Here is a 144,179-nt window from a genome sequence, read left to right as displayed (position 1 = left end):
CATTTTGAAAATTTTTGGCCATTACCTCCCTCGAGACATTTTGAGGGCAGTTTTCATTTACAGCCCTGCATTACTTGTTCATATGAAGTGACCATTAGCACAGGCTTTAAAGCTGCTTTTGAAAGTAACGGCCAGAGGGCGGCAGCCTTTCTACGTTCCCCAATCTGGTAACTAGGGAAACAGACCTTCCGGCCTGTGGTGTTCCTCGGTTATAAATTAGAGTGCAATGTGCCCGGATAAACCCACAAATGCTGATGTCTCCTTACTTTTGTTTGTTTTTTTTAAATTTAATTTATATTTAGTATTGGAGTAATATTCCATTGTGTACATGGACCACTTCTTCTTGGTGCATTCCTCGGTTGATGGACATTTTCATTGCTTCCAAGTGTTGGCTATGGTAAATATTGCTGGAGTGAAGGATTGCCAGCCTGTGACTTTTTGATTCTCATTTTCTCAGGTGATAGGTTCAGCAGTGGTTTTGATTGATTGACTGGTAGCTCAATGTTTCCCTTTTCAAAGCACCTACACTGTGTTTTCATTAGTGACTCTTAACATGCCCCCCCCTTACAACCGAGGGTACGCATTTCTCCACAATCCCTTCAGCATTTATTTTTTGCAGCATTTTTGCTAATGGCCATTCTGACTGCTGTGAGCTGATAGGTATTTGTAATATGGGTATGCATGTCGTTAAATATTCTAAAATTCATCATTTTTCCACGCCTTTTTCTTTTCTGTTAAAAGAAAAAAAAAGTGTGAGTACAATATCCGTCTTGAAAGTGTCTTCCTGGAACGTTGCCCTCTTTTGAATTTTTTGGTCAATTTTCAACCCCAGGATTGTTTTGAAATGTAGGTGTCATTTACAGGCCTGCAATGAGTGTGAATATTTAGGGACCATTAGCACTAGGTTTAAGCTGCTGTTGTTCGAAATGGCCACAAGGCAGCAGCATTTCTCCATTACCAAATCTGGTTACTAGGGCAGCAGAGCCGTTCTGGAAGTCGTTTTCCTAGGTTGTAAATTTGAATGGAATGGGCTGGAAAACGCCCCATAAGTTTATGTCTGATTAATTCTTTTTCGTTGTTTTAATTTTTTAAATCAGGGTAATGGTTAGAATGTTGTTTGTCCACGGTGTACACACTCTGGTTCATTTACACATTATTTATATCTATTTATGTAGAGATCCTCTTCCCATGTAAATTATTACAGAGTGTTCTGTAGACCTCCCTTGTTATATGGTCGGTCTTTTTGTAATATGTATATAATATGTATTTGGATCATATCCATATCATATAGTAACACTAATCTTCATTTATCCATTCCCCCCACCTTTCCCTTTAGATGAGCAAAGTTGGTTTTCTAAGTTTGTGAGTGTATTTCTCTGTGAATTGTGTTCATTTGTGTCAGTTATTAGATAACGCCTATAAGTGATATCATAGGATATAAGTCTTTTGCTTTCCGACTTACCTCATGATTTGTGATTATCTCCAGGCTCATTTGTGGTGCCTCAAAGAGCAGGGTTTCATTGTCTTCCATGGCTAATATTCCATTGTGTACCTGGGCCACTTATTCTATATCCATTCACTTGTTGATGGACATTTTTATCGCTTCACTGCCTTGGCTATTGTGAATAATGCTGCACTGCAGCTTTTGCAACTTGTGTCTTCTCGATACTTGTCTTCTCAGGTGAAAGGTCCAATGGTGCACCTGCTGGATTGAATGGTACCTAAATTTTTACTTTTAAACGCAGCTCTTTTCTGTTCTCATTACTGGCTGTTAACCACTTTGCATCTCACCAGCAGCTAGAGGATACACAATTCTCTACAACCGCATCAGCATTTATGGTTTGTAGACTTTTTGCTGATGGTCAGTCGACTGGTGTGATTGGAAACCTTTTTGTTGATTAGATTGCATGAGTCTAATAATTCCTGAGGTTGAACCTTAATCCATTCTCCTTTTTTTTAAAGACAGTGAGTAATATTTACCTCTTCATAGTATTTTATTGAAAAATTTGCCTGTATTAAATTTTTCTGTCCGTTCCCTACCTCAGCACAATTTTTGATGGCAGGTGTCCTTTACAGCCCTGAGTCCTTGTGAATTTTAAGTGACCATTAGCTGTGGGTTTAAAGCCGCTCTTGTGGGAAACGGCCACAAGGCGGCAGCATTTCTCCTTTACCAAATCTGGTTACTATGGCAACAGAGCCTTACCGGAAGTGGTGGTCTAGGTTGCAAATTAGAATGGAATGTGTGAGGAAAAAGCCCTTTAAGTTTATGTCTCATTACCACTTGTTCGTATTTTTAAGTTAATTTTTATTTTTTCTCACAGCAAACTTGATTACAATGTTTTTTTTGTTCTAGGTGTGCAAGATGTGGTTCTTTCACACATATGCATATATCTATTCTTCTTCGGATCCTTTTCCCATGTAGGTTATGACACAATGTAGAGTAGTCTTCTCTTGGTATTCTGTAGGTCTTTAGTGATTATACATTTCACATGTGTTTGTATGTCTCTGTTAACCTCAATATGGTAATGTATCCAATCCTCACACCTTTCCATCTGGTGAACCATAAGTTTCTTTAATGAATCTGTGATTGCCTTTCTCTGTGGAAATATCTTCGTTTGTATCAATTTTTAGGTAACACCTATATCTGATATGATAGGATATGTGTCTTTCACTTTCTCACTTACTACAAGTTGTGTGATTACCTCTAGACTCATCTATGGTGCTGCAAATGGCATTGTTTCATTTTTTTCACTAGCTCATATTCCATCTGTACATGTAGCCGCTCTTCTTTGTCCACCCATTTGTCAGTGGACTTTTTGGTTACTTCCATATATTGGCTATTGTAATAGTATGCATTGCAGATTTGCCTGCCTGTGTTCTTCCAATTCTGTCTTCGTCGGTTATAGGTCCAGGAATAGGTCTGCTAGGTCATATGGTAGCTCAGTGTTTACCTTTTAAAGGTACCTCCATTCTGTTTTCATTAGTGTCTCTTTCCAGGTTACATCCCACTTAAAGTTTAGGGTATGCATTTCTCCACAGCACCTTCAGCATTTATTCTTTGTAGTTTTTGCTGATGGTTATTCTGACGGGTGTGAGCTGACACCTCTTTACGGTTGAATTTGCATGTGTCTCATATTCCGTTGCAATTGAGCTTTAAGGCAAGTCATTTTTATTTTTCAAGCTGTAATTACAGCTTAGTTCTTCAAAGTGGTTTCTTAAAGTATGTGTCAAATTTTGAAATGTTTTGGCCATTACCTCCCTCAAGACATTTTGAGGGCAGGTTTCATTTTCAGCCCTACAGTACTTGTTCATATGAAGTGACCATTAGCACAGGCTTTAAACTGCTTTTGCAGGTAACGGCCATAGGGCTGCTACCTTTCTACATTCCCCACGCTGATACTAGGGAAACAGACTTTACGGCCAGTGGTGTTCCTCGGTTGTAAATTAGAGTAGAATGTGCCCAGATAAACCCACACAAGCTGATGTCTCCTTACTTTTGTTGGATTTTTAAATTTAATTTATATTTATTATTGGAGTTAATATTCTATTTTGTACATAGACCACTTCTTGGTGCATTCCTCTGTTGATGGACATTTTCGTTGCTTCCAAGTGTTGCCTATGGTAAATATTGCTGGAGTGCAGGATTGCCAGCCTGTGACTTTTTGATTCTCATTTTCTCTGGTGATAGGACCAGCAGTGGGTGTGATTGATGGACTGGTCACTCAGTGTTTACTTTTTCAAAGCACCTCCAATGTGTTTTTATTAGTGGCTTTTACAACGTCCCCCTTAGAACCGAGGGTACGCATTTCTCCACAATCGCTTCAGCATTTATTGTTTGCACCATTTTTACTGATGGCCATTCTGACTGCTGTGATCTGATCGGTATTTGTAATTTGGGTTTGCATATCTTTCAAAATTCCTAAAATTCATCATTTTTCCACATCTTTTTCTTTTATCAAAAGAAAAATCTGTGAGCACATTATACCTCTTGAAATTATCTTCTTCGAAGGTTGCCCTCTTTTGAATTTTTTCTTCGATTTTTGAACCCAGAATTTTTTTGGAGGGCAGGTGTCATTTACAGAACTGCAAGTTTGGTGAATATTTAGTGACCGTTTGCAGTGGGTTTAAAGCTGCTGTTGTGGGCAACGGCCAAAAGGAGGCAGCATTTCGCCATTCCCCAATCTAGGTACTAGAGCAGCAGAGCCTTTCTGGAAGACATTGTCTTAGGTTGTAAATTAGAATGGAGTTTGCCAGGAGAAATCCCCATAAGTTTATGTCTCATTAGTTCTTATTCGTTTTTTTTTCCAAACACACACACTGTATTTTATTTTTATAAGAGATAAACAGACTGACATCAAGCATTGTACATGGATGATCACAACAAAAGCAACAATGATTGCAATTACCAAACATGAAACACACTCATACTATGTCATAATATTGACATTCAGTCCAGTAATCCTTCACTGTAGCAGCTGCTTTACTTTGCAGTGAAAATTGATTTGTATATTCTTTGCCTCTGAGTCCTTGTGGGATTTTTTTTAATTCAAACAGAAAGTAACAAAAATTATACTTATCGTCATCAGTTCACTCAGTCCCATGTAATTAATTTTTTTTTCATCTTCATCTTTTGTTAGCACTTTTATGAGTTCATTAGTTTTATCATTAGAGTTCTGAAAATGCTTATTCATTCAGTTCAGCAGTACAGTAGAGTTACCAGAAACCTGTACTTGTCAGAGTCTTTTCCATGAATTTCATGAAGATGAAACCCTTTTATAGGAACATATTTGCAAAAGCATCAGAGTACACCCAGAACTGTCTGTAAATGACAAAAGGCTTAAAAATGACCACGGTTAAAGATTTTATGAAAGTTTATAATAATGCAGTTGACAAGAAAATTAGTTATTTCTTAGATATACATTTTAAAGTAATAACTAGGATTATGAATTATAACATTATACCAGAACATATAAGATTTTTAGAAATTTCATGTAATGTCTGAAACATTTATATTAACATATTTCCATACAAATAACCGAATGAAAGTTTAGTATTAGTTGTTTTGTTTGTTTTTTTTTACTGCAGGTTCTTATCAGTCATCAATTTTATACACATCAGTGTATACATGTCAATCCAAATCTCCCAATTCAGCACAACACCATCCCCACCCCACCGCATTTTCCCCCCCTTGGTGTCCAAATGTCTGCACTCTACATCTGTGTCTCAACTTCTGCCCTGCAAACTGGCTCATCTGTACCAATTTTCTAGGTTCCACATACCTGCGTTAATATACGATATTTGTTTTTCTCTTTCTGACTTACTTCACTCTGTATGACAGTCTCTAGATCCATCCACGTCTCAACAAATGACTCAATTTGGCTCCTTTTTGTGGCTGAGTAATATTCCATTCTATATATGTACCACAACTTCTTTATCCATTCGTCTGTTGATGGGCATTTAGGTTGATTCCATGACCTGGCTATTGTAAATAGTGCTGTAATAAACATTCGGGTGCATGTGTATTTTTGAATTATGGTTTTCTTTGGGTGTATACCCAGTAGTGGGATTGCTGGGTCATATGGTAGCTCAATGTTTACATTTTTGGGGCACCTCCATTCTGTTCTCTTTAGTGGCTCTTTCCAAGTTACATCCCACTTAAAGTTGAGGGTACGCATTCCTCCACAACACCTTCAGCATTTATTGTTTGTAGATTTCTTGCTGATGGTTATTTTGACAAGTGTGAGCTGATACCTCTTTGTGGTTGAATTCGCATGTGCCACATAATCCGTTGAAATTGAGCTTTAGGGCATGTCCTTTTTACTTTTCAAGCTGTGATTACCCCTTAGTTCTTCAAAGTGTTCTCTTACAGTATGTGTCACATTTTGAAATGTTTTGGCCATTACCTCCCTCAAGACATTTTGAGGGCAGGTTTCATTTACAGTTCTGCAGTACTTGTTCCTATGAAAAGACCATTAGCACAGCCTTTAAAGCTGCTTTTGCAGGTAACTGCCAGAGGGTGGCAGCCTTTCTATGTTCCCAACCCTGGTACCTAGGGAAAAGCCCTTGCAGCCTGTGGTGTTTCTCGATTTTAAATTAGAGTGGAGTGTGCCCGGAGAAACCCACAGAAGCTGATGTCTCCTTACTTTTGTTGGATTTTTAAATTTACTTTTTATTTTTTATTGGAGTAATTTTCCACTGTGTACGTGGACCACTTCTACTTTGTGCATTCCTCGGTTGATGGACATTTTCATTGCTTCCAAGTGTTGGCTATGGTACATATTGTTGGAGTGCAGGATTGCCAGCCTGTGACTTTTTAATTCTCATTTTCTCACGTGATAGGCCCAGCAGTGGGTGTGATTGATTGACTGGTAGCACCGTGTTACCCTTTTCAAAGCACCTTCTTTGTGTTTTCATTAGTGGCTCTTACCACGTCCCCCTTAGAATCGAGGGTACGCATTTCTCCACAATCGCTTCAGCATTTATTGTTTGCAGCATTTATGCTAATGGCCCTTCTGGCTGCTGTGAGCTGATAGGTTTTTGTAATTTGGGTTTCCATGTCTCTGAAAATTCGTAAAACTCATCATTTTTCTCTGCCGTTTTCTTTTCTGTTAAAAAAGGAAACAATTGGGAGTACAATATAACTCTTGCAATTGTCCTCTTGGAAGGTTGCCCTCTTTTGAATTTTTTGGTCGATTTTCCACCCCAGAATTTTTTTAGAGAGCAGGTGTCATTTACTGAACTGCAAGTTTGGTGACTATTTAGTGACCTTTGGCAATGGATTTAAAGCTGCTGTTGTGGGAAGTGGCCTCAAGGAGGCAGCATTTCTCCATTCCCAAATCTGGGTACTAGGGCAGCAGAGTCTTTCTGGAAGTCGTCTTCCTAGGTTGTAAATTACATTGGAATGTGCATGGAGAAACCCCCATAAGATTATGTCTCATTATTTCTTCTTGGTTTAAAAAATTTTTTAATTGGGGTAAAGCTTAGAATATTGTTTGTCCTAGGTGTACACGATCTGGTTCATTTGTACATTATATATGTCTATTCAAGTACAGATCCTCTTCCCATGTAAAATGTTACTGAGGGTTCCGCAGACCTCCCTTGCTATATGGTCGGTCTTTTTGAGATATGTATATAATATATGTTTGTATTCATATAGTAACACTAATCTTAATTTACCCATTCCCCCAACCTTTCCTTTTAGATGAGCATAGTTTGTTTTCTAAGTCTGTGAGTGTCTTTCTCTTTGGAAATATGTTCATTTGTGTCAGTTATTAGATAACGCCTATAAGTGATATCATAGAATATAGGTCTTTTGCTTTCCGACTTACCTCATGTTTCGTGATTATCTCCAGACTCATTTGTGGTGCCTCAGAGAGCAATGCTTCATTGTCTTCCATGGCTAATATTCCATTGTGTACATGGATCACTTCTTCTTTATCCATTCACCTGTTGTTGGACATTTTGATTGCTTCACTGTCTTGGCTATTGTGAATAAGGCTGCACTGCAGCTTTTGCGACCTGTGTCTTCTCGATTCTTGTCTTCTCAGGTGAGACGTCCAATGATGCGCCTGCTGGATTGAATGGTGCCTCCATTTTTACTTTTAAACACAGCTCCTTTCTTTTCTCATTATTGGCTGTTACCCCTTTACGTCTCACCAGCAGGTAGAGGGTACACAGTTCTCTGACACCCCTTCAGCATTTATTGTTTGTAGACTTTTTGCTGATGGTCAGTCGACTGGTGTCAGTTGAAACTTTTTCTGGATTAGATTGCATGCGTCTAACACTCCCTGAGGTTGAGCTTTTATCCATTTTCCTTTTTTTTTAAAAGAGTGTGAGTAAAACTTAACTCTTCATAATCTCTTCTTGAAACATTTGCCTGTTTTGAATTGTTTTGTCCATTCCCTACTTCAGCACCAATTTTTAGGGCAAGTGTCCTTTACAGCCCTGAGTCCTTGTGAATGTTAAGTGACCATTAGCTGTGAGTTTAAAGCTGCTCTTGCAGGAAACGGCCACAAGTTGGCAGCCTTTCTCCTTTACCAAATTTCTTTACTAGGGAAACAGAGCCTTAATGGAAGTGGTGTTCTAGGTTGTATATTAGAATGGAATATGCCAGGAAAAAGCCCTTTAGTTTATGTCTCATTACTTCTTGTTCATATTTGTAATTTACTTTTTATTTTTTATCCCAGCAAATTTGATTACAATGGTTTGTTTGTTCTAGGTGTGCAAGATGTGGTTCTTTCACACATATACGTGTATCTATTCTTCCTCGCATCCTTTTCCCATGTAGGTTATAGCACAATGTTGAGTAGTCTCTCTCCTGGTCTTCCGTACGTCTTTGGTGGTTATATATTTCACATGGTTTGTATATCTTTGTTAACCCCAATATGGTAATGTAACCAATCCTCATCCCTTTCTATTTGGTGAACCATAAGTTTTTTTAATGAATCTGTGATTGCCTTTCTCTGTGGAAATATCTTCATTGGTATCAATTTTTAAGTAACTCCTAAAAGTGATATGATAGGATATGTGTCTTTTGCTTTCTCAATGACTACAGGTGGCGTGATTACGTCTAGACTCATCTATGGTGCTGCAAATGGCATTGTTTCATTTTTTTCACTAGCGAATATTCCATCTGTACATGGAGGAGTTCTTCTGTGTCCACCCATCTGTTGGTGGACTTTTTGGTTCCTTCCATATCTTGGCTATTGTAATACTGTGCCATGCAGATTTGCCTGCCTGTGTCTTTCCAATTCTCTCTTCTTAGATTATAGGTCGAGGAGTGGGCCTGCTGGATCATATGGTAGCTCAATGTTGACCTTTTTAATGCACCTCCATTCTGTTCTATTTCGTGGCCCTTTCCAAGTTACGTCCCCCTTGAAGTTGAGGGTATGCATTTCTCTACAACACCTTCAGCATTTATTGTTTGTAGTTTTCTTGCTGATGGTTATTCTGACAATTGTGATCTGATACCTCTTTGTGGTTGAATTCGCATGTGCCTCATAATCCTTTGAAATTGAGCTTGAAGGCAAGTCCTATTTATTTTTCAAGCTGTGATTAACGCTTAGTTCTTCAAAGTGCTCTCTTAAAGTATGTGTCACATTTTGAAATGTTTTGGCCATTACCTCCCTCAAGACATTTTGGGGGCAGGTTTCATTTATAGTCCTGCATTATTTCTTCCTATGAAATGACCATTAGCACAGGCTTTAAAGCTGGTTTTGCAGGTAACTGCCATAGGGTGGCAACCTTTCTATGTTCCCCACCCTTGTAACTAGGGGAAAGCCCTTGCGGACTGTGGTGTTTCTCGGTTTTAAATTAGAGTGGAGTGTGCCTGGACAAACCCACACAAGCTGATGTCTCTTTACTTTTGTTGGATTTTTAAATGTAATTTTTATTTTTTATTGGAGTAATTTTCCCCTTTGTACGTGGACCACTTCTACTTTGTGCATTCCTCGGTTATTGGACATTTTCATTGCTTCCAATTGTTCGGTATGATAAATATTGTTAGAGTGCATGATTGCCAGCCTGTGACTTTTTGATTCTCATTTTTCAACGTGATAGGCCCAGCAGTGGGTGTGATTGATTGACTGGTAACACCGTGTTACCCTTTTCAAAGCACCTTCTTTGTGTTTTCATTAGTGGCTCTTACCACGTCCCCCTTAGAATTGAGGGTACGCATTTCTCCACAATCGCTTCAGCATTTATTGTTTGCAGCATTTATGCTAATGGCCCTTCTGGCTGCTGTGAGCTGATAGGTTTTTGTTATTTGGGTTTGCATGTCTCTGAAAATTCGTAAAACTCATCATTTTTCTCTGCCGTTTTCTTTTCTGTTAAAAAAGGAAACAATTGGGAGTACAGTATAACTCTTGCTATTGTCTTCTTGGAAGGTTGCCCTCTTTTGAATTTTTTGATCGATTTTACACCCCAGAATTTTTTTAGAGAGCAGGTGTCATTTACCGAACTGCAAGTTTGGTTACTATTTAGTGACCTTTGGCAATGGATTTAAAGCTGCTGTTGTGGGAAGTGGCCTCAAGGAGGCAGCATTTCTCCATTCCCAAATCTGGGTACTAGGGCAGCAGAGTCTTTCTGGAAGTCGTCTTCCTAGGTTGTAAATTACATTGGAATGTGCATGGAGAAACCCCCATAAGATTATGTCTCATTATTTCTTCTTGGTTTTAAAATTTTTTTAATTGGGGTAAAGCTTAGAATATTGTTTCTCCTAGGTGTACACGATCTGGTTCATTTGTAAATTATATATGTCTATTCAAGTACAGATCCTCTTCCCATGTAAAATGTTACTGAGGGTTCCACACACCTCCCTTGCTATATGGTCGGTCTTTTTGAGATATGTATATAATATGTGTTTCTATACATATACTAACACTAATCTTAATTTATCCATTCCCCCCACCTTTCCTTTTAGATGAGCATAGTTTGTTTTCTAAGTCTGTGAGTGTCTTTCTCTGAGGAAATATGTTCATTTGTGTCAGTTATTAGATAACGCCTATAAGTGATATCATAGGATATAGGTCTTTTGCTTTCCGACTTACCTCATGTTTCGTGATTATCTCCAGACTCATTTGTGGTGCCTCAAAGAGCAATGGTTGATTGTCTTCCATGGCTAATATTCCATTGTGTACATGGATCACTTCTTCTTTATCCATTCACCTGTTGTTGGACATTTTGATTGCTTCACTTTCTTGGCTATTGTGAATAAGGCTGCAATGCAGCTTTTGCGGCCTGTGTCTTCTCGATTCTTGTCTTCTCAGGTGAGAGGTCCAATGGTGTGCCTGCTGGATTGAATGGTACCTCCATTTGTACTTTTAAACACAGCTCCTTTCTGTTCTCATTATTGGCTGTTACCCCTTTACCTCTCACCAGCAGGCAGAGGGTACACAGTTCTCTAAAACCCCTTCAGCCTTTATTGTTTGTAGACTTTTTGCTGATGGTCAGTAGACTGGTGTAAGTTGAAACTTTTTGTAGATTAGATTGCATGGGTCTAACACTCCCTGAGGTTGAGCTTTTATCCATTTTCCTTTTTTTTTTAAAAGAGCGTGAGTAAAACTTAACTCTTCATACTCTCTTCTTGAAACATTTGCCTGTTTTGAATTTTTTTGTCCATTCCCTACTTCAGCACAACTTTTTAGGGCAGGTGTCCTTTACAGCCCTGAGTCCTTGTGAATGTTAAGTGACCATTAGATGTGAGTTTAAAGCTGCTCCTGCAGGGAAAGGTCAGAAGGTGGCAGCATTTCTCCTTTACCAAATTTAGTTACTGGGGAAACAGAGCCTTAATGGAAGTGGTGTTCTACGTTGTAAATTAGAATGGAATGTGGCAGGAAAAAGCCCTTTAAGTTTATGTCTCATTACTTCTTGTTCATATTTGTAATTTACTTTTTATTTTTTATCCCAGCAAATTCGATTACAATGGTTTGTTTGTTCTACGTGTGCAAGATGTGGTTCTTTCACACATATACGTGTATCTATTCTTCCTCGCATCCTTTTTCCATGTAGGTTATGACACAATGTTGAGTAGTCTTCTCCTGGTCTTCCGTACGTCTTTGGTGATTATATATTTCACATGGTTTGTATATCTCTGTTGACCCCAATATGGTAATGTATCCAATCCTCATTCCTTTCTATTTGGTGAACCATAAGTGTTTTAATGAATCTGTGGTTGCCTTTCTCTGTGGAAATATCTTCATTGGTATCAATTTTTAAGTAACTCCTAAAAGTGATATGATAGGATATGTGTCTTTTGCTTTCTCACTTACTACACGTGGCGTGATTATGTCTAGACTCATCTATGGTGCTGCAAATGGCATTGTTTCACTTTTTTCACTAGCGAATATTCCATCTGTACATGGAGGAGTTCTTCTGTGTCCACCCATCTGTTGGTGGACTTTTTGGTTACTTCCATATCTTGGCTATTGTAATACTGTGCAATGCAGATCTGCCTGCCTGTGTCTTTGCAATTCTCTCTTCTTAGATTTTAGGTCGAGGAGTGGGCCTGCTGGATCATATGGTAGCTCAATGTTGAGCTTTTTAAGGCACATCCATTCTGTTCTCATTCGTGGCCCTTTCCAAGTTCCGTCCCACTTGAAGTTGAGGGTATGCATTTCTCCACAACACCTTCAGCATTTATTGTTTGTAGTTTTCTTGCTGATGGTTATTCTGACAAGTGTGATCTGAAACCTCTTTGTGGTTGAATTAGCACGTGCCTCATAATCCGTTGAAATTGAGCTTGAAGGCATGTCCTTTTTATTTTTCAAGCTGTGATTACCCCTTAGTTCTTCAAAGTGTTCTCTTAAAGTATGTGTCACATTTTGAAATGTTTTGGCCATGACCTCCCTCAAGACATTTCGAAGGCAGGTTTCATTTACAGTTCTGCAGTACTTGTTCCTATGAAATGACCATTAGCACAGGCTTTAAAGCTGCTTTTGCAGGTAACTGCCAGAGGGCGGCAGCCTTTCTATGTTCCCCACCCTGGTAACTAGGGAAAAGCCCTTGCGGTCTGTGGTGTTTCTCGGTTTTAAATTAGAGTGGAGTGTGCCTGGACAAACCCACACAAGCTGATGTCTCCTTACTTTTTTTGGATTTTTAAATGTAATTTTTATTTTTTATTGGAGTAATTTTCCACTGTGTACGTGGACCACTTCTACTTTGTGCATTCCTCAGTTGATGGACATTTTCATTGCTTCCAAGTGTTGGCTATGGTAAATATTGTTGGAGTGCAGGATTGCCAGCCTGTGACTTTTTGATTCTCATTTTCTCAGGTGATAGGCCCAGCACTGGGTGTGACTGACTGACTGGTAGCACCGTTTTTCCCTTTTCAAAGCACCTTCTGTTTGTTTTCATTAGTGGCACTTACCACGTCCCCTTTAGAATCGAGGGTACACATTTCTCCACAATCGCTTCAGCATTTATTGTTTGCAGCATTTATGCTAATGGCCCTTCTGGCTGCTGTGAGCTGATAGGTTTTTATAATTTGGGTTTGCATGTCTCTGAAAATTCGTAAAACTCATCATATTTCTCCGCCGTTTTCTTTTCTGTTAAAAAAAGGAAACAATTGGGAATACAATATATCTCTTGAAATTGTCTTCTTGGAAGGTTGCCCTCTGTTTAATTTTTTGGTCAATTTTCCACCCCAGAATTTTTTTAGAGAGCAGGTGTCATTTCCCGAACTGCAAGTTTGGTGAATATTTAGTGACCTTTAGCAATGGGTTTAAAGGTGATGTTGTGGGAAGTGGCCTCAAGCAGGCAGCATTTCTCCATTCCCAAATCTGGGTATTAGGGCAGCAGAGCCTTTCTGGAAGTCGTGTTCCTAGGTTGTAAATTACATTGGAATGTGCATGGAGAAACCCCCATTAGTTTATATCTCATTATTTCTTCTTGGTTTTAAATTTTTTTTTTAATTGGGGTAAAGCTTAGAATATTGTTTGTCCTAGGTTTACACAATCTGGTTCATTTGTACATTATATATGTCTATTCAAGTACAGATCCTCTTCCCATGTAAAATGTTACAGAGGGTTCCGCACACCTCCCTTGCTATATGGTCGGTCTTTTTGAGATATGTATAAATTATGTGTTTGTATACATATAGTACACTAATCTTAATTTTTCCATTCCCCCCACCTTTCCTTTTACATGAGCATAGTTTGTATTCTAAGTCTGTGAGTGTCTTTCTCTGTGGAAATATGTTCATTTGTGTCAGTTATTAGATAACGCCTATAAGTGATATCATAGAATATAGGTCTTTTGCTTTCCGACTTACCTCATGTTTCGTGATTATTTCCAGACTCATTTGTGGTGCCTCAGAGAGCAATGCTTCATTGTCTTCCATGGCTAATATTCCATTGTGTACATGGACCCCTTCTTTATCCATTCACCTGTTGTTGGACATTTTGATTGCTTCACTGTCTTGGCTATTGTGAATAAGGCTGCACTGCAGCTTTTGCGGCCTGTGTCTTCTCGATTCTTGTCTTCTCAGGTGAGACGTCCAATGTTGCGCCTGCTGGATTGAATGGTGCCTCCATTTTTACTTTTAAACACAGCTCCTTTCTTTTCTCATTATTGGCTGTTACCCCTTTACGTCTCACCAGCAGGTAGAGGGTACACAGTTCTCTGAAACCCCTTCAGCCTTTATTGTTTGTAGACTTTTTGCTGATGGTCAGTCGACTGGTGTAAGTGGAAACTTTTTGTAGATTAGATTGCATGCGTCTAACACTCCCTGAGGTTGAGCTTTTATCCATTTTCCTTTTTTTGAAAAAGAGCGTGAGTAACACGTAACTCTTCATACGCTCTTCTTGAAACATTTGCCTGTTTTGAATTTTTTTGTCCATTCCCTTCTTCAGCATAATTTTTTAGGGCAGGTGTCCTTTACAGCCCTGAGTCCTTGTGAATGTTAAGTGACCATTAGCTGTGATTGTAAAGCTGCTCTTGCAGGAAACGGCCACAAGGTGGCATCATTTCCCCTTTACCAAATTTGGTAACTGGGGAAACAGAGTCTTAATGGAGGTGGTGTTCTAGGTTGTAAATTAGAATGGCATGTGCCAGCAAAAAGCCCTTTATGTTTATGTCTCATTACTTCTTGTTCATATTTGTAATTTACTTTTTATTTTTTATCCCAGCAAATTCGATTACAATGGTTTGTTTGTTCTAGGTGTGCAAGATGTGGTTCTTTCGCACATATACGTGTATCTATTCTTCCTCGCATCCTTTTTCCATGTAGGTTATGACATAATGTTGAGTAGTTTTCTCCTGGTCTTCCGTACGTCTTTCGTGATTATATATTTCACATGGTTTGTATATCTCTGTTGACCCCAATATGGTAATGTATCCAATCCTCATCCCTTTCTATTTGGTGAACCATAAATGTTTTCATGAATCTGTGGTTGCCTTTCTCTGTGGAAATATCTTCATTGGTATCAATTTTTAAGTAACTCCCAAAAGTGATATGATAGGATATGTGTCTTTTGCTTTCTCACTTACTACACGTGGCGTGATTATGTCTAGACTCATCTATGGTGCTGCAAATGGCATTGTTTCACTTTTTTGACTAGCGAATATTCCATCTGTACATGGAGGAGTTCTTCTGTGTCCACCCATCAGTTGGTGAACTTTTTGGTTACTTCCATATCTTGGCTATTGTAATACTGTGCAATATAGATCTGCCTGCCTGTGTCTTTGCAATTCTCTCTTCTTAGATTATAGGTCGAGGAGTGGGCCTGCTGGATCATATGGTAGCTCAATGTTGAGCTTTTTAAGGCACATCCATTCTGTTCTATTTCGTGGCCCTTTCCAAGTTACGTCCCCCTTGAAGTTGAGGGTATGCATTTCTCCACAACACCTTCAGCATTTATTGTTTGTAGTTTTCTTGCTGATGGTTATTCTGACAAGTGTGGTCTGAAACCTCTTTGTGGTTGAATTAGCACGTGCCTCATAATCTGTTGAAATTGAGCTTGAAGGCATGTCCTTTTTATTTTTCAAGCTGTGATTACCCCTTAGTTCTTCAAAGTGTTCTCTTAAAGTATGTGTTACATTTTGAAATGTTTTGGCCATGACCTCCCTCAAGACATTTCGAAGGCAGGTTTCATTTACAGTTCTGCAGTACTTGTTCCTATGAAATGACCATTAGCACAGGCTTTAAAGCTGCTTTTGCAGGTAACTGCCAGAGGGCGGCAGCCTTTCTATGTTCCCCACCCTGGTAACTAGGGAAAAGCCCTTGCGGTCTGTGGTGTTTCTCGGTTTTAAATTAGAGTGGAGTGTGCCTGGACAAACCCACACAAGCTGATGTCTCCTTACTTTTTTTGGATTTTTAAATGTAATTTTTATTTTTTATTGGAGTAATTTTCCACTGTGTACGTGGACCACTTCTACTTTGTGCATTCCTCAGTTGATGGACATTTTCATTGCTTCCAAGTGTTGGCTATGGTAAATATTGTTGGAGTGCAGGATTGCCAGCCTGTGACTTTTTGATTCTCATTTTCTCAGGTGATAGGCCCAGCACTGGGTGTGACTGACTGACTGGTAGCACCGTTTTTCCCTTTTCAAAGCACCTTCTGTTTGTTTTCATTAGTGGCACTTACCACGTCCCCTTTAGAATCGAGGGTACACATTTCTCCACAATCGCTTCAGCATTTATTGTTTGCAGCATTTATGCTAATGGCCCTTCTGCCTGCTGTGAGCTGATAGGTTTTTATAATTTGGGTTTGCATGTCTCTGAAAATTCGAAAAACTCATCATATTTCTCCGCCGTTTTCTTTTCTGTTAAAAAAAGGAAACAATTGGGAATACAATATAACTCTTGAAATTGTCTTCTTGGAAGGTTGCCCTCTGTTTAATTTTTTGGTCAATTTTCCACCCCAGAATTTTTTTAGAGAGCAGGTGTCATTTCCCGAACTGCAAGTTTGGTGAATATTTAGTGACCTTTAGCAATGGGTTTAAAGGTGATGTTGTGGGAAGTGGCCTCAAGCAGGCAGCATTTCTCCATTCCCAAATCTGGGTACTAGGGCAGCAGAGCCTTTCTGGAAGTCGTGTTCCTAGGTTGTAAATTACATTGGAATGTGCATGGAGAAACCCCCATAAGTTTATGTCTCATTATTTCTTCTTGGTTTTAAAAATTTTTTTAATTGGGGTAAAGCTTAGAATATTGTTTCTGCTAGGTGTACACAATCTGGTTCATTTGTACATTATATATGTCTATTCAAGTACAGATCCTCTTCCCATGTAAAATGTTACAGAGGGTTCCGCAGACCTCCCTTGCTATATGGTCGGTCTTTTTGTGATATATATATAATATGTGTTTGTATACATATAGTACACTAATCTTAATTTTACCATTCCCCCCACCTTTCCTTTTAGATGAGCATAGTTTGTTTTCTAAATCTGTGAGTGTCTTTCTCTGTGGAAATATGTTCATTTGTGTCAGTTATTAGATAACGCCTATAAGTGATATCATAGAATATAGGTCTTTTGCTTTCGGACTTACCTCATGTTTCGTGATTATCTCCAGACTCATTTGTGGTGCCTTAAAGAGCAATGGTTCATTGTTTTCCATGGCTAATATTCCATTGTGTACATGGACCACTTCTTTTTTATCCATTCACCTGTTGTTGGACATTTTGATTGCTTCACTGTCTTGGCTATTGTGAATAAGGCTGCACTGCAGGTTTTGCGGCCTGTGTCTTCTCGATTCTTGTCTTCTCAGGTGAGACGTCCAATGACGTGCCTGGTGGATTGAATGGTGCCTCCATTTTTACTTTTAAACACAGCTCCTTTCTTTTCTCATTATTGGCTCTTACCCCTTTACGTCTCACCAGCAGGTAGAGGGTACACAGTTCTCTAAAACCCCTTCAGCATTTATTGTTTGTAGACTTTTTGCTGATGGTCAGTCGACTGGTGTAAGTTGAAACTTTTTGTAGATTAGATTGCATGGGTCTAACACTCCCTGAGGTTGAGCTTTTATCCATTTTCCTTTTATTTTTAAAAGAGCGTGAGTAAAACTTAACTCTTCATACTCTCTTCTTGAAACATTTGCCTGTTTTGAATTTTTTTGTCCATTCCCTACTTCAGCACAACTTTTTAGGGCAGGTGTCCTTTACAGCCCTGAGTCCTTGTGAATGTTAAGTGACCATTAGCTGTGAGTTTAAAGCTGCTCCTGCAGGGAAAGGTCAGAAGGTGGCAGCATTTCTCCTTTACCAAATTTAGTTACTGGGGAAACAGAACCTTAATGGAAGTGGTGTTCTACGTTCTAAATTAGAATGGAATGTGCCAGGAAAAAGCCCTTTAAGTTTATGTCTCATTACTTCTTGTTCATATTTGTAATTTACTTTTTATTTTTTATCCCAGCAAATTCGATTACAATGGTTTGTTTGTTCTAGGTGTGCAAGACGTGGTTCTTTCACACATATACGTGTATCTATTCTTCCTCGCATCCTTTTTCCATGTAGGTTATGACACAATGTTGAGTAGTCTTCTCCTGGTCTTCCGTACGTCTTTGGTGATTATATATTTCACATGGTTTGTATATCTCTGTTGACCCCAATATGGTCATGTATCCAATCCTCATCCCTTTCTATTTGGTGAACCATAAGTTTTTTAATGAATCTGTGGTTGCCTTTCTCTGTGGAAATATCTTCATTGGTATCAATTTTTAAGTAACTCCTAAAAGTGATGTGATAGGATATGTGTCTTTTGCTTTCTCACTTAATACACGTGGCGTGATTATGTCTAGACTCATCTATGGTGCTGCAAATGGCATTGTTTCACTTTTTTCACTAGCGAATATTCCATCTGTACATGGAGGAGTTCTTCTGTGTCCACCCATCTGTTGGTGGACTTTTTGGTTACTTCCATATCTTCGCTATTGTAATACTGTGCAATGCAGATCTGCCTGCCTGTGTCTTTGCAATTCTCTCTTCTTAGATTTTAGGTCGAGGAGTGGGCCTGCTGGATCATATGGTAGCTCAATGTTGAGCTTTTTAAGGCACATCCATTCTGTTCTCATTCGTGGCCCTTTCCAAGTTCCGTCCCACTTGAAGTTGAGGGTATGCATTTCTCCACAACACCTTCAGCATTTATTGTTTGTAGTTTTCTTAAAGATGGTTATTCTGACAAGTGTGAGCTGATACCTTTTGTGGTTGAATTCGCACGTGCCTCATAATCCGTTGAAATTGAGCTTTAAGGCATGTCCTTTTTATTTTTCAAGCTGTGATTACCCCTTAGTTCTTCAAAGTGTTCTCTTAAAGTATGTGTCACATTTTGAAATGTTTTGGCCATTACCTCCCTCAAGACATTTTGAGGGCAGGTTTCATTTACTGTTCTGCAGTACTTGTTCCTATGAAATGACCATTAGCACAGCCTTTAAAGCTGCTTTTGCAGGTAACTGCCAGAGGGTGGCAGCCTTTCTGTGTTCCCCACCCTTGTAACTAGGGGAAAGCCCTTGCGGACTGTGGTGTTTCTCGGTTTTAAATTAGAGTGGAGTGTGCCTGGACAAACCCACACAAGCTGATGTCTCCTTACTTTTTTTGGATTTTTAAATGTAATTTTTATTTTTTATTGGAGTAATTTTCCACTGTGTACGTGGACCACTTCTACTTTGTGCATTCCTCAGTTGATGGACATTTTCATTGCTTCCAAGTGTTGGCTATGGTAAATATTGTTGGAGTGCAGGATTGCCAGCCTGTGACTTTTTGATTCTCATTTTCTCAGGTGATAGGCCCAGCACTGGGTGTGACTGACTGACTGGTAGCACCGTTTTTCCCTTTTCAAAGCACCTTCTGTTTGTTTTCATTAGTTGCACTTACCACGTCCCCTTTAGAATCGAGGGTACACATTTCTCCACAATCGCTTCATCATTTATTGTTTGCAGCATTTATGCTAATGGCCCTTCTGGCTGCTGTGAGCTGATAGGTTTTTATAATGTGGGTTTGCATGTCTCTGAAAATTCGTAAAACTCATCATATTTCTCCGCCGTTTTCTTTTCTGTTAAAAAAAGGAAACAATTGGGAATACAATACATATCTTGAAATTGTCTTCTTGGAAGGTTGCCCTCTGTTTAATTTTTTGGTCAATTTTCCACCCCAGAATTTTTTTAGAGAGCAGGTGTCATTTCCCGAACTGCAAGTTTGTTGAATATTTAGTGACCTTTAGCAATGGATTTAAAGGTGATGTTGTGGGAAGTGGCCTCAAGCAGGCAGCATTTCTCCATTCCCAAATCTGGGTATTAGGGCAGCAGAGCCTTTCTGGAAGTCGTGTTCCTAGGTTGTAAATTACATTGGAATGTGCATGGAGAAACCCCCATTAGTTTATATCTCATTATTTCTTCTTGGTTTTAAATTTTTTTTTTAATTGTGGTAAAGCTTAGAATATTGTTTGTCCTAGGTTTACACAATCTGGTTCATTTGTACATTATATATGTCTATTCAAGTACAGATCCTCTTCCCATGTAAAATGTTACAGAGGGTTCCACACACCTCCCTTGCTATATAGTCGGTCTTTTTGAGATATGTATATAATATTTGTTTGTATACATATAGTAACACTAATCTTAATTTATCCATTCCCCCCACCTTTCCTTTTAGATGAGCATAGTTTGTTTTCTAAGTCTGTGAGTGTCTTTCTCTGTGGAAATATGTTCATTTGTGTCAGTTATTAGATAACGCCTATAAGTGATATCATAGAATATAGGTCTTTTGCTTTCCGACTTACCTTATGTTTCGTGATTATCTCCAGACTCATTTGTGGTGCCTCAAAGAGCAATGGTTCATTGTTTTCCATGGCTAATATTCCATTGTGTACATGGACCACTTCTTTTTTATCCATTCACCTCTTGTTGGACATTTTGATTGCTTCACTGTCTTGGCTGTTGTGAATAAGGCTGCACTGCAGCTTTTGCGGCCTGTGTCTTCTCGATTCTTGTCTTCTCAGGTGAGACGTCCAATGACGCGCCTGCTGGATTGAATGGTGCCTCCATTTTTACTTTTAAACACAGCTCCTTTCTTTTCTCATTATTGGCTGTTACCCCTTTACGTCTCACCAGCAGGTAGAGGGTACACAGTTCTCTGAAACCCCTTCAGCATTTATTGTTTGTAGACTTTTTGCTGATGGTCAGTCGACTGGTGTAAGTTGAAACTTTTTGTAGATTAGATTGCATGGGTCTAACACTCCCTGAGGTTGAGCTTTTATCCATTTTCCTTTTTTTTTCAAAAGAGCGTGAGTAAAACGTAACTCTTCATACGCTCTTCTTGAAACATTTGCCTGTTTTGAATTGTTTTGTCGATTCCCTACTTCAGCACCAATTTTTAGGGCAAGTGTCCTTTACAGCCCTGAGTCCTTGTGAATGTTAAGTGCCCATTAGCTGTGATTTTAAAGCTGCTCTTGCAGGAAACGGCCACAAGGTGGCATGATTTCCCCTTTACCAAATTTGGTAACTGGGGAAACAGAGTCTTAATGGAGGTGGTGTTCTAGGTTGTAAATTAGAATGCAATGTGGCAGGAAAAAGCCCTTTATGTTTATGTCTCATTACTTCTTGTTCATATTTATAATTTACTTTTTATTTTTTATCCAAGCCAATTTGATTAAAATGGTTTGTTTGTTCGGTGTGCAAATGTGGTTCTTTCACACATATACGTGTACCTATTCTTCCTCGCATTCTTTTCCCATGTGGGTTATGGCACAATATTGAGTAGTCTTCTCCTGGTCTTCCTTATGTCTTTGGTGATTATATATTTCACATGGTTTGTATATCTCTGTTAACCTTAATATGGTAATGTATCCAATCCTCATCCCTTTCTATTTGGTGAACCATAAGTTTTTTAATGAATCTGTGATTGCCTTTCCCTGTGGAAATATCTTCATTGGTATCAATTTTTAAGTAACTCCAAAAAGTGATATGATAGGATATATGTCTTTTGCTTTCTCACTTACTACAGGTGGTGTGATTACGTCTAGACTCATCTATGGTGCTGCAAATGGCATTGTTTCATTTTTTTCACTAGCGAATATTCCATCTGTACATGGAGGAGTTCTTCTGTGTCCACCCATCTGTTGGTGGACTTTTTGGTTCCTTCCATATCTTGGCTATTGTAATACTGTGCCATGCAGATTTGCCTGCCTGTGTCTTTCCAATTCTCTCTTCTTAGATTATAGGTCGAGGAGTGGGCCTGCTGGATCATATGGTAGCTCAATGTTGACCTTTTTAAGGCACCTCCATTCTGCTCTAGTTCGTGGCCCATTCCAACTTACGTCCCCCTTGAAGTTGAGGGTATGCATTTCTCTACAACACCTTCAGCATTTATTGTTTGTAGTTTTCTTGCTGATGGTTATTCTGACAAGTGTGATCTGAAACCTCTTTGTGGTTGAATTAGCACGTGCCTCATAATCCGTTGAAATTGAGCTTGAAGGCATGTCCTTTTTATTTTTCAAGCTATGATTACCCCTTAGTTCTTCAAAGTGTTCTCTTAAAGTATGTGTCACATTTTGAAATGTTTTGGCCATGACATCCCTCAAGACATTTCGAAGGCAGGTTTCATTTACAGTTCTGCAGTACTTCTTCCTATGAAATGACCATTAGCACAGGCTTTAAAGCTGCTTTTGCAGGTAACTGCCAGAGGGCGGCAGCCTTTCTATGTTCCCCACCCTTGTAACTAGGGGAAAGCCCTTGCGGCCTGTGGTGTTTCTCGGTTATAAATTAGAGTGGAGCGTGCCTGGACAAACCCACACAAGCTGATGTCTCTTTACTTTTGTTGGATTTTTAAATTTAATTTTTATTTTTTATTGGAGTAATTTTCCACTGTGTACGTGGACCACTTCGACTTTGTGCATTCCTCGGTTGATGGACATTTTCATTGCTTCCAATTGTTGGCTATGGTAAATAATGTTGGAGTGGATGATTGCCAGCCTGTGACTTTTTGATTCTCATTTTCTCAGGTGATAGGCCCAGCAGTGGGTGTGATTCATTGACTGGTAGCACCGTGTTTCCCTTTTCAAACCACCTACTTTGTGTTTTCATTAGTGGCTCTTACCACGTCCCCCTTAGAATCGAGGGTACGCATTTCTCCACAATCGCTTCAGCATTTATTGTTTGCAGCATTTATGCTAATGGCCCTTCTGGCTGCTGTGAGCTGATAGGTTTTTGTAATTTGGGTTTGCATGTGTCTGAAAATTCGTAAAACTCATCATTTTTCTCCGCCGTTTTCTTTTCTGTTCAAAAAAGGAAACAATTGGGAATACAATATATCTCTTGAAATTGTCTTCTTGGAAGGTTGCCCTCTGTTTAATTTTTTGGTCAATTTTCCACCCCAGAATTTTTTTAGAGAGCAGGTGTCATTTCCCGAACTGCAAGTTTGGTGAATATTCAGTGACCTTTAGCAATGGGTTTAAAGGTGATGTTGTGGGAGGTGGCCTCAAGCAGGCAGCATTTGTCCATTCCCAAATCTGGGTATTAGGGCAGCAGAGCCTTTCTGGAAGTCGTGTTCCTAGGTTGTAAATTACATTGGAATATGCATGGAGAAACCCCCATTAGTTTATGTCTCATTATTACTTCTTGGTTTTAAATTTTTTTTTTAATTGGGGTAAAGCTTAGAATATTGTTTGTCCTAGATGTACACAATCTGGTTCATTTGTACATTATATATGTGTATTCAAGTACAGATCCTCTTCCCATGTAAAATGTTACAGAGGGTTCCACACACCTCCCTTGCTATATAGTCGGTCTTTTTGAGATATGTATAAAATATGTGTTTGTATACATATAGTAACACTAATCTTAATTTATCCATTCCCCCCACCTTTCCTTTTAGATGAGCATAGTTTGTATTCTAAGTCTGTGAGTGTCTTTCTCTGTGGAAATATGTTCATTTGTGTCAGTTATTAGATAACGCCTATAAGTGATATCATAGAATATAGGTCTTTTGCTTTCCGACTTACCTCATGTTTCGTGATTATTTCCAGACTCATTTGTGGTGCCTCAGAGAGCAATGCTTCATTGTCTTCCATGGCTAATATTCCATTGTGTACATGGACCACTTCTTTATCCATTCACCTGTTGTTGGACATTTTGATTGCTTCACTGTCTTGGCTATTGTGAATAAGGCTGCACTGCAGCTTTTGCGGCCTGTGTCTTCTCGATTCTTGTCTTCTCAGGTGAGACGTCCAATGTTGCGCCTGCTGGATTGAATGGTGCCTCCATTTTTACTTTTAAACACAGCTCCTTTCTTTTCTCATTATTGGCTGTTACCCCTTTATGTCTCACCAGCAGGTAGAGGGTACACAGTTCTCTGAAACCCCTTCAGCCTTTATTGTTTGTAGACTTTTTGCTGATGGTCAGTCGACTGGTGTAAGTGGAAACTTTTTGTAGATTAGATTGCATGCGTCTAACACTCCCTGAGGTTGAGCTTTTATCCATTTTCCTTTTTTTGAAAAAGAGCGTGAGTAACACGTAACTCTTCATACGCTCTTCTTGAAACATTTGCCTGTTTTGAATTTTTTTGTCCATTCCCTTCTTCAGCACAATTTTTTAGGGCAGGTGTCCTTTACAGCCCTGAGTCCTTGTGAATGTTAAGTGACCATTAGCTGTGATTGTAAAGCTGCTCTTGCAGGAAACGGCCACAAGGTGGCATCATTTCCCCTTTACCAAATTTGGTAACTGGGGAAACAGAGTCTTAATGGAGGTGGTGTTCTAGGTTGTAAATTAGAATGGAATGTGCCAGGAAAAAGCCCTTTATGTTTATGTCTCATTACTTCTTGTTCATATTTGTAATTTACTTTTTATTTTTTATCCCAGCAAATTCGAGTACAATGGTTTGTTTGTTCTAGGTGTGCAAGATGTGGTTCTTTCGCACATATACGTGTATCTATTCTTCCTCGCATCCTTTTTCCATGTAGGTTATGACATAATGTTGAGTAGTTTTCTCCTGGTCTTCCGTACGTCTTTCGTGATTATATATTTCACATGGTTTGTATATCTCTGTTGACCCCAATATGGTAATGTATCCAATCCTCATCCCTTTCTATTTGGTGAACCATAAGTGCTTTAATGAATCTGTGGTTGCCTTTCTCTGTGGAAATATCTTCATTGGTATCAATTTTTAAGTAACTCCCAAAAGTGATATGATAGGATATGTGTCTTTTGCTTTCTCACTTACTACACGTGGCGTGATTATGTCTAGACTCATCTATGGTGCTGCAAATGGCATTGTTTCACTTTTTTCACTAGCGAATATTCCATCTGTACATGGAGGAGTTCTTCTGTGTCCACCCATCTGTTGGTGAACTTTTTGGTTACTTCCATATCTTGGCTATTGTAATACTGTGCAATGCAGATCTGCCTGCCTGTGTCTTTGCAATTCTCTCTTCTTAGATTATATGTCGAGGAGTGGGCCTGCTGGATCATATGGTAGCTCAATGTTGAGCTTTTTAAGGCACATCCATTCTGTTCTATTTCGTGGCCCTTTCCAAGTTACGTCCCACTTGAAGTTGAGGGTATGCATTTCTCCACAACACCTTCAGCATTTATTGTTTGTAGTTTTCTTGCTGATGGTTATTCTGACAAGTGTGGTCTGAAACCTCTTTGTGGTTGAATTAGCACGTGCCTCATAATCTGTTGAAATTGAGCTTGAAGGCATGTCCTTTTTATTTTTCAAGCTGTGATTACCCCTTAGTTCTTCAAAGTGTTCTCTTAAAGTATGTGTCACATTTTGAAATGTTTTGGCCATGACCTCCCTCAAGACATTTCGAAGGCAGGTTTCATTTACAGTTCTGCAGTACTTGTTCCTATGAAATGACCATTAGCACAGGCTTTAAAGCTGCTTTTGCAGGTAACTGCCAGAGGGCGGCAGCCTTTCTATGTTCCCCACCCTGGTAACTAGGGAAAAGCCCTTGCGGTCTGTGGTGTTTCTCGGTTTTAAATTAGAGTGGAGTGTGCCTGGACAAACCCACACAAGCTGATGTCTCCTTACTTTTTTTGGATTTTTAAATGTAATTTTTATTTTTTATTGGAGTAATTTTCCACTGTGTACGTGGACCACTTCTACTTTGTGCATTCCTCAGTTGATGGACATTTTCATTGCTTCCAAGTGTTGGCTATGGTAAATATTGTTGGAGTGCAGGATTGCCAGCCTGTGACTTTTTGATTCTCATTTTCTCAGGTGATAGGCCCAGCACTGGGTGTGACTGACTGACTGGTAGCACCGTTTTTCCCTTTTCAAAGCACCTTCTGTTTGTTTTCATTAGTGGCACTTACCACGTCCCCTTTAGAATCGAGGGTACACATTTCTCCACAATCGCTTCAGCATTTATTGTTTGCAGCATTTATGCTAATGGCCCTTCTGGCTGCTGTGAGCTGATAGGTTTTTATAATTTGGGTTTGCATGTCTCTGAAAATTCGTAAAACTCATCATATTTCTCCGCCGTTTTCTTTTCTGTTAAAAAAAGGAAACAATTGGGAATACAATACATCTCTTGAAATTGTCTTCTTGGAAGGTTGCCCTCTGTTTAATTTTTTGGTCAATTTTCCACCCCAGAATTTTTTTAGAGAGCAGGTGTCATTTCCCGAACTGCAAGTTTGGTGAATATTTAGTGACCTTTAGCAATGGGTTTAAAGGTGATGTTGTGGGAAGTGGCCTCAAGCAGGCAGCATTTCTCCATTCCCAAATCTGGGTACTAGGGCAGCAGAGCCTTTCTGGAAGTCGTGTTCCTAGGTTGTAAATTACATTGGAATGTGCATGGAGAAACCCCCATAAGTTTATGTCTCATTATTTCTTCTTGGTTTTAAAAATTTTTTTAATTGGGGTAAAGCTTAGAATATTGTTTCTGCTAGGTGTACACAATCTGGTTCATTTGTACATTATATATGTCTATTCAAGTACAGATCCTCTTCCCATGTAAAATGTTACAGAGGGTTCCGCAGACCTCCCTTGCTATATGGTCGGTCTTTTTGTGATATATATATAATATGTGTTTGTATACATATAGTACACTAATCTTAATTTTACCATTCCCCCCACCTTTCCTTTTAGATGAGCATAGTTTGTTTTCTAAATCTGTGAGTGTCTTTCTCTGTGGAAATATGTTCATTTGTGTCAGTTATTAGATAACGCCTATAAGTGATATCATAGAATATAGGTCTTTTGCTTTCGGACTTACCTCATGTTTCGTGATTATCTCCAGACTCATTTGTGGTGCCTTAAAGAGCAATGGTTCATTGTTTTCCATGGCTAATATTCCATTGTGTACATGGACCACTTCTTTTTTATCCATTCACCTGTTGTTGGACATTTTGATTGCTTCACTGTCTTGGCTATTGTGAATAAGGCTGCACTGCAGGTTTTGCGGCCTGTGTCTTCTCGATTCTTGTCTTCTCAGGTGAGACGTCCAATGACGTGCCTGGTGGATTGAATGGTGCCTCCATTTTTACTTTTAAACACAGCTCCTTTCTTTTCTCATTATTGGCTCTTACCCCTTTACGTCTCACCAGCAGGTAGAGGGTACACAGTTCTCTAAAACCCCTTCAGCATTTATTGTTTGTAGACTTTTTGCTGATGGTCAGTCGACTGGTGTAAGTTGAAACTTTTTGTAGATTAGATTGCATGGGTCTAACACTCCCTGAGGTTGAGCTTTTATCCATTTTCCTTTTATTTTTAAAAGAGCGTGAGTAAAACTTAACTCTTCATACTCTCTTCTTGAAACATTTGCCTGTTTTGAATTTTTTTGTCCATTCCCTACTTCAGCACAACTTTTTAGGGCAGGTGTCCTTTACAGCCCTGAGTCCTTGTGAATGTTAAGTGACCATTAGCTGTGAGTTTAAAGCTGCTCCTGCAGGGAAAGGTCAGAAGGTGGCAGCATTTCTCCTTTACCAAATTTAGTTACTGGGGAAACAGAGCCTTAATGGAAGTGGTGTTCTACGTTCTAAATTAGAATGGAATGTGCCAGGAAAAAGCCCTTTAAGTTTATGTCTCATTACTTCTTGTTCATATTTGTAATTTACTTTTTATTTTTTATCCCAGCAAATTCGATTACAATGGTTTGTTTGTTCTAGGTGTGCAAGACGTGGTTCTTTCACACATATACGTGTATCTATTCTTCCTCGCATCCTTTTTCCATGTAGGTTATGACACAATGTTGAGTAGTCTTCTCCTGGTCTTCCGTACGTCTTTGGTGATTATATATTTCACATGGTTTGTATATCTCTGTTGACCCCAATATGGTCATGTATCCAATCCTCATCCCTTTCTATTTGGTGAACCATAAGTTTTTTAATGAATCTGTGGTTGCCTTTCTCTGTGGAAATATCTTCATTGGTATCAATTTTTAAGTAACTCCTAAAAGTGATGTGATAGGATATGTGTCTTTTGCTTTCTCACTTAATACACGTGGCGTGATTATGTCTAGACTCATCTATGGTGCTGCAAATGGCATTGTTTCACTTTTTTCACTAGCGAATATTCCATCTGTACATGGAGGAGTTCTTCTGTGTCCACCCATCTGTTGGTGGACTTTTTGGTTACTTCCATATCTTCGCTATTGTAATACTGTGCAATGCAGATCTGCCTGCCTGTGTCTTTGCAATTCTCTCTTCTTAGATTTTAGGTCGAGGAGTGGGCCTGCTGGATCATATGGTAGCTCAATGTTGAGCTTTTTAAGGCACATCCATTCTGTTCTCATTCGTGGCCCTTTCCAAGTTCCGTCCCACTTGAAGTTGAGGGTATGCATTTCTCCACAACACCTTCAGCATTTATTGTTTGTAGTTTTCTTAAAGATGGTTATTCTGACAAGTGTGAGCTGATACCTTTTGTGGTTGAATTCGCACGTGCCTCATAATCCGTTGAAATTGAGCTTTAAGGCATGTCCTTTTTATTTTTCAAGCTGTGATTACCCCTTAGTTCTTCAAAGTGTTCTCTTAAAGTATGTGTCACATTTTGAAATGTTTTGGCCATTACCTCCCTCAAGACATTTTGAGGGCAGGTTTCATTTACTGTTCTGCAGTACTTGTTCCTATGAAATGACCATTAGCACAGCCTTTAAAGCTGCTTTTGCAGGTAACTGCCAGAGGGTGGCAGCCTTTCTGTGTTCCCCACCCTTGTAACTAGGGGAAAGCCCTTGCGGACTGTGGTGTTTCTCGGTTTTAAATTAGAGTGGAGTGTGCCTGGACAAACCCACACAAGCTGATGTCTCCTTACTTTTTTTGGATTTTTAAATGTAATTTTTATTTTTTATTGGAGTAATTTTCCACTGTGTACGTGGACCACTTCTACTTTGTGCATTCCTCAGTTGATGGACATTTTCATTGCTTCCAAGTGTTGGCTATGGTAAATATTGTTGGAGTGCAGGATTGCCAGCCTGTGACTTTTTGATTCTCATTTTCTCAGGTGATAGGCCCAGCACTGGGTGTGACTGACTGACTGGTAGCACCGTTTTTCCCTTTTCAAAGCACCTTCTGTTTGTTTTCATTAGTTGCACTTACCACGTCCCCTTTAGAATCGAGGGTACACATTTCTCCACAATCGCTTCATCATTTATTGTTTGCAGCATTTATGCTAATGGCCCTTCTGGCTGCTGTGAGCTGATAGGTTTTTATAATGTGGGTTTGCATGTCTCTGAAAATTCGTAAAACTCATCATATTTCTCCGCCGTTTTCTTTTCTGTTAAAAAAAGGAAACAATTGGGAATACAATACATCTCTTGAAATTGTCTTCTTGGAAGGTTGCCCTCTGTTTAATTTTTTGGTCAATTTTCCACCCCAGAATTTTTTTAGAGAGCAGGTGTCATTTCCCGAACTGCAAGTTTGTTGAATATTTAGTGACCTTTAGCAATGGATTTAAAGGTGATGTTGTGGGAAGTGGCCTCAAGCAGGCAGCATTTCTCCATTCCCAAATCTGGGTATTAGGGCAGCAGAGCCTTTCTGGAAGTCGTGTTCCTAGGTTGTAAATTACATTGGAATGTGCATGGAGAAACCCCCATTAGTTTATATCTCATTATTTCTTCTTGGTTTTAAATTTTTTTTTTAATTGTGGTAAAGCTTAGAATATTGTTTGTCCTAGGTTTACACAATCTGGTTCATTTGTACATTATATATGTCTATTCAAGTACAGATCCTCTTCCCATGTAAAATGTTACAGAGGGTTCCACACACCTCCCTTGCTATATAGTCGGTCTTTTTGAGATATGTATATAATATTTGTTTGTATACATATAGTAACACTAATCTTAATTTATCCATTCCCCCCACCTTTCCTTTTAGATGAGCATAGTTTGTTTTCTAAATCTGTGAGTGTCTTTCTCTGTGGAAATATGTTCATTTGTGTCAGTTATTAGATAACGCCTATAAGTGATATCATAGAATATAGGTCTTTTGCTTTCCGACTTACCTTATGTTTCGTGATTATCTCCAGACTCATTTGTGGTGCCTCAAAGAGCAATGGTTCATTGTTTTCCATGGCTAATATTCCATTGTGTACATGGACCACTTCTTTTTTATCCATTCACCTCTTGTTGGACATTTTGATTGCTTCACTGTCTTGGCTGTTGTGAATAAGGCTGCACTGCAGCTTTTGCGGCCTGTGTCTTCTCGATTCTTGTCTTCTCAGGTGAGACGTCCAATGACGCGCCTGCTGGATTGAATGGTGCCTCCATTTTTACTTTTAAACACAGCTCCTTTCTTTTCTCATTATTGGCTGTTACCCCTTTACGTCTCACCAGCAGGTAGAGGGTACACAGTTCTCTGAAACCCCTTCAGCATTTATTGTTTGTAGACTTTTTGCTGATGGTCAGTCGACTGGTGTAAGTTGAAACTTTTTGTAGATTAGATTGCATGGGTCTAACACTCCCTGAGGTTGAGCTTTTATCCATTTTCCTTTTTTTTTCAAAAGAGCGTGAGTAAAACGTAACTCTTCATACGCTCTTCTTGAAACATTTGCCTGTTTTGAATTGTTTTGTCGATTCCCTACTTCAGCACCAATTTTTAGGGCAAGTGTCCTTTACAGCCCTGAGTCCTTGTGAATGTTAAGTGCCCATTAGCTGTGATTTTAAAGCTGCTCTTGCAGGAAACGGCCACAAGGTGGCATCATTTCCCCTTTACCAAATTTGGTAACTGGGGAAACAGAGTCTTAATGGAGGTGGTGTTCTAGGTTGTAAATTAGAATGCAATGTGGCAGGAAAAAGCCCTTTATGTTTATGTCTCATTACTTCTTGTTCATATTTATAATTTACTTTTTATTTTTTATCCAAGCCAATTTGATTAAAATGGTTTGTTTGTTCGGTGTGCAAATGTGGTTCTTTCACACATATACGTGTACCTATTCTTCCTCGCATTCTTTTCCCATGTGGGTTATGGCACAATATTGAGTAGTCTTCTCCTGGTCTTCCTTATGTCTTTGGTGATTATATATTTCACATGGTTTGTATATCTCTGTTAACCTTAATATGGTAATGTATCCAATCCTCATCCCTTTCTATTTGGTGAACCATAAGTTTTTTAATGAATCTGTGATTGCCTTTCCCTGTGGAAATATCTTCATTGGTATCAATTTTTAAGTAACTCCAAAAAGTGATATGATAGGATATATGTCTTTTGCTTTCTCACTTACTACAGGTGGTGTGATTACGTCTAGACTCATCTATGGTGCTGCAAATGGCATTGTTTCATTTTTTTCACTAGCGAATATTCCATCTGTACATGGAGGAGTTCTTCTGTGTCCACCCATCTGTTGGTGGACTTTTTGGTTCCTTCCATATCTTGGCTATTGTAATACTGTGCCATGCAGATTTGCCTGCCTGTGTCTTTCCAATTCTCTCTTCTTAGATTATAGGTCGAGGAGTGGGCCTGCTGGATCATATGGTAGCTCAATGTTGACCTTTTTAAGGCACCTCCATTCTGCTCTAGTTCGTGGCCCATTCCAACTTACGTCCCCCTTGAAGTTGAGGGTATGCATTTCTCTACAACACCTTCAGCATTTATTGTTTGTAGTTTTCTTGCTGATGGTTATTCTGACAAGTGTGATCTGAAACCTCTTTGTGGTTGAATTAGCACGTGCCTCATAATCCGTTGAAATTGAGCTTGAAGGCATGTCCTTTTTATTTTTCAAGCTATGATTACCCCTTAGTTCTTCAAAGTGTTCTCTTAAAGTATGTGTCACATTTTGAAATGTTTTGGCCATGACATCCCTCAAGACATTTCGAAGGCAGGTTTCATTTACAGTTCTGCAGTACTTCTTCCTATGAAATGACCATTAGCACAGGCTTTAAAGCTGCTTTTGCAGGTAACTGCCAGAGGGCGGCAGCCTTTCTATGTTCCCCACCCTTGTAACTAGGGGAAAGCCCTTGCGGCCTGTGGTGTTTCTCGGTTATAAATTAGAGTGGAGCGTGCCTGGACAAACCCACACAAGCTGATGTCTCTTTACTTTTGTTGGATTTTTAAATTTAATTTTTATTTTTTATTGGAGTAATTTTCCACTGTGTACGTGGACCACTTCGACTTTGTGCATTCCTCGGTTGATGGACATTTTCATTGCTTCCAATTGTTGGCTATGGTAAATAATGTTGGAGTGGATGATTGCCAGCCTGTGACTTTTTGATTCTCATTTTCTCAGGTGATAGGCCCAGCAGTGGGTGTGATTCATTGACTGGTAGCACCGTGTTTCCCTTTTCCAAGCACCTACTTTGTGTTTTCATTAGTGGCTCTTACCACGTCCCCCTTAGAATCGAGGGTACGCATTTCTCCACAATCGCTTCAGCATTTATTGTTTGCAGCATTTATGCTAATGGCCCTTCTGGCTGCTGTGAGCTGATAGGTTTTTGTAATTTGGGTTTGCATGTGTCTGAAAATTCGTAAAACTCATCATTTTTCTCCGCCGTTTTCTTTTCTGTTCAAAAAAGGAAACAATTGGGAATACAATATATCTCTTGAAATTGTCTTCTTGGAAGGTTGCCCTCTGTTTAATTTTTTGGTCAATTTTCCACCCCAGAATTTTTTTAGAGAGCAGGTGTCATTTCCCGAACTGCAAGTTTGGTGAATATTCAGTGACCTTTAGCAATGGGTTTAAAGGTGATGTTGTGGGAGGTGGCCTCAAGCAGGCAGCATTTGTCCATTCCCAAATCTGGGTATTAGGGCAGCAGAGCCTTTCTGGAAGTCGTGTTCCTAGGTTGTAAATTACATTGGAATATGCATGGAGAAACCCCCATTAGTTTATGTCTCATTATTACTTCTTGGTTTTAAATTTTTTTTTTAATTGGGGTAAAGCTTAGAATATTGTTTGTCCTAGATGTACACAATCTGGTTCATTTGTACATTATATATGTGTATTCAAGTACAGATCCTCTTCCCATGTAAAATGTTACAGAGGGTTCCACACACCTCCCTTGCTATATAGTCGGTCTTTTTGAGATATGTATAAAATATGTGTTTGTATACATATAGTAACACTAATCTTAATTTATCCATTCCCCCCACCTTTCCTTTTAGATGAGCATAGTTTGTATTCTAAGTCTGTGAGTGTCTTTCTCTGTGGAAATATGTTCATTTGTGTCAGTTATTAGATAACGCCTATAAATGATATCATAGAATATAGGTCTTTTGCTTTCCGACTTACCTCATGTTTCGTGATTATTTCCAGACTCATTTGTGGTGCCTCAGAGAGCAATGCTTCATTGTCTTCCATGGCTAATATTCCATTGTGTACATGGACCACTTCTTTATCCATTCACCTGTTGTTGGACATTTTGATTGCTTCACTGTCTTGGCTATTGTGAATAAGGCTGCACTGCAGCTTTTGCGGCCTGTGTCTTCTCGATTCTTGTCTTCTCAGGTGAGACGTCCAATGTTGCGCCTGCTGGATTGAATGGTGCCTCCATTTTTACTTTTAAACACAGCTCCTTTCTTTTCTCATTATTGGCTGTTACCCCTTTATGTCTCACCAGCAGGTAGAGGGTACACAGTTCTCTGAAACCCCTTCAGCCTTTATTGTTTGTAGACTTTTTGCTGATGGTCAGTCGACTGGTGTAAGTGGAAACTTTTTGTAGATTAGATTGCATGCGTCTAACACTCCCTGAGGTTGAGCTTTTATCCATTTTCCTTTTTTTGAAAAAGAGCGTGAGTAACACGTAACTCTTCATACGCTCTTCTTGAAACATTTGCCTGTTTTGAATTTTTTTGTCCATTCCCTTCTTCAGCACAATTTTTTAGGGCAGGTGTCCTTTACAGCCCTGAGTCCTTGTGAATGTTAAGTGACCATTAGCTGTGATTGTAAAGCTGCTCTTGCAGGAAACGGCCACAAGGTGGCATCATTTCCCCTTTACCAAATTTGGTAACTGGGGAAACAGAGTCTTAATGGAGGTGGTGTTCTAGGTTGTAAATTAGAATGGAATGTGCCAGGAAAAAGCCCTTTATGTTTATGTCTCATTACTTCTTGTTCATATTTGTAATTTACTTTTTATTTTTTATCCCAGCAAATTCGAGTACAATGGTTTGTTTGTTCTAGGTGTGCAAGATGTGGTTCTTTCGCACATATACGTGTATCTATTCTTCCTCGCATCCTTTTTCCATGTAGGTTATGACATAATGTTGAGTAGTTTTCTCCTGGTCTTCCGTACGTCTTTCGTGATTATATATTTCACATGGTTTGTATATCTCTGTTGACCCCAATATGGTAATGTATCCAATCCTCATCCCTTTCTATTTGGTGAACCATAAGTGCTTTAATGAATCTGTGGTTGCCTTTCTCTGTGGAAATATCTTCATTGGTATCAATTTTTAAGTAACTCCCAAAAGTGATATGATAGGATATGTGTCTTTTGCTTTCTCACTTACTACACGTGGCGTGATTATGTCTAGACTCATCTATGGTGCTGCAAATGGCATTGTTTCACTTTTTTCACTAGCGAATATTCCATCTGTACATGGAGGAGTTCTTCTGTGTCCACCCATCTGTTGGTGAACTTTTTGGTTACTTCCATATCTTGGCTATTGTAATACTGTGCAATGCAGATCTGCCTGCCTGTGTCTTTGCAATTCTCTCTTCTTAGATTATATGTCGAGGAGTGGGCCTGCTGGATCATATGGTAGCTCAATGTTGAGCTTTTTAAGGCACATCCATTCTGTTCTATTTCGTGGCCCTTTCCAAGTTACGTCCCACTTGAAGTTGAGGGTATGCATTTCTCCACAACACCTTCAGCATTTATTGTTTGTAGTTTTCTTGCTGATGGTTATTCTGACAAGTGTGGTCTGAAACCTCTTTGTGGTTGAATTAGCACGTGCCTCATAATCTGTTGAAATTGAGCTTGAAGGCATGTCCTTTTTATTTTTCAAGCTGTGATTACCCCTTAGTTCTTCAAAGTGTTCTCTTAAAGTATGTGTCACATTTTGAAATGTTTTGGCCATGACCTCCCTCAAGACATTTCGAAGGCAGGTTTCATTTACAGTTCTGCAGTACTTGTTCCTATGAAATGACCATTAGCACAGGCTTTAAAGCTGCTTTTGCAGGTAACTGCCAGAGGGCGGCAGCCTTTCTATGTTCCCCACCCTGGTAACTAGGGAAAAGCCCTTGCGGTCTGTGGTGTTTCTCGGTTTTAAATTAGAGTGGAGTGTGCCTGGACAAACCCACACAAGCTGATGTCTCCTTACTTTTTTTGGATTTTTAAATGTAATTTTTATTTTTTATTGGAGTAATTTTCCACTGTGTACGTGGACCACTTCTACTTTGTGCATTCCTCAGTTGATGGACATTTTCATTGCTTCCAAGTGTTGGCTATGGTAAATATTGTTGGAGTGCAGGATTGCCAGCCTGTGACTTTTTGATTCTCATTTTCTCAGGTGATAGGCCCAGCACTGGGTGTGACTGACTGACTGGTAGCACCGTTTTTCCCTTTTCAAAGCACCTTCTGTTTGTTTTCATTAGTGGCACTTACCACGTCCCCTTTAGAATCGAGGGTACACATTTCTCCACAATCGCTTCAGCATTTATTGTTTGCAGCATTTATGCTAATGGCCCTTCTGGCTGCTGTGAGCTGATAGGTTTTTATAATTTGGGTTTGCATGTCTCTGAAAATTCGTAAAACTCATCATATTTCTCCGCCGTTTTCTTTTCTGTTAAAAAAAGGAAACAATTGGGAATACAATACATCTCTTGAAATTGTCTTCTTGGAAGGTTGCCCTCTGTTTAATTTTTTGGTCAATTTTCCACCCCAGAATTTTTTTAGAGAGCAGGTGTCATTTCCCGAACTGCAAGTTTGGTGAATATTTAGTGTGACCTTTAGCAATGGGTTTAAAGGTGATGTTGTGGGAAGTGGCCTCAAGCAGGCAGCATTTCTCCATTCCCAAATCTGGGTACTAGGGCAGCAGAGCCTTTCTGGAAGTCGTGTTCCTAGGTTGTAAATTACATTGGAATGTGCATGGAGAAACCCCCATAAGTTTATGTCTCATTATTTCTTCTTGGTTTTAAAAATTTTTTTAATTGGGGTAAAGCTTAGAATATTGTTTCTGCTAGGTGTACACAATCTGGTTCATTTGTACATTATATATGTCTATTCAAGTACAGATCCTCTTCCCATGTAAAATGTTACAGAGGGTTCCGCAGACCTCCCTTGCTATATGGTCGGTCTTTTTGTGATATATATATAATATGTGTTTGTATACATATAGTACACTAATCTTAATTTTACCATTCCCCCCACCTTTCCTTTTAGATGAGCATAGTTTGTTTTCTAAATCTGTGAGTGTCTTTCTCTGTGGAAATATGTTCATTTGTGTCAGTTATTAGATAACGCCTATAAGTGATATCATAGAATATAGGTCTTTTGCTTTCGGACTTACCTCATGTTTCGTGATTATCTCCAGACTCATTTGTGGTGCCTTAAAGAGCAATGGTTCATTGTTTTCCATGGCTAATATTCCATTGTGTACATGGACCACTTCTTTTTTATCCATTCACCTGTTGTTGGACATTTTGATTGCTTCACTGTCTTGGCTATTGTGAATAAGGCTGCACTGCAGGTTTTGCGGCCTGTGTCTTCTCGATTCTTGTCTTCTCAGGTGAGACGTCCAATGACGTGCCTGGTGGATTGAATGGTGCCTCCATTTTTACTTTTAAACACAGCTCCTTTCTTTTCTCATTATTGGCTCTTACCCCTTTACGTCTCACCAGCAGGTAGAGGGTACACAGTTCTCTAAAACCCCTTCAGCATTTATTGTTTGTAGACTTTTTGCTGATGGTCAGTCGACTGGTGTAAGTTGAAACTTTTTGTAGATTAGATTGCATGGGTCTAACACTCCCTGAGGTTGAGCTTTTATCCATTTTCCTTTTATTTTTAAAAGAGCGTGAGTAAAACTTAACTCTTCATACTCTCTTCTTGAAACATTTGCCTGTTTTGAATTTTTTTGTCCATTCCCTACTTCAGCACAACTTTTTAGGGCAGGTGTCCTTTACAGCCCTGAGTCCTTGTGAATGTTAAGTGACCATTAGCTGTGAGTTTAAAGCTGCTCCTGCAGGGAAAGGTCAGAAGGTGGCAGCATTTCTCCTTTACCAAATTTAGTTACTGGGGAAACAGAGCCTTAATGGAAGTGGTGTTCTACGTTCTAAATTAGAATGGAATGTGCCAGGAAAAAGCCCTTTAAGTTTATGTCTCATTACTTCTTGTTCATATTTGTAATTTACTTTTTATTTTTTATCCCAGCAAATTCGATTACAATGGTTTGTTTGTTCTAGGTGTGCAAGACGTGGTTCTTTCACACATATACGTGTATCTATTCTTCCTCGCATCCTTTTTCCATGTAGGTTATGACACAATGTTGAGTAGTCTTCTCCTGGTCTTCCGTACGTCTTTGGTGATTATATATTTCACATGGTTTGTATATCTCTGTTGACCCCAATATGGTCATGTATCCAATCCTCATCCCTTTCTATTTGGTGAACCATAAGTTTTTTAATGAATCTGTGGTTGCCTTTCTCTGTGGAAATATCTTCATTGGTATCAATTTTTAAGTAACTCCTAAAAGTGATGTGATAGGATATGTGTCTTTTGCTTTCTCACTTAATACACGTGGCGTGATTATGTCTAGACTCATCTATGGTGCTGCAAATGGCATTGTTTCACTTTTTTCACTAGCGAATATTCCATCTGTACATGGAGGAGTTCTTCTGTGTCCACCCATCTGTTGGTGGACTTTTTGGTTACTTCCATATCTTCGCTATTGTAATACTGTGCAATGCAGATCTGCCTGCCTGTGTCTTTGCAATTCTCTCTTCTTAGATTTTAGGTCGAGGAGTGGGCCTGCTGGATCATATGGTAGCTCAATGTTGAGCTTTTTAAGGCACATCCATTCTGTTCTCATTCGTGGCCCTTTCCAAGTTCCGTCCCACTTGAAGTTGAGGGTATGCATTTCTCCACAACACCTTCAGCATTTATTGTTTGTAGTTTTCTTAAAGATGGTTATTCTGACAAGTGTGAGCTGATACCTTTTGTGGTTGAATTCGCACGTGCCTCATAATCCGTTGAAATTGAGCTTTAAGGCATGTCCTTTTTATTTTTCAAGCTGTGATTACCCCTTAGTTCTTCAAAGTGTTCTCTTAAAGTATGTGTCACATTTTGAAATGTTTTGGCCATTACCTCCCTCAAGACATTTTGAGGGCAGGTTTCATTTACTGTTCTGCAGTACTTGTTCCTATGAAATGACCATTAGCACAGCCTTTAAAGCTGCTTTTGCAGGTAACTGCCAGAGGGTGGCAGCCTTTCTGTGTTCCCCACCCTTGTAACTAGGGGAAAGCCCTTGCGGACTGTGGTGTTTCTCGGTTTTAAATTAGAGTGGAGTGTGCCTGGACAAACCCACACAAGCTGATGTCTCCTTACTTTTTTTGGATTTTTAAATGTAATTTTTATTTTTTATTGGAGTAATTTTCCACTGTGTACGTGGACCACTTCTACTTTGTGCATTCCTCAGTTGATGGACATTTTCATTGCTTCCAAGTGTTGGCTATGGTAAATATTGTTGGAGTGCAGGATTGCCAGCCTGTGACTTTTTGATTCTCATTTTCTCAGGTGATAGGCCCAGCACTGGGTGTGACTGACTGACTGGTAGCACCGTTTTTCCCTTTTCAAAGCACCTTCTGTTTGTTTTCATTAGTTGCACTTACCACGTCCCCTTTAGAATCGAGGGTACACATTTCTCCACAATCGCTTCATCATTTATTGTTTGCAGCATTTATGCTAATGGCCCTTCTGGCTGCTGTGAGCTGATAGGTTTTTATAATGTGGGTTTGCATGTCTCTGAAAATTCGTAAAACTCATCATATTTCTCCGCCGTTTTCTTTTCTGTTAAAAAAAGGAAACAATTGGGAATACAATACATCTCTTGAAATTGTCTTCTTGGAAGGTTGCCCTCTGTTTAATTTTTTGGTCAATTTTCCACCCCAGAATTTTTTTAGAGAGCAGGTGTCATTTCCCGAACTGCAAGTTTGTTGAATATTTAGTGACCTTTAGCAATGGATTTAAAGGTGATGTTGTGGGAAGTGGCCTCAAGCAGGCAGCATTTCTCCATTCCCAAATCTGGGTATTAGGGCAGCAGAGCCTTTCTGGAAGTCGTGTTCCTAGGTTGTAAATTACATTGGAATGTGCATGGAGAAACCCCCATTAGTTTATATCTCATTATTTCTTCTTGGTTTTAAATTTTTTTTTTAATTGTGGTAAAGCTTAGAATATTGTTTGTCCTAGGTTTACACAATCTGGTTCATTTGTACATTATATATGTCTATTCAAGTACAGATCCTCTTCCCATGTAAAATGTTACAGAGGGTTCCACACACCTCCCTTGCTATATAGTCGGTCTTTTTGAGATATGTATATAATATTTGTTTGTATACATATAGTAACACTAATCTTAATTTATCCATTCCCCCCACCTTTCCTTTTAGATGAGCATAGTTTGTTTTCTAAGTCTGTGAGTGTCTTTCTCTGTGGAAATATGTTCATTTGTGTCAGTTATTAGATAACGCCTATAAGTGATATCATAGAATATAGGTCTTTTGCTTTCCGACTTACCTTATGTTTCGTGATTATCTCCAGACTCATTTGTGGTGCCTCAAAGAGCAATGGTTCATTGTTTTCCATGGCTAATATTCCATTGTGTACATGGACCACTTCTTTTTTATCCATTCACCTCTTGTTGGACATTTTGATTGCTTCACTGTCTTGGCTGTTGTGAATAAGGCTGCACTGCAGCTTTTGCGGCCTGTGTCTTCTCGATTCTTGTCTTCTCAGGTGAGACGTCCAATGACGCGCCTGCTGGATTGAATGGTGCCTCCATTTTTACTTTTAAACACAGCTCCTTTCTTTTCTCATTATTGGCTGTTACCCCTTTACGTCTCACCAGCAGGTAGAGGGTACACAGTTCTCTGAAACCCCTTCAGCATTTATTGTTTGTAGACTTTTTGCTGATGGTCAGTCGACTGGTGTAAGTTGAAACTTTTTGTAGATTAGATTGCATGGGTCTAACACTCCCTGAGGTTGAGCTTTTATCCATTTTCCTTTTTTTTTCAAAAGAGCGTGAGTAAAACGTAACTCTTCATACGCTCTTCTTGAAACATTTGCCTGTTTTGAATTGTTTTGTCCATTCCCTACTTCAGCACCAATTTTTAGGGCAAGTGTCCTTTACAGCCCTGAGTCCTTGTGAATGTTAAGTGCCCATTAGCTGTGATTTTAAAGCTGCTCTTGCAGGAAACGGCCACAAGGTGGCATCATTTCCCCTTTACCAAATTTGGTAACTGGGGAAACAGAGTCTTAATGGAGGTGGTGTTCTAGGTTGTAAATTAGAATGCAATGTGGCAGGAAAAAGCCCTTTATGTTTATGTCTCATTACTTCTTGTTCATATTTATAATTTACTTTTTATTTTTTATCCAAGCCAATTTGATTAAAATGGTTTGTTTGTTCGGTGTGCAAATGTGGTTCTTTCACACATATACGTGTACCTATTCTTCCTCGCATTCTTTTCCCATGTGGGTTATGGCACAATATTGAGTAGTCTTCTCCTGGTCTTCCTTATGTCTTTGGTGATTATATATTTCACATGGTTTGTATATCTCTGTTAACCTTAATATGGTAATGTATCCAATCCTCATCCCTTTCTATTTGGTGAACCATAAGTTTTTTAATGAATCTGTGATTGCCTTTCCCTGTGGAAATATCTTCATTGGTATCAATTTTTAAGTAACTCCAAAAAGTGATATGATAGGATATATGTCTTTTGCTTTCTCACTTACTACAGGTGGTGTGATTACGTCTAGACTCATCTATGGTGCTGCAAATGGCATTGTTTCATTTTTTTCACTAGCGAATATTCCATCTGTACATGGAGGAGTTCTTCTGTGTCCACCCATCTGTTGGTGGACTTTTTGGTTACTTCCATATCTTGGCTATTGTAATACTGTGCCATGCAGATTTGCCTGCCTGTGTCTTTCCAATTCTCTCTTCTTAGATTATAGGTCGAGGAGTGGGCCTGCTGGATCATATGGTAGCTCAATGTTTACCTTTTTAAGGCACCTCCATTCTGCTCTAGTTCGTGGCCCATTCCAACTTACGTCCCCCTTGAAGTTGAGGGTATGCATTTCTCTACAACACCTTCAGCATTTATTGTTTGTAGTTTTCTTGCTGATGGTTATTCTGACAAGTGTGATCTGAAACCTCTTTGTGGTTGAATTAGCACGTGCCTCATAATCCGTTGAAATTGAGCTTGAAGGCATGTCCTTTTTATTTTTCAAGCTATGATTACCCCTTAGTTCTTCAAAGTGTTCTCTTAAAGTATGTGTCACATTTTGAAATGTTTTGGCCATGACATCCCTCAAGACATTTCGAAGGCAGGTTTCATTTACAGTTCTGCAGTACTTCTTCCTATGAAATGACCATTAGCACAGGCTTTAAAGCTGCTTTTGCAGGTAACTGCCAGAGGGCGGCAGCCTTTCTATGTTCCCCACCCTTGTAACTAGGGGAAAGCCCTTGCGGCCTGTGGTGTTTCTCGGTTATAAATTAGAGTGGAGCGTGCCTGGACAAACCCACACAAGCTGATGTCTCTTTACTTTTGTTGGATTTTTAAATTTAATTTTTATTTTTTATTGGAGTAATTTTCCACTGTGTACGTGGACCACTTCGACTTTGTGCATTCCTCGGTTGATGGACATTTTCATTGCTTCCAAGTGTTGGCTATGGTAAATAATGTTGGAGTGGATGATTGCCAGCCTGTGACTTTTTGATTCTCATTTTCTCAGGTGATAGGCCCAGCAGTGGGTGTGATTCATTGACTGGTAGCACCGTGTTTCCCTTTTCAAACCACCTACTTTGTGTTTTCATTAGTGGCTCTTACCACGTCCCCCTTAGAATCGAGGGTACGCATTTCTCCACAATCGCTTCAGCATTTATTGTTTGCAGCATTTATGCTAATGGCCCTTCTGGCTGCTGTGAGCTGATAGGTTTTTGTAATTTGGGTTTGCATGTGTCTGAAAATTCGTAAAACTCATCATTTTTCTCCGCCGTTTTCTTTTCTGTTCAAAAAAGGAAACAATTGGGAATACAATATATCTCTTGAAATTGTCTTCTTGGAAGGTTGCCCTCTGTTTAATTTTTTGGTCAATTTTCCACCCCAGAATTTTTTTAGAGAGCAGGTGTCATTTCCCGAACTGCAAGTTTGGTGAATATTCAGTGACCTTTAGCAATGGGTTTAAAGGTGATGTTGTGGGAGGTGGCCTCAAGCAGGCAGCATTTGTCCATTCCCAAATCTGGGTATTAGGGCAGCAGAGCCTTTCTGGAAGTCGTGTTCCTAGGTTGTAAATTACATTGGAATATGCATGGAGAAACCCCCATTAGTTTATGTCTCATTATTTCTTCTTGGTTTTAAATTTTTTTTTAATTGGGGTAAAGCTTAGAATATTGTTTGTCCTAGATGTACACAATCTGGTTCATTTGTACATTATATATGTGTATTCAAGTACAGATCCTCTTCCCATGTAAAATGTTACAGAGGGTTCCACACACCTCCCTTGCTATATAGTCGGTCTTTTTGAGATATGTATAAAATATGTGTTTGTATACATATAGTAACACTAATCTTAATTTATCCATTCCCCCCACCTTTCCTTTTACATGAGCATAGTTTGTATTCTAAGTCTGTGAGTGTCTTTCTCTGTGGAAATATGTTCATTTGTGTCAGTTATTAGATAACGCCTATAAGTGATATCATAGAATATAGGTCTTTTGCTTTCCGACTTACCTCATGTTTCGTGATTATTTCCAGACTCATTTGTGGTGCCTCAGAGAGCAATGCTTCATTGTCTTCCATGGCTAATATTCCATTGTGTACATGGACCACTTCTTTATCCATTCACCTGTTGTTGGACATTTTGATTGCTTCACTGTCTTGGCTATTGTGAATAAGGCTGCACTGCAGCTTTTGCGGCCTGTGTCTTCTCGATTCTTGTCTTCTCAGGTGAGACGTCCAATGTTGCGCCTGCTGGATTGAATGGTGCCTCCATTTTTACTTTTAAACACAGCTCCTTTCTTTTCTCATTATTGGCTGTTACCCCTTTATGTCTCACCAGCAGGTAGAGGGTACACAGTTCTCTGAAACCCCTTCAGCCTTTATTGTTTGTAGACTTTTTGCTGATGGTCAGTCGACTGGTGTAAGTGGAAACTTTTTGTAGATTAGATTGCATGCGTCTAACACTCCCTGAGGTTGAGCTTTTATCCATTTTCCTTTTTTTGAAAAAGAGCATGAGTAACACGTAACTCTTCATACGCTCTTCTTGAAACATTTGCCTGTTTTGAATTTTTTTGTCCATTCCCTTCTTCAGCACAATTTTTTAGGGCAGGTGTCCTTTACAGCCCTGAGTCCTTGTGAATGTTAAGTGACCATTAGCTGTGATTGTAAAGCTGCTCTTGCAGGAAACGGCCACAAGGTGGCATCATTTCCCCTTTACCAAATTTGGTAACTGGGGAAACAGAGTCTTAATGGAGGTGGTGTTCTAGGTTGTAAATTAGAATGGAATGTGCCAGGAAAAAGCCCTTTATGTTTATGTCTCATTACTTCTTGTTCATATTTGTAATTTACTTTTTATTTTTTATCCCAGCAAATTCGAGTACAATGGTTTGTTTGTTCTAGGTGTGCAAGATGTGGTTCTTTCGCACATATACGTGTATCTATTCTTCCTCGCATCCTTTTTCCATGTAGGTTATGACATAATGTTGAGTAGTTTTCTCCTGGTCTTCCGTACGTCTTTCGTGATTATATATTTCACATGGTTTGTATATCTCTGTTGACCCCAATATGGTAATGTATCCAATCCTCATCCCTTTCTATTTGGTGAACCATAAGTGCTTTAATGAATCTGTGGTTGCCTTTCTCTGTGGAAATATCTTCATTGGTATCAATTTTTAAGTAACTCCCAAAAGTGATATGATAGGATATGTGTCTTTTGCTTTCTCACTTACTACACGTGGCGTGATTATGTCTAGACTCATCTATGGTGCTGCAAATGGCATTGTTTCACTTTTTTCACTAGCGAATATTCCATCTGTACATGGAGGAGTTCTTCTGTGTCCACCCATCTGTTGGTGAACTTTTTGGTTACTTCCATATCTTGGCTATTGTAATACTGTGCAATGCAGATCTGCCTGCCTGTGTCTTTGCAATTCTCTCTTCTTAGATTATATGTCGAGGAGTGGGCCTGCTGGATCATATGGTAGCTCAATGTTGAGCTTTTTAAGGCACATCCATTCTGTTCTATTTCGTGGCCCTTTCCAAGTTACGTCCCACTTGAAGTTGAGGGTATGCATTTCTCCACAACACCTTCAGCATTTATTGTTTGTAGTTTTCTTGCTGATGGTTATTCTGACAAGTGTGGTCTGAAACCTCTTTGTGGTTGAATTAGCACGTGCCTCATAATCTGTTGAAATTGAGCTTGAAGGCATGTCCTTTTTATTTTTCAAGCTGTGATTACCCCTTAGTTCTTCAAAGTGTTCTCTTAAAGTATGTGTCACATTTTGAAATGTTTTGGCCATGACCTCCCTCAAGACATTTCGAAGGCAGGTTTCATTTACAGTTCTGCAGTACTTGTTCCTATGAAATGACCATTAGCACAGGCTTTAAAGCTGCTTTTGCAGGTAACTGCCAGAGGGCGGCAGCCTTTCTATGTTCCCCACCCTGGTAACTAGGGAAAAGCCCTTGCGGTCTGTGGTGTTTCTCGGTTTTAAATTAGAGTGGAGTGTGCCTGGACAAACCCACACAAGCTGATGTCTCCTTACTTTTTTTGGATTTTTAAATGTAATTTTTATTTTTTATTGGAGTAATTTTCCACTGTGTACGTGGACCACTTCTACTTTGTGCATTCCTCAGTTGATGGACATTTTCATTGCTTCCAAGTGTTGGCTATGGTAAATATTGTTGGAGTGCAGGATTGCCAGCCTGTGACTTTTTGATTCTCATTTTCTCAGGTGATAGGCCCAGCACTGGGTGTGACTGACTGACTGGTAGCACCGTTTTTCCCTTTTCAAAGCACCTTCTGTTTGTTTTCATTAGTGGCACTTACCACGTCCCCTTTAGAATCGAGGGTACACATTTCTCCACAATCGCTTCAGCATTTATTGTTTGCAGCATTTATGCTAATGGCCCTTCTGGCTGCTGTGAGCTGATAGGTTTTTATAATTTGGGTTTGCATGTCTCTGAAAATTCGTAAAACTCATCATATTTCTCCGCCGTTTTCTTTTCTGTTAAAAAAAGGAAACAATTGGGAATACAATATAACTCTTGAAATTGTCTTCTTGGAAGGTTGCCCTCTGTTTAATTTTTTGGTCAATTTTCCACCCCAGAATTTTTTTAGAGAGCAGGTGTCATTTCCCGAACTGCAAGTTTGGTGAATATTTAGTGACCTTTAGCAATGGGTTTAAAGGTGATGTTGTGGGAAGTGGCCTCAAGCAGGCAGCATTTCTCCATTCCCAAATCTGGGTACTAGGGCAGCAGAGCCTTTCTGGAAGTCGTGTTCCTAGGTTGTAAATTACATTGGAATGTGCATGGAGAAACCCCCATAAGTTTATGTCTCATTATTTCTTCTTGGTTTTAAAAATTTTTTTAATTGGGGTAAAGCTTAGAATATTGTTTCTGCTAGGTGTACACAATCTGGTTCATTTGTACATTATATATGTCTATTCAAGTACAGATCCTCTTCCCATGTAAAATGTTACAGAGGGTTCCGCAGACCTCCCTTGCTATATGGTCGGTCTTTTTGTGATATATATATAATATGTGTTTGTATACATATAGTACACTAATCTTAATTTTACCATTCCCCCCACCTTTCCTTTTAGATGAGCATAGTTTGTTTTCTAAATCTGTGAGTGTCTTTCTCTGTGGAAATATGTTCATTTGTGTCAGTTATTAGATAACGCCTATAAGTGATATCATAGAATATAGGTCTTTTGCTTTCGGACTTACCTCATGTTTCGTGATTATCTCCAGACTCATTTGTGGTGCCTTAAAGAGCAATGGTTCATTGTTTTCCATGGCTAATATTCCATTGTGTACATGGACCACTTCTTTTTTATCCATTCACCTGTTGTTGGACATTTTGATTGCTTCACTGTCTTGGCTATTGTGAATAAGGCTGCACTGCAGGTTTTGCGGCCTGTGTCTTCTCGATTCTTGTCTTCTCAGGTGAGACGTCCAATGACGTGCCTGGTGGATTGAATGGTGCCTCCATTTTTACTTTTAAACACAGCTCCTTTCTTTTCTCATTATTGGCTCTTACCCCTTTACGTCTCACCAGCAGGTAGAGGGTACACAGTTCTCTGAAACCCCTTCAGCATTTATTGTTTGTATACTTTTTGCTGATGGTCAGTCGACTGGTGTAAGTGGAAACTTTTTGTAGAGTAGATTGCATGCGTCTAACACTCCCTGAGGTTGAGCTTTTATCCATTTTCCTTTTTTTGAAAAAGAGTGTGAGTAAAACTTAACTCTTCATAATCTCTTCTTGAAACATTTGCCTGTTTTGAATTTGTTTGTCCATTCCCTACTTCAGCACCAATTTTTAGGGCAAGTGTCCTTTACAGCCCTGAGTCCTTGTGAATGTTAAGTGACCATTAGCTGTGAGTTTAAAGCTGCTCTTGCAGGAAACGGCCACAAGGTGGCAGCATTTCTCCTTTACCAAATTTGTTTACTAGGGAAACAGAGCCTTAATGGAAGTGGTGTTCTAGGTTGTATATTAGAATGGAATATGCCAGGAAAAAGCCCTTTAGTTTATGTCTCATTACTTCTTGTTCATATTTGTAATTTACTTTTTATTTTTTATCCCAGCAAATTTGATTACAATGGTTTGTTTGTTCTAGGTGTGCAAGATGTGGTTCTTTCACACATATACGTGTATCTATTCTTCCTCGCATCCTTTTCCCATGTAGGTTATGGCACAATGTTGAGTAGTCCCTCTCCTGGTCTTCCGTACGTCTTTGGTGGTTATATATTTCACATGGTTTGTATATCTTTGTTAACCCCAATATGGTAATGTAACCAATCCTCATCCCTTTCTATTTAGTGAACCATAAGTTTTTTTAATGAATCTGTGATTGCCTTTCTCTGTGGAAATATCTTCATTGGTATCAATTTTTAAGTAACTGCAAAAAGTGATATGATAGGATATGTGTCTTTTGCTTTCTCACTGACTACAGGTGGCGTGATTACGTCTAGACTCATCTATGGTGCTGCAAATGGCATTGTTTCATTTTTTTCACTAGCGAATATTCCATCTGTACATGGAGGAGTTCTTCTGTGTCCACCCATCTGTTGGTGGACTTTTTGGTTCCTTCCATATCTTGGCTATTGTAATACTGTGCCATGCAGATTTGCCTGCCTGTGTCTTTCCAATTCTCTCTTCTTAGATTATAGGTCGAGGAGTGGGCCTGCTGCATCATATGGTAGCTTAATGTTGACCTTTTTAATGCACCTCCATTCTGTTCTATTTCGTGGCCCTTTCCAAGTTACGTCCCCCTTGAAGTTGAGGGTATGCATTTCTCTACAACACCTTCAGCATTTATTGTTTGTAGTTTTCTTGCTGATGGTTATTCTGACAAGTGTGTTCTGACACCTCTTTGTGGTTGAATTCGCACGTGCCTCATAATCCATTGAAATTGAGCTTGAAGGCAAGTCCTTTTTATTTTTCAAGCTGTGATTACCCCTTAGTTCTTCAAAGTGTTCTCTTAAAGTATATGTCACATTTTGAAATGTTTTGGCCATTACCTCCCTCAAGACATTTTGAGGGCAGGTTTCATTTACAGTCCTGCATTACTTCTTCCTATGAAATGACCATTAGCACAGGCTTTAAAGCTGGTTTTGCAGGTAACTGCCATAGGGTGGCAGCCTTTCTATGTTCCCCACCCTTGTAACTAGGGGAAAGCCCTTGCGGCCTGTGGTGTTTCTCGGTTATAAATTAGAGTGGAGTGTGCCTGGACAAACCCACACAAGCTGATGTCTCTTTACATTTGTTGGATTTTTAAATTTAATTTTTATTTTTTATTGGAGTAATTTTCCACTGTGTACGTGGACCACTTCGACTTTGTGCATTCCTCGGTTGATGGACATTTTCATTGCTTCCAATTGTTGGCTATGGTAAATATTGTTGGAGTGCATGATTGCCAGCCTGTGACTTTTTGATCCTCATTTTCTCAGGTGATAGGCCCAGCAGTGGGTGTGATTCTTTGACTGGTAGCACCGTGTTTCCCTTTTCCAAGCACCTACTTTGTGTTTTCATTAGTGGCTCTTACCACGTCCCCCTTAGAATCGAGGGTACGCAATTCTCCACAATCGCTTCAGCATTTATTGTTTGCAGCATTTATGCTAATGGCCCTTCTGGCTGCTGTGAGCTGATAGGTTTTTGTAATTTGGGTTTGCATGTCTCTGAAAAATCATAAAACTCATCATTTTTCTCCGCCGTTTTCTTTTCTGTTCAAAAAAGGAAACAATTGGGAATACAATATAACTCTTGAAATTGTCTTCTTGGAAGGTTGCCCTCTGTTTAATTTTTTGGTCAATTTTCCACCCCAGAATTTTTTTAGAGAGCAGGTGTCATTTCCCGAACTGCAAGTTTGGTGACTATTTAGTGACCTTTAGCAATGGGTTTAAAGGTGATGTTGTGGGAGGTGGCCTCAAGCAGGCAGCATTTGTCCATTCCCAAATCTGGGTATTAGGGCAGCAGAGCCTTTCTGGAAGTCGTGTTCCTAGGTTGTAAATTACATTGGAATGTGCATGGAGAAACCCCCATAAGTTTATGTCTCATTATTTCTTCTTGGTTTTAAAAATTTTTTTAATTGGGGTACAGCTTAGAATATTGTTTCTCCTAGGTGTACACAATCTGGTTCATTTGTACATTATATATGTCTATTCAAGTACAGATCCTCTTCCCATGTAAAATGTTACAGAGGGTTCCGCACACCTCCCTTGCTATATGGTCGGTCTTTTTGTGATATATATATAATATGTGTTTGTATACATATAGTACACTAATCTTAATTTATCCATTCCCCCCACCTTTCCTTTTACATGAGCATAGTTTGTTTTCTAAGTCTGTGAGTGTCTTTCTCTGTGGAAATATGTTCATTTGTGTCAGTTATTAGATAACGCCTATAAGTGATATCATAGAATATAGGTCTTTTGCTTTCCGACTTACCTCATGTTTCGTGATTATCTCCAGACTCATTTGTGGTGCCTCAAAGAGCAATGGTTCATTGTTTTCCATGGCTAATATTCCATTGTGTACATGGACCACTTCTTTTTTATCCATTCACCTCTTGTTGGACATTTTGATTGCTTCACTGTCTTGGCTATTGTGAATAAGGCTGCACTGCAGCTTTTGCGGCCTGTGTCTTCTCGATTCTTGTCTTCTCAGGTGAGACGTCCAATGACGCGCCTGCTGGATTGAATGGTACCTCCATTTTGACTTTTAAACACAGCTCCTTTCTTTTCTCATTATTGGCTCTTACCCCTTTACGTCTCACCAGCAGGTAGAGGGTACACAGTTCTCTGAAACCCCTTCAGCATTTATTGTTTGTAGACTTTTTGCTGATGGTCAGTCGACTGGTGTAAGTTGAAACTTTTTGTAGATTAGATTGCATGGGTCTAACACTCCCTGAGTTTGAGCTTTTATCCATTTTCCTTTTTTTTTCAAAAGAGCGTGCGTAAAACGTAACTCTTCATACGCTCTTCTTGAAACATTTGCCTGTTTTGAATTTGTTTGTCCATTCCCTACTTCAGCACAATTTTTTAGGGCAGGTGTCCTTTACAGCCCTGAGTCCTTGTGAATGTTAAGTGACTATTAGCTGTGATTTTAACGCTGCTCTTGCAGGAAACGGCCACAAGGTGGCATCATTTCCCCTTTACCAAATTTGGTAACTGGGGAAACAGAGCCTTAATGGAGGTGGTGTTCTAGGTTGTAAATTAGAATGCAATGTGGCAGGACAAAGCCCTTTAAGTTTATGTCTCATTACTTCTTGTTCATATTTGTAATTTACTTTTTATTTTTTATCCCAGCAAATTTGATTACAATGGTTTGTTTGCTCTAGGTGTGCAAGATGTGGTTCTTTCACACATATACGTGTATCTATTCTTCCTCGCATCCTTTTTCCATGTAGGTTATGGCACAATGTTGAGTAGTCTCTCTCCTGGTCTTCTGTACGTCTTTGGTGGTTATATATTTCACATGGTTTGTATATCTTTGTTAACCCCAATATGGTAATGTAACCAATCCTCATCCCTTTCTATTTGGTGAACCATAAGTTTTTTTAATGAATCTGTGATTGCCTTTCTCTGTGGAAATATCTTCATTGGTATCAATTTTTAAGTAACTGCAAAAAGTGATATGATAGGATATGTGTCTTTTGCTTTCTCACTGACTACAGGTGGCGTGATTACGTCTAGACTCATCTATGGTGCTGCAAATGGCATTGTTTCATTTTTTTCACTAGCGAATATTCCATCTGTACATGGAGGAGTTCTTCTGTGTCCACCCATCTGTTGGTGGACTTATTGGTTACTTCCATATCTTGGCTATTGTAATACTGTGCCATGCAGATTTGCCTGCCTGTGTCTTCCCAATTCTCTCTTCTTAGATTATAGGTCGAGGAGTGGGCCTGCTGGATCATATGGTAGCTCAATGTTGACCTTTTTAATGCACCTCCATTCTGTTCTATTTCATGGCCCTTTCCAAGTTACGTCCCCCTTGAAGCTGAGGGTATGCATTTCTCTACAACACCTTTAGCATTTATTGTTTGTAGTTTTCTTGCTGATGTTTATTCTGACAAGTGTGATCTCATACCTCTTTGTGGTTGAATTCGCACGTGCCTCATAATCCATTGAAATTGAGCTTGAAGGCAAGTCCTTTTTATTTTTCAAGCTGTGATTACCCCTTAGTTCTTCAAAGTGTTCTCTTAAAGTATGTGTCACATTTTGAAATGTTTTGGCCATGACCTCCCTCAAGACATTTTGAGGGCAGGTTTCATTTACAGTCCTGCATTACTTCTTCCTATGAAATGACCATCAGCACAGGCTTTAAAGCTGGTTTTGCAAGTAACTGCCATAGGGTGGCAGCCTTTCTATGTTCCCCACCCTTGTAACTAGGGGAAAGCACTTGCGGCCTGTGGTGTTTCTCGGTTATAAATTAGAGTGGAGCGTGCCTGGACAAACCCACACAAGCTGATGTCTCTTTACTTTTGTTGGATTTTTAAATTTAATTTTTATTTTTTATTGGAGTAATTTTCCACTGTGTACGTGGACCACTTCGACTTTGTGCATTCCTCGGTTGATGGACATTTTCATTGCTTCCAATTGTTGGCTATGGTAAATATTGTTGGAGTGCATGATTGCCAGCCTGTGACTTTTTGATCCTCATTTTCTCAGGTGATAGGCCCAGCAGTGGGTGTGATTCTTTGACTGGTAGCACCGTGTTTCCCTTTTCAAAGCACCTACTTTGTGTTTTCATTAGTGGCTCTTACCACGTCCCCCTTAGAATCGAGGGTACGCATTTCTCCACAATCGCTTCAGCATTTATTGTTTGCAGCATTTATGCTAATGGCCCTTCTGGCTGCTGTGAGCTGATAGGTTTTTGTAATTTGGGTTTGCATGTGTCTGAAAATTCGTAAAACTCATCATTTTTCTCCGCCGTTTTCTTTTCTGTTCAAAAAAGGAAACAATTGGGAATACAATATATCTCTTGAAATTGTCTTCTTGGAAGGTTGCCCTCTGTTTAATTTTTTGGTCAATTTTCCACCCCAGAATTTTTTTAGAGAGCAGGTGTCATTTCCCGAACTGCAAGTTTGGTGAATATTTAGTGACCTTTAGCAATGGGTTTAAAGGTGATGTTGTGGGAGGTGGCCTCAAGCAGGCAGCATTTGTCCATTCCCAAATCTGGGTATTAGGGCAGCAGAGCCTTTTTGGAAGTCGTGTTCCTAGGTTGTAAATTACATTGGAATATGCATGGAGAAACCCCCATTAGTTTATGTCTCATTATTTCTTCTTGGTTTTAAATTTTTTTTTTAATTGGGGTAAAGCTTAGAATATTGTTTGTCCTAGATGTACACAATCTGGTTCATTTCTACGTTATATATGTGTATTCAAGTACAGATCCTCTTCCCATGTAAAATGTTACAGAGGGTTCCACACACCTCCCTTGCTATATAGTCGGTCTTTTTGAGATATGTATAAAATATGTGTTTGTATACATATAGTAACACTAATCTTAATTTATCCATTCCCCCCACCTTTCCTTTTACATGAGCATAGTTTGTATTCTAAGTCTGTGAGTGTCTTTCTCTGTGGAAATATGTTCATTTGTGTCAGTTATTAGATAACGCCTATAAGTGATATCATAGAATATAGTTCTTTTGCTTTCCGACTTACCTCATGTTTCGTGATTATTTCCAGACTCATTTGTGGTGCCTCAGAGAGCAATGCTTCATTGTCTTCCATGGCTAATATTCCATTGTGTAAATGGACCACTTCTTTATCCATTCACCTGTTGTTGGACATTTTGATTGCTTCACTGTCTTGGCTATTGTGAATAAGGCTGCACTGCAGCTTTTGCGGCCTGTGTCTTCTCGATTCTTGTCTTCTCAGGTGAGACGTCCAATGTTGCGCCTGCTGGATTGAATGGTGCCTCCATTTTTACTTTTAAACACAGCTCCTTTCTTTTCTCATTATTGGCTGTTACCCCTTTACGTCTCACCAGCAGGTAGAGGGTACACAGTTCTCTGAAACCCCTTCAGCCTTTATTGTTTGTAGACTTTTTGCTGATGGTCAGTCGACTGGTGTAAGTGGAAACTTTTTGTAGATTAGATTGCATGCGTCTAACACTCCCTGAGGTTGAGCTTTTATCCATTTTCCTTTTTTTGAAAAAGAGTGTGAGTAAAACTTAACTCTTCATAATCTCTTCTTGAAACATTTGCCTGTTTTGAATTGTTTTGTCCATTCCCTACTTCAGCACCAATTTTTAGGGCAAGTGTCCTTTAGAGCCCTGAGTCCTTGTGAATGTTAAGTGACCATTAGCTGTGAGTTTAAAGCTGCTCCTGCAGGAAACGGCCACAAGGTGGCAGCATTTCTCCTTTACCAAATTTGTTTACTAGGGAAACAGAGCCTTAATGGAAGTGGTGTTCTAGGTTGTATATTAGAAAGGAATATGCCAGGAAAAAGCCCTTTAGTTTATATCTCATTACTTCTTGTTCATATTTGTAATTTACTTTTTATTTTTTATCCCAGCAAATTTGATTACAAAGGTTTGTTTGCTCTAGGTGTGCAAGATGTGGTTCTTTCACACATATACGTGTATCTATTCTTCCTCGCATCCTTTTCCCATGTAGGTTATGGCGCAATGTTGAGTAGTCTCTCTCCTGGTCTTCCGTACGTCTTTGGTGGTTATATATTTCACATGGTTTGTATATCTTTGTTAACCCCAATATGGTAATGTAACCAATCCTCATCCCTTTCTATTTGGTGAACCATAAGTTTTTTTAATGAATCTGTGATTGCCTTTCTCTGTGGAAATATCTTCATTGGTATCAATTTTTAAGTAACTCCTAAAAGTGATATGATAGGATATGTGTCTTTTGCTTTCTCACTTACTACACGTGGCGTGATTACGTCTAGACTCATCTATGGTGCTGCAAATGGCATTGTTTCATTTTTTTCACTAGCGAATATTCCATCTGTACATGGAGGAGTTCTTCTGTGTCCACCCATCTGTTGGTGGACTTTTTGGTTACTTCCATATCTTGGCTATTGTAATACTGTGCCATGCAGATTTGCCTGCCTGTGTCTTTCCAATTCTCTCTTCTTAGATTATAGGTCGAGGAGTGGGCCTGCTGGATCATATGGTAGCTCAATGTTGACCTTTTTAATGCACCTCCATTCTGTTCTATTTCGTGGCCCTTTCCAAGTTACGTCCCCCTTGAAGTTGAGGGTATGCATTTCTCTACAACACCTTCAGCATTTATTGTTGGTAGTTTTCTTGCTGATGGTTATTCTGACGATTGTGATCTGATACCTCTTTGTGGTTGAATTCGCACGTGCCTCATAATCCTTTGAAATTGAGCTTGAAGGCAAGTCCTTTTTATTTTTCAAGCTGTGATTACCCCTTAGTTCTTCAAAGTGTTCTCTTAAAGTATGTGTCACATTTTGAAATGTTTTGGCCATGACCTCCCTCAAGACATTTTGAGGGCAGGTTTCATTTACAGTCCTGCATTACTTCTTCCTATGAAATGACCATTAGCACAGGCTTTAAAGCTGGTTTTGCAGGTAACTGCCATAGGGTGGCAGCCTTTCTATGTTCCCCACCCTTGTAACTAGGGGAAAGCCCTTGCGGCCTGTGGTGTTTCTCGGTTATAAATTAGAGTGGAGTGTGCCTGGACAAACCCACACAAGCTGATGTCTCTTTACTTTTGTTGGATTTTTAAATGTAATTTTTATTTTTTATTGGAGTAATTTTCCACTTTGTATGTGGACCACTTCTACTTTGTGCATTCCTCGGTCGATGGACATTTTCATTGCTTCCAATTGTTCGGTATGATAAATATTGTTAGAGTGCATGATTGCCAGCCTGTGACTTTTTGATTCTCATTTTCCAACGTGATAGGCCCAGCAGTGGGTGTGATTGATTGACTGGTAGCACCGTGTTACCCTTTTCAAAGCACCTTCTTTGTGTTTTCATTAGTGGCTCTTACCACGTCCCCCTTAGAATTGAGGGTACGCATTTCTCCACAATCGTTTCAGCATTTATTGTTTGCAGCATTTATGCTAATGGCCCTTCTGGCTGCTGTGAGCTGATAGGTTTTTGTAATTTGGGTTTGCATGTCTTTGAAAATTCGTAAAACTCATCATTTTTCTCTGCCGTTTTCTTTTCTGTTAAAAAAGGAAACAATTGGGAGTACAATATAAGTCTTGCTATTGTCTTCTTGGAAGGTTGCCCTCTTTTGAATTTTTTGATCGATTTTACACCCCAGAATTTTTTTAGAGAGCAGGTGTCATTTACCGAACTGCAAGTTTGGTGACTATTTAGTGACCTTTGGCAGTAGATTTAAAGCTGCTGTTGTGGGAAGTGGCCTCGAGGAGGCAGCATTTCTCCATTCCCAAATCTGGGTACTAGGGCAGCAGAGTCTTTCTGGAAGTCGTGTTCCTAGGTTGTAAATTACATTGGAATGTGCATGGAGAAACCCCCATAAGATTATGTCTCATTATTTCTTCTTGGTTTAAAAAATTTTTTAATTGGGGTAAAGCTTAGAATATTGTTTGTCCTAGGTGTACATGATCTGGTTCATTTCTAAATTATATATGTCTATTCAAGTACAGATCCTCTTCCCATGTAAAATGTTACTGAGGGTTCCGCAGACCTCCCTTGCTATATGGTCGGTCTTTTTGAGATATGTATATAATATGTGTTTGTATACATATAGTAACACTAATCTTAATTTACCCATTCCCCCCACCATTCCTTTTAGATGAGCATAGTTTGTTTTCTAAGTCTGTGAGTGTCTTTCTCTTTGGAAATATGTTCATTTGTGTCAGTTATTAGATAACGCCTATAAGTGATATCATAGAATATAGGTCTTTTGCTTTCCGACTTACCTCATGTTTCGTGATTATTTCCAGACTCATTTGTGGTGCCTCAGAGAGCAATGCTTCATTGTCTTCCATGGCTAATATTCCATTGTGTACATGGACCACTTCTTCTTTATCCATTCACCTGTTGTTGTACATTTTGATTGCTTCACTGTCTTGGCTATTGTGAATAAGGCTGCACTGCAGCTTTTGCGGCCTGTGTCTTCTCGATTCTTGTCTTCTCAGGTGAGACGTCCAATGATGGGCCTGCTGGATTGAATGGTGCCTCCATTTTTACTTTTAAACACAGCTCCTTTCTTTTCTCATTATTGGCTGTTACCCCTTTACGTTTCACCAGCAGGTAGAGGGTACACAGTTCTCTGAAACCCCTTCAGCATTTATTGTTTGTAGACTTTTTGCTGATGGTCAGTCGACTGGTGTCAGTTGAAACTTTTTCTGGATTAGATTGCATGGGTCTAACACTCCCTGAGGTTGAGCTTTTATCCATTTTCCTTTTTTTTTAAAAGAGTGTGAGTAAAACTTAACTCTTCATAATCTCTTCTTGAAACATTTGCCTGTTTTGAATTGTTTTGTCCATTCCCTACTTCAGCACCAATTTTTAGGGCAAGTGTCCTTTACAGCCCTGAGTCCTTGTGAATGTTAAGTGACCATTAGCTGTGAGTTTAAAGCTGCTCTTGCAGGAAACGGCCACAAATTGGCAGCATTTCTCCTTTACCAAATTTGTTTACTAGGGAAACAGAGCCTTAATTGAAGTGGTGTTCTAGGTTGTATATTAGAATGGAATATGCCAGGAAAAAGCCCTTTAGTTTATGTCTCATTACTTCTTGTTCATATTTGTAATTTACTTTTTATTTTTTATCCCAGCAAATTTGATTACAATGGTTTGTTTGTTCTAGGTGTGCAAGATGTGGTTCTTTCACACATATACGTGTATCTATTCTTCCTCGCATCCTTTTCCCATGTAGGTTATGGCACAATGTTGAGTAGTCCCTCTCCTGGTCTTCCGTACGTCTTTGGTGGTTATATATTTCACATGGTTTGTATATCTTTGTTAACCCCAATATGGTAATGTAACCAATCCTCATCCCTTTCTATTTGGTGAACCATAAGTTTTTTTAATGAATCTGTGATTGCCTTTCTCTGTGGAAATATCTTCATTGGTATCAATTTTTAAGTAACTGCAAAAAGTGATATGATAGGATATGTGTCTTTTGCTTTCTCAATGACTACAGGTGGCGTGATTACGTCTAGACTCATCTATGGTGCTGCAAATGGCATTGTTTCATTTTTTTCACTAGCGAATATTCCATCTGTACATGGAGGAGTTCTTCTGTGTCCACCCATCTGTTGGTGGACTTTTTGGTTACTTCCATATATTGGCTATTGTAATACTGTGCCATGCAGATTTGCCTGCCTGTGTCTTTCCAATTCTCTCTTCTTAGATTATAGGTCGAGGTGTGGGCCTGCTGGATCATATGGTAGCTCAATGTTGACCTTTTTAATGCACCTCCATTCTGTTCTATTTCGTGGCCCTTTCCAAGTTACGTCCCCCTTGAAGTTGAGGGTATGCATTTCTCTACAACACCTTCAGCATTTATTGTTTGTACTTTTCTTGCTGATGGTTATTCTGACAATTGTGATCTGATACCTCTTTGTGGTTGAATTCGCACGTGCCTCATAATCCTTTGAAATTGAGCTTGAAGGCAAGTCCTATTTATTTTTCAAGCTGAGATTAACCCTTAGTTCTTCAAAGTGCTCTCTTAAAGTATGTGTCACATTTTTAAATGTTTTGGCCATTACCTCCCTCAAGACATTTTGAGAGCAGGTTTCATTTATAGTCCTGCATTATTTCTTCCTATGAAATAACCATTAGCACAGGCTTTAAAGCTGGTTTTGCAGGTAACTGCCATAGGGTGGCAGCCTTTCTATGTTCCCCACCCTTGTAACTAGGGAAAAGCCCTTGCGGACTGTGGTGTTTCTCGGTTTTAAATTAGAGTGGAGTGTGCCTGGACAAACCCACGCAAGCTGATGTCTCCTTACTTTTTTTGGATTTTTAAATGTAATTTTTATTTTTTATTGGAGTAATTTTCCACTGTGTACGTGGACCACTTCTACTTTGTGCATTCCTCAGTTGATGGACATTTTCATTGCTTCCAAGTGTTGGCTATGGTAAATATTGTTGGAGTGCAGGATTGCCAGCCTGTGACTTTTTGATTCTCATTTTCTCAGGTGATAGGCCCAGCACTGGGTGTGACTGACTGACTGGTAGCACCGTTTTTCCCTTTTCAAAGCACCTTCTGTTTGTTTTCATTAGTGGCACTTACCACGTCCCCTTTAGAATCGAGGGTACACATTTCTCCACAATCGCTTCAGCATTTATTGTTTGCAGCATTTATGCTAATGGCCCTTCTGGCTGCTGTGAGCTGATAGATTTTTATAATTTGGGTTTGCATGTCTCTGAAAATTCGTAAAACTCATCATATTTCTCCGCCGTTTTCTTTTCTGTTAAAAAAAGGAAACAATTGGGAATACAATATATCTCTTGAAATTGTCTTCTTGGAAGGTTGCCCTCTGTTTAATTTTTTGGTCAATTTTCCACCCCAGAATTTTTTTAGAGAGCAGGTGTCATTTCCCGAACTGCAAGTTTGGTGAATATTTAGTGACCTTTAGCAATGGGTTTAAAGGTGATGTTGTGGGAAGTGGCCTCAAGCAGGCAGCATTTCTCCATTCCCAAATATGGGTATTAGGGCAGCAGAGCCTTTCTGGAAGTCGTGTTCCTAGGTTGTAAATTACATTGGAATGTGCATGGAGAAACCCCCATAAGTTTATGTCTCATTATTTCTTCTTGGTTTTAAATTTTTTTTTTAATTGTGGTAAATCTTAGAATATTGTTTGTCCTAGGTTTACACAATCTGGTTCATTTGTACATTATATATGTCTATTCAAGTACAGATCCTCTTCCCATGTAAAATGTTACAGAGGGTTCCACACACCTCCCTTGCTATATAGTCGGTCTTTTTGAGATATGTATATAATATTTGTTTGTATACATATAGTAACACTAATCTTAATTTATCCATTCCCCCCACCTTTCCTTTTAGATGAGCATAGTTTGTTTTCTAAGTCTGTGAGTGTCTTTCTCTGTGGAAATATGTTCATTTGTGTCAGTTATTAGATAACGCCTATAAGTGATATCATAGAATATAGGTCTTTTGCTTTCCGACTTACCTCATGTTTCGTGATTGTCTCCAGACTCATTTGTGGTGCCTCAAAGAGCAATGGTTCATTGTTTTCCATGGCTAATATTCCATTGTGTACATGGACCACTTCTTTTTTATCCATTCACCTCTTGTTGGACATTTTGATTGCTTCACTGTCTTGGCTATTGTGAATAAGGCTGCACTGCAGCTTTTGCGGCCTGTGTCTTCTCGATTCTTGTCTTCTCAGGTGAGACGTCCAATGACGCGCCTGCTGGATTGAATGGTGCCTCCATTTTTACTTTTAAACACAGCTCCTTTCTTTTCTCATTATTGGCTGTTACCCCTTTACGTCTCACCAGCAGGTAGAGGGTACACAGTTCTCTGAAACCCCTTCAGCATTTATTGTTTGTAGACTTTTTGCTGATGGTCAGTGGACTGGTGTAAGTTGAAACTTTTTGTAGATTAGATTGCATGGGTCTAACACTCCCTGAGGTTGAGCTTTTATCCATTTTCCTTTTTTTTTCAAAAGAGCGTGAGTAAAACGTAACTCTTCATATGCTCTTCTTGAAACATTTGCCTGTTTTGAATTTTTTTGTCCATTCCCTAGTTCAGCACAATTTTTTAGGGCAGGTGTCCTTTACAGCCCTGAGTCCTTGTGAATGTTAAGTGACCATTAGCTGTGATTGTAAAGCTGCTCTTGCAGGAAACGGCCACAAGGTGGCATCATTTCCCCTTTACCAAATTTGGTAACTGGGGAAACAGAGCCTTAATGGAGGTGGTGTTCTAGGTTGTAAATTAGAATGCAATGTGGCAGGAAAAAACCCTTTATGTTTATGTCTCATTACATCTTGTTCATATTTATAATTTACTTTTTATTTTTTATCCAAGCCAATTTGATCAAAATGGTTTGTTTGTTCGGTGTGCAAATGTGGTTCTTTCACACATATACGTGTATCTATTCTTCCTCGCATTCTTTTCCCATGTGGGTTATGGCACAATATTGAGTAGTTTTCTCCTGGTCTTCCTTATGTCTTTGGTGATTATATATTTCACATGGTTTGTATATCTCTGTTAACCTTAATATGGTAATGTATCCAATCCTCATCCCTTTCTATTTGGTGAACCATAAGTTTTTTAATGAATCTGTGATTGCCTTTCCCTGTGGAAATATCTTCATTGGTATCAATTTTTAAGTAACTCCAAAAAGTGATATGATAGGATATATGTCTTTTGCTTTCTCACTTACTACAGGTGGTGTGATTACGTCTAGACTCATCTATGGTGCTGCAAATGGCATTGTTTCATTTTTTTCACTAGCGAATATTCCATCTGTACATGGAGGAGTTCTTCTGTGTCCACCCATCTGTTGGTGGACTTTTTGGTTACTTCCATATCTTGGCTATTGTAATACTGTGCCATGCAGATTTGCCTGCCTGTGTCTTTCCAATTCTCTCTTCTTAGATTATAGGTCGAGGAGTGGGCCTGCTGGATCATATGGTAGCTCAATGTTTACCTTTTTAAGGCACCTCCATTCTGCTCTAGTTCGTGGCCCATTCCAACTTACGTCCCCCTTGAAGTTGAGGGTATGCATTTCTCTACAACACCTTCAGCATTTATTGTTTGTAGTTTTCTTGCTGATGGTTATTCTGACAAGTGTGATCTGAAACCTCTTTGTGGTTGAATTAGCACGTGCCTCATAATCCGTTGAAATTGAGCTTGAAGGCATGTCCTTTTTATTTTTCAAGCTATGATTACCCCTTAGTTCTTCAAAGTGTTCTCTTAAAGTATGTGTCACATTTTGAAATGTTTTGGCCATGACCTCCCTCAAGACATTTCGAAGGCAGGTTTCATTTACAGTTCTGCAGTACTTCTTCCTATGAAATGACCATTAGCACAGGCTTTAAAGCTGCTTTTGCAGGTAACTGCCAGAGGGCGGCAGCCTTTCTATGTTCCCCACCCTTGTAACTAGGGGAAAGCCCTTGCGGCCTGTGGTGTTTCTCGGTTATAAATTAGAGTGGAGCGTGCCTGGACAAACCCACACAAGCTGATGTCTCTTTACTTTTGTTGGATTTTTAAATTTAATTTTTATTTTTTATTGGAGTAAATTTCCACTGTGTACGTGGACCACTTCGACTTTGTGCATTCCTCGGTTGATGGACATTTTCATTGCTTCCAATTGTTGGCTATGGTAAATATTGTTGGAGTGCATGATTGCCAGCCTGTGACTTTTTGATCCTCATTTTCTCAGGTGATAGGCCCAGCAGTGGGTGTGATTCATTGACTGGTAGCACCGTGTTTCCCTTTTCCAAGCACCTACTTTGTGTTTTCATTAGTGGCTCTTACCACGTCCCCCTTAGAATCGAGGGTACGCATTTCTCCACAATCGCTTCAGCATTTATTGTTTGCAGCATTTATGCTAATGGCCCTTCTGGCTGCTGTGAGCTGATAGGTTTTTGTAATTTGGGTTTGCATGTGTCTGAAAATTCGTAAAACTCATCATTTTTCTCCGCCGTTTTCTTTTCTGTTCAAAAAAGGAAACAATTGGGAATACAATATATCTCTTGAAATTGTCTTCTTGGAAGGTTGCCCTCTGTTTAATTTTTTGGTCAATTTTCCACCCCAGAATTTTTTTAGAGAGCAGGTGTCATTTCCCGAACTGCAAGTTTGGTGAATATTCAGTGACCTTTAGCAATGGGTTTAAAGGTGATGTTGTGGGAGGTGGCCTCAAGCAGGCAGCATTTGTCCATTCCCAAATCTGGGTATTAGGGCAGCAGAGCCTTTCTGGAAGTCGTGTTCCTAGGTTGTAAATTACATTGGAATATGCATGGAGAAACCCCCATTAGTTTATGTCTCATTATTTCTTCTTGGTTTTAAATTTTTTTTTAATTGGGGTAAAGCTTAGAATATTGTTTGTCCTAGATGTACACAATCTGGTTCATTTGTACATTATATATGTGTATTCAAGTACAGATCCTCTTCCCATGTAAAATGTTACAGAGGGTTCCACACACCTCCCTTGCTATATAGTCGGTCTTTTTGAGATATGTATAAAATATGTGTTTGTATACATATAGTAACACTAATCTTAATTTATCCATTCCCCCCACCTTTCCTTTTACATGAGCATAGTTTGTATTCTAAGTCTGTGAGTGTCTTTCTCTGTGGAAATATGTTCATTTGTGTCAGTTATTAGATAACGCCTATAAGTGATATCATAGAATATAGGTCTTTTGCTTTCCGACTTACCTCATGTTTCGTGATTATTTCCAGACTCATTTGTGGTGCCTCAGAGAGCAATGCTTCATTGTCTTCCATGGCTAATATTCCATTGTGTACATGGACCACTTCTTTATCCATTCACCTGTTGTTGGACATTTTGATTGCTTCACTGTCTTGGCTATTGTGAATAAGGCTGCACTGCAGCTTTTGCGGCCTGTGTCTTCTCGATTCTTGTCTTCTCAGGTGAGACGTCCAATGTTGCGCCTGCTGGATTGAATGGTGCCTCCATTTTTACTTTTAAACACAGCTCCTTTCTTTTCTCATTATTGGCTGTTACCCCTTTATGTCTCACCAGCAGGTAGAGGGTACACAGTTCTCTGAAACCCCTTCAGCCTTTATTGTTTGTAGACTTTTTGCTGATGGTCAGTCGACTGGTGTAAGTGGAAACTTTTTGTAGATTAGATTGCATGCGTCTAACACTCCCTGAGGTTGAGCTTTTATCCATTTTCCTTTTTTTGAAAAAGAGCGTGAGTAACACGTAACTCTTCATACGCTCTTCTTGAAACATTTGCCTGTTTTGAATTTTTTTGTCCATTCCCTTCTTCAGCACAATTTTTTAGGGCAGGTGTCCTTTACAGCCCTGAGTCCTTGTGAATGTTAAGTGACCATTAGCTGTGATTGTAAAGCTGCTCTTGCAGGAAACGGCCACAAGGTGGCATCATTTCCCCTTTACCAAATTTGGTAACTGGGGAAACAGAGTCTTAATGGAGGTGGTGTTCTAGGTTGTAAATTAGAATGGAATGTGCCAGGAAAAAGCCCTTTATGTTTATGTCTCATTACTTCTTGTTCATATTTGTAATTTACTTTTTATTTTTTATCCCAGCAAATTCGAGTACAATGGTTTGTTTGTTCTAGGTGTGCAAGATGTGGTTCTTTCGCACATATACGTGTATCTATTCTTCCTCGCATCCTTTTTCCATGTAGGTTATGACATAATGTTGAGTAGTTTTCTCCTGGTCTTCCGTACGTCTTTCGTGATTATATATTTCACATGGTTTGTATATCTCTGTTGACCCCAATATGGTAATGTATCCAATCCTCATCCCTTTCTATTTGGTGAACCATAAGTGCTTTAATGAATCTGTGGTTGCCTTTCTCTGTGGAAATATCTTCATTGGTATCAATTTTTAAGTAACTCCCAAAAGTGATATGATAGGATATGTGTCTTTTGCTTTCTCACTTACTACACGTGGCGTGATTATGTCTAGACTCATCTATGGTGCTGCAAATGGCATTGTTTCACTTTTTTCACTAGCGAATATTCCATCTGTACATGGAGGAGTTCTTCTGTGTCCACCCATCTGTTGGTGAACTTTTTGGTTACTTCCATATCTTGGCTATTGTAATACTGTGCAATGCAGATCTGCCTGCCTGTGTCTTTGCAATTCTCTCTTCTTAGATTATATGTCGAGGAGTGGGCCTGCTGGATCATATGGTAGCTCAATGTTGAGCTTTTTAAGGCACATCCATTCTGTTCTATTTCGTGGCCCTTTCCAAGTTACGTCCCACTTGAAGTTGAGGGTATGCATTTCTCCACAACACCTTCAGCATTTATTGTTTGTAGTTTTCTTGCTGATGGTTATTCTGACAAGTGTGGTCTGAAACCTCTTTGTGGTTGAATTAGCACGTGCCTCATAATCTGTTGAAATTGAGCTTGAAGGCATGTCCTTTTTATTTTTCAAGCTGTGATTACCCCTTAGTTCTTCAAAGTGTTCTCTTAAAGTATGTGTCACATTTTGAAATGTTTTGGCCATGACCTCCCTCAAGACATTTCGAAGGCAGGTTTCATTTACAGTTCTGCAGTACTTGTTCCTATGAAATGACCATTAGCACAGGCTTTAAAGCTGCTTTTGCAGGTAACTGCCAGAGGGCGGCAGCCTTTCTATGTTCCCCACCCTGGTAACTAGGGAAAAGCCCTTGCGGTCTGTGGTGTTTCTCGGTTTTAAATTAGAGTGGAGTGTGCCTGGACAAACCCACACAAGCTGATGTCTCCTTACTTTTTTTGGATTTTTAAATGTAATTTTTATTTTTTATTGGAGTAATTTTCCACTGTGTACGTGGACCACTTCTACTTTGTGCATTCCTCAGTTGATGGACATTTTCATTGCTTCCAAGTGTTGGCTATGGTAAATATTGTTGGAGTGCAGGATTGCCAGCCTGTGACTTTTTGATTCTCATTTTCTCAGGTGATAGGCCCAGCACTGGGTGTGACTGACTGACTGGTAGCACCGTTTTTCCCTTTTCAAAGCACCTTCTGTTTGTTTTCATTAGTGGCACTTACCACGTCCCCTTTAGAATCGAGGGTACACATTTCTCCACAATCGCTTCAGCATTTATTGTTTGCAGCATTTATGCTAATGGCCCTTCTGGCTGCTGTGAGCTGATAGGTTTTTATAATTTGGGTTTGCATGTCTCTGAAAATTCGTAAAACTCATCATATTTCTCCGCCGTTTTCTTTTCTGTTAAAAAAAGGAAACAATTGGGAATACAATATAACTCTTGAAATTGTCTTCTTGGAAGGTTGCCCTCTGTTTAATTTTTTGGTCAATTTTCCACCCCAGAATTTTTTTAGAGAGCAGGTGTCATTTCCCGAACTGCAAGTTTGGTGAATATTTAGTGACCTTTAGCAATGGGTTTAAAGGTGATGTTGTGGGAAGTGGCCTCAAGCAGGCAGCATTTCTCCATTCCCAAATCTGGGTACTAGGGCAGCAGAGCCTTTCTGGAAGTCGTGTTCCTAGGTTGTAAATTACATTGGAATGTGCATGGAGAAACCCCCATAAGTTTATGTCTCATTATTTCTTCTTGGTTTTAAAAATTTTTTTAATTGGGGTAAAGCTTAGAATATTGTTTCTGCTAGGTGTACACAATCTGGTTCATTTGTACATTATATATGTCTATTCAAGTACAGATCCTCTTCCCATGTAAAATGTTACAGAGGGTTCCGCAGACCTCCCTTGCTATATGGTCGGTCTTTTTGTGATATATATATAATATGTGTTTGTATACATATAGTACACTAATCTTAATTTTACCATTCCCCCCACCTTTCCTTTTAGATGAGCATAGTTTGTTTTCTAAATCTGTGAGTGTCTTTCTCTGTGGAAATATGTTCATTTGTGTCAGTTATTAGATAACGCCTATAAGTGATATCATAGAATATAGGTCTTTTGCTTTCGGACTTACCTCATGTTTCGTGATTATCTCCAGACTCATTTGTGGTGCCTTAAAGAGCAATGGTTCATTGTTTTCCATGGCTAATATTCCATTGTGTACATGGACCACTTCTTTTTTATCCATTCACCTGTTGTTGGACATTTTGATTGCTTCACTGTCTTGGCTATTGTGAATAAGGCTGCACTGCAGGTTTTGCGGCCTGTGTCTTCTCGATTCTTGTCTTCTCAGGTGAGACGTCCAATGACGTGCCTGGTGGATTGAATGGTGCCTCCATTTTTACTTTTAAACACAGCTCCTTTCTTTTCTCATTATTGGCTCTTACCCCTTTACGTCTCACCAGCAGGTAGAGGGTACACAGTTCTCTGAAACCCCTTCAGCATTTATTGTTTGTATACTTTTTGCTGATGGTCAGTCGACTGGTGTAAGTGGAAACTTTTTGTAGAGTAGATTGCATGCGTCTAACACTCCCTGAGGTTGAGCTTTTATCCATTTTCCTTTTTTTGAAAAAGAGTGTGAGTAAAACTTAACTCTTCATAATCTCTTCTTGAAACATTTGCCTGTTTTGAATTTGTTTGTCCATTCCCTACTTCAGCACCAATTTTTAGGGCAAGTGTCCTTTACAGCCCTGAGTCCTTGTGAATGTTAAGTGACCATTAGCTGTGAGTTTAAAGCTGCTCTTGCAGGAAACGGCCACAAGGTGGCAGCATTTCTCCTTTACCAAATTTGTTTACTAGGGAAACAGAGCCTTAATGGAAGTGGTGTTCTAGGTTGTATATTAGAATGGAATATGCCAGGAAAAAGCCCTTTAGTTTATGTCTCATTACTTCTTGTTCATATTTGTAATTTACTTTTTATTTTTTATCCCAGCAAATTTGATTACAATGGTTTGTTTGTTCTAGGTGTGCAAGATGTGGTTCTTTCACACATATACGTGTATCTATTCTTCCTCGCATCCTTTTCCCATGTAGGTTATGGCACAATGTTGAGTAGTCCCTCTCCTGGTCTTCCGTACGTCTTTGGTGGTTATATATTTCACATGGTTTGTATATCTTTGTTAACCCCAATATGGTAATGTAACCAATCCTCATCCCTTTCTATTTAGTGAACCATAAGTTTTTTTAATGAATCTGTGATTGCCTTTCTCTGTGGAAATATCTTCATTGGTATCAATTTTTAAGTAACTGCAAAAAGTGATATGATAGGATATGTGTCTTTTGCTTTCTCACTGACTACAGGTGGCGTGATTACGTCTAGACTCATCTATGGTGCTGCAAATGGCATTGTTTCATTTTTTTCACTAGCGAATATTCCATCTGTACATGGAGGAGTTCTTCTGTGTCCACCCATCTGTTGGTGGACTTTTTGGTTCCTTCCATATCTTGGCTATTGTAATACTGTGCCATGCAGATTTGCCTGCCTGTGTCTTTCCAATTCTCTCTTCTTAGATTATAGGTCGAGGAGTGGGCCTGCTGCATCATATGGTAGCTTAATGTTGACCTTTTTAATGCACCTCCATTCTGTTCTATTTCGTGGCCCTTTCCAAGTTACGTCCCCCTTGAAGTTGAGGGTATGCATTTCTCTACAACACCTTCAGCATTTATTGTTTGTAGTTTTCTTGCTGATGGTTATTCTGACAAGTGTGTTCTGACACCTCTTTGTGGTTGAATTCGCACGTGCCTCATAATCCATTGAAATTGAGCTTGAAGGCAAGTCCTTTTTATTTTTCAAGCTGTGATTACCCCTTAGTTCTTCAAAGTGTTCTCTTAAAGTATATGTCACATTTTGAAATGTTTTGGCCATTACCTCCCTCAAGACATTTTGAGGGCAGGTTTCATTTACAGTCCTGCATTACTTCTTCCTATGAAATGACCATTAGCACAGGCTTTAAAGCTGGTTTTGCAGGTAACTGCCATAGGGTGGCAGCCTTTCTATGTTCCCCACCCTTGTAACTAGGGGAAAGCCCTTGCGGCCTGTGGTGTTTCTCGGTTATAAATTAGAGTGGAGTGTGCCTGGACAAACCCACACAAGCTGATGTCTCTTTACATTTGTTGGATTTTTAAATTTAATTTTTATTTTTTATTGGAGTAATTTTCCACTGTGTACGTGGACCACTTCGACTTTGTGCATTCCTCGGTTGATGGACATTTTCATTGCTTCCAATTGTTGGCTATGGTAAATATTGTTGGAGTGCATGATTGCCAGCCTGTGACTTTTTGATCCTCATTTTCTCAGGTGATAGGCCCAGCAGTGGGTGTGATTCTTTGACTGGTAGCACCGTGTTTCCCTTTTCCAAGCACCTACTTTGTGTTTTCATTAGTGGCTCTTACCACGTCCCCCTTAGAATCGAGGGTACGCAATTCTCCACAATCGCTTCAGCATTTATTGTTTGCAGCATTTATGCTAATGGCCCTTCTGGCTGCTGTGAGCTGATAGGTTTTTGTAATTTGGGTTTGCATGTCTCTGAAAAATCATAAAACTCATCATTTTTCTCCGCCGTTTTCTTTTCTGTTCAAAAAAGGAAACAATTGGGAATACAATATAACTCTTGAAATTGTCTTCTTGGAAGGTTGCCCTCTGTTTAATTTTTTGGTCAATTTTCCACCCCAGAATTTTTTTAGAGAGCAGGTGTCATTTCCCGAACTGCAAGTTTGGTGACTATTTAGTGACCTTTAGCAATGGGTTTAAAGGTGATGTTGTGGGAGGTGGCCTCAAGCAGGCAGCATTTGTCCATTCCCAAATCTGGGTATTAGGGCAGCAGAGCCTTTCTGGAAGTCGTGTTCCTAGGTTGTAAATTACATTGGAATGTGCATGGAGAAACCCCCATAAGTTTATGTCTCATTATTTCTTCTTGGTTTTAAAAATTTTTTTAATTGGGGTACAGCTTAGAATATTGTTTCTCCTAGGTGTACACAATCTGGTTCATTTGTACATTATATATGTCTATTCAAGTACAGATCCTCTTCCCATGTAAAATGTTACAGAGGGTTCCGCACACCTCCCTTGCTATATGGTCGGTCTTTTTGTGATATATATATAATATGTGTTTGTATACATATAGTACACTAATCTTAATTTATCCATTCCCCCCACCTTTCCTTTTACATGAGCATAGTTTGTTTTCTAAGTCTGTGAGTGTCTTTCTCTGTGGAAATATGTTCATTTGTGTCAGTTATTAGATAACGCCTATAAGTGATATCATAGAATATAGGTCTTTTGCTTTCCGACTTACCTCATGTTTCGTGATTATCTCCAGACTCATTTGTGGTGCCTCAAAGAGCAATGGTTCATTGTTTTCCATGGCTAATATTCCATTGTGTACATGGACCACTTCTTTTTTATCCATTCACCTCTTGTTGGACATTTTGATTGCTTCACTGTCTTGGCTATTGTGAATAAGGCTGCACTGCAGCTTTTGCGGCCTGTGTCTTCTCGATTCTTGTCTTCTCAGGTGAGACGTCCAATGACGCGCCTGCTGGATTGAATGGTACCTCCATTTTGACTTTTAAACACAGCTCCTTTCTTTTCTCATTATTGGCTCTTACCCCTTTACGTCTCACCAGCAGGTAGAGGGTACACAGTTCTCTGAAACCCCTTCAGCATTTATTGTTTGTAGACTTTTTGCTGATGGTCAGTCGACTGGTGTAAGTTGAAACTTTTTGTAGATTAGATTGCATGGGTCTAACACTCCCTGAGTTTGAGCTTTTATCCATTTTCCTTTTTTTTTCAAAAGAGCGTGCGTAAAACGTAACTCTTCATACGCTCTTCTTGAAACATTTGCCTGTTTTGAATTTGTTTGTCCATTCCCTACTTCAGCACAATTTTTTAGGGCAGGTGTCCTTTACAGCCCTGAGTCCTTGTGAATGTTAAGTGACTATTAGCTGTGATTTTAACGCTGCTCTTGCAGGAAACGGCCACAAGGTGGCATCATTTCCCCTTTACCAAATTTGGTAACTGGGGAAACAGAGCCTTAATGGAGGTGGTGTTCTAGGTTGTAAATTAGAATGCAATGTGGCAGGACAAAGCCCTTTAAGTTTATGTCTCATTACTTCTTGTTCATATTTGTAATTTACTTTTTATTTTTTATCCCAGCAAATTTGATTACAATGGTTTGTTTGCTCTAGGTGTGCAAGATGTGGTTCTTTCACACATATACGTGTATCTATTCTTCCTCGCATCCTTTTTCCATGTAGGTTATGGCACAATGTTGAGTAGTCTCTCTCCTGGTCTTCTGTACGTCTTTGGTGGTTATATATTTCACATGGTTTGTATATCTTTGTTAACCCCAATATGGTAATGTAACCAATCCTCATCCCTTTCTATTTGGTGAACCATAAGTTTTTTTAATGAATCTGTGATTGCCTTTCTCTGTGGAAATATCTTCATTGGTATCAATTTTTAAGTAACTGCAAAAAGTGATATGATAGGATATGTGTCTTTTGCTTTCTCACTGACTACAGGTGGCGTGATTACGTCTAGACTCATCTATGGTGCTGCAAATGGCATTGTTTCATTTTTTTCACTAGCGAATATTCCATCTGTACATGGAGGAGTTCTTCTGTGTCCACCCATCTGTTGGTGGACTTATTGGTTACTTCCATATCTTGGCTATTGTAATACTGTGCCATGCAGATTTGCCTGCCTGTGTCTTCCCAATTCTCTCTTCTTAGATTATAGGTCGAGGAGTGGGCCTGCTGGATCATATGGTAGCTCAATGTTGACCTTTTTAATGCACCTCCATTCTGTTCTATTTCATGGCCCTTTCCAAGTTACGTCCCCCTTGAAGCTGAGGGTATGCATTTCTCTACAACACCTTTAGCATTTATTGTTTGTAGTTTTCTTGCTGATGTTTATTCTGACAAGTGTGATCTCATACCTCTTTGTGGTTGAATTCGCACGTGCCTCATAATCCATTGAAATTGAGCTTGAAGGCAAGTCCTTTTTATTTTTCAAGCTGTGATTACCCCTTAGTTCTTCAAAGTGTTCTCTTAAAGTATGTGTCACATTTTGAAATGTTTTGGCCATGACCTCCCTCAAGACATTTTGAGGGCAGGTTTCATTTACAGTCCTGCATTACTTCTTCCTATGAAATGACCATCAGCACAGGCTTTAAAGCTGGTTTTGCAAGTAACTGCCATAGGGTGGCAGCCTTTCTATGTTCCCCACCCTTGTAACTAGGGGAAAGCACTTGCGGCCTGTGGTGTTTCTCGGTTATAAATTAGAGTGGAGCGTGCCTGGACAAACCCACACAAGCTGATGTCTCTTTACTTTTGTTGGATTTTTAAATTTAATTTTTATTTTTTATTGGAGTAATTTTCCACTGTGTACGTGGACCACTTCGACTTTGTGCATTCCTCGGTTGATGGACATTTTCATTGCTTCCAATTGTTGGCTATGGTAAATATTGTTGGAGTGCATGATTGCCAGCCTGTGACTTTTTGATCCTCATTTTCTCAGGTGATAGGCCCAGCAGTGGGTGTGATTCTTTGACTGGTAGCACCGTGTTTCCCTTTTCAAAGCACCTACTTTGTGTTTTCATTAGTGGCTCTTACCACGTCCCCCTTAGAATCGAGGGTACGCATTTCTCCACAATCGCTTCAGCATTTATTGTTTGCAGCATTTATGCTAATGGCCCTTCTGGCTGCTGTGAGCTGATAGGTTTTTGTAATTTGGGTTTGCATGTGTCTGAAAATTCGTAAAACTCATCATTTTTCTCCGCCGTTTTCTTTTCTGTTCAAAAAAGGAAACAATTGGGAATACAATATATCTCTTGAAATTGTCTTCTTGGAAGGTTGCCCTCTGTTTAATTTTTTGGTCAATTTTCCACCCCAGAATTTTTTTAGAGAGCAGGTGTCATTTCCCGAACTGCAAGTTTGGTGAATATTTAGTGACCTTTAGCAATGGGTTTAAAGGTGATGTTGTGGGAGGTGGCCTCAAGCAGGCAGCATTTGTCCATTCCCAAATCTGGGTATTAGGGCAGCAGAGCCTTTTTGGAAGTCGTGTTCCTAGGTTGTAAATTACATTGGAATATGCATGGAGAAACCCCCATTAGTTTATGTCTCATTATTTCTTCTTGGTTTTAAATTTTTTTTTTAATTGGGGTAAAGCTTAGAATATTGTTTGTCCTAGATGTACACAATCTGGTTCATTTCTACGTTATATATGTGTATTCAAGTACAGATCCTCTTCCCATGTAAAATGTTACAGAGGGTTCCACACACCTCCCTTGCTATATAGTCGGTCTTTTTGAGATATGTATAAAATATGTGTTTGTATACATATAGTAACACTAATCTTAATTTATCCATTCCCCCCACCTTTCCTTTTACATGAGCATAGTTTGTATTCTAAGTCTGTGAGTGTCTTTCTCTGTGGAAATATGTTCATTTGTGTCAGTTATTAGATAACGCCTATAAGTGATATCATAGAATATAGTTCTTTTGCTTTCCGACTTACCTCATGTTTCGTGATTATTTCCAGACTCATTTGTGGTGCCTCAGAGAGCAATGCTTCATTGTCTTCCATGGCTAATATTCCATTGTGTAAATGGACCACTTCTTTATCCATTCACCTGTTGTTGGACATTTTGATTGCTTCACTGTCTTGGCTATTGTGAATAAGGCTGCACTGCAGCTTTTGCGGCCTGTGTCTTCTCGATTCTTGTCTTCTCAGGTGAGACGTCCAATGTTGCGCCTGCTGGATTGAATGGTGCCTCCATTTTTACTTTTAAACACAGCTCCTTTCTTTTCTCATTATTGGCTGTTACCCCTTTACGTCTCACCAGCAGGTAGAGGGTACACAGTTCTCTGAAACCCCTTCAGCCTTTATTGTTTGTAGACTTTTTGCTGATGGTCAGTCGACTGGTGTAAGTGGAAACTTTTTGTAGATTAGATTGCATGCGTCTAACACTCCCTGAGGTTGAGCTTTTATCCATTTTCCTTTTTTTGAAAAAGAGTGTGAGTAAAACTTAACTCTTCATAATCTCTTCTTGAAACATTTGCCTGTTTTGAATTGTTTTGTCCATTCCCTACTTCAGCACCAATTTTTAGGGCAAGTGTCCTTTAGAGCCCTGAGTCCTTGTGAATGTTAAGTGACCATTAGCTGTGAGTTTAAAGCTGCTCCTGCAGGAAACGGCCACAAGGTGGCAGCATTTCTCCTTTACCAAATTTGTTTACTAGGGAAACAGAGCCTTAATGGAAGTGGTGTTCTAGGTTGTATATTAGAAAGGAATATGCCAGGAAAAAGCCCTTTAGTTTATATCTCATTACTTCTTGTTCATATTTGTAATTTACTTTTTATTTTTTATCCCAGCAAATTTGATTACAAAGGTTTGTTTGCTCTAGGTGTGCAAGATGTGGTTCTTTCACACATATACGTGTATCTATTCTTCCTCGCATCCTTTTCCCATGTAGGTTATGGCGCAATGTTGAGTAGTCTCTCTCCTGGTCTTCCGTACGTCTTTGGTGGTTATATATTTCACATGGTTTGTATATCTTTGTTAACCCCAATATGGTAATGTAACCAATCCTCATCCCTTTCTATTTGGTGAACCATAAGTTTTTTTAATGAATCTGTGATTGCCTTTCTCTGTGGAAATATCTTCATTGGTATCAATTTTTAAGTAACTCCTAAAAGTGATATGATAGGATATGTGTCTTTTGCTTTCTCACTTACTACACGTGGCGTGATTACGTCTAGACTCATCTATGGTGCTGCAAATGGCATTGTTTCATTTTTTTCACTAGCGAATATTCCATCTGTACATGGAGGAGTTCTTCTGTGTCCACCCATCTGTTGGTGGACTTTTTGGTTACTTCCATATCTTGGCTATTGTAATACTGTGCCATGCAGATTTGCCTGCCTGTGTCTTTCCAATTCTCTCTTCTTAGATTATAGGTCGAGGAGTGGGCCTGCTGGATCATATGGTAGCTCAATGTTGACCTTTTTAATGCACCTCCATTCTGTTCTATTTCGTGGCCCTTTCCAAGTTACGTCCCCCTTGAAGTTGAGGGTATGCATTTCTCTACAACACCTTCAGCATTTATTGTTGGTAGTTTTCTTGCTGATGGTTATTCTGACGATTGTGATCTGATACCTCTTTGTGGTTGAATTCGCACGTGCCTCATAATCCTTTGAAATTGAGCTTGAAGGCAAGTCCTTTTTATTTTTCAAGCTGTGATTACCCCTTAGTTCTTCAAAGTGTTCTCTTAAAGTATGTGTCACATTTTGAAATGTTTTGGCCATGACCTCCCTCAAGACATTTTGAGGGCAGGTTTCATTTACAGTCCTGCATTACTTCTTCCTATGAAATGACCATTAGCACAGGCTTTAAAGCTGGTTTTGCAGGTAACTGCCATAGGGTGGCAGCCTTTCTATGTTCCCCACCCTTGTAACTAGGGGAAAGCCCTTGCGGCCTGTGGTGTTTCTCGGTTATAAATTAGAGTGGAGTGTGCCTGGACAAACCCACACAAGCTGATGTCTCTTTACTTTTGTTGGATTTTTAAATGTAATTTTTATTTTTTATTGGAGTAATTTTCCACTTTGTATGTGGACCACTTCTACTTTGTGCATTCCTCGGTCGATGGACATTTTCATTGCTTCCAATTGTTCGGTATGATAAATATTGTTAGAGTGCATGATTGCCAGCCTGTGACTTTTTGATTCTCATTTTCCAACGTGATAGGCCCAGCAGTGGGTGTGATTGATTGACTGGTAGCACCGTGTTACCCTTTTCAAAGCACCTTCTTTGTGTTTTCATTAGTGGCTCTTACCACGTCCCCCTTAGAATTGAGGGTACGCATTTCTCCACAATCGTTTCAGCATTTATTGTTTGCAGCATTTATGCTAATGGCCCTTCTGGCTGCTGTGAGCTGATAGGTTTTTGTAATTTGGGTTTGCATGTCTTTGAAAATTCGTAAAACTCATCATTTTTCTCTGCCGTTTTCTTTTCTGTTAAAAAAGGAAACAATTGGGAGTACAATATAAGTCTTGCTATTGTCTTCTTGGAAGGTTGCCCTCTTTTGAATTTTTTGATCGATTTTACACCCCAGAATTTTTTTAGAGAGCAGGTGTCATTTACCGAACTGCAAGTTTGGTGACTATTTAGTGACCTTTGGCAGTAGATTTAAAGCTGCTGTTGTGGGAAGTGGCCTCGAGGAGGCAGCATTTCTCCATTCCCAAATCTGGGTACTAGGGCAGCAGAGTCTTTCTGGAAGTCGTGTTCCTAGGTTGTAAATTACATTGGAATGTGCATGGAGAAACCCCCATAAGATTATGTCTCATTATTTCTTCTTGGTTTAAAAAATTTTTTAATTGGGGTAAAGCTTAGAATATTGTTTGTCCTAGGTGTACATGATCTGGTTCATTTCTAAATTATATATGTCTATTCAAGTACAGATCCTCTTCCCATGTAAAATGTTACTGAGGGTTCCGCAGACCTCCCTTGCTATATGGTCGGTCTTTTTGAGATATGTATATAATATGTGTTTGTATACATATAGTAACACTAATCTTAATTTACCCATTCCCCCCACCATTCCTTTTAGATGAGCATAGTTTGTTTTCTAAGTCTGTGAGTGTCTTTCTCTTTGGAAATATGTTCATTTGTGTCAGTTATTAGATAACGCCTATAAGTGATATCATAGAATATAGGTCTTTTGCTTTCCGACTTACCTCATGTTTCGTGATTATTTCCAGACTCATTTGTGGTGCCTCAGAGAGCAATGCTTCATTGTCTTCCATGGCTAATATTCCATTGTGTACATGGACCACTTCTTCTTTATCCATTCACCTGTTGTTGTACATTTTGATTGCTTCACTGTCTTGGCTATTGTGAATAAGGCTGCACTGCAGCTTTTGCGGCCTGTGTCTTCTCGATTCTTGTCTTCTCAGGTGAGACGTCCAATGATGGGCCTGCTGGATTGAATGCTGCCTCCATTTTTACTTTTAAACACAGCTCCTTTCTTTTCTCATTATTGGCTGTTACCCCTTTACGTTTCACCAGCAGGTAGAGGGTACACAGTTCTCTGAAACCCCTTCAGCATTTATTGTTTGTAGACTTTTTGCTGATGGTCAGTCGACTGGTGTCAGTTGAAACTTTTTCTGGATTAGATTGCATGGGTCTAACACTCCCTGAGGTTGAGCTTTTATCCATTTTCCTTTTTTTTTAAAAGAGTGTGAGTAAAACTTAACTCTTCATAATCTCTTCTTGAAACATTTGCCTGTTTTGAATTGTTTTGTCCATTCCCTACTTCAGCACCAATTTTTAGGGCAAGTGTCCTTTACAGCCCTGAGTCCTTGTGAATGTTAAGTGACCATTAGCTGTGAGTTTAAAGCTGCTCTTGCAGGAAACGGCCACAAATTGGCAGCATTTCTCCTTTACCAAATTTGTTTACTAGGGAAACAGAGCCTTAATTGAAGTGGTGTTCTAGGTTGTATATTAGAATGGAATATGCCAGGAAAAAGCCCTTTAGTTTATGTCTCATTACTTCTTGTTCATATTTGTAATTTACTTTTTATTTTTTATCCCAGCAAATTTGATTACAATGGTTTGTTTGTTCTAGGTGTGCAAGATGTGGTTCTTTCACACATATACGTGTATCTATTCTTCCTCGCATCCTTTTCCCATGTAGGTTATGGCACAATGTTGAGTAGTCCCTCTCCTGGTCTTCCGTACGTCTTTGGTGGTTATATATTTCACATGGTTTGTATATCTTTGTTAACCCCAATATGGTAATGTAACCAATCCTCATCCCTTTCTATTTGGTGAACCATAAGTTTTTTTAATGAATCTGTGATTGCCTTTCTCTGTGGAAATATCTTCATTGGTATCAATTTTTAAGTAACTGCAAAAAGTGATATGATAGGATATGTGTCTTTTGCTTTCTCAATGACTACAGGTGGCGTGATTACGTCTAGACTCATCTATGGTGCTGCAAATGGCATTGTTTCATTTTTTTCACTAGCGAATATTCCATCTGTACATGGAGGAGTTCTTCTGTGTCCACCCATCTGTTGGTGGACTTTTTGGTTACTTCCATATATTGGCTATTGTAATACTGTGCCATGCAGATTTGCCTGCCTGTGTCTTTCCAATTCTCTCTTCTTAGATTATAGGTCGAGGTGTGGGCCTGCTGGATCATATGGTAGCTCAATGTTGACCTTTTTAATGCACCTCCATTCTGTTCTATTTCGTGGCCCTTTCCAAGTTACGTCCCCCTTGAAGTTGAGGGTATGCATTTCTCTACAACACCTTCAGCATTTATTGTTTGTACTTTTCTTGCTGATGGTTATTCTGACAATTGTGATCTGATACCTCTTTGTGGTTGAATTCGCACGTGCCTCATAATCCTTTGAAATTGAGCTTGAAGGCAAGTCCTATTTATTTTTCAAGCTGAGATTAACCCTTAGTTCTTCAAAGTGCTCTCTTAAAGTATGTGTCACATTTTTAAATGTTTTGGCCATTACCTCCCTCAAGACATTTTGAGAGCAGGTTTCATTTATAGTCCTGCATTATTTCTTCCTATGAAATAACCATTAGCACAGGCTTTAAAGCTGGTTTTGCAGGTAACTGCCATAGGGTGGCAGCCTTTCTATGTTCCCCACCCTTGTAACTAGGGAAAAGCCCTTGCGGACTGTGGTGTTTCTCGGTTTTAAATTAGAGTGGAGTGTGCCTGGACAAACCCACGCAAGCTGATGTCTCCTTACTTTTTTTGGATTTTTAAATGTAATTTTTATTTTTTATTGGAGTAATTTTCCACTGTGTACGTGGACCACTTCTACTTTGTGCATTCCTCAGTTGATGGACATTTTCATTGCTTCCAAGTGTTGGCTATGGTAAATATTGTTGGAGTGCAGGATTGCCAGCCTGTGACTTTTTGATTCTCATTTTCTCAGGTGATAGGCCCAGCACTGGGTGTGACTGACTGACTGGTAGCACCGTTTTTCCCTTTTCAAAGCACCTTCTGTTTGTTTTCATTAGTGGCACTTACCACGTCCCCTTTAGAATCGAGGGTACACATTTCTCCACAATCGCTTCAGCATTTATTGTTTGCAGCATTTATGCTAATGGCCCTTCTGGCTGCTGTGAGCTGATAGATTTTTATAATTTGGGTTTGCATGTCTCTGAAAATTCGTAAAACTCATCATATTTCTCCGCCGTTTTCTTTTCTGTTAAAAAAAGGAAACAATTGGGAATACAATATATCTCTTGAAATTGTCTTCTTGGAAGGTTGCCCTCTGTTTAATTTTTTGGTCAATTTTCCACCCCAGAATTTTTTTAGAGAGCAGGTGTCATTTCCCGAACTGCAAGTTTGGTGAATATTTAGTGACCTTTAGCAATGGGTTTAAAGGTGATGTTGTGGGAAGTGGCCTCAAGCAGGCAGCATTTCTCCATTCCCAAATCTGGGTATTAGGGCAGCAGAGCCTTTCTGGAAGTCGTGTTCCTAGGTTGTAAATTACATTGGAATGTGCATGGAGAAACCCCCATAAGTTTATGTCTCATTATTTCTTCTTGGTTTTAAATTTTTTTTTTTAATTGTGGTAAATCTTAGAATATTGTTTGTCCTAGGTTTACACAATCTGGTTCATTTGTACATTATATATGTCTATTCAAGTACAGATCCTCTTCCCATGTAAAATGTTACAGAGGGTTCCACACACCTCCCTTGCTATATAGTCGGTCTTTTTGAGATATGTATATAATATTTGTTTGTATACATATAGTAACACTAATCTTAATTTATCCATTCCCCCCACCTTTCCTTTTAGATGAGCATAGTTTGTTTTCTAAGTCTGTGAGTGTCTTTCTCTGTGGAAATATGTTCATTTGTGTCAGTTATTAGATAACGCCTATAAGTGATATCATAGAATATAGGTCTTTTGCTTTCCGACTTACCTCATGTTTCGTGATTGTCTCCAGACTCATTTGTGGTGCCTCAAAGAGCAATGGTTCATTGTTTTCCATGGCTAATATTCCATTGTGTACATGGACCACTTCTTTTTTATCCATTCACCTCTTGTTGGACATTTTGATTGCTTCACTGTCTTGGCTATTGTGAATAAGGCTGCACTGCAGCTTTTGCGGCCTGTGTCTTCTCGATTCTTGTCTTCTCAGGTGAGACGTCCAATGACGCGCCTGCTGGATTGAATGGTGCCTCCATTTTTACTTTTAAACACAGCTCCTTTCTTTTCTCATTATTGGCTGTTACCCCTTTACGTCTCACCAGCAGGTAGAGGGTACACAGTTCTCTGAAACCCCTTCAGCATTTATTGTTTGTAGACTTTTTGCTGATGGTCAGTGGACTGGTGTAAGTTGAAACTTTTTGTAGATTAGATTGCATGGGTCTAACACTCCCTGAGGTTGAGCTTTTATCCATTTTCCTTTTTTTTTCAAAAGAGCGTGAGTAAAACGTAACTCTTCATATGCTCTTCTTGAAACATTTGCCTGTTTTGAATTTTTTTGTCCATTCCCTAGTTCAGCACAATTTTTTAGGGCAGGTGTCCTTTACAGCCCTGAGTCCTTGTGAATGTTAAGTGACCATTAGCTGTGATTGTAAAGCTGCTCTTGCAGGAAACGGCCACAAGGTGGCATCATTTCCCCTTTACCAAATTTGGTAACTGGGGAAACAGAGCCTTAATGGAGGTGGTGTTCTAGGTTGTAAATTAGAATGCAATGTGGCAGGAAAAAACCCTTTATGTTTATGTCTCATTACATCTTGTTCATATTTATAATTTACTTTTTATTTTTTATCCAAGCCAATTTGATTAAAATGGTTTGTTTGTTCGGTGTGCAAATGTGGTTCTTTCACACATATACGTGTATCTATTCTTCCTCGCATTCTTTTCCCATGTGGGTTATGGCACAATATTGAGTAGTTTTCTCCTGGTCTTCCTTATGTCTTTGGTGATTATATATTTCACATGGTTTGTATATCTCTGTTAACCTTAATATGGTAATGTATCCAATCCTCATCCCTTTCTATTTGGTGAACCATAAGTTTTTTAATGAATCTGTGATTGCCTTTCCCTGTGGAAATATCTTCATTGGTATCAATTTTTAAGTAACTCCAAAAAGTGATATGATAGGATATATGTCTTTTGCTTTCTCACTTACTACAGGTGGTGTGATTACGTCTAGACTCATCTATGGTGCTGCAAATGGCATTGTTTCATTTTTTTCACTAGCGAATATTCCATCTGTACATGGAGGAGTTCTTCTGTGTCCACCCATCTGTTGGTGGACTTTTTGGTTACTTCCATATCTTGGCTATTGTAATACTGTGCCATGCAGATTTGCCTGCCTGTGTCTTTCCAATTCTCTCTTCTTAGATTATAGGTCGAGGAGTGGGCCTGCTGGATCATATGGTAGCTCAATGTTTACCTTTTTAAGGCACCTCCATTCTGCTCTAGTTCGTGGCCCATTCCAACTTACGTCCCCCTTGAAGTTGAGGGTATGCATTTCTCTACAACACCTTCAGCATTTATTGTTTGTAGTTTTCTTGCTGATGGTTATTCTGACAAGTGTGATCTGAAACCTCTTTGTGGTTGAATTAGCACGTGCCTCATAATCCGTTGAAATTGAGCTTGAAGGCATGTCCTTTTTATTTTTCAAGCTATGATTACCCCTTAGTTCTTCAAAGTGTTCTCTTAAAGTATGTGTCACATTTTGAAATGTTTTGGCCATGACCTCCCTCAAGACATTTCGAAGGCAGGTTTCATTTACAGTTCTGCAGTACTTCTTCCTATGAAATGACCATTAGCACAGGCTTTAAAGCTGCTTTTGCAGGTAACTGCCAGAGGGCGGCAGCCTTTCTATGTTCCCCACCCTTGTAACTAGGGGAAAGCCCTTGCGGCCTGTGGTGTTTCTCGGTTATAAATTAGAGTGGAGCGTGCCTGGACAAACCCACACAAGCTGATGTCTCTTTACTTTTGTTGGATTTTTAAATTTAATTTTTATTTTTTATTGGAGTAAATTTCCACTGTGTACGTGGACCACTTCGACTTTGTGCATTCCTCGGTTGATGGACATTTTCATTGCTTCCAATTGTTGGCTATGGTAAATATTGTTGGAGTGCATGATTGCCAGCCTGTGACTTTTTGATCCTCATTTTCTCAGGTGATAGGCCCAGCAGTGGGTGTGATTCATTGACTGGTAGCACCGTGTTTCCCTTTTCCAAGCACCTACTTTGTGTTTTCATTAGTGGCTCTTACCACGTCCCCCTTAGAATCGAGGGTACGCATTTCTCCACAATCGCTTCAGCATTTATTGTTTGCAGCATTTATGCTAATGGCCCTTCTGGCTGCTGTGAGCTGATAGGTTCTTGTAATTTGGGTTTGCATGTCTCTGAAAATTCGTAAAACTCATCATTTTTCTCCGCCGTTTTCTTTTCTGTTCAAAAAAGGAAACAATTGGGAATACAATATAACTCTTGAAATTGTCTTCTTGGAAGGTTGCCCTCTGTTTAATTTTTTGGTCAATTTTCCACCCCAGAATTTTTTTAGAGAGCAGGTGTCATTTCCCGAACTGCAAGTTTGGTGAATATTTAGTGACCTTTAGCAATGGGTTTAAAGGTGATGTTGTGGGAGGTGGCCTCAAGCAGGCAGCATTTGTCCATTCCCAAATCTGGGTATTAGGGCAGCAGAGCCTTTCTGGAAGTCGTGTTCCTAGGTTGTAAATTACATTGGAATGTGCATGGAGAAACCCCCATAAGTTTATGTCTCATTATTTCTTCTTGGTTTTAAATTTTTTTTTTAATTGTGGTAAATCTTAGAATATTGTTTGTCCTAGGTTTACACAATCTGGTTCATTTGTACATTATATATGTCTATTCAAGTACAGATCCTCTTCCCATGTAAAATGTTACAGAGGGTTCCACACACCTCCCTTGCTATATAGTCGGTCTTTTTGAGATATGTATATAATATTTGTTTGTATACATATAGTAACACTAATCTTAATTTATCCATTCCCCCCACCTTTCCTTTTAGATGAGCATAGTTTGTTTTCTAAGTCTGTGAGTGTCTTTCTCTGTGGAAATATGTTCATTTGTGTCAGTTATTAGATAACGCCTATAAGTGATATCATAGAATATAGGTCTTTTGCTTTCCGACTTACCTCATGTTTCGTGATTGTCTCCAGACTCATTTGTGGTGCCTCAAAGAGCAATGGTTCATTGTTTTCCATGGCTAATATTCCATTGTGTACATGGACCACTTCTTTTTTATCCATTCACCTCTTGTTGGACATTTTGATTGCTTCACTGTCTTGGCTATTGTGAATAAGGCTGCACTGCAGCTTTTGCGGCCTGTGTCTTCTCGATTCTTGTCTTCTCAGGTGAGACGTCCAATGACGCGCCTGCTGGATTGAATGGTGCCTCCATTTTTACTTTTAAACACAGCTCCTTTCTTTTCTCATTATTGGCTGTTACCCCTTTACGTCTCACCAGCAGGTAGAGGGTACACAGTTCTCTGAAACCCCTTCAGCATTTATTGTTTGTAGACTTTTTGCTGATGGTCAGTGGACTGGTGTAAGTTGAAACTTTTTGTAGATTAGATTGCATGGGTCTAACACTCCCTGAGGTTGAGCTTTTATCCATTATCCTTTTTTTTTCAAAAGAGCGTGAGTAAAACGTAACTCTTCATATGCTCTTCTTGAAACATTTGCCTGTTTTGAATTTTTTTGTCCATTCCCTAGTTCAGCACAATTTTTTAGGGCAGGTGTCCTTTACAGCCCTGAGTCCTTGTGAATGTTAAGTGACCATTAGCTGTGATTGTAAAGCTGCTCTTGCAGGAAACGGCCACAAGGTGGCATCATTTCCCCTTTACCAAATTTGGTAACTGGGGAAACAGAGCCTTAATGGAGGTGGTGTTCTAGGTTGTAAATTAGAATGCAATGTGGCAGGAAAAAACCCTTTATGTTTATGTCTCATTACATCTTGTTCATATTTATAATTTACTTTTTATTTTTTATCCAAGCCAATTTGATTAAAATGGTTTGTTTGTTCGGTGTGCAAATGTGGTTCTTTCACACATATACGTGTATCTATTCTTCCTCGCATTCTTTTCCCATGTGGGTTATGGCACAATATTGAGTAGTTTTCTCCTGGTCTTCCTTATGTCTTTGGTGATTATATATTTCACATGGTTTGTATATCTCTGTTAACCTTAATATGGTAATGTATCCAATCCTCATCCCTTTCTATTTGGTGAACCATAAGTTTTTTAATGAATCTGTGATTGCCTTTCCCTGTGGAAATATCTTCATTGGTATCAATTTTTAAGTAACTCCAAAAAGTGATATGATAGGATATATGTCTTTTGCTTTCTCACTTACTACAGGTGGTGTGATTACGTCTAGACTCATCTATGGTGCTGCAAATGGCATTGTTTCATTTTTTTCACTAGCGAATATTCCATCTGTACATGGAGGAGTTCTTCTGTGTCCACCCATCTGTTGGTGGACTTTTTGGTTACTTCCATATCTTGGCTATTGTAATACTGTGCCATGCAGATTTGCCTGCCTGTGTCTTTCCAATTCTCTCTTCTTAGATTATAGGTCGAGGAGTGGGCCTGCTGGATCATATGGTAGCTCAATGTTTACCTTTTTAAGGCACCTCCATTCTGCTCTAGTTCGTGGCCCATTCCAACTTACGTCCCCCTTGAAGTTGAGGGTATGCATTTCTCTACAACACCTTCAGCATTTATTGTTTGTAGTTTTCTTGCTGATGGTTATTCTGACAAGTGTGATCTGAAACCTCTTTGTGGTTGAATTAGCACGTGCCTCATAATCCGTTGAAATTGAGCTTGAAGGCATGTCCTTTTTATTTTTCAAGCTATGATTACCCCTTAGTTCTTCAAAGTGTTCTCTTAAAGTATGTGTCACATTTTGAAATGTTTTGGCCATGACCTCCCTCAAGACATTTCGAAGGCAGGTTTCATTTACAGTTCTGCAGTACTTCTTCCTATGAAATGACCATTAGCACAGGCTTTAAAGCTGCTTTTGCAGGTAACTGCCAGAGGGCGGCAGCCTTTCTATGTTCCCCACCCTTGTAACTAGGGGAAAGCCCTTGCGGCCTGTGGTGTTTCTCGGTTATAAATTAGAGTGGAGCGTGCCTGGACAAACCCACACAAGCTGATGTCTCTTTACTTTTGTTGGATTTTTAAATTTAATTTTTATTTTTTATTGGAGTAAATTTCCACTGTGTACGTGGACCACTTCGACTTTGTGCATTCCTCGGTTGATGGACATTTTCATTGCTTCCAATTGTTGGCTATGGTAAATATTGTTGGAGTGCATGATTGCCAGCCTGTGACTTTTTGATCCTCATTTTCTCAGGTGATAGGCCCAGCAGTGGGTGTGATTCATTGACTGGTAGCACCGTGTTTCCCTTTTCCAAGCACCTACTTTGTGTTTTCATTAGTGGCTCTTACCACGTCCCCCTTAGAATCGAGGGTACGCATTTCTCCACAATCGCTTCAGCATTTATTGTTTGCAGCATTTATGCTAATGGCCCTTCTGGCTGCTGTGAGCTGATAGGTTCTTGTAATTTGGGTTTGCATGTCTCTGAAAATTCGTAAAACTCATCATTTTTCTCCGCCGTTTTCTTTTCTGTTCAAAAAAGGAAACAATTGGGAATACAATATAACTCTTGAAATTGTCTTCTTGGAAGGTTGCCCTCTGTTTAATTTTTTGGTCAATTTTCCACCCCAGAATTTTTTTAGAGAGCAGGTGTCATTTCCCGAACTGCAAGTTTGGTGAATATTTAGTGACCTTTAGCAATGGGTTTAAAGGTGATGTTGTGGGAGGTGGCCTCAAGCAGGCAGCATTTGTCCATTCCCAAATCTGGGTATTAGGGCAGCAGAGCCTTTCTGGAAGTCATGTTCCTAGGTTGTAAATTACATTGGAATATGCATGGAGAAACCCCCATTAGTTTATGTCTCATTATTTCTTCTTGGTTTTAAATTTTTTTTTTAGTTGGGGTAAAGCTTAGAATATTGTTTGTCCTAGATGTACACAATCTGGTTCATTTGTACGTTATATATGTGTATTCAAGTACAGATCGTCTTCCCATGTAAAATGTTACAGAGGGTTCCACACACCTCCCTTGCTATATAGTCGGTCTTTTTGAGATATGTATAAAATATGTGTTTGTATACATATAGTAACACTAATCTTAATTTATCCATTCCCCCCACCTTTCCTTTTAGATGAGCATAGTTTGTTTTCTAAGTCTGTGAGTGTCTTTCTCTGTGGAAATATGTTCATTTGTGTCAGTTATTAGATAACGCCTATAAGTGATATCATAGAATATAGGTCTTTTGCTTTCCGACTTACCTCATGTTTCGTGATTATTTCCAGACTCATTTGTGGTGCCTCAGAGAGCAATGCTTCATTGTCTTCCATGGCTAATATTCCATTGTGTACATGGACCACTTCTTTATCCATTCACCTGTTGTTGGACATTTTGATTGCTTCACTGTCTTGGCTATTGTGAATAAGGCTGCACTGCAGCTTTTGCGGCCTGTGTCTTCTCGATTCTTGTCTTCTCAGGTGAGACGTCCAATGTTGCGCCTGCTGGATTGAATGGTGCCTCCATTTTTACTTTTAAACACAGCTCCTTTCTTTTCTCATTATTGGCTGTTACCCCTTTACGTCTCACCAGCAGGTAGAGGGTACACAGTTCTCTGAAACCCCTTCAGCCTTTATTGTTTGTAGACTTTTTGCTGATGGTCAGTCGACTGGTGTAAGTGGAAACTTTTTGTAGATTAGATTGCATGCGTCTAACACTCCCTGAGGTTGAGCTTTTATCCATTTTCCTTTTTTTGAAAAAGAGTGTGAGTAAAACTTAACTCTTCATAATCTCTTCTTGAAACATTTGCCTGTTTTGAATTTGTTTGTCCATTCCCTACTTCAGCACCAATTTTTAGGGCAAGTGTCCTTTACAGCCCTGAGTCCTTGTGAATGTTAAGTGACCATTAGCTGTGAGTTTAAAGCTGCTCTTGCAGGAAACGGCCACAAGGTGGCAGCATTTCTCCTTTACCAAATTTGTTTACTAGGGAAACAGAGCCTTAATGGAAGTGGTGTTCTAGGTTGTATATTAGAATGGAATATGCCAGGAAAAAGCCCTTTAGTTTATGTCTCATTACTTCTTGTTCATATTTGTAATTTACTTTTTATTTTTTATCCCAGCAAATTTGATTACAATGGTTTGTTTGTTCTAGGTGTGCAAGATGTGGTTCTTTCACACATATACGTGTATCTATTCTTCCTCGCATCCTTTTCCCATGTAGGTTATGGCACAATGTTGAGTAGTCCCTCTCCTGGTCTTCCGTACGTCTTCGGTGGTTATATATTTCACATGGTTTGTATATCTTTGTTAACCCCAATATGGTAATGTAACCAATCCTCATCCCTTTCTATTTAGTGAACCATAAGTTTTTTTAATGAATCTGTGATTGCCTTTCTCTGTGGAAATATCTTCATTGGTATCAATTTTTAAGTAACTCCAAAAAGTGATATGATAGGATATGTGTCTTTTGCTTTCTCACTGACTACAGGTGGCGTGATTACGTCTAGACTCATCTATGGTGCTGCAAATGGCATTGTTTCATTTTTTTCACTAGCGAATATTCCATCTGTACATGGAGGAGTTCTTCTGTGTCCACCCATCTGTTGGTGGACTTTTTGGTTCCTTCCATATCTTGGCTATTGTAATACTGTGCCATGCAGATTTGCCTGCCTGTGTCTTTCCAATTCTCTCTTCTTAGATTATAGGTCGAGGAGTGGGCCTGCTGGATCATATGGTAGCTCAATGTTGACCTTTTTAATGCACCTCCATTCTGTTCTATTTCGTGGCCCTTTCCAAGTTACGTCCCCCTTGAAGTTGAGGGTATGCATTTCTCTACAACACCTTCAGCATTTATTGTTTGTAGTTTTCTTGCTGATGGTTATTCTGACAATTGTGATCTGATACCTCTTTGTGGTTGAATTCGCACGTGCCTCATAATCCTTTGAAATTGAGCTTGAAGGCAAGTCCTATTTATTTTTCAAGCTGAGATTAACCCTTAGTTCTTCAAAGTGCTCTCTTAAAGTATGTGTCACATTTTTAAATGTTTTGGCCATTACCTCCCTCAAGACATTTTGAGAGCAGGTTTCATTTATAGTCCTGCATTATTTCTTCCTATGAAATGACCATTAGCACAGGCTTTAAAGCTGGTTTTGCAGGTAACTGCCATAGGGTGGCAGCCTTTCTATGTTCCCCACCCTTGTAACTAGGGGAAAGCCCTTGCGGACTGTGGTGTTTCTCGGTTTTAAATTAGAGTGGAGTGTGCCTGGACAAACCCACGCAAGCTGATGTCTCCTTACTTTTTTTGGATTTTTAAATGTAATTTTTATTTTTTATTGGAGTAATTTTCCACTGTGTACATGGACCACTTCTACTTTGTGCATTCCTCAGTTGATGGACATTTTCATTGCTTCCAAGTGTTGGCTATGGTAAATATTGTTGGAGTGCAGGATTGCCAGCCTGTGACTTTTTGATTCTCATTTTCTCAGGTGATAGGCCCAGCACTGGGTGTGACTGACTGACTGGTAGCACCGTTTTTCCTTTTTCAAAGCACCTTCTGTTTGTTTTCATTAGTGGCACTTACCACGTCCCCTTTAGAATCGAGGGTACACATTTCTCCACAATCGCTTCAGCATTTATTGTTTGCAGCATTTATGCTAATGGCCCTTCTGGCTGCTGTGAGCTGATAGATTTTTATAATTTGGGTTTGCATGTCTCTGAAAATTCGTAAAACTCATCATATTTCTCCGCCGTTTTCTTTTCTGTTAAAAAAAGGAAACAATTGGGAATACAATATATCTCTTGAAATTGTCTTCTTGGAAGGTTGCCCTCTGTTTAATTTTTTGGTCAATTTTCCACCCCAGAATTTTTTTAGAGAGCAGGTGTCATTTCCCGAACTGCAAGTTTGGTGAATATTTAGTGACCTTTAGCAATGGGTTTAAAGGTGATGTTGTGGGAAGTGGCCTCAAGCAGGCAGCATTTCTCCATTCCCAAATCTGGGTATTAGGGCAGCAGAGCCTTTCTGGAAGTCGTGTTCCTAGGTTGTAAATTACATTGGAATGTGCATGGAGAAACCCCCATAAGTTTATGTCTCATTATTTCTTCTTGGTTTTAAATTTTTTTTTTAATTGTGGTAAATCTTAGAATATTGTTTGTCCTAGGTTTACACAATCTGGTTCATTTGTACATTATATATGTCTATTCAAGTACAGATCCTCTTCCCATGTAAAATGTTACAGAGGGTTCCACACACCTCCCTTGCTATATAGTCGGTCTTTTTGAGATATGTATATAATATTTGCTTGTATACATATAGTAACACTAATCTTAATTTATCCATTCCCCCCACCTTTACTTTTAGATGAGCATAGTTTGTTTTCTAAGTCTGTGAGTGTCTTTCCCTGTGGAAATATGTTCATTTGTGTCAGTTATTAGATAACGCCTATAAGTGATATCATAGAATATAGGTCTTTTGCTTTCCGACTTACCTCATGTTTCGTGATTGTCTCCAGACTCATTTGTGGTGCCTCAAAGAGCAATGGTTCATTGTTTTCCATGGCTAATATTCCATTGTGTACATGGACCACTTCTTTTTTATCCATTCACCTCTTGTTGGACATTTTGATTGCTTCACTGTCTTGGCTATTGTGAATAAGGCTGCACTGCAGCTTTTGCGGCCTGTGTCTTCTCGATTCTTGTCTTCTCAGGTGAGACGTCCAATGACGCGCCTGCTGGATTGAATGGTGCCTCCATTTTTACTTTTAAACACAGCTCCTTTCTTTTCTCATTATTGGCTGTTACCCCTTTACGTCTCACCAGCAGGTAGAGGGTACACAGTTCTCTGAAACCCCTTCAGCATTTATTGTTTGTAGACTTTTTGCTGATGGTCAGTGGACTGGTGTAAGTTGAAACTTTTTGTAGATTAGATTGCATGGGTCTAACACTCCCTGAGGTTGAGCTTTTATCCATTTTCCTTTTTTTTTCAAAAGAGCGTGAGTAAAACGTAACTCTTCATATGCTCTTCTTGAAACATTTGCCTGTTTTGAATTTTTTTGTCCATTCCCTAGTTCAGCACAATTTTTTAGGGCAGGTGTCCTTTACAGCCCTGAGTCCTTGTGAATGTTAAGTGACCATTAGCTGTGATTGTAAAGCTGCTCTTGCAGGAAACGGCCACAAGGTGGCATCATTTCCCCTTTACCAAATTTGGTAACTGGGGAAACAGAGCCTTAATGGAGGTGGTGTTCTAGGTTGTAAATTAGAATGCAATGTGGCAGGAAAAAACCCTTTATGTTTATGTCTCATTACATCTTGTTCATATTTATAATTTACTTTTTATTTTTTATCCAAGCCAATTTGATTAAAATGGTTTGTTTGTTCGGTGTGCAAATGTGGTTCTTTCACACATATACGTGTATCTATTCTTCCTCGCATTCTTTTCCCATGTGGGTTATGGCACAATATTGAGTAGTTTTCTCCTGGTCTTCCTTATGTCTTTGGTGATTATATATTTCACATGGTTTGTATATCTCTGTTAACCTTAATATGGTAATGTATCCAATCCTCATCCCTTTCTATTTGGTGAACCATAAGTTTTTTAATGAATCTGTGATTGCCTTTCCCTGTGGAAATATCTTCATTGGTATCAATTTTTAAGTAACTCCAAAAAGTGATATGATAGGATATATGTCTTTTGCTTTCTCACTTACTACAGGTGGTGTGATTACGTCTAGACTCATCTATGGTGCTGCAAATGGCATTGTTTCATTTTTTTCACTAGCGAATATTCCATCTGTACATGGAGGAGTTCTTCTGTGTCCACCCATCTGTTGGTGGACTTTTTGGTTACTTCCATATCTTGGCTATTGTAATACTGTGCCATGCAGATTTGCCTGCCTGTGTCTTTCCAATTCTCTCTTCTTAGATTATAGGTCGAGGAGTGGGCCTGCTGGATCATATGGTAGCTCAATGTTTACCTTTTTAAGGCACCTCCATTCTGCTCTAGTTCGTGGCCCATTCCAACTTACGTCCCCCTTGAAGTTGAGGGTATGCATTTCTCTACAACACCTTCAGCATTTATTGTTTGTAGTTTTCTTGCTGATGGTTATTCTGACAAGTGTGATCTGAAACCTCTTTGTGGTTGAATTAGCACGTGCCTCATAATCCATTGAAATTGAGCTTGAAGGCATGTCCTTTTTATTTTTCAAGCTATGATTACCCCTTAGTTCTTCAAAGTGTTCTCTTAAAGTATGTGTCACATTTTGAAATGTTTTGGCCATGACCTCCCTCAAGACATTTCGAAGGCAGGTTTCATTTACAGTTCTGCAGTACTTCTTCCTATGAAATGACCATTAGCACAGGCTTTAAAGTTGCTTTTGCAGGTAACTGCCAGAGGGCGGCAGCCTTTCTATGTTCCCCACCCTTGTAACTAGGGGAAAGCCCTTGCGGCCTGTGGTGTTTCTCGGTTATAAATTAGAGTGGAGCGTGCCTGGACAAACCCACACAAGCTGATGTCTCTTTACTTTTGTTGGATTTTTAAATTTAATTTTTATTTTTTATTGGAGTAAATTTCCACTGTGTACGTGGACCACTTCGACTTTGTGCATTCCTCGGTTGATGGACATTTTCATTGCTTCCAATTGTTGGCTATGGTAAATATTGTTGGAGTGCATGATTGCCAGCCTGTGACTTTTTGATCCTCATTTTCTCAGGTGATAGGCCCAGCAGTGGGTGTGATTCTTTGACTGGTAGCACCGTGTTTCCCTTTTCCAAGCACCTACTTTGTGTTTTCATTAGTGGCTCTTACCACGTCCCCCTTAGAATCGAGGGTACGCATTTCTCCACAATCGCTTCAGCATTTATTGTTTGCAGCATTTATGCTAATGGCCCTTCTGGCTGCTGTGAGCTGATAGGTTTTTGTAATTTGGGTTTGCATGTCTCTGAAAATTCGTAAAACTCATCATTTTTCTCCGCCGTTTTCTTTTCTGTTCAAAAAAGGAAACAATTGGGAATACAATATAACTCTTGAAATTGTCTTCTTGGAAGGTTGCCCTCTGTTTAATTTTTTGGTCAACTTTCCACCCCAGAATTTTTTTAGAGAGCAGGTGTCATTTCCCGAACTGCAAGTTTGGTGAATATTTAGTGACCTTTAGCAATGGGTTTAAAGGTGATGTTGTGGGAGGTGGCCTCAAGCAGGCAGCATTTGTCCATTCCCAAATCTGGGTATTAGGGCAGCAGAGCCTTTCTGGAAGTCGTGTTCCTAGGTTGTAAATTACATTGGAATATGCATGGAGAAACCCCCATTAGTTTATGTCTCATTATTTCTTCTTGGTTTTAAATTTTTTTTTTAGTTGGGGTAAAGCTTAGAATATTGTTTGTCCTAGATGTACACAATCTGGTTCATTTGTACGTTATATATGTGTATTCAAGTACAGATCGTCTTCCCATGTAAAATGTTACAGAGGGTTCCACACACCTCCCTTGCTATATAGTCGGTCTTTTTGAGATATGTATAAAATATGTGTTTGTATACATATAGTAACACTAATCTTAATTTATCCATTCCCCCCACCTTTCCTTTTAGATGAGCATAGTTTGTTTTCTAAGTCTGTGAGTGTCTTTCTCTGTGGAAATATGTTCATTTGTGTCAGTTATTAGATAACGCCTATAAGTGATATCATAGAATATAGGTCTTTTGCTTTCCGACTTACCTCATGTTTCGTGATTATTTCCAGACTCATTTGTGGTGCCTCAGAGAGCAATGCTTCATTGTCTTCCATGGCTAATATTCCATTGTGTACATGGACCACTTCTTTATCCATTCACCTGTTGTTGGACATTTTGATTGCTTCACTGTCTTGGCTATTGTGAATAAGGCTGCACTGCAGCTTTTGCGGCCTGTGTCTTCTCGATTCTTGTCTTCTCAGGTGAGACGTCCAATGTTGCGCCTGCTGGATTGAATGGTGCCTCCATTTTTACTTTTAAACACAGCTCCTTTCTTTTCTCATTATTGGCTGTTACCCCTTTACGTCTCACCAGCAGGTAGAGGGTACACAGTTCTCTGAAACCCCTTCAGCCTTTATTGTTTGTAGACTTTTTGCTGATGGTCAGTCGACTGGTGTAAGTGGAAACTTTTTGTAGATTAGATTGCATGCGTCTAACACTCCCTGAGGTTGAGCTTTTATCCATTTTCCTTTTTTTGAAAAAGAGTGTGAGTAAAACTTAACTCTTCATAATCTCTTCTTGAAACATTTGCCTGTTTTGAATTTGTTTGTCCATTCCCTACTTCAGCACCAATTTTTAGGGCAAGTGTCCTTTACAGCCCTGAGTCCTTGTGAATGTTAAGTGACCATTAGCTGTGAGTTTAAAGCTGCTCTTGCAGGAAACGGCCACAAGGTGGCAGCATTTCTCCTTTACCAAATTTGTTTACTAGGGAAACAGAGCCTTAATGGAAGTGGTGTTCTAGGTTGTATATTAGAATGGAATATGCCAGGAAAAAGCCCTTTAGTTTATGTCTCATTACTTCTTGTTCATATTTGTAATTTACTTTTTATTTTTTATCCCAGCAAATTTGATTACAATGGTTTGTTTGTTCTAGGTGTGCAAGATGTGGTTCTTTCACACATATACGTGTATCTATTCTTCCTCGCATCCTTTTCCCATGTAGGTTATGGCACAATGTTGAGTAGTCCCTCTCCTGGTCTTCCGTACGTCTTTGGTGGTTATATATTTCACATGGTTTGTATATCTTTGTTAACCCCAATATGGTAATGTAACCAATCCTCATCCCTTTCTATTTAGTGAACCATAAGTTTTTTTAATGAATCTGTGATTGCCTTTCTCTGTGGAAATATCTTCATTGGTATCAATTTTTAAGTAACTCCAAAAAGTGATATGATAGGATATGTGTCTTTTGCTTTCTCACTGACTACAGGTGGCGTGATTACGTCTAGACTCATCTATGGTGCTGCAAATGGCATTGTTTCATTTTTTTCACTAGCGAATATTCCATCTGTACATGGAGGAGTTCTTCTGTGTCCACCCATCTGTTGGTGGACTTTTTGGTTCCTTCCATATCTTGGCTATTGTAATACTGTGCCATGCAGATTTGCCTGCCTGTGTCTTTCCAATTCTCTCTTCTTAGATTATAGGTCGAGGAGTGGGCCTGCTGGATCATATGGTAGCTCAATGTTGACCTTTTTAATGCACCTCCATTCTGTTCTATTTCGTGGCCCTTTCCAAGTTACGTCCCCCTTGAAGTTGAGGGTATGCATTTCTCTACAACACCTTCAGCATTTATTGTTTGTAGTTTTCTTGCTGATGGTTATTCTGACAATTGTGATCTGATACCTCTTTGTGGTTGAATTCGCACGTGCCTCATAATCCTTTGAAATTGAGCTTGAAGGCAAGTCCTATTTATTTTTCAAGCTGAGATTAACCCTTAGTTCTTCAAAGTGCTCTCTTAAAGTATGTGTCACATTTTTAAATGTTTTGGCCATTACCTCCCTCAAGACATTTTGAGAGCAGGTTTCATTTATAGTCCTGCATTATTTCTTCCTATGAAATGACCATTAGCACAGGCTTTAAAGCTGGTTTTGCAGGTAACTGCCATAGGGTGGCAGCCTTTCTATGTTCCCCACCCTTGTAACTAGGGGAAAGCCCTTGCGGACTGTGGTGTTTCTCGGTTTTAAATTAGAGTGGAGTGTGCCTGGACAAACCCACGCAAGCTGATGTCTCCTTACTTTTTTTGGATTTTTAAATGTAATTTTTATTTTTTATTGGAGTAATTTTCCACTGTGTACGTGGACCACTTCTACTTTGTGCATTCCTCAGTTGATGGACATTTTCATTGCTTCCAAGTGTTGGCTATGGTAAATATTGTTGGAGTGCAGGATTGCCAGCCTGTGACTTTTTGATTCTCATTTTCTCAGGTGATAGGCCCAGCACTGGGTGTGACTGACTGACTGGTAGCACCGTTTTTCCCTTTTCAAAGCACCTTCTGTTTGTTTTCATTAGTGGCACTTACCACGTCCCCTTTAGAATCGAGGGTACACATTTCTCCACAATCGCTTCAGCATTTATTGTTTGCAGCATTTATGCTAATGGCCCTTCTGGCTGCTGTGAGCTGATAGATTTTTATAATTTGGGTTTGCATGTCTCTGAAAATTCGTAAAACTCATCATATTTCTCCGCCGTTTTCTTTTCTGTTAAAAAAAGGAAACAATTGGGAATACAATATATCTCTTGAAATTGTCTTCTTGGAAGGTTGCCCTCTGTTTAACTTTGTGGTCAATTTTCCACCCCAGAATTTTTTTAGAGAGCAGGTGTCATTTCCCGAACTGCAAGTTTGGTGAATATTTAGTGACCTTTAGCAATGGGTTTAAAGGTGATGTTGTGGGAAGTGGCCTCAAGCAGGCAGCATTTCTCCATTCCCAAATCTGGGTATTAGGGCAGCAGAGCCTTTCTGGAAGTCGTGTTCCTAGGTTGTAAATTACATTGGAATGTGCATGGAGAAACCCCCATAAGTTTATGTCTCATTATTTCTTCTTGGTTTTAAATTTTTTTTTAATTGTGGTAAATCTTAGAATATTGTTTGTCCTAGGTTTACACAATCTGGTTCATTTGTACATTATATATGTCTATTCAAGTACAGATCCTCTTCCCATGTAAAATGTTACAGAGGGTTCCACACACCTCCCTTGCTATATAGTCGGTCTTTTTGAGATATGTATATAATATTTGTTTGTATACATATAGTAACACTAATCTTAATTTATCCATTCCCCCCACCTTTCCTTTTAGATGAGCATAGTTTGTTTTCTAAGTCTGTGAGTGTCTTTCTCTGTGGAAATATGTTCATTTGTGTCAGTTATTAGATAACGCCTATAAGTGATATCATAGAATATAGGTCTTTTGCTTTCCGACTTACCTCATGTTTCGTGATTGTCTCCAGACTCATTTGTGGTGCCTCAAAGAGCAATGGTTCATTGTTTTCCATGGCTAATATTCCATTGTGTACATGGACCACTTCTTTTTTATCCATTCACCTCTTGTTGGACATTTTGATTGCTTCACTGTCTTGGCTATTGTGAATAAGGCTGCACTGCAGCTTTTGCGGCCTGTGTCTTCTCGATTCTTGTCTTCTCAGGTGAGACGTCCAATGACGCGCCTGCTGGATTGAATGGTGCCTCCATTTTTACTTTTAAACACAGCTCCTTTCTTTTCTCATTATTGGCTGTTACCCCTTTACGTCTCACCAGCAGGTAGAGGGTACACAGTTCTCTGAAACCCCTTCAGCATTTATTGTTTGTAGACTTTTTGCTGATGGTCAGTGGACTGGTGTAAGTTGAAACTTTTTGTAGATTAGATTGCATGGGTCTAACACTCCCTGAGGTTGAGCTTTTATCCATTTTCCTTTTTTTTTCAAAAGAGCGTGAGTAAAACGTAACTCTTCATATGCTCTTCTTGAAACATTTGCCTGTTTTGAATTTTTTTGTCCATTCCCTAGTTCAGCACAATTTTTTAGGGCAGGTGTCCTTTACAGCCCTGAGTCCTTGTGAATGTTAAGTGACCATTAGCTGTGATTGTAAAGCTGCTCTTGCAGGAAACGGCCACAAGGTGGCATCATTTCCCCTTTACCAAATTTGGTAACTGGGGAAACAGAGCCTTAATGGAGGTGGTGTTCTAGGTTGTAAATTAGAATGCAATGTGGCAGGAAAAAACCCTTTATGTTTATGTCTCATTACATCTTGTTCATATTTATAATTTACTTTTTATTTTTTATCCAAGCCAATTTGATTAAAATGGTTTGTTTGTTCGGTGTGCAAATGTGGTTCTTTCACACATATACGTGTATCTATTCTTCCTCGCATTCTTTTCCCATGTGGGTTATGGCACAATATTGAGTAGTTTTCTCCTGGTCTTCCTTATGTCTTTGGTGATTATATATTTCACATGGTTTGTATATCTCTGTTAACCTTAATATGGTAATGTATCCAATCCTCATCCCTTTCTATTTGGTGAACCATAAGTTTTTTAATGAATCTGTGATTGCCTTTCCCTGTGGAAATATCTTCATTGGTATCAATTTTTAAGTAACTCCAAAAAGTGATATGATAGGATATATGTCTTTTGCTTTCTCACTTACTACAGGTGGTGTGATTACGTCTAGACTCATCTATGGTGCTGCAAATGGCATTGTTTCATTTTTTTCACTAGCGAATATTCCATCTGTACATGGAGGAGTTCTTCTGTGTCCACCCATCTGTTGGTGGACTTTTTGGTTCCTTCCATATCTTGGCTATTGTAACACTGTGCCATGCAGATTTGCCTGCCTGTGTCTTTCCAATTCTCTCTTCTTAGATTATAGGTCGAGGAGTGGGCCTGCTGGATCATATGGTAGCTCAATGTTGACCTTTTTAAGGCACCTCCATTCTGCTCTAGTTCGTGGCCCATTCCAACTTACGTCCCCCTTGAAGTTGAGGGTATGCATTTCTCTACAACACCTTCAGCATTTATTGTTTGTAGTTTTCTTGCTGATGGTTATTCTGACAAGTGTGATCTGAAACCTCTTTGTGGTTGAATTAGCACGTGCCTCATAATCCGTTGAAATTGAGCTTGAAGGCATGTCCTTTTTATTTTTCAAGCTATGATTACCCCTTAGTTCTTCAAAGTGTTCTCTTAAAGTATGTGTCACATTTTGAAATGTTTTGGCCATGACCTCCCTCAAGACATTTCGAAGGCAGGTTTCATTTACAGTTCTGCAGTACTTCTTCCTATGAAATGACCATTAGCACAGGCTTTAAAGCTGCTTTTGCAGGTAACTGCCAGAGGGCGGCAGCCTTTCTATGTTCCCCACCCTTGTAACTAGGGGAAAGCCCTTGCGGCCTGTGGTGTTTCTGGGTTATAAATTAGAGTGGAGCGTGCCTGGACAAACCCACACAAGCTGATGTCTCTTTACTTTTGTTGGATTTTTAAATTTAATTTTTATTTTTTATTGGAGTAAATTTCCACTGTGTACGTGGACCACTTCGACTTTGTGCATTCCTCGGTTGATGGACATTTTCATTGCTTCCAATTGTTGGCTATGGTAAATATTGTTGGAGTGCATGATTGCCAGCCTGTGACTTTTTGATCCTCATTTTCTCAGGTGATAGGCCCAGCAGTGGGTGTGATTCATTGACTGGTAGCACCGTGTTTCCCTTTTCCAAGCACCTACTTTGTGTTTTCATTAGTGGCTCTTACCACGTCCCCCTTAGAATCGAGGGTACGCATTTCTCCACAATCGCTTCAGCATTTATTGTTTGCAGCATTTATGCTAATGGCCCTTCTGGCTGCTGTGAGCTGATAGGTTTTTGTAATTTGGGTTTGCATGTCTCTGAAAATTCGTAAAACTCATCATTTTTCTCCGCCGTTTTCTTTTCTGTTCAAAAAAGGAAACAATTGGGAATACAATATAACTCTTGAAATTGTCTTCTTGGAAGGTTGCCCTCTGTTTAATTTTTTGGTCAATTTTCCACCCCAGAATTTTTTTAGAGAGCAGGTGTCATTTCCCGAACTGCAAGTTTGGTGAATATTTAGTGACCTTTAGCAATGGGTTTAAAGGTGATGTTGTGGGAGGTGGCCTCAAGCAGGCAGCATTTGTCCATTCCCAAATCTGGGTATTAGGGCAGCAGAGCCTTTCTGGAAGTCGTGTTCCTAGGTTGTAAATTACATTGGAATATGCATGGAGAAACCCCCATTAGTTTATGTCTCATTATTTCTTCTTGGTTTTAAATTTTTTTTTTAGTTGGGGTAAAGCTTAGAATATTGTTTGTCCTAGATGTACACAATCTGGTTCATTTGTACGTTATATATGTGTATTCAAGTACAGATCGTCTTCCCATGTAAAATGTTACAGAGGGTTCCACACACCTCCCTTGCTATATAGTCGGTCTTTTTGAGATATGTATAAAATATGTGTTTGTATACATATAGTAACACTAATCTTAATTTATCCATTCCCCCCACCTTTCCTTTTAGATGAGCATAGTTTGTTTTCTAAGTCTGTGAGTGTCTTTCTCTGTGGAAATATGTTCATTTGTGTCAGTTATTAGATAACGCCTATAAGTGATATCATAGAATATAGGTCTTTTGCTTTCCGACTTACCTCATGTTTCGTGATTATTTCCAGACTCATTTGTGGTGCCTCAGAGAGCAATGCTTCATTGTCTTCCATGGCTAATATTCCATTGTGTACATGGACCACTTCTTTATCCATTCACCTGTTGTTGGACATTTTGATTGCTTCACTGTCTTGGCTATTGTGAATAAGGCTGCACTGCAGCTTTTGCGGCCTGTGTCTTCTCGATTCTTGTCTTCTCAGGTGAGACGTCCAATGTTGCGCCTGCTGGATTGAATGGTGCCTCCATTTTTACTTTTAAACACAGCTCCTTTCTTTTCTCATTATTGGCTGTTACCCCTTTACGTCTCACCAGCAGGTAGAGGGTACACAGTTCTCTGAAACCCCTTCAGCCTTTATTGTTTGTAGACTTTTTGCTGATGGTCAGTCGACTGGTGTAAGTGGAAACTTTTTGTAGATTAGATTGCATGCGTCTAACACTCCCTGAGGTTGAGCTTTTATCCATTTTCCTTTTTTTGAAAAAGAGTGTGAGTAAAACTTAACTCTTCATAATCTCTTCTTGAAACATTTGCCTGTTTTGAATTTGTTTGTCCATTCCCTACTTCAGCACCAATTTTTAGGGCAAGTGTCCTTTACAGCCCTGAGTCCTTGTGAATGTTAAGTGACCATTAGCTGTGAGTTTAAAGCTGCTCTTGCAGGAAACGGCCACAAGGTGGCAGCATTTCTCCTTTACCAAATTTGTTTACTAGGGAAACAGAGCCTTAATGGAAGTGGTGTTCTAGGTTGTATATTAGAATGGAATATGCCAGGAAAAAGCCCTTTAGTTTATGTCTCATTACTTCTTGTTCATATTTGTAATTTACTTTTTATTTTTTATCCCAGCAAATTTGATTACAATGGTTTGTTTGTTCTAGGTGTGCAAGATGTGGTTCTTTCACACATATACGTGTATCTATTCTTCCTCGCATCCTTTTCCCATGTAGGTTATGGCACAATGTTGAGTAGTCCCTCTCCTGGTCTTCCGTACGTCTTTGGTGGTTATATATTTCACATGGTTTGTATATCTTTGTTAACCCCAATATGGTAATGTAACCAATCCTCATCCCTTTCTATTTAGTGAACCATAAGTTTTTTTAATGAATCTGTGATTGCCTTTCTCTGTGGAAATATCTTCATTGGTATCAATTTTTAAGTAACTCCAAAAAGTGATATGATAGGATATGTGTCTTTTGCTTTCTCACTGACTACAGGTGGCGTGATTACGTCTAGACTCATCTATGGTGCTGCAAATGGCATTGTTTCATTTTTTTCACTAGCGAATATTCCATCTGTACATGGAGGAGTTCTTCTGTGTCCACCCATCTGTTGGTGGACTTTTTGGTTCCTTCCATATCTTGGCTATTGTAATACTGTGCCATGCAGATTTGCCTGCCTGTGTCTTTCCAATTCTCTCTTCTTAGATTATAGGTCGAGGAGTGGGCCTGCTGGATCATATGGTAGCTCAATGTTGACCTTTTTAATGCACCTCCATTCTGTTCTATTTCGTGGCCCTTTCCAAGTTACGTCCCCCTTGAAGTTGAGGGTATGCATTTCTCTACAACACCTTCAGCATTTATTGTTTGTAGTTTTCTTGCTGATGGTTATTCTGACAATTGTGATCTGATACCTCTTTGTGGTTGAATTCGCACGTGCCTCATAATCCTTTGAAATTGAGCTTGAAGGCAAGTCCTATTTATTTTTCAAGCTGAGATTAACCCTTAGTTCTTCAAAGTGCTCTCTTAAAGTATGTGTCACATTTTTAAATGTTTTGGCCATTACCTCCCTCAAGACATTTTGAGAGCAGGTTTCATTTATAGTCCTGCATTATTTCTTCCTATGAAATGACCATTAGCACAGGCTTTAAAGCTGGTTTTGCAGGTAACTGCCATAGGGTGGCAGCCTTTCTATGTTCCCCACCCTTGTAACTAGGGGAAAGCCCTTGCGGACTGTGGTGTTTCTCGGTTTTAAATTAGAGTGGAGTGTGCCTGGACAAACCCACGCAAGCTGATGTCTCCTTACTTTTTTTGGATTTTTAAATGTAATTTTTATTTTTTATTGGAGTAATTTTCCACTGTGTACGTGGACCACTTCTACTTTGTGCATTCCTCAGTTGATGGACATTTTCATTGCTTCCAAGTGTTGGCTATGGTAAATATTGTTGGAGTGCAGGATTGCCAGCCTGTGACTTTTTGATTCTCATTTTCTCAGGTGATAGGCCCAGCACTGGGTGTGACTGACTGACTGGTAGCACCGTTTTTCCCTTTTCAAAGCACCTTCTGTTTGTTTTCATTAGTGGCACTTACCACGTCCCCTTTAGAATCGAGGGTACACATTTCTCCACAATCGCTTCAGCATTTATTGTTTGCAGCATTTATGCTAATGGCCCTTCTGGCTGCTGTGAGCTGATAGATTTTTATAATTTGGGTTTGCATGTCTCTGAAAATTCGTAAAACTCATCATATTTCTCCGCCGTTTTCTTTTCTGTTAAAAAAAGGAAACAATTGGGAATACAATATATCTCTTGAAATTGTCTTCTTGGAAGGTTGCCCTCTGTTTAACTTTGTGGTCAATTTTCCACCCCAGAATTTTTTTAGAGAGCAGGTGTCATTTCCCGAACTGCAAGTTTGGTGAATATTTAGTGACCTTTAGCAATGGGTTTAAAGGTGATGTTGTGGGAAGTGGCCTCAAGCAGGCAGCATTTGTCCATTCCCAAATCTGGGTATTAGGGCAGCAGAGCCTTTCTGGAAGTCGTGTTCCTAGGTTGTAAATTACATTGGAATGTGCATGGAGAAACCCCCATAAGTTTATGTCTCATTATTTCTTCTTGGTTTTAAATTTTTTTTTTAATTGTGGTAAATCTTAGAATATTGTTTGTCCTAGGTTTACACAATCTGGTTCATTTGTACATTATATATGTCTATTCAAGTACAGATCCTCTTCCCATGTAAAATGTTACAGAGGGTTCCACACACCTCCCTTGCTATATAGTCGGTCTTTTTGAGATATGTATATAATATTTGTTTGTATACATATAGTAACACTAATCTTTATTTATCCATTCCCCCCACCTTTCCTTTTAGATGAGCATAGTTTGTTTTCTAAGTCTGTGAGTGTCTTTCTCTGTGGAAATATGTTCATTTGTGTCAGTTATTAGATAACGCCTATAAGTGATATCATAGAATATAGGTCTTTTGCTTTCCGACTTACCTCATGTTTCGTGATTGTCTCCAGACTCATTTGTGGTGCCTCAAAGAGCAATGGTTCATTGTTTTCCATGGCTAATATTCCATTGTGTACATGGACCACTTCTTTTTTATCCATTCACCTCTTGTTGGACATTTTGATTGCTTCACTGTCTTGGCTATTGTGAATAAGGCTGCACTGCAGCTTTTGCGGCCTGTGTCTTCTCGATTCTTGTCTTCTCAGGTGAGACGTCCAATGACGCGCCTGCTGGATTGAATGGTGCCTCCATTTTTACTTTTAAACACAGCTCCTTTCTTTTCTCATTATTGGCTGTTACCCCTTTACGTCTCACCAGCAGGTAGAGGGTACACAGTTCTCTGAAACCCCTTCAGCATTTATTGTTTGTAGACTTTTTGCTGATGGTCAGTGGACTGGTGTAAGTTGAAACTTTTTGTAGATTAGATTGCATGGGTCTAACACTCCCTGAGGTTGAGCTTTTATCCATTTTCCTTTTTTTTTCAAAAGAGCGTGAGTAAAACGTAACTCTTCATATGCTCTTCTTGAAACATTTGCCTGTTTTGAATTTTTTTGTCCATTCCCTAGTTCAGCACAATTTTTTAGGGCAGGTGTCCTTTACAGCCCTGAGTCCTTGTGAATGTTAAGTGACCATTAGCTGTGATTTTAAAGCTGCTCTTGCAGGAAACGGCCACAAGGTGGCATCATTTCCCCTTTATCAAATTTGGTAACTGGGGAAACAGAGCCTTAATGGAGGTGGTGTTCTAGGTTGTAAATTAGAATGCAATGTGGCAGGAAAAAACCCTTTATGTTTATGTCTCATTACATCTTGTTCATATTTATAATTTACTTTTTATTTTTTATCCAATCCAATTTGATTAAAATGGTTTGTTTGTTCGGTGTGCAAATGTGGTTCTTTCACACATATACGTGTATCTATTCTTCCTCGCATTCTTTTCCCATGTGGGTTATGGCACAATATTGAGTAGTTTTCTCCTGGTCTTCCTTATGTCTTTGGTGATTATATATTTCACATGGTTTGTATATCTCTGTTAACCTTAATATGGTAATGTATCCAATCCTCATCCCTTTCTATTTGGTGAACCATAAGTTTTTTAATGAATCTGTGATTGCCTTTCCCTGTGGAAATATCTTCATTGGTATCAATTTTTAAGTAACTCCAAAAAGTGATATGATAGGATATATGTCTTTTGCTTTCTCACTTACTACAGGTGGTGTGATTACGTCTAGACTCATCTATGGTGCTGCAAATGGCATTGTTTCATTTTTTTCACTAGCGAATATTCCATCTGTACATGGAGGAGTTCTTCTGTGTCCACCCATCTGTTGGTGGACTTTTTGGTTACTTCCATATCTTGGCTATTGTAACACTGTGCCATGCAGATTTGCCTGCCTGTGTCTTTCCAATTCTCTCTTCTTAGATTATAGGTCGAGGAGTGGGCCTGCTGGATCATATGGTAGCTCAATGTTGACCTTTTTAAGGCACCTCCATTCTGCTCTAGTTCGTGGCCCATTCCAACTTACGTCCCCCTTGAAGTTGAGGGTATGCATTTCTCTACAACACCTTCAGCATTTATTGTTTGTAGTTTTCTTGCTGATGGTTATTCTGACAAGTGTGATCTGAAACCTCTTTGTGGTTGAATTAGCACGTGCCTCATAATCCGTTGAAATTGAGCTTGAAGGCATGTCCTTTTTATTTTTCAAGCTATGATTACCCCTTAGTTCTTCAAAGTGTTCTCTTAAAGTATGTGTCACATTTTGAAATGTTTTGGCCATGACCTCCCTCAAGACATTTCGAAGGCAGGTTTCATTTACAGTTCTGCAGTACTTCTTCCTATGAAATGACCATTAGCACAGGCTTTAAAGCTGCTTTTGCAGGTAACTGCCAGAGGGCGGCAGCCTTTCTATGTTCCCCACCCTTGTAACTAGGGGAAAGCCCTTGCGGCCTGTGGTGTTTCTCGGTTATAAATTAGAGTGGAGCGTGCCTGGACAAACCCACACAAGCTGATGTCTCTTTACTTTTGTTGGATTTTTAAATTTAATTTTTATTTTTTATTGGAGTAAATTTCCACTGTGTACGTGGACCACTTCGACTTTGTGCATTCCTCGGTTGATGGACATTTTCATTGCTTCCAATTGTTGGCTATGGTAAATATTGTTGGAGTGCATGATTGCCAGCCTGTGACTTTTTGATCCTCATTTTCTCAGGTGATAGGCCCAGCAGTGGGTGTGATTCATTGACTGGTAGCACCGTGTTTCCCTTTTCCAAGCACCTACTTTGTGTTTTCATTAGTGGCTCTTACCACGTCCCCCTTAGAATCGAGGGTACGCATTTCTCCACAATCGCTTCAGCATTTATTGTTTGCAGCAGTTATGCTAATGGCCCTTCTGGCTGCTGTGAGCTGATAGGTTTTTGTAATTTGGGTTTGCATGTCTCTGAAAATTCGTAAAACTCATCATTTTTCTCCGCCGTTTTCTTTTCTGTTCAAAAAAGGAAACAATTGGGAATACAATATAACTCTTGAAATTGTCTTCTTGGAAGGTTGCCCTCTGTTTAATTTTTTGGTCAATTTTCCACCCCAGAATTTTTTTAGAGAGCAGGTGTCATTTCCCGAACTGCAAGTTTGGTGAATATTTAGTGACCTTTAGCAATGGGTTTAAAGGTGATGTTGTGGGAGGTGGCCTCAAGCAGGCAGCATTTGTCCATTCCCAAATCTGGGTATTAGGGCAGCAGAGCCTTTCTGGAAGTCGTGTTCCTAGGTTGTAAATTACATTGGAATATGCATGGAGAAACCCCCATTAGTTTATGTCTCATTATTTCTTCTTGGTTTTAAATTTTTTTTTTAGTTGGGGTAAAGCTTAGAATATTGTTTGTCCTAGATGTACACAATCTGGTTCATTTGTACGTTATATATGTGTATTCAAGTACAGATCGTCTTCCCATGTAAAATGTTACAGAGGGTTCCACACACCTCCCTTGCTATATAGTCGGTCTTTTTGAGATATGTATAAAATATGTGTTTGTATACATATAGTAACACTAATCTTAATTTATCCATTCCCCCCACCTTTCCTTTTAGATGAGCATAGTTTGTTTTCTAAGTCTGTGAGTGTCTTTCTCTGTGGAAATATGTTCATTTGTGTCAGTTATTAGATAACGCCTATAAGTGATATCATAGAATATAGGTCTTTTGCTTTCCGACTTACCTCATGTTTCGTGATTATTTCCAGACTCATTTGTGGTGCCTCAGAGAGCAATGCTTCATTGTCTTCCATGGCTAATATTCCATTGTGTACATGGACCACTTCTTTATCCATTCACCTGTTGTTGGACATTTTGATTGCTTCACTGTCTTGGCTATTGTGAATAAGGCTGCACTGCAGCTTTTGCGGCCTGTGTCTTCTCGATTCTTGTCTTCTCAGGTGAGACGTCCAATGTTGCGCCTGCTGGATTGAATGGTGCCTCCATTTTTACTTTTAAACACAGCTCCTTTCTTTTCTCATTATTGGCTGTTACCCCTTTACGTCTCACCAGCAGGTAGAGGGTACACAGTTCTCTGAAACCCCTTCAGCCTTTATTGTTTGTAGACTTTTTGCTGATGGTCAGTCGACTGGTGTAAGTGGAAACTTTTTGTAGATTAGATTGCATGCGTCTAACACTCCCTGAGGTTGAGCTTTTATCCATTTTCCTTTTTTTGAAAAAGAGTGTGAGTAAAACTTAACTCTTCATAATCTCTTCTTGAAACATTTGCCTGTTTTGAATTTGTTTGTCCATTCCCTACTTCAGCACCAATTTTTAGGGCAAGTGTCCTTTACAGCCCTGAGTCCTTGTGAATGTTAAGTGACCATTAGCTGTGAGTTTAAAGCTGCTCTTGCAGGAAACGGCCACAAGGTGGCAGCATTTCTCCTTTACCAAATTTGTTTACTAGGGAAACAGAGCCTTAATGGAAGTGGTGTTCTAGGTTGTATATTAGAATGGAATATGCCAGGAAAAAGCCCTTTAGTTTATGTCTCATTACTTCTTGTTCATATTTGTAATTTACTTTTTATTTTTTATCCAAGCCAATTTGATTAAAATGGTTTGTTTGTTCGGTGTGCAAGATGTGGTTCTTTCACACATATACGTGTATCTATTCTTCCTCGCATTCTTTTCCCATGTGGGTTATGGCACAATATTGAGTAGTCTTCTCCTGGTCTTCCTTATGTCTTTGGTGATTATATATTTCACATGGTTTGTATATCTCTGTTAACCTTAATATGGTAATGTATCCAATCCTCATCCCTTTCTATTTGGTGAACCATAAGTTTTTTAATGAATCTGTGATTGCCTTTCCCTGTGGAAATATCTTCATTGGTATCAATTTTTAAGTAACTCCAAAAAGTGATATGATAGGATATATGTCTTTTGCTTTCTCACTTACTACAGGTGGTGTGATTACGTCTAGACTCATCTATGGTGCTGCAAATGGCATTGTTTCATTTTTTTCACTAGCGAATATTCCATCTGTACCTGGAGGAGTTCTTCTGTGTCCACCCATCTGTTGGTGGACTTTTTGGTTACTTCCATATCTTGGCTATTGTAATACTGTGCCATGCAGATTTGCCTGCCTGTGTCTTTCCAATTCTCTCTTCTTAGATTATAGGTCGAGGAGTGGGCCTGCTGGATCATATGGTAGCTTAATGTTGACCTTTTTAAGGCACCTCCATTCTGCTCTAGTTCGTGGCCCATTCCAACTTACGTCCCCATTGAAGTTGAGGGTATGCATTTCTCTACAACACCTTCAGCATTTATTGTTTGTAGTTTTCTTGCTGATGGTTATTCTGACAAGTGTGATCTGAAACCTCTTTGTGGTTGAATTAGCACGTGCCTCATAATCCGTTGAAATTGAGCTTGAAGGCATGTCCTTTTTATTTTTCAAGCTATGATTACCCCTTAGTTCTTCAAAGTGTTCTCTTAAAGTATGTGTCACATTTTGAAATGTTTTGGCCATGACCTCCCTCAAGACATTTCGAAGGCAGGTTTCATTTACAGTTCTGCAGTACTTCTTCCTATGAAATGACCATTAGCACAGGCTTTAAAGCTGCTTTTGCAGGTAACTGCCAGAGGGCGGCAGCCTTTCTATGTTCCCCACCCTTGTAACTAGGGGAAAGCCCTTGCGGCCTGTGGTGTTTCTCGGTTATAAATTAGAGTGGAGTGTGCCTGGACAAACCCACACAAGCTGATGTCTCTTTACATTTGTTGGATTTTTAAATTTAATTTTTATTTTTTATTGGAGTAATTTTCCACTGTGTACGTGGACCACTTCGACTTTGTGCATTCCTCGGTTGATGGACATTTTCATTGCTTCCAATTGTTGGCTATGGTAAATAATGTTGGAGTGCATGATTGCCAGCCTGTGACTTTTTGATTCTCATTTTCTCAGGTGATAGGCCCAGCAGTGGGTGTGATTCATTGACTGGTAGCACCGTGTTTCCCTTTTCCAAGCACCTACTTTGTGTTTTCATTAGTGGCTCTTACCACGTCCCCCTTAGAATCGAGGGTACGCAATTCTCCACAATCGCTTCAGCATTTATTGTTTGCAGCATTTATGCTAATGGCCCTTCTGGCTGCTGTGAGCTGATAGGATTTTGTAATTTGGGTTTGCATGTCTCTGAAAAATCATAAAACTCATCATTTTTCTCCGCCGTTTTCTTTTCTGTTCAAAAAAGGAAACAATTGGGAATACAATATAACTCTTGAAATTGTCTTCTTGGAAGGTTGCCCTCTGTTTAATTTTTTGGTCAATTTTCCACCCCAGAATTTTTTTAGAGAGCAGGTGTCATTTCCCGAACTGCAAGTTTGGTGACTATTTAGTGACCTTTAGCAATGGGTTTAAAGGTGATGTTGTGGGAGGTGGCCTCAAGCAGGCAGCATTTGTCCATTCCCAAATCTGGGTATTAGGGCAGCAGAGCCTTTCTGGAAGTCGTGTTCCTAGGTTGTAAATTACATTGGAATGTGCATGGAGAAACCCCCATAAGTTTATGTCTCATTATTTCTTCTTGGTTTTAAAAATTTTTTTAATTGGGGTAAAGCTTAGAATATTGTTTCTCCTAGGTGTACACAATCTGGTTCATTTGTACATTATATATGTCTATTCAAGTACAGATCCTCTTCCCATGTAAAATGTTACAGAGGGTTCCGCACACCTCCCTTGCTATATGGTCGGTCTTTTTGTGATATATATATAATATGTGTTTGTATACATATAGTACACTAATCTTAATTTATCCATTCCCCCCACCTTTCCTTTTAGATGAGCATAGTTTGTTTTCTAAGTCTGTGAGTGTCTTTCTCTGTGGAAATATGTTCATTTGTGTCAGTTATTAGATAACGCCTATAAGTGATATCATAGAATATAGGTCTTTTGCTTTCGGACTTACCTCATGTTTCGTGATTATCTCCAGACTCATTTGTGGTGCCTCAAAGAGCAATGGTTCATTGTTTTCCATGGCTAATATTCCATTGTGTACATGGACCACTTCTTTTTTATCCATTCACCTCTTGTTGGACATTTTGATTGCTTCACTGTCTTGGCTGTTGTGAATAAGGCTGCACTGCAGCTTTTGCGGCCTGTGTCTTCTCGATTCTTGTCTTCTCAGGTGAGACGTCCAATGACGCGCCTGCTGGATTGAATGGTGCCTCCATTTTTACTTTTAAACACAGCTCCTTTCTTTTCTCATTATTGGCTGTTACCCCTTTACGTCTCACCAGCAGGTAGAGGGTACACAGTTCTCTGAATCCCCTTCAGCATTTATTGTTTGTAGACTTTTTGCTGATGGTCAGTCGACTGGTGTAAGTTGAAACTTTTTGTAGATTAGGTTGCATGGGTCTAACACTCCCTGAGGTTGAGCTTTTATCCATTTTCCTTTATTTTTCAAAAGAGCGTGAGTAAGACGTAACTCTTCATACGCTCTTCTTGAAACATTTGCCTGTTTTGAATTTTTTTGTCCATTCCCTAGTTCAGCACAATTTTTTAGGGCAGGTGTCCTTTACAGCCCTGAGTCCTTGTGAATGTTAAGTGACCATTAGCTGTGATTTTAAAGCTGCTCTTGCAGGAAACGGCCACAAGGTGGCATCATTTCCCCTTTACCAAATTTGGTAACTGGGGAAACAGAGCCTTAATGGAGGTGGTGTTCTAGGTTGTAAATTAGAATGCAATGTGGCAGGAAAAAGCCCTTTATGTTTATGTCTCATTACTTCTTGTTCATATTTATAATTTACTTTTTATTTTTTATCCAAGCCAATTTGATTAAAATGGTTTGTTTGTTCGGTGTGCAAATGTGGTTCTTTCACACATATACGTGTATCTATTCTTCCTCGCATTCTTTTCCCATGTGGGTTATGGCACAATATTGAGTAGTCTTCTCCTGGTCTTCCTTATGTCTTTGGTGATTATATATTTCACATGGTTTGTATATCTCTGTTAACCTTAATATAGTAATGTATCCAATCCTCATCCCTTTCTATTTGGTGAACCATAAGTTTTTTAATGAATCTGTGATTGCCTTTCCCTGTGGAAATATCTTCATTGGTATCAATTTTTAAGTAACTCCAAAAAGTGATATGATAGGATATATGTCTTTTGCTTTCTCACTTACTACAGGTGGTGTGATTACGTCTAGACTCATCTATGGTGCTGCAAATGGCATTGTTTCATTTTTTTCACTAGCGAATATTCCATCTGTACCTGGAGGAGTTCTTCTGTGTCCACCCATCTGTTGGTGGACTTTTTGGTTACTTCCATATCTTGGCTATTGTAATACTGTGCCATGCAGATTTGCCTGCCTGTGTCTTTCCAATTCTCTCTTCTTAGATTATAGGTCGAGGAGTGGGCCTGCTGGATCATATGGTAGCTTAATGTTGACCTTTTTAAGGCACCTCCATTCTGCTCTAGTTCGTGGCCCATTCCAACTTACGTCCCCCTTGAAGTTGAGGGTATGCATTTCTCTACAACACCTTCAGCATTTATTGTTTGTAGTTTTCTTGCTGATGGTTATTCTGACAAGTGTGATCTGAAACCTCTTTGTGGTTGAATTAGCACGTGCCTCATAATCCGTTGAAATTGAGCTTGAAGGCATGTCCTTTTTATTTTTCAAGCTATGATTACCCCTTAGTTCTTCAAAGTGTTCTCTTAAAGTATGTGTCACATTTTGAAATGTTTTGGCCATGACCTCCCTCAAGACATTTCGAAGGCAGGTTTCATTTACAGTTCTGCAGTACTTCTTCCTATGAAATGACCATTAGCACAGGCTTTAAAGCTGCTTTTGCAGGTAACTTCCAGAGGGTGGCAGCCTTTCTATGTTCCCCACCCTTGTAACTAGGGGAAAGCCCTTGCGGCCTGTGGTGTTTCTCGGTTATAAATTAGAGTGGAGTGTGCCTGGACAAACCCACACAAGCTGATGTCTCTTTACATTTGTTGGATTTTTAAATTTAATTTTTATTTTTTATTGGAGTAATTTTCCACTGTGTACGTGGACCACTTCGACTTTGTGCATTCCTCGGTTGATGGACATTTTCATTGCTTCCAATTGTTGGCTATGGTAAATAATGTTGGAGTGCATGATTGCCAGCCTGTGACTTTTTGATTCTCATTTTCTCAGGTGATAGGCCCAGCAGTGGGTGTGATTCATTGACTGGTAGCACCGTGTTTCCCTTTTCCAAGCACCTACTTTGTGTTTTCATTAGTGGCTCTTACCACGTCCCCCTTAGAATCGAGGGTACGCAATTCTCCACAATCGCTTCAGCATTTATTGTTTGCAGCATTTATGCTAATGGCCCTTCTGGCTGCTGTGAGCTGATAGGTTTTTGTAATTTGGGTTTGCATGTCTCTGAAAAATCATAAAACTCATCATTTTTCTCCGCCGTTTTCTTTTCTGTTCAAAAAAGGAAACAATTGGGAATACAATATAACTCTTGAAATTGTCTTCTTGGAAGGTTGCCCTCTGTTTAATTTTTTGGTCAATTTTCCACCCCAGAATTTTTTTAGAGAGCAGGTGTCATTTCCCGAACTGCAAGTTTGGTGACTATTTAGTGACCTTTAGCAATGGGTTTAAAGGTGATGTTGTGGGAGGTGGCCTCAAGCAGGCAGCATTTGTCCATTCCCAAATCTGGGTATTAGGGCAGCAGAGCCTTTCTGGAAGTCGTGTTCCTAGGTTGTAAATTACATTGGAATGTGCATGGAGAAACCCCCATAAGTTTATGTCTCATTATTTCTTCTTGGTTTTAAAAATTTTTTTAATTGGGGTAAAGCTTAGAATATTGTTTCTCCTAGGTGTACACAATCTGGTTCATTTGTACATTATATATGTCTATTCAAGTACAGATCCTCTTCCCATGTAAAATGTTACAGAGGGTTCCGCACACCTCCCTTGCTATATGGTCGGTCTTTTTGTGATATATATATAATATGTGTTTGTATACATATAGTACACTAATCTTAATTTATCCATTCCCCCCACCTTTCCTTTTAGATGAGCATAGTTTGTTTTCTAAGTCTGTGAGTGTCTTTCTCTGTGGAAATATGTTCATTTGTGTCAGTTATTAGATAACGCCTATAAGTGATATCATAGAATATAGGTCTTTTGCTTTCGGACTTACCTCATGTTTCGTGATTATCTCCAGACTCATTTGTGGTGCCTCAAAGAGCAATGGTTCATTGTTTTCCATGGCTAATATTCCATTGTGTACATGGACCACTTCTTTTTTATCCATTCACCTGTTGTTGGACATTTTGATTGCTTCACTGTCTTGGCTATTGTGAATAAGGCTGCACTGCAGCTTTTGCGGCCTGTGTCTTCTCGATTCTTGTCTTCTCAGGTGAGACGTGCAATGACGTGCCTGCTGGATTGAATGGTACCTCCGTTTTTACTTTTAAACACAGCTCCTTTCTTTTCTCATTATTGGCTCTTACCCCTTTACGTCTCACCAGCAGGTAGAGGGTACACAGTTCTCTGAAACCCCTTCAGCATTTATTGTTTGTAGACTTTTTGCTGATGGTCAGTCGACTGGTGTAAGTTGAAACTTTTTGTAGATTAGATTGCATGGGTCTAACACTCCCTGAGGTTGAGCTTTTATCCATTTTCCTTTTTTTTTCAAAAGAGCGTGAGTAAAACGTAACTCTTCATACGCTCTTCTTGAAACATTTGCCTGTTTTGAATTTTTTTGTCCATTCCCTACTTCAGCACAATTTTTTAGGGCAGGTGTCCTTTACAGCCCTGAGTCCTTGTGAATGTTAAGTGACTATTAGCTGTGATTTTAAAGCTGCTCTTGCAGGAAACGGCCACAAGGTGGCATCATTTCTCCTTTACCAAATTTGGTAACTGGGGAAACAGAGCCTTAATGGAGGTGGTGTTCTAGGTTGTAAATTAGAATGCAATGTGGCAGGAAAAAGCCCTTTAGTTTATATCTCATTACTTCTTGTTCATATTTGTAATTTACTTTTTATTTTTTATCCCAGCAAATTCGATTACAATGGTTTGTTTGCTCTAGGTGTGCAAGATGTGGTTCTTTCACACATATACGTGTATCTATTCTTCCTCACATCCTTTTCCCATGTAGGTTATGGCACAATGTTGAGTAGTCTCTCTCCTGGTCTTCCGTACGTCTTTGGTGGTTATATATTTCACATGGTTTGTATATCTTTGTTAACCCCAATATGGTAATGTAACCAATCCTCATCCCTTTCTATTTGGTGAACCATAAGTTTTTTTAATGAATCTGTGATTGCCTTTCTCTGTGGAAATATCTTCATTGGTATCAATTTTTAAGTAACTGCAAAAAGTGATATGATAGGTTATGTGTCTTTTGCTTTCTCACTGACTACAGGTGGCGTGATTACGTCTAGACTCATCTATGGTGCTGCAAATGGCATTGTTTCATTTTTTTCACTAGCGAATATTCCATCTGTACATGGAGGAGTTCTTCTGTGTCCACCCATCTGTTGGTGGACTTATTGGTTACTTCCATATCTTGGCTATTGTAATACTATGCCATGCAGATTTGCCTGCCTGTGTCTTTCCAATTCTCTCTTCTTAGATTATAGGTCGAGGAGTGGGCCTGCTGGATCATATGGTAGCTCAATGTTTACCTTTTTAAGGCACCTCCATTCTGCTCTAGTTCGTGGCCCATTCCAACTTACGTCCCCCTTGAAGTTGAGGGTATGCATTTCTCTACAACACCTTCAGCATTTATTGTTTGTAGTTTTCTTGCTGATGGTTATTCTGACAAGTGTGATCTGAAACCTCTTTGTGGTTGAATTAGCACGTGCCTCATAATCCGTTGAAATTGAGCTTGAAGGCATGTCCTTTTTATTTTTCAAGCTATGATTACCCCTTAGTTCTTCAAAGTGTTCTCTTAAAGTATGTGTCACATTTTGAAATGTTTTGGCCATGACCTCCCTCAAGACATTTCGAAGGCAGGTTTCATTTACAGTTCTGCAGTACTTCTTCCTATGAAATGACCATTAGCACAGGCTTTAAAGCTGCTTTTGCAGGTAACTGCCAGAGGCCGGCAGCCTTTCTATGTTCCCCACCCTTGTAACTAGGGGAAAGCCCTTGCGGCCTGTGGTGTTTCTCGGTTATAAATTAGAGTGGAGCGTGCCTGGACAAACCCACACAAGCTGATGTCTCTTTACTTTTGTTGGATTTTTAAATTTAATTTTTATTTTTTATTGGAGTAATTTTCCACTGTGTACGTGGACCACTTCGACTTTGTGCATTCCTCGGTTGATGGACATTTTCATTGCTTCCAATTGTTGGCTATGGTAAATATTGTTGGAGTGCATGATTGCCAGCCTGTGACTTTTTGATCCTCATTTTCTCAGGTGATAGGCCCAGCAGTGGGTGTGATTCATTGACTGGTAGCACCGTGTTTCCCTTTTCAAAGCACCTACTTTGTGTTTTCATTACTGGCTCTTACCACGTCCCCCTTAGAATCGAGGGTACGCATTTCTCCACAATCGCTTCAGCATTTATTGTTTGCAGCATTTATGCTAATGGCCCTTCTGGCTGCTGTGAGCTGATAGGTTTTTGTAATTTGGGTTTGCATGTGTCTGAAAATTCGTAAAACTCATCATTTTTCTCAGCCGTTTTCTTTTCTGTTCAAAAAAGGAAACAATTGGGAATACAATATAACTCTTGAAATTGTCTTCTTGGAAGGTTGCCCTCTGTTTAATTTTTTGGTCAATTTTCCACCCCAGAATTTTTTTAGAGAGCAGGTGTCATTTCCCGAACTGCAAGTTTGGTGACTATTTAGTGACCTTTAGCAATGGGTTTAAAGGTGATGTTGTGGGAGGTGGCCTCAAGCAGGCAGCATTTGTCCATTCCCAAATCTGGGTATTAGGGCAGCAGAGCCTTTCTGGAAGTCGTGTTCCTAGGTTGTAAATTACATTGGAATATGCATGGAGAAACCCCCATTAGTTTATGTCTCATTATTTCTTCTTGGTTTTAAATTTTTTTTTTAATTGGGGTAAAGCTTAGAATATTGTTTGTCCTAGATGTACACAATCTGGTTCATTTGTACATTATATATGTCTATTCAAGTACAGATCCTCTTCCCATGTAAAATGTTACAGAGGGTTCCACACACCTCCCTTGCTATATGGTCGGTCTTTTTGAGATATGTATAAAATATGTGTTTGTATACATATAGTAACACTAATCTTAATTTATCCATTCCCCCCACCTTTCCTTTTAGATGAGCATAGTTTGTTTTCTAAGTCTGTGAGTTTCTTTCTCTGTGGAAATATGTTCATTTGTGTCAGTTATTAGATAACGCCTATAAGTGATATCATAGAATATAGGTCTTTTGCTTTCCGACTTACCTCATGTTTCGTGATTATTTCCAGACTCATTTGTGGTGCCTCAGAGAGCAATGCTTCATTGTCTTCCATGGCTAATATTCCATTGTGTACATGGACCACTTCTTTATCCATTCACCTGTTGTTGGACATTTTGATTGCTTCACTGTCTTGGCTATTGTGAATAAGGCTGCACTGCAGCTTTTGCGGCCTGTGTCTTCTCGATTCTTCTCAGGTGAGACGTCCAATGACGCGCCTGCTGGATTGAATGGTGCCTCCATTTTTACTTTTAAAAACAGCTCCTTTCTTTTCTCATTATTGGCTGTTACCCCTTTACGTCTCACCAGCAGGTAGAGGGTACACAGTTCTCTGAAACCCCTTCAGCATTTATTGTTTGTAGACTTTTTGCTGATGGTCAGTCGACTGGTGTAAGTGGAAACTTTTTGTAGAGTAGATTGCATGCGTCTAACACTCCCTGAGGTTGAGCTTTTATCCATTTTCCTTTTTTTGAAAAAGGGTGTGAGTAAAACTTAACTCTTCATAATCTCTTCTTGAAACATTTGCCTGTTTTGAATTTTTTTGTCCATTCCCTACTTCAGCACCAATTTTTAGAGCAAGTGTCCTTTACAGCCCTGAGTCCTTGTGAATGTTAAGTGACCATTAGCTGTGAGTTTAAAGCTGCTCTTGCAGGAAACGGCCACAAGGTGGCAGCATTTCTCCTTTACCAAATTTGTTTACTAGGGAAACAGAGCCTTAATGGAAGTGGTGTTCTAGGTTGTATATTAGAATGGAATATGCCAGGAAAAAGCCCTTTAGTTTATGTCTCATTACTTCTTGTTCATATTTGTAATTTACTTTTTATTTTTTATCCCAGCAAATTTGATTACAATGGTTTGTTTGTTCTAGGTGTGCAAGATATGGTTCTTTCACACATATACGTGTATCTATTCTTCCTCGCATCCTTTTCCCATGTAGGTTATGGCACAATGTTGAGTAGTCCCTCTCCTGGTCTTCCGTACGTCTTTGGTGGTTATATATTTCACATGGTTTGTATATCTTTGTTAACCCCAATATGGTAATGTAACCAATCCTCATCCCTTTCTTTTTAGTGAACCATAAGTTTTTTTAATGAATCTGTGATTGCCTTTCTCTGTGGAAATATCTTCATTGGTATCAATTTTTAAGTAACTCCAAAAAGTGATATGATAGGATATGTGTCTTTTGCTTTCTCACTGACTACAGGTGGCGTGATTACGTCTAGACTCATCTATGGTGCTGCAAATGGCATTGTTTCATTTTTTTCACTAGCGAATATTCCATCTGTACATGGAGGAGTTCTTCTGTGTCCACCCATCTGTTGGTGGACTTTTTGGTTCCTTCCATATCTTGGCTATTGTAATACTGTGCCATGCAGATTTGCCTGCCTGTGTCTTTCCAATTCTCTCTTCTTAGATTATAGGTCGAGGAGTGGGCCTGCTGGATCATATGGTAGCTTAATGTTGACCTTTTTAATGCACCTCCATTCTGTTCTATTTCGTGGCCCTTTCCAAGTTACGTCCCCCTTGAAGTTGAGGGTATGCATTTCTCTACAACACCTTCAGCATTTATTGTTGGTAGTTTTCTTGCTGATGGTTATTCTGACAAGTGTGTTCTGATACCTCTTTGTGGTTGAATTCGCACGTGCCTCATAATCCATTGAAATTGAGCTTGAAGGCAAGTCCTTTTTATTTTTCAAGCTGTGATTACCCCTTAGTTCTTCAAAGTGTTCTCTTAAAGTATGTGTCACATTTTGAAATGTTTTGGCCATGACCTCCCTCAAGACATTTTGAGGGCAGGTTTCATTTACAGTCCTGCATTACTTCTTCCTATGAAATGACCATTAGCACAGGCTTTAAAGCTGCTTTTGCAGGTAACTGCCAGAGGGTGGCAGCCTTTCTATGTTCCCCACCCTTGTAACTAGGGGAAAGCCCTTGCGGCCTGTGGTGTTTCTCGGTTATAAATTAGAGTGGAGTGTGCCTGGACAAACCCACACAAGCTGATGTCTCTTTACATTTGTTGGATTTTTAAATTTAATTTTTATTTTTTATTGGAGTAATTTTCCACTGTGTACGTGGACCACTTCGACTTTGTGCATTCCTCGGTTGATGGACATTTTCATTGCTTCCAATTGTTGGCTATGGTAAATATTGTTGGAGTGCATGATTGCCAGCCTGTGACTTTTTGATTCTCATTTTCTCAGGTGATAGGCCCAGCAGTGGGTGTGATTCATTGACTGGTAGCACCGTGTTTCCCTTTTCCAAGCACCTACTTTGTGTTTTCATTAGTGGCTCTTACCACGTCCCCCTTAGAATCGAGGGTACGCATTTCTCCACAATCGCTTCAGCATTTATTGTTTGCAGCATTTATGCTAATGGCCCTTCTGGCTGCTGTGAGCTGATAGGTTTTTGTAATTTGGGTTTGCATGTGTCTGAAAAATCATAAAACTCATCATTTTTCTCCGCCGTTTTCTTTTCTGTTCAAAAAAGGAAACAATTGGGAATACAATATAACTCTTGAAATTGTCTTCTTGGAAGGTTGCCCTCTGTTTAATTTTTTGGTCAATTTTCCACCCCAGAATTTTTTTAGAGAGCAGGTGTCATTTCCCGAACTGCAAGTTTGGTGAATATTTAGTGACCTTTAGCAATGGGTTTAAAGGTGATGTTGTGGGAGGTGGCCTGAAGCAGGCAGCATTTCTCCATTCCCAAATCTGGGTACTAGGGCAGCAGAGCCTTTCTGGAAGTCGTGTTCCTAGGTTGTAAATTACATTGGAATATGCATGGAGAAACCCCCATTAGTTTATGTCTCATTATTTCTTCTTGGTTTTAAAATTTTTTTTTAATTGGGGTAAAGCTTAGAATATTGTTTGTCCTAGATGTACACAATCTGGTTCATTTGTACATTATATATGTCTATTCAAGTACAGATCCTCTTCCCATGTAAAATGTTACAGAGGGTTCCACACACCTCCCTTGCTATATGGTCGGTCTTTTTGAGATATGTATAAAATATGTGTTTGTATACATATAGTAACACTAATCTTAATTTATCCATTCCCCCCACCTTTCCTTTTAGATGAGCATAGTTTGTTTTCTAAGTCTGTGAGTGTCTTTCTCTGTGGAAATATGTTCATTTGTGTCAGTTATTAGATAACGCCTATAAGTGATATCATAGAATATAGGTCTTTTGCTTTCCGACTTACCTCATGTTTCGTGATTATTTCCAGACTCATTTGTGGTGCCTCAGAGTGCAATGCTTCATTGTCTTCCATGGTTAATATTCCATTGTGTACATGGACCACTTCTTCTTTATCCATTCACCTGTTGTTGGACATTTTGATTGCTTCACTGTCTTGGCTATTGTGAATAAGGCTGCACTGCAGCTTTTGCAGCCTGTGTCTTCTCGATTCTTGTCTTCTCAGGTGAGACGTCCAATGGTGCGCCGGCTGGATTGAATGGTACCTCCATTTTTACTTTTAAACACAGCTCCTTTCTGTTCTAATTATTGGCTGTTACCCCTTTATGTCTCACCAGCAGGTAGAGGGTACACAGTTCTGTAAAACCCCTTCAGCATTTATTGTTTGTAGACTTTTTGCTGATGGTCAGTCGACTGGTGTAAGTTGAAACTTTTTGTAGATTAGATTGCATGGGTCTAACACTCCCTGAGTTTGAGCTTTTATCCATTTTCCTTTTTTTTTTAAAAGAGCGTGAGTAAAACTTACCTCTTCATACTATCTTCTTTAAAATTTTGCCTCTTTTGAATTTTTTTTATCCATTCCCTACCTCAGCACAATTTTGAGGGCAGGTGTCCTTTATAGCCCTGAGTCCTTGTGAATGGTAAGTGACCATTAGCTGTTGGTTAAAAGCTGCTCTTGCGGGAATCGGCCACAAGGTGGCAGCATTTCTCCTTTACCAAATCTGGTTACTAGGGCAACAGAGCCTTACTGGAAGTGGTGTTCTTGGTTGTAAATCAGAATGGAATGTGCCAGGAAAAAGACCCTGAAGTTTATGTCTCATTACTTCTTGTTCATTATTTTAATTTTTAGTATATTGTTTTTCCTTGGTGTAGACATTCTGTTTCAATTGTACATTACATATATTTCTTCATGTACAGATCACCTACTCATGTAAATTATTTAGAGTGTTCCATAGACCTCCATTTCTATATGGTCGGTCTTTTTGATATTTGTATTTAACATGTATTTCTATATGTATGCTCACTGTTATATTAAACATAAGCATAGTTGTTTGTCTTCTAACTCTGTGAGTGTCTTTCTCTGTGGAAATAAATATATTCATTTTTGTCAGTTGTTAGATAATACCTATAAGTAATATCATAGTATATTTTTCTTTTGCTTTCCGAATTACCTCATATTCTGTGATTATATCTAGGCTCATCTACGGTGCTGCAAAGAGCAGTGTTTCATTGTTTCCCATGGCAAATATTCCATTGTGTACCCCGACCACTTCTTCTTTGTCTATTCATGTTGATGGGCATTTTAGTTGCTTCCTTGTCTTGCCTATTGTGTATACCGCTGCAGTGCAGCTTTTGCAGCCTGTGTCTTCTCGATTCTGCTCTTCTCTGGTGATAGGCCCAGCTCTGGTCCTGCTGGATCAAATGGTGGCTCAATTTTTACTTTTAAACGCAGCTCCTTTCTCTTCTCATTATTGGCTCTTACCACTTTACATCTCACCAGCCGCTACAGGGCACAGAATTGGCTAAAACCCCTTCAGCATTTATTGTTCGTAGACGTTTTACTAATGGTTATTTGACTGGTGCGAGTTGAAACTTTTTGTAGATTAAATTTGCATTAGTCTAATAATTCTTTATGTTTAGTTTATATCCATTTTCCTTTTTAAGAAAAAGTGAGTAAAACTTACCCCTTAAAAATAAGTGAGTAAAACTTACCAATGATCTTCTTGAAAAATTTCCTGTGTGTTGAGTTTTTTGCCCATTCCCTGCCTCAGGACATTTTTTGAGGGCAGGTGTCCTTTACAGCCCTGAGCCCTTCTGAATATTAACTGACCATTAGTTGTGGGGTTAAAGCTGGTCTTGCGTTAAATGGCCACAAGGAGGCAGCATTTCTACATTTCCAACTCTCGGCACTTGGGCAACAGAGCCTGCCTGGAAATCGTGTTAGTAGGCTGAAAATTAGAGTGGAATGTGCCAAGACAACACCTAACAGCTTATATCTCCTTACTTTCTGTTTGATTTTAAAATTTATTTTTTATTAGAGCAAATTTGATAAAAATGTTGTGTTTCTTCTAGGTGTACAGAATCTGGTTCATTATATATATGTATCTATAGATCTTTGGATCCTATCCCACGTAGGTTATTACAGAGTGTTGAGTAGACCTCTGTAGGTATAGCCTAGGTTTTGGTGATTTATATTTTTCATATGTATTAGTATAGGTCTGTCATCCATTATATCCTAATTTATACATGCCTCACACCTTTCCATTTGGTTAAATATAATTTTGTTTTCTTCATCCATTAGTGCCCTTGTCTTGGAAATAAGTTCATGTGTATCAATTTTTAGGTAAAACCTAAAAGTGATATCATAGGATATCTGTCTTTCAGTTTCTTCGTTACTTCAAGTTGTGTGATTATCTCTAGGTCTTTCTATGGTGTTGCAAACGTCACTGTTTCATTTTTTTCCATGGCTAATATTCGACTGTGTACAATGAAAACTTCTTCTTTGTGCATTCATCTGTTGAAGGACATTTTGGTTGTTTCCAACTTTTGGCTATGGTAAATATTGCTGCAGTGCAGGATTGCCAGCCTGTGTCTTTTTGATTCTGGTCTTCTAAGGTGATAGTCCCAGCAGTGGGCTTTCCAGTTCATATAGTAGCTCAATGTTTAACTTTAAACTCACCTCCATTATGTTCTCACTACTGACTGTTACCAGTTTACATCCAATCAGCTGCTAGAGGGTACACAGTTCTCTAATACCCGTTCAGCATTTATTGTTTGTAGATTTTTTGGTGATGATCATTCTGACTGTTGTGAGGTAAATGTTTTTGTAGATTGCATTAGCATGTCTTTATTAATTCAAGATGTTGAGCATTTTTCCATGCCCACTGCTGGGGCTATCACCTGAGAAGATGAGGATCAAAAAGACAGGAGTTGGCAATCCTGCATTCCAGCAAAATTTACCATAGCCAATATTTGGAAACAATGAATATGTGCATCACCAGAGGAATGCACAAAGAAGATGTGCTCCATGTACACAATGGAATATTACTAAAATAAAAATAAAAATTAAATTAAAAAAACAAAAGTAAGGAGACATCAGCTTTTGTGGGTTTATTGGGGCACATTCCATGCTAATTTATACCACAGGACCACCACTGGCCAGAAGCACTGTTTCCCTAGTTACCAGAGTGGGGAACATAGAAAGGCTGCCACCCTCTGGCAGTTACCTGCAAAAGCAAGTTTAAAGCCTGAGCTAATGGTCACTTCATATGAACAAGTACTGCAGGGCTGTAAATGAAACCTGCCCTCAAAATGTCTTGAGGGAGATAATGGCCAAAATATTTCAAATGGTGACACATACTTTAAGAAAACCCTTTGAAGAAATAAGCTCTAATCACAGCTGGAAAAATAAAAAGGACATGTCTTAAAAATCAATTTCAATGCATTATGAGACACATGCAAATCAACCACAAAGAGGTATCAGCTCACACCACTCAAAATAACCATCAGCAAAAACTACAAAGAATAAATCCTGAAGGTGCTGGGAAGAAATACATACCCTCCACTTTAAGTGGGACGTAACCTGGAAAGAGCCACTAAGGAGAACAGAATAGAGGTGCCTTTAAAAGGTAAACATTGAGCTACTATATGATCCAGCAGACCTATTCATGGACCTATAAACTAAGAAGACAGAATTGGAAGGACACAGGCACGCAAATCTGCATTGCATAGTATTACAATAGCCAAGATATGGAAGTAACCAAAAAGTCCACCGACAGATGGGTGAACAAAGAAGAACTGCTACCTGTACAGATGGAATATGAGCTAGTGAAAAAAATGAAACGATGCCATTTCCAGCACCATAGATGAGTCTAGAAGTAATCACGCAACTTGGAGTAAGTGAGAAAGTGAAAAACACATATCCTATCATATCACATATAGGTGTTACCTAAAAAATGATACAAACAAAGATATTTCCACAGAGAAACAATTTCATAGATTCATTAAAAAACTTATGGTTCACCAAATGGACAGGTGTGAGGATTGGATACATTACCATACTGAGGTTAACAGAGAGATACAAACACATGTGAAATATAGAATCACCAAAGACCTACGCAATACCAAGAGAAGACTACTCAACATTGTGTCATAACCTACATGGGAAAAGGATCCGAAAAAGAATAGATATATGTATAAGTGTGAAAGAACCACATCTTGCACACCTAGAACAAACAAAACATTGTAATCAAGTTTGCTGTGAGAAAAAATAAAAATTAAGTTAAAAATACCAACAAGAAGTAAGGAGACATAAACTTAAAGGGCTTTTTCCTCGCACATTCCATTCTAATTTACAACCTAGAACACCACTTCCAGTAAGGTCTGTTGCCCTAGTAACCAGATTTGGTAAAGGAGAAATGCTGCCGCCTTGTGGCCGATTCCCGCAAGAGCAGCTTTTAACCCACAGCTAATGGTCACTTACCATTCACAAGGACTCAGGGCTGTAAAGGACACCTGCCCTCAAAATTGTGCTGAGGTAGGGAATGGATAAAAAAATTCAAAACAGGCAAAATGTTCACGAAGATAGTATGAAGAGGTAAGTTTTACTCACTCTCTTTTTAAAGAAAGGAAAAAGGATAAAAGCTCAGCCTCAGGAAGAATTAGACTCATGCAATCTAATCTACAAAAAGTTTTCAACTCACACCAGTCGACTGACCATTGGCAAAAAGTCTACAAACAATAAATGCTGAAGAGGTTTTAGAGAACTGTGTACCCTCTAGCTGCTGGTGAGATGTAAAAGGGTTAAACGCTAATAATGAGAACAGAAAGGAGCTGCGTTGAAAAGGAAAAATTGAGGTGCCATTCAATCCAGCAGGCGCACCAAAGGGCCTCTCACCTGAGAAGACCAGAATGAAGAAGACCCGGGCTGCAAAAGCTGCACTGCAGCCTTATTCACAATAGACAAGACAGTGAAGCAACCAAAATGTCCATCAACAGATGAAAGGATAAAGAAGAAGTGGTCCATGTACACAATGAATACTAGCCATGGAAAACAATGAAACACTGCTCTTTGAGGCACCATAGATGATCTTGGAGATAATCACAGAACATGAGGTAAGTCGGAAAGCAAAAGTCCTGTATCCTATGATATCACTTATAGGCGTTATCTAATAACTGACACAAATGAACATATTTCCACAGAGAAAGTCAATCACAGACTTATTAAAAAAAACTATGCTTATCAAAAAGGAAAGGTGGGGGAATGGATACATGAAGATTAGCATTACCATATGTATACAAATACATATTATATACATATATCAAAAAGACCGACCATATAGCAAGGAAGGATTACGGAACACTCTGTAATAATTTACACGGGAAGAGGATCTCTACATAAATAGGTATATATGATATGTAGATGAACCAGAGTGTGTACACCTGGGACAAGCAACATTCTAACCATTACCCCAATTGAAAAAATTAAAACAACGAACTAGGAGTAATGAGACATAAACTTATGGGGGGTTTTCCTGGCACATTCCATCCAAATTGAAAACCTAGGCAGACAACTTCCAGAACGGCTCTGCTGCCCTAGTACCCAGATTTGGGAATCGAGAAATGCTGCATCCTTGTGGCCATTTCCCACAACAGCAGCTTTGAACCCACTGCAAAAGGTCACTAATTATTCACCAATTGCAGGTCTGTAAATGACACCGGCCCTCCAAAAAATACTGACGTCGAAAATCGAACAAAAAATTCTAGAGTGCAACCTTCCAAAAAGAAAATTTGAAGAGGTATATTATACTCACACTTTTTTTCTTTTTTCTTTTAACAGAAAAGAAAAAGGCGTGGAAAAATGATGAATTGTAGGAATTTTTACAGACATGTAAACCCAAATTACAAAAACCTATCAGCTCACACCAGTCAGAATGGCCATCAACAAAAATGCTGCAAACAAGAAATGCTGACGTGATTGTGGAGAAATGCGTACCCTCGATTCTAAGGGGGACGTGGTAAGAGCCACTAATGAAAGCACAATTGAGGTGCCTTGAAAAGGTAAACGTTGAGCTACCATACCACTCAATCAATCATACCCACTGCTGGGTCTATCACCTGAGAAAAGGAAAATCAAAAATCACAGGCTGGCAATCCTGCACTCCAGCAATATTTACCATAGGCAACACTTGGAAGCAACAAAAATGTCCATCAACAGAGGAATGCACCAAGAAGAAGTGGTCCATGTACACAAAGGAATATTAGCCATGGAAAACATTGAAGCACTGCTCTTTGAGGCACCATAGATGAGCCTGGAGATAATCACAAAACATGAAGTAGGTCGGAAAGCAAAACACCTATATACTATATTATCACTTATGGCATTATCTAATAACTAGCACAGAGGAACATATTTCCAAAGAGAAAGACACTCACAGGCTTAGAAAACAAACTATGCTCATCTGAAAGGAAAGGAGGGGGGAAATTGAGAAATGAAGATTAGTGTTACTATACATATACAAATACATATTATATACATGTATCAAAAAGACCGAACATATAGCAAGGGAGGTCGACGGAACACTGTAATATTTTACATAGGAAGAGGATCTGTACATTAATAGTAGACATACATAAAGTACAAATGAACCAGATTGAGTACACCTAGGACAAACAATATTCTAAACTTTACCCAGATTAAAAAACTTTTAAAAACCAAGAAGAAGTAATGAGACATAAACTTATGGGGATTACTCCTGGCAAATTCCATTCTAATTTACAACCTAGGAAAATGACTTCCAGAAAGGCTCTGCTGCCCTAGTACCCAGATTGGGGAATGGAGAAATGCTACCTCCTTGTGGCCGTTTCCCACAACAGCAGCTTTGAACCCACTGCAAAAGGTCACGAAATTTTCACCAACTTGCAGTTCTGTAAATGACACCTGCCCTCCAGAAAATTTCTGGGGTCAAAAATCGACCAGAAAATTCAAAAGAGGGCAATCTTCGAAGAAGACCATTTCAAGAGCTATATTGTACTCACGGTTTTTTCTTTTAAGAGGAAAGAAAAAGGAGTAGGAATATGATGAATTGTAAAAAAATTAATGACATGCATACCCATATTACAAAAACCTATCAGCTCACAGCAGTCAGAATGGCCATTAGGAAAAATGCTGCAAAAAATAAACGGTGAAGGGAGTGTGGAGAAATGCGTACCCTCGGTTGTAAGGGGGGGCATGTAAAGAGCCACTAATGAAAACACAGTGTAGGTGCTTTGAAAAGGGAAACATTGAGCTACCAGTCAATCAATCACAACCACTGCTTGGCCTATCACCTGAGAAAATGAGAATCAAAAAGTCACAGGCTGGCAAACCTGTACGCCAGCAAGATTTACCATAGCCAGCACTTGGAAGCAATTAAAATGTCCATCAACCGAGGAATGCACCAAGAGGAAGCGGTCCACGTACACAATGCAATATTACTCTAATAATAAATATAAATGAAATTTAAAAACAAACAAAAGCAAGGAGACATCAACATTTGTGGGTTTATCCGGGCACATTGCACTCTAATTTATATCCGAAGAACACCACTGGCCGGTAAGTCTGCTTCCCTAGTACCAGCAAGGGGAACGTAGAAAGGCTGCCGCTCTCTGGCCGTTACCTGCAAAAGCAGGTTTAAAGCCTGAGCTAATGGTCACTTCATATGAACAAGTACTGCAGGGCTGTAAATGAAAGCTGCCCTCAAAATGTCTTGAGGGAGATAATGGCCAAAATATTTCAAATGGTGACACATACTTTAAGAAAACACTTTGAAGAAATAAGCTCTAATCACAGCTGGAAAAATAAAAAGGACATGTCTTAAAGATCAATTTCAACGCATTATGAGACACATGCAAATTCAACCACAAAGAGGTATCAGCTCACACCACTCAGAATAACCATCAGCAAAAACTACAAAGAATAAATCCTGAAGGAGCTGGGAAGAAATACATACCCTCCACTTTAAGTGGGACGTAACCTGGAAAGAGCCACTAAGGAGAACAGAATAGAGGTGCCTTTAAAAGGTAAACATTGAGCTACCATATGTTCCAGCAGACCTATTCCTGGACCTATAAACTAAGAAGACAGAATTGGAAGGACACAGGCACGCAAATCTGCATTGCATAGTATTACAGTAGCCAAGATATGGAAGTAACCAAAAAGTCCACCGACAGATGGGTGGACAAAGAAGAACTGCTACCTGTACAGATGGAATATGAGCTAGTGAAAAAAATGAAACGATGCCATTTCCAGCACCACAGATGAGTCTAGAAGTAATCACGCAACTTGGAGTAAGTGAGAAAGCGAAAAACACATATCCTATCGTATCACATATAGGTGTTACCTAAAAAATGATACAAACAAAGATATTTCCACAGAGAAACACTTTCATAGATTCATTAAAAAACTTATGGTTCACCAAATGGACAGGTGTGAGGATTGGATACATTACCATATTGAGGTTAACAGAGAGATACAAACACATGTGAAATATAGAATCACCAAAGACCTACGCAATACCAAGAGAAGACTACTCAACATTGTGTCATAACCTACATGGGAAAAGGATCCGAAGAAGAATAGATATATGTATATGTGTGAAAGAACCACATCTTGCACACCTAGAACAAACAAAACATTGTAATCAAGTTTGCTGTGAGAAAAAATAAAAATTAAGTTAAAAATACCAACGAGAAGTAAGGAGACATAAACTTAAAGGGCTTTTTCCTCGCACATTCCATTCTAATTTACAACCTAGAACACCACTTCCAGTAAGGCTCTGTTGCCCTAGTAACCAGATTTGGTAAAGGAGAAATGCTGCCGCCTTGTGGCCGATTCCCGCAAGAGCAGCTTTTAACCCCCAGCTAATGGTCACTTACCATTCACAAGGACTCAGGGCTGTAAAGGACACCTGCCCTCAAAATTGTGCTGAGGTAGGGAATGGATAAAAAAATTCAAAACAGGCAAAATGTTCACGAAGATAGTATGAAGAGGTAAGTTTTACTCACTCTCTTTTTAAAAAAAGGAAAATGGATAAAAGCTCAGCCTCAGGAAGTATTAGACTCATGCAATCTAATCTACAAAAAGTTTTCAACTCACACCAGTCGACTGACCATTGGCAAAAAGTCTACAAACAATAAATGCTGAAGAGGTTTAAGAGAACTGTGTACCCTCTAGCTGCTGGTGAGATGTAAAAGGGTTAAACGCTAATAATGAGAACAGAAAGAAGCTGCGTTGAAAAGAAAAATTGAGGTACCATTCAATCCAGCAGGCGCACCAAAGGGCCTCTCACCTGAGAAGACCAGAATGAAGAAGACCCGGGCTGCAAAAGCTGCACTGCAGCCTTATTCACAATAGACAAGACAGTGAAGCAACCAAAATGTCCATCAACAGATGAAAGGATAAAGAAGAAGTGGTCCATGTACACAATGAATACTAGCCATGGAAAACAATGAAACACTGCTCTTTGAGGCACCATAGATGATCTTGGAGATAATCACAGAACATGAGGTAAGTCGGAAAGGAAAAGTCCTATAACCTATGATATCACTTATAGGCGTTATCTAATAACTGACACAAATGAACATATTTCCACAGAGAAAGGCAATCACAGACTTATTAAAAAAAAACTATGCTTATCTAAAAGGAAAGGTGGGGGGAATGGATACATGAAGATTAGCGTTACCATATGTATACAAATACATATTATATACATATATCAAAAAGACCGACCATATAGCAAGGAAGGATTACGGAACACTCTGTAATAATTTACACGGGAAGAGGATCTCTACATAAATAGGTATATATGATATGTAGATGAACCAGAGAGTGTACACCTTGGACAAGCAACATTCTAACCATTACCCCAATTGAAAAAATTAAAACAACGAACTAGGAGTAATGAGACATAAACTTATGGGGGGTTTTCCTGGCACATTCCATCCAAATTGAAAACCTAGGCAGACAACTTCCAGAACGGCTCTGCTGCCCTAGTACCCAGATTTGGGAATCGAGAAATGCTGCATCCTTGTGGCCGTTTCCCACAACAGCAGCTTTGAACCCACTGCAAAAGGTCACTAATTATTCACCAATTGCAGGTCTGTAAATGACACCGGCCCTCCAAAAAATACTGAGGTCGAAAATCGACCAAAAAATTCTAGAGTGCAACCTTCCAAAAAGAAAATTTGAAGAGGTATATTACACTCACACTTTCTTTCTTTTTTCTTTTAACAGAAAAGTAAAAGGCGTGGAAAAATGATGAATTGTAGGAATTTTTACAGACATGTAAACCCAAATTACAAAAACCTGTCAGCTCACACCAGTCAGAATGGCCATCAACAAAAATGCTGCAAACTAGAAATGCTGACGTGATTGTGGAGAAATGCGTACCCTCGATTCTAAGGGGCACGTGGTAAGATCCACTAATGAAAGCACAATTGAGGTGCCTTGAAAAGGTAAACGTTGAGCTACCATACCAGTCAATCAATCATACCCACTGCTGGGTCTATCCCCTGAGAAAAGGAAAATCAAAAATCACAGGCTGGCAATCCTGCACTCCAGCAATATTTACCATAGGCAACACTTGGAAGCAACGAAAATGTCCATCAACAGAGGAATGCACCAAGAAGAAGTGGTCCATGTACACATGGAATATTAGCCATGGAAAACATTGAAGCACTGCTCTTTGAGGCACCATAGATGAGCCTGGAGATAATCACAAAACATGAAGTAGGTCGGAAAGCAAAACACCTATATCCTATATTATCACTTATGGCATTATCTAATAACTGGCACAGATGAACGTATTTCCAAAGAGAAAGACCCTCACAGGCTGAGAAAACAAACTATGCTCATCTGAAAGGAAAGGAGGGGGGAAATTGAGAAATGAAGATTAGTGTTACTATACATATACAAATACATATTTTGTACATGTATCAAAAAGACCGAACATATAGCAAGGGAGGTTGACGGAACACTGTAATATTTTACATGGGAAGAGGATCTGTACATTAATAGACATACATAATGTACAAATGAACCAGATTGTGTACACCTAGGATAAACAATATTCTAAACTTTACCCAGATTAAAAAACTTTTAAAAACCAAGAAGAAGTAATGAGACATAAACTTATGGGGATTTCTCCTGGCAAATTCCATTCTAATTTACAACCTAGGACAATGACTTCTAGAAAGGCTCTGCTGCCCTAGTACCCAGATTGGGGAATGGAGAAATGCTACCTCCTTGTGGCCGTTTCCCACAACAGCAGGTTTGAACCCACTGCGAAAGGTCACTAAATTTTCACCAACTTGCAGTTCTGTAAATGACACCTGCCCTCGAGAAAATTTCTGGGGTCAAAAATCGACCAAAAAATTCAAAAGAGGGCAACCTTCGAAGAAGACAATTTCAAGAGCTACACTGTACTCACGGTTTTTTCTTTTAAGAGAAAAGAGAACGATGTAGGAATATGATGAATTTTAAAAAATTTAATGACAGGCATACCCATATTACAAAAACCTATCAGCTCACAGCAGTCAGAATGGCCATTAGGAAAAATGCTGCAAAAAATAAACGGTGAAGGGAGTGTGGAGAAATGCGTACCCTCGGTTGTAAGGGGGGGCATGTAAAGAGCCACTAATGAAAACACAGTGTAGGTGCTTTGAAAAGGGAAACATTGAGCTACCAGTCAATCAATCACAACCACTGCTTGGCCTATCACCTGAGAAAATGAGAATCAAAAAGTCACAGGCTGGCAAACCTGTACGCCAGCAAGATTTACCATAGCCAGCACTTGGAAGCAATGAAAATGTCCATCAACCGAGGAATGCACCAAGAAGAAGTGGTCCACGTACACAATGGAATATTACTCTAATAATAAATATAAATGAAATTTAAAAACAAACAAAAGCAAGGAGACATCAACATTTGTGGGTTTATCCGGGCACATGGCACTCTAACTTATAACCGAAGAACACCACTGGCCGGTAGGTCTGTTTCCCTAGTACCAGCAAGGGGAACGTAGAAAGGCTGCCGCTCTCTGGCCGTTACCTGCAAAAGCAGGTTTAAAGCCTGAGCTAATGGTCACTTCATATGAACAAGTACTGCAGGGCTGTAAATGAAACCTGCCCTCAAAATGTCTTGAGGGAGATAATGGCCAAAATATTTCAAATGGTGACACATACTTTAAGAAAACACTTTGAAGAAATAAGCTCTAATCACAGCTGGAAAAATAAAAAGGACATGTCTTAAAGATCAATTTCAACGCATTATGAGACACATGCAAATTCAACCACAAAGAGGTATCAGCTCACACCACTCAGAATAACCATCAGCAAAAACTACAAAGAATAAATCCTGAAGGAGCTGGGAAGAAATACATACCCTCCACTTTAAGTGGGACGTAACCTGGAAAGAGCCACTAAGGAGAACAGAATAGAGGTGCCTTTAAAAGGTAAACATTGAGCTACCATATGTTCCAGCAGACCTATTCCTGGACCTATAAACTAAGAAGACAGAATTGGAAGGACACAGGCACGCAAATCTGCATTGCATAGTATTACAGTAGCCAAGATATGGAAGTAACCAAAAAGTCCACCGACAGATGGGTGGACAAAGAAGAACTGCTACCTGTACAGATGGAATATGAGCTAGTGAAAAAAATGAAACGATGCCATTTCCAGCACCACAGATGAGTCTAGAAGTAATCACGCAACTTGGAGTAAGTGAGAAAGCGAAAAACACATATCCTATCGTATCACATATAGGTGTTACCTAAAAAATGATACAAACAAAGATATTTCCACAGAGAAACACTTTCATAGATTCATTAAAAAACTTATGGTTCACCAAATGGACAGGTGTGAGGATTGGATACATTACCATATTGAGGTTAACAGAGAGATACAAACACATGTGAAATATAGAATCACCAAAGACCTACGCAATACCAAGAGAAGACTACTCAACATTGTGTCATAACCTACATGGGAAAAGGATCCGAAGAAGAATAGATATATGTATATGTGTGAAAGAACCACATCTTGCACACCTAGAACAAACAAAACATTGTAATCAAGTTTGCTGTGAGAAAAAATAAAAATTAAGTTAAAAATACCAACGAGAAGTAAGGAGACATAAACTTAAAGGGCTTTTTCCTCGCACATTCCATTCTAATTTACAACCTAGAACACCACTTCCAGTAAGGCTCTGTTGCCCTAGTAACCAGATTTGGTAAAGGAGAAATGCTGCCGCCTTGTGGCCGATTCCCGCAAGAGCAGCTTTTAACCCCCAGCTAATGGTCACTTACCATTCACAAGGACTCAGGGCTGTAAAGGACACCTGCCCTCAAAATTGTGCTGAGGTAGGGAATGGATAAAAAAATTCAAAACAGGCAAAATGTTCACGAAGATAGTATGAAGAGGTAAGTTTTACTCACTCTCTTTTTAAAAAAAGGAAAATGGATAAAAGCTCAGCCTCAGGAAGTATTAGACTCATGCAATCTAATCTACAAAAAGTTTTCAACTCACACCAGTCGACTGACCATTGGCAAAAAGTCTACAAACAATAAATGCTGAAGAGGTTTAAGAGAACTGTGTACCCTCTAGCTGCTGGTGAGATGTAAAAGGGTTAAACGCTAATAATGAGAACAGAAAGAAGCTGCGTTGAAAAGAAAAATTGAGGTACCATTCAATCCAGCAGGCGCACCAAAGGGCCTCTCACCTGAGAAGACCAGAATGAAGAAGACCCGGGCTGCAAAAGCTGCACTGCAGCCTTATTCACAATAGACAAGACAGTGAAGCAACCAAAATGTCCATCAACAGATGAAAGGATAAAGAAGAAGTGGTCCATGTACACAATGAATACTAGCCATGGAAAACAATGAAACACTGCTCTTTGAGGCACCATAGATGATCTTGGAGATAATCACAGAACATGAGGTAAGTCGGAAAGGAAAAGTCCTATAACCTATGATATCACTTATAGGCGTTATCTAATAACTGACACAAATGAACATATTTCCACAGAGAAAGGCAATCACAGACTTATTAAAAAAAAAACTATGCTTATCTAAAAGGAAAGGTGGGGGGAATGGATACATGAAGATTAGCGTTACCATATGTATACAAATACATATTATATACATATATCAAAAAGACCGACCATATAGCAAGGAAGGATTACGGAACACTCTGTAATAATTTACACGGGAAGAGGATCTCTACATAAATAGGTATATATGATATGTAGATGAACCAGAGAGTGTACACCTTGGACAAGCAACATTCTAACCATTACCCCAATTGAAAAAATTAAAACAACGAACTAGGAGTAATGAGACATAAACTTATGGGGGGTTTTCCTGGCACATTCCATCCAAATTGAAAACCTAGGCAGACAACTTCCAGAACGGCTCTGCTGCCCTAGTACCCAGATTTGGGAATCGAGAAATGCTGCATCCTTGTGGCCGTTTCCCACAACAGCAGCTTTGAACCCACTGCAAAAGGTCACTAATTATTCACCAATTGCAGGTCTGTAAATGACACCGGCCCTCCAAAAAATACTGAGGTCGAAAATCGACCAAAAAATTCTAGAGTGCAACCTTCCAAAAAGAAAATTTGAAGAGGTATATTACACTCACACTTTCTTTCTTTTTTCTTTTAACAGAAAAGTAAAAGGCGTGGAAAAATGATGAATTGTAGGAATTTTTACAGACATGTAAACCCAAATTACAAAAACCTGTCAGCTCACACCAGTCAGAATGGCCATCAACAAAAATGCTGCAAACTAGAAATGCTGACGTGATTGTGGAGAAATGCGTACCCTCGATTCTAAGGGGCACGTGGTAAGATCCACTAATGAAAGCACAATTGAGGTGCCTTGAAAAGGTAAACGTTGAGCTACCATACCAGTCAATCAATCATACCCACTGCTGGGTCTATCCCCTGAGAAAAGGAAAATCAAAAATCACAGGCTGGCAATCCTGCACTCCAGCAATATTTACCATAGGCAACACTTGGAAGCAACGAAAATGTCCATCAACAGAGGAATGCACCAAGAAGAAGTGGTCCATGTACACATGGAATATTAGCCATGGAAAACATTGAAGCACTGCTCTTTGAGGCACCATAGATGAGCCTGGAGATAATCACAAAACATGAAGTAGGTCGGAAAGGAAAACACCTATATCCTATATTATCACTTATGGCATTATCTAATAACTGGCACAGATGAACGTATTTCCAAAGAGAAAGACCCTCACAGGCTGAGAAAACAAACTATGCTCATCTGAAAGGAAAGGAGGGGGGAAATTGAGAAATGAAGATTAGTGTTACTATACATATACAAATACATATTTTGTACATGTATCAAAAAGACCGAACATATAGCAAGGGAGGTTGACGGAACACTGTAATATTTTACATGGGAAGAGGATCTGTACATTAATAGACATACATAATGTACAAATGAACCAGATTGTGTACACCTAGGATAAACAATATTCTAAACTTTACCCAGATTAAAAAACTTTTAAAAACCAAGAAGAAGTAATGAGACATAAACTTATGGGGATTTCTCCTGGCAAATTCCATTCTAATTTACAACCTAGGACAATGACTTCCAGAAAGGCTCTGCTGCCCTAGTACCCAGATTGGGGAATGGAGAAATGCTACCTCCTTGTGGCCGTTTCCCACAACAGCAGGTTTGAACCCACTGCGAAAGGTCACTAAATTTTCACCAACTTGCAGTTCTGTAAATGACACCTGCCCTCGAGAAAATTTCTGGGGTCAAAAATCGACCAAAAAATTCAAAAGAGGGCAACCTTCGAAGAAGACAATTTCAAGAGCTACACTGTACTCACGGTTTTTTCTTTTAAGAGAAAAGAGAACGATGTAGGAATATGATGAATTTTAAAAAATTTAATGACAGGCATACCCATATTACAAAAACCTATCAGCTCACAGCAGTCAGAATGGCCATTAGGAAAAATGCTGCAAAAAATAAACGGTGAAGGGAGTGTGGAGAAATGCGTACCCTCGGTTGTAAGGGGGGGCATGTAAAGAGCCACTAATGAAAACACAGTGTAGGTGCTTTGAAAAGGGAAACATTGAGCTACCAGTCAATCAATCACAACCACTGCTTGGCCTATCACCTGAGAAAATGAGAATCAAAAAGTCACAGGCTGGCAAACCTGTACGCCAGCAAGATTTACCATAGCCAGCACTTGGAAGCAATGAAAATGTCCATCAACCGAGGAATGCACCAAGAAGAAGTGGTCCACGTACACAATGGAATATTACTCTAATAATAAATATAAATGAAATTTAAAAACAAACAAAAGCAAGGAGACATCAACATTTGTGGGTTTATCCGGGCACATGGCACTCTAACTTATAACCGAAGAACACCACTGGCCGGTAGGTCTGTTTCCCTAGTACCAGCAAGGGGAACGTAGAAAGGCTGCCGCTCTCTGGCCGTTACCTGCAAAAGCAGGTTTAAAGCCTGAGCTAATGGTCACTTCATATGAACAAGTACTGCAGGGCTGTAAATGAAACCTGCCCTCAAAATGTCTTGAGGGAGATAATGGCCAAAATATTTCAAATGGTGACACATACTTTAAGAAAACACTTTGAAGAAATAAGCTCTAATCACAGCTGGAAAAATAAAAAGGACATGTCTTAAAGATCAATTTCAACGCATTATGAGACACATGCAAATTCAACCACAAAGAGGTATCAGCTCACACCACTCAGAATAACCATCAGCAAAAACTACAAAGAATAAATCCTGAAGGAGCTGGGAAGAAATACATACCCTCCACTTTAAGTGGGACGTAACCTGGAAAGAGCCACTAAGGAGAACAGAATAGAGGTGCCTTTAAAAGGTAAACATTGAGCTACCATATGTTCCAGCAGACCTATTCCTGGACCTATAAACTAAGAAGACAGAATTGGAAGGACACAGGCACGCAAATCTGCATTGCATAGTATTACAGTAGCCAAGATATGGAAGTAACCAAAAAGTCCACCGACAGATGGGTGGACAAAGAAGAACTGCTACCTGTACAGATGGAATATGAGCTAGTGAAAAAAATGAAACGATGCCATTTCCAGCACCACAGATGAGTCTAGAAGTAATCACGCAACTTGGAGTAAGTGAGAAAGCGAAAAACACATATCCTATCGTATCACATATAGGTGTTACCTAAAAAATGATACAAACAAAGATATTTCCACAGAGAAACACTTTCATAGATTCATTAAAAAACTTATGGTTCACCAAATGGACAGGTGTGAGGATTGGATACATTACCATATTGAGGTTAACAGAGAGATACAAACACATGTGAAATATAGAATCACCAAAGACCTACGCAATACCAAGAGAAGACTACTCAACATTGTGTCATAACCTACATGGGAAAAGGATCCGAAGAAGAATAGATATATGTATATGTGTGAAAGAACCACATCTTGCACACCTAGAACAAACAAAACATTGTAATCAAGTTTGCTGTGAGAAAAAATAAAAATTAAGTTAAAAATACCAACGAGAAGTAAGGAGACATAAACTTAAAGGGCTTTTTCCTCGCACATTCCATTCTAATTTACAACCTAGAACACCACTTCCAGTAAGGCTCTGTTGCCCTAGTAACCAGATTTGGTAAAGGAGAAATGCTGCCGCCTTGTGGCCGATTCCCGCAAGAGCAGCTTTTAACCCCCAGCTAATGGTCACTTACCATTCACAAGGACTCAGGGCTGTAAAGGACACCTGCCCTCAAAATTGTGCTGAGGTAGGGAATGGATAAAAAAATTCAAAACAGGCAAAATGTTCACGAAGATAGTATGAAGAGGTAAGTTTTACTCACTCTCTTTTTAAAAAAAGGAAAATGGATAAAAGCTCAGCCTCAGGAAGTATTAGACTCATGCAATCTAATCTACAAAAAGTTTTCAACTCACACCAGTCGACTGACCATTGGCAAAAAGTCTACAAACAATAAATGCTGAAGAGGTTTAAGAGAACTGTGTACCCTCTAGCTGCTGGTGAGATGTAAAAGGGTTAAACGCTAATAATGAGAACAGAAAGAAGCTGCGTTGAAAAGAAAAATTGAGGTACCATTCAATCCAGCAGGCGCACCAAAGGGCCTCTCACCTGAGAAGACCAGAATGAAGAAGACCCGGGCTGCAAAAGCTGCACTGCAGCCTTATTCACAATAGACAAGACAGTGAAGCAACCAAAATGTCCATCAACAGATGAAAGGATAAAGAAGAAGTGGTCCATGTACACAATGAATACTAGCCATGGAAAACAATGAAACACTGCTCTTTGAGGCACCATAGATGATCTTGGAGATAATCACAGAACATGAGGTAAGTCGGAAAGGAAAAGTCCTATAACCTATGATATCACTTATAGGCGTTATCTAATAACTGACACAAATGAACATATTTCCACAGAGAAAGGCAATCACAGACTTATTAAAAAAAAACTATGCTTATCTAAAAGGAAAGGTGGGGGGAATGGATACATGAAGATTAGCGTTACCATATGTATACAAATACATATTATATACATATATCAAAAAGACCGACCATATAGCAAGGAAGGATTACGGAACACTCTGTAATAATTTACACGGGAAGAGGATCTCTACATAAATAGGTATATATGATATGTAGATGAACCAGAGAGTGTACACCTTGGACAAGCAACATTCTAACCATTACCCCAATTGAAAAAATTAAAACAACGAACTAGGAGTAATGAGACATAAACTTATGGGGGGTTTTCCTGGCACATTCCATCCAAATTGAAAACCTAGGCAGACAACTTCCAGAACGGCTCTGCTGCCCTAGTACCCAGATTTGGGAATCGAGAAATGCTGCATCCTTGTGGCCGTTTCCCACAACAGCAGCTTTGAACCCACTGCAAAAGGTCACTAATTATTCACCAATTGCAGGTCTGTAAATGACACCGGCCCTCCAAAAAATACTGAGGTCGAAAATCGACCAAAAAATTCTAGAGTGCAACCTTCCAAAAAGAAAATTTGAAGAGGTATATTACACTCACACTTTCTTTCTTTTTTCTTTTAACAGAAAAGTAAAAGGCGTGGAAAAATGATGAATTGTAGGAATTTTTACAGACATGTAAACCCAAATTACAAAAACCTGTCAGCTCACACCAGTCAGAATGGCCATCAACAAAAATGCTGCAAACTAGAAATGCTGACGTGATTGTGGAGAAATGCGTACCCTCGATTCTAAGGGGCACGTGGTAAGATCCACTAATGAAAGCACAATTGAGGTGCCTTGAAAAGGTAAACGTTGAGCTACCATACCAGTCAATCAATCATACCCACTGCTGGGTCTATCCCCTGAGAAAAGGAAAATCAAAAATCACAGGCTGGCAATCCTGCACTCCAGCAATATTTACCATAGGCAACACTTGGAAGCAACGAAAATGTCCATCAACAGAGGAATGCACCAAGAAGAAGTGGTCCATGTACACATGGAATATTAGCCATGGAAAACATTGAAGCACTGCTCTTTGAGGCACCATAGATGAGCCTGGAGATAATCACAAAACATGAAGTAGGTCGGAAAGCAAAACACCTATATCCTATATTATCACTTATGGCATTATCTAATAACTGGCACAGATGAACGTATTTCCAAAGAGAAAGACACTCACAGGCTGAGAAAACAAACTATGCTCATCTGAAAGGAAAGGAGGGGGGAAATTGAGAAATGAAGATTAGTGGTACTATACATATACAAATACATATTTTGTACATGTATCAAAAAGTCCGAACATATAGCAAGGGAGGTTGACGGAACACTGTAATATTTTACATGGGAAGAGGATCTGTACATTAATAGACATACATAATGTACAAATGAACCAGATTGTGTACACCTAGGATAAACAATATTCTAAACTTTACCCAGATTAAAAAACTTTTAAAAACCAAGAAGAAGTAATGAGACATAAACTTATGGGGATTTCTCCTGGCAAATTCCATTCTAATTTACAACCTAGGACAATGACTTCCAGAAAGGCTCTGCTGCCCTAGTACCCAGATTGGGGAATGGAGAAATGCTACCTCCTTGTGGCCGTTTCCCACAACAGCAGGTTTGAACCCACTGCGAAAGGTCACTAAATTTTCACCAACTTGCAGTTCTGTAAATGACACCTGCCCTCGAGAAAATTTCTGGGGTCAAAAATCGACCAAAAAATTCAAAAGAGGGCAACCTTCGAAGAAGACAATTTCAAGAGCTACACTGTACTCACGGTTTTTTCTTTTAAGAGAAAAGAGAACGATGTAGGAATATGATGAATTTTAAAAAATTTAATGACAGGCATACCCATATTACAAAAACCTATCAGCTCACAGCAGTCAGAATGGCCATTAGGAAAAATGCTGCAAAAAATAAACGGTGAAGGGAGTGTGGAGAAATGCGTACCCTCGGTTGTAAGGGGGGGCATGTAAAGAGCCACTAATGAAAACACAGTGTAGGTGCTTTGAAAAGGGAAACATTGAGCTACCAGTCAATCAATCACAACCACTGCTTGGCCTATCACCTGAGAAAATGAGAATCAAAAAGTCACAGGCTGGCAAACCTGTACGCCAGCAAGATTTACCATAGCCAGCACTTGGAAGCAATGAAAATGTCCATCAACCGAGGAATGCACCAAGAAGAAGTGGTCCACGTACACAATGGAATATTACTCTAATAATAAATATAAATGAAATTTAAAAACAAACAAAAGCAAGGAGACATCAACATTTGTGGGTTTATCCGGGCACATGGCACTCTAACTTATAACCGAAGAACACCACTGGCCGGTAGGTCTGTTTCCCTAGTACCAGCAAGGGGAACGTAGAAAGGCTGCCGCTCTCTGGCCGTTACCTGCAAAAGCAGGTTTAAAGCCTGAGCTAATGGTCACTTCATATGAACAAGTACTGCAGGGCTGTAAATGAAACCTGCCCTCAAAATGTCTTGAGGGAGATAATGGCCAAAATATTTCAAATGGTGACACATACTTTAAGAAAACACTTTGAAGAAATAAGCTCTAATCACAGCTGGAAAAATAAAAAGGACATGTCTTAAAGATCAATTTCAACGCATTATGAGACACATGCAAATTCAACCACAAAGAGGTATCAGCTCACACCACTCAGAATAACCATCAGCAAAAACTACAAAGAATAAATCCTGAAGGAGCTGGGAAGAAATACATACCCTCCACTTTAAGTGGGACGTAACCTGGAAAGAGCCACTAAGGAGAACAGAATAGAGGTGCCTTTAAAAGGTAAACATTGAGCTACCATATGTTCCAGCAGACCTATTCCTGGACCTATAAACTAAGAAGACAGAATTGGAAGGACACAGGCACGCAAATCTGCATTGCATAGTATTACAGTAGCCAAGATATGGAAGTAACCAAAAAGTCCACCGACAGATGGGTGGACAAAGAAGAACTGCTACCTGTACAGATGGAATATGAGCTAGTGAAAAAAATGAAACGATGCCATTTCCAGCACCACAGATGAGTCTAGAAGTAATCACGCAACTTGGAGTAAGTGAGAAAGCGAAAAACACATATCCTATCGTATCACATATAGGTGTTACCTAAAAAATGATACAAACAAAGATATTTCCACAGAGAAACACTTTCATAGATTCATTAAAAAACTTATGGTTCACCAAATGGACAGGTGTGAGGATTGGATACATTACCATATTGAGGTTAACAGAGAGATACAAACACATGTGAAATATAGAATCACCAAAGACCTACGCAATACCAAGAGAAGACTACTCAACATTGTGTCATAACCTACATGGGAAAAGGATCCGAAGAAGAATAGATATATGTATATGTGTGAAAGAACCACATCTTGCACACCTAGAACAAACAAAACATTGTAATCAAGTTTGCTGTGAGAAAAAATAAAAATTAAGTTAAAAATACCAACGAGAAGTAAGGAGACATAAACTTAAAGGGCTTTTTCCTCGCACATTCCATTCTAATTTACAACCTAGAACACCACTTCCAGTAAGGCTCTGTTGCCCTAGTAACCAGATTTGGTAAAGGAGAAATGCTGCCGCCTTGTGGCCGATTCCCGCAAGAGCAGCTTTTAACCCCCAGCTAATGGTCACTTACCATTCACAAGGACTCAGGGCTGTAAAGGACACCTGCCCTCAAAATTGTGCTGAGGTAGGGAATGGATAAAAAAATTCAAAACAGGCAAAATGTTCACGAAGATAGTATGAAGAGGTAAGTTTTACTCACTCTCTTTTTAAAAAAAGGAAAATGGATAAAAGCTCAGCCTCAGGAAGTATTAGACTCATGCAATCTAATCTACAAAAAGTTTTCAACTCACACCAGTCGACTGACCATTGGCAAAAAGTCTACAAACAATAAATGCTGAAGAGGTTTAAGAGAACTGTGTACCCTCTAGCTGCTGGTGAGATGTAAAAGGGTTAAACGCTAATAATGAGAACAGAAAGAAGCTGCGTTGAAAAGAAAAATTGAGGTACCATTCAATCCAGCAGGCGCACCAAAGGGCCTCTCACCTGAGAAGACCAGAATGAAGAAGACCCGGGCTGCAAAAGCTGCACTGCAGCCTTATTCACAATAGACAAGACAGTGAAGCAACCAAAATGTCCATCAACAGATGAAAGGATAAAGAAGAAGTGGTCCATGTACACAATGAATACTAGCCATGGAAAACAATGAAACACTGCTCTTTGAGGCACCATAGATGATCTTGGAGATAATCACAGAACATGAGGTAAGTCGGAAAGGAAAAGTCCTATAACCTATGATATCACTTATAGGCGTTATCTAATAACTGACACAAATGAACATATTTCCACAGAGAAAGGCAATCACAGACTTATTAAAAAAAAACTATGCTTATCTAAAAGGAAAGGTGGGGGGAATGGATACATGAAGATTAGCGTTACCATATGTATACAAATACATATTATATACATATATCAAAAAGACCGACCATATAGCAAGGAAGGATTACGGAACACTCTGTAATAATTTACACGGGAAGAGGATCTCTACATAAATAGGTATATATGATATGTAGATGAACCAGAGAGTGTACACCTTGGACAAGCAACATTCTAACCATTACCCCAATTGAAAAAATTAAAACAACGAACTAGGAGTAATGAGACATAAACTTATGGGGGGTTTTCCTGGCACATTCCATCCAAATTGAAAACCTAGGCAGACAACTTCCAGAACGGCTCTGCTGCCCTAGTACCCAGATTTGGGAATCGAGAAATGCTGCATCCTTGTGGCCGTTTCCCACAACAGCAGCTTTGAACCCACTGCAAAAGGTCACTAATTATTCACCAATTGCAGGTCTGTAAATGACACCGGCCCTCCAAAAAATACTGAGGTCGAAAATCGACCAAAAAATTCTAGAGTGCAACCTTCCAAAAAGAAAATTTGAAGAGGTATATTACACTCACACTTTCTTTCTTTTTTCTTTTAACAGAAAAGTAAAAGGCGTGGAAAAATGATGAATTGTAGGAATTTTTACAGACATGTAAACCCAAATTACAAAAACCTGTCAGCTCACACCAGTCAGAATGGCCATCAACAAAAATGCTGCAAACTAGAAATGCTGACGTGATTGTGGAGAAATGCGTACCCTCGATTCTAAGGGGCACGTGGTAAGATCCACTAATGAAAGCACAATTGAGGTGCCTTGAAAAGGTAAACGTTGAGCTACCATACCAGTCAATCAATCATACCCACTGCTGGGTCTATCCCCTGAGAAAAGGAAAATCAAAAATCACAGGCTGGCAATCCTGCACTCCAGCAATATTTACCATAGGCAACACTTGGAAGCAACGAAAATGTCCATCAACAGAGGAATGCACCAAGAAGAAGTGGTCCATGTACACATGGAATATTAGCCATGGAAAACATTGAAGCACTGCTCTTTGAGGCACCATAGATGAGCCTGGAGATAATCACAAAACATGAAGTAGGTCGGAAAGCAAAACACCTATATCCTATATTATCACTTATGGCATTATCTAATAACTGGCACAGATGAACGTATTTCCAAAGAGAAAGACCCTCACAGGCTGAGAAAACAAACTATGCTCATCTGAAAGGAAAGGAGGGGGGAAATTGAGAAATGAAGATTAGTGTTACTATACATATACAAATACATATTTTGTACATGTATCAAAAAGACCGAACATATAGCAAGGGAGGTTGACGGAACACTGTAATATTTTACATGGGAAGAGGATCTGTACATTAATAGACATACATAATGTACAAATGAACCAGATTGTGTACACCTAGGATAAACAATATTCTAAACTTTACCCAGATTAAAAAACTTTTAAAAACCAAGAAGAAGTAATGAGACATAAACTTATGGGGATTTCTCCTGGCAAATTCCATTCTAATTTACAACCTAGGACAATGACTTCCAGAAAGGCTCTGCTGCCCTAGTACCCAGATTGGGGAATGGAGAAATGCTACCTCCTTGTGGCCGTTTCCCACAACAGCAGGTTTGAACCCACTGCGAAAGGTCACTAAATTTTCACCAACTTGCAGTTCTGTAAATGACACCTGCCCTCGAGAAAATTTCTGGGGTCAAAAATCGACCAAAAAATTCAAAAGAGGGCAACCTTCGAAGAAGACAATTTCAAGAGCTACACTGTACTCACGGTTTTTTCTTTTAAGAGAAAAGAGAACGATGTAGGAATATGATGAATTTTAAAAAATTTAATGACAGGCATACCCATATTACAAAAACCTATCAGCTCACAGCAGTCAGAATGGCCATTAGGAAAAATGCTGCAAAAAATAAACGGTGAAGGGAGTGTGGAGAAATGCGTACCCTCGGTTGTAAGGGGGGGCATGTAAAGAGCCACTAATGAAAACACAGTGTAGGTGCTTTGAAAAGGGAAACATTGAGCTACCAGTCAATCAATCACAACCACTGCTTGGCCTATCACCTGAGAAAATGAGAATCAAAAAGTCACAGGCTGGCAAACCTGTACGCCAGCAAGATTTACCATAGCCAGCACTTGGAAGCAATGAAAATGTCCATCAACCGAGGAATGCACCAAGAAGAAGTGGTCCACGTACACAATGGAATATTACTCTAATAATAACTATAAATGAAATTTAAAAACAAACAAAAGCAAGGAGACATCAACATTTGTGGGTTTATCCGGGCACATGGCACTCTAACTTATAACCGAAGAACACCACTGGCCGGTAGGTCTGTTTCCCTAGTACCAGCAAGGGGAACATAGAAAGGCTGCCGCTCTCTGGCCGTTACCTGCAAAAGCAGGTTTAAAGCCTGAGCTAATGGTCACTTCATATGAACAAGTACTGCAGGGCTGTAAATGAAACCTGCCCTCAAAATGTCTTGAGGGAGATAATGGCCAAAATATTTCAAATGGTGACACATACTTTAAGAAAACACTTTGAAGAAATAAGCTCTAATCACAGCTGGAAAAATAAAAAGGACATGTCTTAAAGATCAATTTCAACGCATTATGAGACACATGCAAATTCAACCACAAAGAGGTATCAGCTCACACCACTCAGAATAACCATCAGCAAAAACTACAAAGAATAAATCCTGAAGGAGCTGGGAAGAAATACATACCCTCCACTTTAAGTGGGACGTAACCTGGAAAGAGCCACTAAGGAGAACAGAATAGAGGTGCCTTTAAAAGGTAAACATTGAGCTACCATATGTTCCAGCAGACCTATTCCTGGACCTATAAACTAAGAAGACAGAATTGGAAGGACACAGGCACGCAAATCTGCATTGCATAGTATTACAGTAGCCAAGATATGGAAGTAACCAAAAAGTCCACCGACAGATGGGTGGACAAAGAAGAACTGCTACCTGTACAGATGGAATATGAGCTAGTGAAAAAAATGAAACGATGCCATTTCCAGCACCACAGATGAGTCTAGAAGTAATCACGCAACTTGGAGTAAGTGAGAAAGCGAAAAACACATATCCTATCGTATCACATATAGGTGTTACCTAAAAAATGATACAAACAAAGATATTTCCACAGAGAAACACTTTCATAGATTCATTAAAAAACTTATGGTTCACCAAATGGACAGGTGTGAGGATTGGATACATTACCATATTGAGGTTAACAGAGAGATACAAACACATGTGAAATATAGAATCACCAAAGACCTACGCAATACCAAGAGAAGACTACTCAACATTGTGTCATAACCTACATGGGAAAAGGATCCGAAGAAGAATAGATATATGTATATGTGTGAAAGAACCACATCTTGCACACCTAGAACAAACAAAACATTGTAATCAAGTTTGCTGTGAGAAAAAATAAAAATTAAGTTAAAAATACCAACGAGAAGTAAGGAGACATAAACTTAAAGGGCTTTTTCCTCGCACATTCCATTCTAATTTACAACCTAGAACACCACTTCCAGTAAGGCTCTGTTGCCCTAGTAACCAGATTTGGTAAAGGAGAAATGCTGCCGCCTTGTGGCCGATTCCCGCAAGAGCAGCTTTTAACCCCCAGCTAATGGTCACTTACCATTCACAAGGACTCAGGGCTGTAAAGGACACCTGCCCTCAAAATTGTGCTGAGGTAGGGAATGGATAAAAAAATTCAAAACAGGCAAAATGTTCACGAAGATAGTATGAAGAGGTAAGTTTTACTCACTCTCTTTTTAAAAAAAGGAAAATGGATAAAAGCTCAGCCTCAGGAAGTATTAGACTCATGCAATCTAATCTACAAAAAGTTTTCAACTCACACCAGTCGACTGACCATTGGCAAAAAGTCTACAAACAATAAATGCTGAAGAGGTTTAAGAGAACTGTGTACCCTCTAGCTGCTGGTGAGATGTAAAAGGGTTAAACGCTAATAATGAGAACAGAAAGAAGCTGCGTTGAAAAGAAAAATTGAGGTACCATTCAATCCAGCAGGCGCACCAAAGGGCCTCTCACCTGAGAAGACCAGAATGAAGAAGACCCGGGCTGCAAAAGCTGCACTGCAGCCTTATTCACAATAGACAAGACAGTGAAGCAACCAAAATGTCCATCAACAGATGAAAGGATAAAGAAGAAGTGGTCCATGTACACAATGAATACTAGCCATGGAAAACAATGAAACACTGCTCTTTGAGGCACCATAGATGATCTTGGAGATAATCACAGAACATGAGGTAAGTCGGAAAGGAAAAGTCCTATAACCTATGATATCACTTATAGGCGTTATCTAATAACTGACACAAATGAACATATTTCCACAGAGAAAGGCAATCACAGACTTATTAAAAAAAAAACTATGCTTATCTAAAAGGAAAGGTGGGG

Source organism: Balaenoptera borealis (assembly GCF_965194805.1).
Source record: "Balaenoptera borealis genome assembly, chromosome: 10".
Classification (NCBI taxonomy): domain Eukaryota; kingdom Metazoa; phylum Chordata; class Mammalia; order Artiodactyla; family Balaenopteridae; genus Balaenoptera; species Balaenoptera borealis.
Note: the sequence above shows the minus strand (reverse complement) of the source record.